Source organism: Acipenser ruthenus, chromosome 4 (assembly GCF_902713425.1).
Source record: "Acipenser ruthenus chromosome 4, fAciRut3.2 maternal haplotype, whole genome shotgun sequence".
Taxonomy (NCBI): Eukaryota; Metazoa; Chordata; class Actinopteri; order Acipenseriformes; family Acipenseridae; genus Acipenser; species Acipenser ruthenus.
In genome coordinates this window covers 6,766,400-6,910,578 of record NC_081192.1, presented here as the reverse complement: position 1 = coordinate 6,910,578, position 144,179 = coordinate 6,766,400, and the positions used below count along the sequence as shown (strand labels likewise).

Genomic DNA, 144,179 nt, shown 5'->3' with positions numbered 1-144,179 from the left:
AGCCGTTGATGAAGCATAGTTCACCCCTAGTCTCTCTGTAAGTCGCTTTGGATAAACGTGTCTGCCAAATGACAAATATAATAATAATAATAATAATAATAATAGTAATGATGATGATGTCTACAGTAATACATAAACAGTTTATTACACCATTTATGTTCCGGTTTCCATAGCGAAGCTGTTTGGATAAAGATATATTTATTGCTCCATTCGAAGCAAACTTTTTAAGATGTGTGAACAGAGTGAAAGAGAATATGATTAATGCAACGGTATATTTAAAGCAGAATCCGAGACTTTAGACCTTGTGATGGGAAAACCGCTCATGTGATGCTAAAAACTAATTCCCGGCATTTAAGCTCTCTCTCTCTCTCTCTCTCTCTCTCTCTCTCTCTCTCTCTCTCTCTCTCTCTCTCTCTCTCTCTCTCTCTCTCTCTCTCTCTCTCTCTCTCTCTCTCTCTCTCTCTCTCTCTCTCTCTCTCGATATATAGATATAGAGAGAGATAAATATCTATATCTATATATAATATATATATATATATATATATATATATATATATAATATATATATCGTTTTATTTATTGATTTGTTTATTTGCACGGTAATCTTTGCATGATAATAAACACTTTAGGGGAAATATGCTGGTGCCATCAACCAAATGGTTCTCATATTGGAATATTGTGCACTATGTAATACTATACTGTACTAGAAGATTCCTTTTCAAATGCTGTGCCACGGGATGACACATATCTAACGGTAAAAAACTAAGCAAATCTTCATTGAAAGCATTTTAATGATTTGAGTGATTCACCTCTATCGCCAAGTATCACTGTGCCTCAAGAAAAGACAAATACTTTGTGTTGAAGGATTAGAATGTTGGTGTGTCATGCATCACACCAATATTCCCCTGGCAATCTGTTAATGTACAAGGCACAAAACTAAGAAAAACATTGACGGATTATAAATGCATGAATTAACAAACATGAATTCAAAAACAAGATAGCAAAATCATACCAGTAGTTTCATACCAAACCAACCCATTTTTTAGCACTTTTTTATTTAGATTTTGTCTGCTAGAAATCTTTTCTTTTATGTCATCTGTCTCTGAGGATCTGATGAAGAATCATTATGTGAATATACAGTAATGCTTTGTTTGGATCTCAGTGTAACTTACAGTGTAGCTTTTATATGGCTTTTCATTTTCCTGGTTACGTATCCATCCAGAAAGGTTGGCCTGAGGCTATAAAAGGTCGTGCTAGTGATTAGGGATGGGAATTTTAAATGTTTAAATGTATGAGCTCTAAAGAAGTGGTTAATTTTAGTAATTTATCGACAAGAAAACCGTGGTATGCAAATAATTATGCCAAACAAAATTGCCGTACCACAAAAACAAGTTCAGTGCTTCACCATTTGAAATGAAAACATTCAGAATTATTATGGATGGAACTACTGATGGCAATAAAAAGCAAACATCCATAACAACGTTTGCTATAGATTTGGCCGAACAGGGCGTGATCACATTATCCCCTGTGAAGACTGCGTGTGAATCGTGAATGCTGCATTTTTTAAATCGATGTAAGATTATCCAATAGTGTGCCGACCCATAAAACAATAACAGCGAGGCTGGAAAAACTTAAAGAAAATTGTGCTGCAGCTGTTCATACAAAACTTTCAAAAGGAGAAAAAGTTGCAATTACCACAGACTCGTGGACCCCATTCCCCAATCTTCCCATAGGTGGAAGGCTTTTTTCATTTGAAATTGTTCTGTAAGCTTTTGGACCGAACACCGTTTTATGTTTAGTACAGTTTTTATTTGAATGTTGGAACTACTGCACTAAAGTAAAGGACCACTGAGACACACTTCAAAGAAACAGGTAGGCCAGGCATCTTTTAAAAAAAAAAAAAAAATTTATGTAAAGTTATATGGCTACGTGAATTTGAATACTTTGTTATATAGTAATACTTGACCATAGATACAATTAATTGCACAAGATGGCAAACATTATATTAGTTATTTAATATATTACTTGATTGTGTGTTAATTTGGCATTTAAATAGGACTTGTGGCAATGTTTGGGAGGTTTATGCACACTACTACAGTATGTAGAGGACAGTGGTGTTTGATTCGAGTACTTGGAAATTGTAATGCTCAAGTACTGGCCTTGAGCAACAGTAGACCTCAAATCCCACCCCTACTATTGAAGACAGCAAACTTTTAAATCTCTGAGGCAGACTTTTTAATATGTTACAGTGCTCTTTACAGTTTCAAAATATTGTGCTATTTTATCCCTGGTAGTTACCTTTTCCAGAAGTGCAAGTATTTCCAACTTTTTCCAATTGTAAGCACAGCTCGCTTTCGCTTTCCTGTAGCCATTTTGCATTAGCGTTGTACAGCGGGTGATCATCCCTTTTTAATTTTTTTTTTTTTTTTAAACTTTATAACTTTGGATAAAGTTACTTAATATTAAAAAAATAAATACAAAAACGGAATAGGTTTGTTTTTAAATGAACCTTTTAAGAAACACACTATTCTAAAAACATTATACTATCCGAAAATGTGTTCAATATGTATATAGGTATATCTCCACTAGCAACTTTAATTACAAACATAAATATAAACATTTCAATATATACTTTGTGTACTTGTTTATTTTTTATTTTTGTATTACTTTGTAGTCAAGTCTTTGCGATGTTAAAATGTTATTTGCTTATTTAGGGTTTATTTGCTTAGGAAATACTAACCAGTGCTGTCAGTATCAGAATGTAATATAAAGAGTGGGTGTATGTAGATATGGTTTAAACCTTCAAAAAATGTACTAAAAGCACATCCCTAGTGATTGGTGAGCAATTGATTTAAAAAAATTGGTTAGATCTGCTTTTGTTAAAATCAACCATATTATTACTCTACGTATTGTTCTGTTCAATATGGTGGTGTTTTGATATGTTTCCACTCCATCAAAAACATTATAAGGTTTATCAGTACAGTGTTTATTTCTTTCATCATGAGCATGTAGTGAAGTCTTGCAGAACTGCAGATTCTCACTACCTTTCACATGACTTTATTCCCATACTTGGTAAATTAAGTGGGCTACGTAATGTACAAATCTGCAATACGCGGAGTAATTTTACTATCAAGCAGCTTTCTGTGCTGTACCTAGGCAGGCATTGCTGCCATTAATTCAGTCTTGGAATTGCTTAACAATAGCATTACAAATAGCTGCTTCAAGTACCTCATCTACACTGAGCCTGCACTCTAAGTAAATAGTCCCGAGTAGAGATAAAACAATGCTATAGCTACAAGCTGAACTGGTTTTTGCATTTCTGAAGTGTTTACTAAATACAATGTTGTTTCCAAGGCAACCATTTCTGGGATGGAGATGCCTCCTCCACAACAAATGAAAGATCACAGGCTCTCCACAAGATACAGTACTGTTCAGAACAAGGTGCCACTGGATTCATGTTTAGAAACAGCAGTGTTATCATGACTGCAAATGAGAATAAAGGTTCAGACAAGATTATTCAAACCTTAGAAAAACTAAAAACATTTACAAGATATCTAACTTCTTCTGCAACATGCAGTAACATTTATAAAGTGAGTCCAGATGATCTCTTCCAGATATTTAAATATATTGCAATTTGATAAGTGTCTTGTGTGTGGATTAATAAGCGTTGTCACAGATGACTTTGTGGGGCGTGTGGGTGGTGACGTCAGGTTCAGGAAGCGATAGTCAAAACAAAGTACAGGTTGAAACTGAAGCGCTATGGCTGCCACTCAGTGTTTTATTAAATAAACAAAAGATTTAAACAAAACACATAACACTGCCCACCAAACAAACGGCGCGTTGGGCAAATTAAATACAGGCAAAACAGACAAAATGAAACGGACACTAACAAAAGGGACGGACGCTAAACAAACAAGTATCGTGCTGATCTAATTCAGCACGTCTAGCAATTGTAATTATTTTACTTTTTATTTTTCCTCACTCCCATTCTTTCACACTGAACACACAACCCCGAGTGAATGAAACACTGCATCTTTTATACAGGTGTACCGAGACTCGATTGCTAATCAATCATTCAATTTGGAATCTCGGTACATCTGCACGTGAACTAATTTGTGCACTTCCGTGCCTTCCATACAAATACCCCTTTTAATCTGAAGTGATTGTGCCATCCTCGTGTCTAAATACAAATATACATTTAACATCACCTGTGCTGTAACATATATCCCGTGCACCAATACCTATAACTGTTCTCCGCAGGAATTCTGTACAGCCGGGCGGCAGAACATTATTGCCGGGAGCACTTTTTTTTTTTTTTTTTAAATTTAGTAGTTGCCAATTATTTTTTATTATTTTCTCCCCAATTTTGAAATGCCCAATTATTATTTTTTAGGCTCAGCTCACCGCTACCACCCCTGAGCTGACTCGGGAGGGGCGAAGATGAACACACGCTGTCCTCCGAAGCGTGTGCCGTCAGCCGTCCGCTTCTTTACACACTGCGAACTCACCGTGCAGCCGCCTCAGAGCTACAGCGTCGGAGGACAACGCAGCTCTGGGCAGCTTACAGGCAAGCCCGCAGGCGACCGGCCAGACTACAGGGGTCGCTGGTGCGCGGTGAGCCGAGGACACCCTGGCCGACCTAACCCTCCCTCCCCCCGGCGACGCTCGGCCAATTGAGCGCCGCCCCCTGGAAGCTGCCGTCCACGGTCAGCTGTGGAATAGCCTGGACTCAAACTCACGACGTCCAGGCTATAGAACGCATCCTGCACTCTAGCGAATGCTTTTACTGGATGCACCACTCGGGAGCCCCCTGCCGGGAGCACTTTTAACGGAAAAATAAACTTGCCTTACCTTAAATATATAATACGACAAAGAATTTGAATAATGTGTTGTGTTTCATTGACTATATCTGGTTTCTCTTTTATGTTCTAAATTATTTTTCATTACTGTTTATATATATATATGTATATATATATGTATATATATATATATATATATATATATGTATATATGTATATATATATATATATATATATATATATGTATATATATGAAACCCTTCTTAGATGTTGCCACCACCGAATAGAAAAGACAGCAACTCCTGCTAAATAAGTCCAAATCCCAAAATATCTGAATTAAATACATATTAGTTATATTTGTTTTATGCTATTTTTGTAATTATTTGTTATATAATGTTATATGTGCATACAGCTTTTTACCCCTGTTTGCACAAAAGTTTATTGCATAAAGTTGATTTTATTAGTTTTTCATGTGTATGTATGTGCTCTTTTTGAAAAAAATAAGAAAAAAGTTTAATTTACACCGTATTTACATTTAGCATAAAACAAATATAACATAACTTTAATATGTATTTAATTCAGATATTTGGGGATTTTGACTTATTTAGCAGGAGTTGCAGTCTTTTCTCTTCGGTGGTGGCAACATCCAAGAAGGGTTTCATATATATCTATGTATCTATATATCTATATCTATATCTATCTATCTATCTATCTATCTATCTATCTATCTATCTATCTATCTATCTATCTCTCTCTCATATATATATATGCAAATTAGTTGTGTGCAGAAGTATGTATGTTCAATGAAAGTCATTCATATCAACTACATTTTACATTAAAAACGTTTTACACAAATAAAATACACTTAATTTTTTTTAGTTTGCAATATAAACCCTGTGTGGGAATTGATCCCAAGATATGCTTCCAATGCAGACACCCTAGGTTTCACACCACAAAGTTCATCCTTCCATTTCACAACATTTGCAAGTAGTATAGCAGTAAAGTTATTTTTTAACAAATAACAAGGCGAACAAGATTTTGTAAATAATGATTGTGTATTATCCTGATTGTATTGAAAGCTTTCATATGATTGATTGTGCAAACTATCATAATAAGCTTGATCCTTTCATTTAGTATATTTGTAACATTTTTATGTTTAGGAAGTAGTACTCAGGGAGACGGTATTGAATTCTCAAAATGCTCTGCAACCCCCGTAAACAACACACTTTCTCCCCAGTCATTCACTCACTCCCCCTTCCCATGCTAACGGTATGACCTGTTCCCCTTACAATACATGTAACATATAGGCTATAAAAGACGAGACAAACTGAACAGACAACAAGTCCTGCAACAAAGCAATTGTCCGGGTCATTACAATATTTCATTTGAAAGTAAAAATATATGAAAGCATGACTACCTTTATGTACATAAATCTTCACTAATATACAATTGAACAAGAACTGAGTATTTATTTTCATTTCATAGTGTTAAACAGCAGTGTTTATATCATAGTGAAAAAAAAAAAAATACCAAGATAAATAAATACATGTCTATGTATGTATTAATTTTTCAATATTTATATAACTATTTATTTGTTTTACTTTTACCAGATATATAGGCTATCCTTCAACATAGCTAATTCTCAGAAATTAACATTCCTTTCTGTCCAGTGGGGATCACAAATAGCGTTACTCTCATCAACCAGTAGTGAGAGAGGAAACCGTACTTTTTTGCGCCAATAGGGACCACAATGAGCGTTACACTGACAGGAAACCAAACATTTTTCAGAGCTCAAGATGAGAATCTCAGACTGAGGAGGATGATGATGAAGATGAATGATGGTGCAAAAATATCTAAAATATAACAAAGTCCAGAGAATTCTCAGCTGGCTGACTTCATCTTTCAAAATGCTGCTTGTCAACTAATCATGTAGCACTGACAGTATAACACAACACGCTTGCAAACTGAAGGTTATAGGTTCATCAAATCCCATGCATACCACACCCTTTTTCATTATTTAGGCCTATATAAAGATTTTTTTGCATGCAAAAAAATCTTTTAAAACAGAAATAAATCATTTAATGTGAATGATATAGATGTCACAATAAGTGAGTTCCCTAGTATATTTCCATGTTGACAAACAAGTTAATTGCCATTAAACTTGGATGTCCTGTAATATACATAGGCATGGATTAAAACTCCTTGGGGTCTTCAATTTATTTATTTTTTGTCTACGATGCATGCGACTAGTCCATTTTAAAATATCAATAAATCGTTTCATTTAAATGATAGACGTCAAAATAAATGCATTCCCTGGTATATTTCCATGTTGACAAAACAAGTTAATTGTCATTAAACTCAGATGTCCAGCAATATACATATGCATGGATAAATGTGCCTGGGGTCTGCAAAAAATATATATTGGGAGAAAAAGGAGAAGGACAATTTTACCTTACTTTGGCGACTTATTTCTCTTAATTGGACAGGTATTGACTTTTTTTTCTACATTTCACCTAAGTGTTGGGAACTACAAATTTAAAAGTGAAATGGTGCTTTTGGCTGATTTTACTTTTGCTGCACCAGTGTCCTGAAAACATGTAAACTATCCTTGCTGTACAGAGAGTCTGGCAGTTCTCACGCTTTGCTGATAACTTGGCGCGAGGAACTACCATTACTCTCAATACAGTAAACTGTCTGCCAGTCGGGCTACAAGCAGATGGTAGCATTGTACCTTATAAACCAAAAAAGAAAATACCAATCGAAACCGTGCCGTTGTCAAAGTTTCAGTCCTGGAGGTCGTGGCCATGAGAGGGCATGCTGGGGATTCAGTTCTTGGTGTGTTGTTACTGGTCTAGTAACTCTGCAGGCATGTCTTGGAGGTTTCAGATCTGTGACCACTGATGGATCCAGCATTGGACAATTTCCGTATTCAGGTACTGCAGATGCTATGATTTAGTGTACATTTGTGAAGTGCCAGCCTTCCTGCATATTCTTGTTGCCAGGTAATTCACTTACATTGGCTCTAGCGTATACCATACAACACAAGAGTTTAAGGTACTTTGACATGGACAACTACTGCACAGTAGAGCCTTCATCGAGAGGGCACTATCGCTTAGAAAACTGTTTTTATCATTAAAAAAAAAAAATAACACTTTAATACCTAGATTTGTCGGATACCCTTCCGATGAGAAACGTTTTTGGAAAATCGTCCCAAAAATGTTCATAAAGGATCACATACATAATTGGACAAAAAAACTAAACTTATTAAACTTTTTTTTTTTTGCTTGTCGGTGCTGCTTATAGTTTATATGGACAGAGCCAGATTGGAGCATTATTACTGAATCGTCTGTGTCTTGGTTTCTTGTTAAAATGTGCTGTCTGAGCTTCAGTCGAACTGACAAGCTGTGATTGGCTGACTCGGCAATTGCAGGTACAGGATTGGTTGCTTTCATCAGTGCAAAGTATTGATTGGCTGGTTTTGGTAGACAATACATTTGGATCAATTGTGTCTTTGTTTAGTATTTGCTGTCCAATAGATATGAACTGAGCTTTCAACACAGCAAGGCAAAATGAACAGCCTGAACTTTTTACTATTGTTTTGAGGTGCTCCAGTCAAGCTTTAGAAGAACTGTGGAATCCAAGACACTCGGTCATCCGTTCATTCAAAGTGATTGTCGGACATTAGTCAGCCAATACTGAAATCTGCATCAGACAATACATCTGCAGTGATTAACTCCATTTGTCAACCTGCAATGCTAGGTGATATCCACATACTGTACAGATCCCAGTCCCCTGCTCCAACTTAAGAGCTTGATTCAAAGCCAGAATGAGTCTAGTACTAGTAATTTCAATGTGCAAGGGACATTTCCAGCATGAGAAATGACGTGGTGTAAGTGTTCATGAAGTGTCATGTCCATATTATGGCCAGATGTAGTCTACAATAGATGCAAATGTATACACATTATAGCATTTCAAAAACATGTTCTTATCTGCTGTTCCAAATAAGGAAACTAATAAAAATGCTGAAAACATCATTATTGACGATACCAAAAAGACCACATGGACCCTTGTCCATGTCATCAGACAAGTGAGAGACTGATGTGTAACTAGAGGAGGGTGGGGGAATGTTAATTGTAAAATAACATACCACAGAAGTATACGGGTAGAAGGATGTATGGGAGGACTAAATCAGTTACAATGTAATCTTATTTGTTTTACAGAAGACGTGACAATTGAAAAAGAGAATGTCATTATTTGAAGACCTGTCGGCGTCTGGCAACACCACGGAGATGTCAAACTTTGCTCATGTGATTTTTCAAAATGTGGCAAAAAGCTACCTTCCACATGCTGCTCTGGAGTGTCATTACACTCTGACCCCACACATCAGGCCTCATCCGAAAGACTGGGTTGGCATTTTTAAGGTAAGTCTGTTTTTCACCTTTGTTGGACGGTAACTCAGGACTAAATGGAAGTTGTGCATGCTGTAAATACTTTACAGTGAGGTTAATAGTTTTACATATCACTGGTAAGAACATGCCAAAAGTGTAGAAACATTGATTTATGTTTTTTTATATGCAATGTTAATCAAGGTTATTGAGAATGGACTTACCAATGTGTTAGTTATCATGTTTTTGCTCAGTCAGCAAACTGTTGCCCATTCAAACAAAGTTGTCTCTTTCAGACTGGCTTCTACTACTTTAAAAGCTAACTGGAAAGTATCCGAGGCAATGCTGTTTTGACTATTTCCTTGTCTTGTGGTCTGATCTGAGCACATTGTATCCACCCTGAAAAGCAGTAGTTAAGTTATAACAGTACATTTCAAATGGATAGTGTTGAAAGATCTGTACTTTTTCTAGTGCTGTGTTGGTAGAATAACCCTAATAAAATGTCGCCTGCCTGAAGGAGCATTTCTGAGCAAGATGATGCCGAAGATCAGATAAATGAGGAGTATGGTTTATAAGTGTCTGTTGCCCCCTAGTGGCAAGTAGTTACAAACTTAGAACTACAAAAAAAAAAAAAACTGTTCCCTGGTATATTGTTAATTACAGTAGTACACACCACTTACAGCATTTTATGTTAAATAGGTTACAATGGTGAAGACGTTAACTGAAATGTCTGTAGACTTGACTTCGAATGTATAATGTTTGAAGTTAAATGCATTGCTCTGTACTTAGTATGGCAAGGTCTGCTCAAGCACTAGAGGTGAATACTCTGCACTACAATATTTTTGTGATTGGTCCCTCACATTTACTACAGTATCTAACTATTTTAGCATCCCCATGAGGGGAGCTTGTATGAATTTGCAGTCCACTGCTTTTATAGTTGCATATAACACATTAACCATTTCAGCTACTCTACAGTAGTGACTTCATCTGTGTTATGTAATCTCCTTGGGCGAAATCTAACCATAGATACAAATACCTTAAAATAAACCCAAGCCTCCTACAATCTATACCGGATTCTCAAACATTCCATCTTATTTTAGCTGTCAATCATTTGTCTCCATGTTAAACTTTAGCAGAGTATTTAGAATTGAACTTAACAAAATATGTAATGTTCGTCTTTCTTTGAACTAAAGATTATTTATAATGATAAGCTATCTTTTGGTACAGTTTGCCCTGTTGCTGTTCTCACTTCTGATCTGTAATGCTGTTTACGAGACAGACTGTTTTGTAAATAAGAATAGAGACTGATGATGAAAAAGAATAATAAAAAGTGACGCTTGATTAAAAGCTTAAGTTTTGCGGTTCAAAGAGGCATTAACTAATGAATGCTGACATGTCTTCTTGGAGGCCTTTTACTTTTAAGTTAATGTGTAACACACTGGAGTTTCCGCCTCTTGTGTATTACATGGCTGCACACTTTTCAATATTATTTAGAGTATGGCATGCTTATTCTTGTTTCAACCTGCTGAAGCTATATCAGGTCTTTCATGTAGCAGAAAATAAAAACTTAAAAGCAACATCAGTGTTCTGTGCGGTGAGGGAGCTGGGAGTGTTGCCTGGGAGGGTTAAGAGTAGGCAAACATCTGATTTATAATTAAACTGTCGCTGAGTTGCAGAACTGTGTACAGAATGATTCATGTTCAGTTGATTTTTTTTTTTCCTGAAATCAATCATGTAAATACATGCTACTCATGACTGCTGTCTGTGTTCCCTTTAAAACTTTCATTTAGTTAGCCACTGTGGCCAAAGTAACTTTATTTTTTTAGCCACACTGGAAAAACTTAAGCCACACCAAAGAATATTAAAGAAAAATTGGTTTATTGTACACAATACGATACACATATTGACTATAACTGTGTCCAACAACCCTCTCCCCTAAACACCACAGGTTTCCCTAAACACAAATAATATAGGTGAGCTTTTCAGCTTCCAATGCAAGCTTGAATGACAAACAAACAACACTGTCGCTGGTAGAATTCATAATATAGGTACCGTCCTGCTTTTTACAACTTCACCAGGCCAAAATAATACAATTTTACTACAGGTTGTTTGTGGACATTTGTTCATACAAAATGTTTACACTTAACAATAATGTAAACCAGTTATAAACATACTGTTTCAGCAAAACAAAGTGTATTTTATTTGAAAACACATAGATATTTAAATACCTACCCTTTTACTTGCACATAAACAGTATATTTAAAGTGAACTATAACTCTGATTACCATTTAATCAATGCCAGAACGTGATTTTAGATGCACCTTTACATTATTTTGACGGTGTCGCGGTTTTCTTTCCACTGCAGAACGGTAAAGCGATACTGCCAGTAGACAGTGCTATAAGTGTATGTTAATATAAAAGCCTCCCTGACCAACTGCAGCTCTAGTTACACAAGCTTGTGATATTAAGTAGTGTATATATATATATATATATATATATATATATATATATATATATATATATATATATATATATATATATATATATATATAATATTTGAAATATATATATATATATATATATAATATATATATATACATACATATTTCACACACATATATATATATATATATATATATATATATATATATATATATATATATATATATATATATATATATATATATATAATTATATGAAATATGTATATATACAGCTCTGGAAAAAATTAAGAGACCACTGCAAAATTATCAGTTTCTCTGGTTTTACTATTTACCGACAAAAGGTAAAACTGAACCGAGCCAGCATTTTCAGAAGCTCAAACTTTTACTGCATGTAGACAGTTCATATTAACATACCTTAAAAATGTTATATATGGTAACGTAACTCAAAGGTTATGAGAACGCTTACCTGATTGCCCTCAGTAGGTATAACTGTGGCTTCACACTTAGTCTGGGTGTTCAGATGTCTAGGGCTGTTATCTTTTTAGTTTTGCTGGTGAAAGACGCAGGTGATCATAATAGCAGGCATACGCAAACACTCGGCCTACGTAACCTGAACCTTTTGTTAAAAAAATAAATCCTAAGAAGTAAAAAGCTGATGATGGAAGTTTCAGTTTATACAGCTCTGGAAAAAATTAAGAGACCACTGCAAAATTATCAGTTTCTCTGGTTTTACTATTTATAGGAATGTGTTTGGGTAAAATGAACATTTTTGTTTTATTCTATAAACTACTGACAACATTTCTCCCAAATTCCAAATAAAAATATTGTCATTTAGAGCATTTATTTGCAGAAAATGACAACTGGTCAAAATAACAAAAAAGATGCAGTGTTGTCAGACCTCGAATAATGCAAAGAAAATAAATTCATATTCATTTTTAAACACAATACTAATGTTTTAACTTAGGAAGAGTTCAGAAATCAATATTTGGTAGAATAACCCTGATTTTCAAGCACAGCTTTCATGTGTCTTGGCATGCTCTCCACCAGTCTTTCACATTGATGTTGGGTGACCTTTATGCCACTCCTGGCGCAAAAATTCAAGCAGCTCGGCTTTGTTTGATGGCTTGTGACCATCCATCTTCCTCTTGATCACATTCCAGAGGTTTTCAATGGGGTTCGGGTCTGGAGATTGGGCTGGCCATGACAGGGTCTTGATCTGGTGGTCCTCCATCCACACCTTGATTGACCTGGCTGTGTGGCATGGAGCATTGTCCTGCTGGAAAAACCAATCCTCAGAGTTGGGGAACATTGTCAGAGCAGAAGGAAGCAAGTTTTCTTCCAGGACAACCTTGTACTTGGCTTGATTCATGCGTCCTTCACAAAGACAAATCTGCCCGATTCCAGCCTTGCTGAAGCACCCCCAGATGAGTCCAATTTTCAGCTTTGCCCAACACCTGGTTGTCTAATGGTTAGACGGAGACCTGGAGAGGCCTACAAGCCACAGTGTCTCGCACCCACTGTGAAATGTGGTGGAGGATCGGTGATGATCTGGGGGTGCTTCAGCAAGGCTGGAATCGGGCAGCTTAGGCATGAATCAAGCCAAGTACAAGGTTGTCCTGGAAGAAAACTTGCTTCCTTCTGCTCTGACAATGTTCCCCAACTCTGAGGATTGGTTTTCTTTAAAAAAAATAGAAATAGATCAACAGAATGCTGTGGAATGCAAAATCTGCACAGAACGACTCGGTTGTCATGGTGGTCTACCAATTTGTGGGAACATGTGAAACGGCAGCATGCTATACTTTACAAAGAAACCATCAACGACTTTTCAAAAAAACAAACCCCGCTAACAGTCATGCTAGGACGAAATAACAAGCAAGGTAATCAACTTCCTTGTACAGGGAATGCGTCCACTCAGTACTGTTGAAGACAAACCTTTCATTGAGTTGCTACGTCACCTTGAACCACAGTACAAGGTGCCGTGTCACAAAACAGTTACAGAAATTATTAAACGGCAGCACACTGATAGAAAAATAGCATCCCAACTGGAAAATGTGCCTTTTCTTGCCCTGGCAACAGATAACTGGAGAAGCGTAGCAAACGAGTCACACATGATTGTAACTTGCCACTACATAGATGGTGAGTGGTGCTTAAAAACGAAACTTCTAGCTACAAAATTGATTGCAAGAGAGCCACACTGTTGTGAATCTACAGCAACACCTAACTAGAGGATATACTGTCAGAGTTTGCGATCCATCTCTAAAATAGTTGCAGTTAACGCCACCAATATGTTGTTCATGACAGAAAAAAATGGGCTTAACTGCTGTAAGGTGTGGAGGGCACAGTTTCAAAAGGTATGGCAGTAAAGGAGATTGACTATTATTTGTGGGTCTAGAAAGTTGTTTGGCCACTTCAAATTAGTTCTACAGAACAGGCTGAACTACAGCAGCGGCAAGAGCAGTTTGGTCTCTGCAAAGTGCTTTTACAAGACGTACCAATGAGACAGAAAGCAACCTACTGAACGGCTTTCCAAACACCGAGGCCCATTATCTGCAGTATTGAGTGACCGAAGTGCCACAAAAGAAGCTCTTCGCTATCTTGATCTCAGACGAGAGCAATTGGATATTTTAAACAAGCTGCTTAAAGTATTTTCCCCAAAGATGCAGAGTGCAGAGGTTGTGGATGCAACTGTGTGTGTGTGTGTGTGTATATCTATATATATATATATATATATATATATATATATATATATATATATATATATATATATATATAATTAAAAAAAAAAACACAACTTAAGTAAATCACAGTTTTTGTTTCCGCTTTTGTTGTCAACCTGTTTTCTGTTTACTGTAATAAGTGAGCAACTAAATGTTGAGTTTTTTATTTTTATTCTTCAAAGGCACCTGTTCCACATTTACTTGTGAAACAAGTAAATGCTTATTAAACTTAAATTTGACTCTTGGTTGTTCAGTTAGCTTCAACAGCTACAAAAGGCCTAAAGTACTTCAGTAATGTTAATAATTAATCAAAATGTGCCTTTGACCACTTTGTTAGGCTGTTGAGAAGACGCAGCTGTGGCATATGTGTGTTCAAATGTAGGGTCTCCTTTATTTTTCAGGAATAAACAAAACAATGTTTACCAACTGCTCCCTTTTGCTCCATAATGCCATTACAGTAGCCCTTTTATACTCATAAGACAGAACACAAATAGCACGGTCTTGTAATTGTGGCTCCCCACTATAGTGTTATAAAGGGTGAGAACTGTATATATACGTGTGTGTGTGTGTATCTATATATCTAATATATAATACATAGTTATAGTTGTTCCGTGTTATACCGCCCCCATTTATAACGCCACCCTCGCATACCGCCAGCTATTCTCTCTGAACAAGTCACCAATATAAAAACAGTACCCGTTATATCGCCACCCCGCTGTCCGCCAGCTGCCAACTTCCCAAGCCAAGCAAACGTGAATATAATCATTGTAGTTTCCCTCATTGTAGCGCCAGCGAAATAATCATGGCCGATTAAAACAAGTGTTTGCCTGTACATATTCAGTTTTTTTTTTAACTGCTTAAAGAATGCTGTTGAGCTTAAATTGCTTTGTGAAATAAATAGATGCAGTAGCAAAGTGGTTGAATACTTATGCAACTGAGATTAATCTGTTTTCCCTGTAAATCTTACCTATTTATATTCTATGTTTTTTTTTTAAACTTTATCAATGTGGAGTAGTTTGTGTAGATTCTACATGTAAAGTCTAATTTGAAAGCATTGTGGAGTATGCTCAGGTGCCAACAAAATACAAAATGTGAAAACTTTGCAAGGGGGTGAATAGTTTTGCAAACCACTGTGTGTGTGTGTGTGTGTCATATATTATTATTTTTTTGCTCAAAGAGCCAGCTGCCCATATTACGTGTCAGTGTTGAAAAAAATGGGACAAAGAAAACAATGCCACTGTAATTCAGATCTGTTCATGGTTTTTTCTCTCTCTGTAGGTTGGCTGGAGCACAGCTCGGGATTACTATACTTTTTTGTGGTCACCTCTTTCAGAAAAGTATGTAGAAGGAACATCAGTTAACTGTGTGGTGGTATTTCAAGGTAATCTTGCTCAATTAATTAATTCATTTGTTTATTTATTTTAACTATTTAAGGCAAGACTATTTATAACTGCTATAAATTTGACACTGGTCAATGTTGTTGATGGGGTTACTGTCTTTGGTTTGTTTTCTAGGTTACTATGTTCCAAACGATGATGCAGAGTTCTATCAGTTCTGCTATGTCACGCATAAAGGTGAAATCCGAGGAGCCAGTACGCCATTCCAGTTCCGAGCTACCTCCCCTACAGATGACTTGCTGACCATGGAAGACGAAAGCAATTCTGATATACTGGTTGTGACCACCAAGGCTGGCATGCTTGAGGTGTGCTATTATGAATCTAACTGTTTCCATGTTTGCCTTTTTATCTATTTAAGAATTATTTGACTACATTGACAAGGCAAACTATTTCCATTACCTATAGTGTCGAATATTATAGTAGTAAATACAGTGCACACATGCAGCATGGTTCTGCTGAAAAGTCTTAACACTAGAACCGCCAGGTTTATGCTACTGCCTAGAACCGCCAGCAGTAGTCCTTTTGACGGGTACATTTTAAACAGCTTCGATGTGAAAATGAAACACAAACCATCAGATACAACTTAAGTTTTATTTATGAACATCATATCTAACATTTGCATAGCAGAAACACTGAATTTAACTGAAAAAATAAACTTAAGGCCTTTTGAAATTAGCCTATATAAAGCATGATTTGAAAAAATGAAAAACTATAATAAAATAAACATTTCAAAAGATTGTGTAAACTGCTATATGTACATACAAAATTGTAAAAACTAAGTAATTATTTACAAAAGTAACATTCAAGGCTTTTTTTTTTTTAAATTGGCGCATACAGTGCCTTGCGAAAGTATTCGGCCCCCTTGAACTTTGCAACCTTTTGCCACATTTCAGGCTTCAAACATAAAGATATGAAACTGTAATTTTTTGTGAAGAATCAACAACTAGTGGGACACAATCATGAAGTGGAACGAAATTTATTGGATATTTCAAACTTTTTTAACAAATAAAAAACTGAAAAATTGGGCGTGCAAAATTATTCAGCCCCTTTACTTTCAGTGCAGCAAACTCTCTCCAGAAGTTCAGTGAGGATCTCTGAATGATCCAATGTTGACCTAAATGACTAATGATGATAAATAGAATCCACCTGTGTGTAATCAAGTCTCCGTATAAATGCACCTGCACTGTGATAGTCTCAGAGGTCCGTTTAAAGCGCAGAGAGCATCATGAAGAACAAGGAACACACCAGGCAGGTCCGAGATACTGTTGTGGAGAAGTTTAAAGCCGGATTTGGATACAAAAAGATTTCCCAAGCTTTAAACATCCCAAGGAGCACTGTGCAAGCGATAATATTGAAATGGAAGGAGTATCAGACCACTGCAAATCTACCAAGACCTGGCCGTCCCTCTAAACTTTCAGCTCATACAAGGAGAAGACTGATCAGAGATGCAGCCAAGAGGCCCATGATCACTCTGGATGAACTGCAGAGATCTACAGCTGAGGTGGGAGACTCTGTCCATAGGACAACAATCAGTCGTATACTGCACAAATCTGGCCTTTATGGAAGAGTGGCAAGAAGAAAGCCATTTCTTAAAGATATCCATAAAAAGTGTCGTTTACAGTTTGCCACAAGCCACCTGGGAGACACACCAAACATGTGGAAGAAGGTGCTCTGGTCAGATGAAACCAAAATCAAACTTTTTGGCAACAATGCAAAACGTTATGTTTGGCGTAGAAGCAACACAGCTCATCACCCTGAACACACCATCCCTACTGTCAAACATGGTGGTGGCAGCATCATGGTTTGGGCCTGCTTTTCTTCAGCAGGGACAGGGAAGATGGTTAAAATTGATGGGAAGATGGATGGAGCCAAATACAGGACCATTCTGGAAGAAAACCTGATGGAGTCTGCAAAAGACCTGAGACTGGGACGGAGATTTGTCTTCCAACAAGACAATGATCCAAAACATAAAGCAAAATCTACAATGGAATGGTTCACAAATAAACATATCCAGGTGTTAGAATGGCCAAGTCAAAGTCCAGACCTGAATCCAATCGAGAATCTGTGGAAAGAACTGAAAACTGCTGTTCACAAATGCTCTCCATCCAACCTCACTGAGCTCGAGCTGTTTTGCAAGGAGGAATGGGCAAAAATTTTAGTCTCTCGATGTGCAAAACTGATAGAGACATACCCCAAGCGACTTACAGCTGTAATCGCAGCAAAAGGTGGCACTACAAAGTATTAACTTAAGGGGGCTGAATAATTTTGCACGCCCAATTTTTCCGTTTTTTATTTGTTAAAGTTTGAAATATCCAATAAATTTCGTTCCACTTCATGATTGTGTCCCACTTGTTGTTGATTCTTCACAAAAAATTACAGTTTCATATCTTTATGTTTGAAGCCTGAAATGTGGCAAAAGGTCGCAAAGTTCAAGGGGGCCGAATACTTTCGCAAGGCACTGTACAATGCATGACGAAAAAAATGATAAACTATAATAAAATAAACATTTCAAAAGATTGTGTAAACTGCTATATGTACATACAAAATTGTAAAACCGAAGTAATTATTTACAAAAGTAACAGACTTTTTTTTCCACATTAGCCTACTGCATAGTAAGACTTCAAAAAATGAAAAACTGTAATAAAATAAAGGTTTCAAAAGAAAATATTGTGTAACCAGCTGTAAACTGGTTATATGTAGGCCTACGTACACAATTGTAAAATCGAAATAATTATAAAAAATAACATCAAAAAGAAAATAACTCGGTTCCCATTGTGTAACGGGAATGCACATTCAAGGAAACCTACTTCAAAGTAGCCCCCATATTAGCACAGTCCACACAGATGTAACGCTTATCAACTTGTCGTGTGCATTTACCACATAATGCTCTTTCACACTGGGCACAGATGTCAGAAGTTTTATTTTTATTGCTTTTAGTTACCTGGCATTTGTTTTCTGTTGCGTGTGTCACATGATGCGCACTGTATCCAGGTTGAGCTGCGTTTCCCTGTCGCTTTGCAGTTTTCTGATCGAAATGTTTCTGCCAAAGCTCCGTGGCTAGCATCATAAGAGATCTCTCCTACTGATATTTTCCCCGGTGCATTCATTGTCCAAAACTAAGGAATTGATGGCTGTCATGTCCAGTACATTGTAAAATACAGCAATTGGAGACTGGTGATTGCTTTTACTGAGTACTAACTTTTGCACAGATGGTGGAAACTCTCCTCGTTTTGTTTACTGTTCCAACTAGGCTGTTTTTTTTTCTTATCTTTAACTGTTTTGCTTATTACAGTGAAAAAAAAAAAAAAAAAATTGTCATTGGTAACATTCATCCCTTTTCCTAAGCACGGTTACATCAGCCTAACGCATTGTCACCCAGTCTCTGACTAGCTGGGCGAGTTTTTGCACAGTTAGGGGTAGGGTCCACTGCCAGCCACAACATGATCCCTAATTTGACAGGTTTGTTTGACATGTATTGTGTCCAGCGACACCATGCTTTTGTCTGAAACAGCTGCTTGTCCATGTAATGTTTTATGTAGGGATGCACCGAATCCAAATTTTTGAGATTCGGCTGAAATGCCAAATCCATCTCAAAAGATTCGGCCTAATACCGAATCTACAAAAACTGTCAAGAAAACTGAAGGAAAAGACTGTTGAATGAAAAAGAGACTGGCAGCTACTTACAAGGGACGCACACAATCTATAGTTTTAATAAAACACAGCAGTTCCCAAATGGTTCAACTTATATTGGCACATTACAATAACACAATTTAATTTACTAAAGCATATTGTTCAACAATGTCTTGCATATCTGACAGTTGTAAAGTTACTAATATATATATAATATAAAAAAATTTCTCAGTAATATTCTTTAGAACACGTTTTGACAGACAGAGCAACAAAGCACAAAAGTCTACAACAGTTTGCCGTTACTATAATATTACAGGTTTACTGTCTAACTTTACTCCATGAAAAGTGTGATGTGAATGTTCTGTTGCATACGGGGGTATGTTTGCATTCAGCAGTTGCGTAACGTGTTTAGTGTGTGCACTACCAGTAATAACAGGAGGCTGTGTGGTCCAGTGGTTAAAGAAAAGGGCTTGTAACCAGGAGGTCCCCAGTTCAAATCCCACCTTAGCCACTGACTCATTGTGTGACCCTGAGCAAGTCACTTAACCTCCTTGTGCTCCGTCTTTCGGGTGAGACGTAATTGTGTAAGTGACTGTAGCTGATGCATAGTTCACACGCCCTAGTCTGTGTAAGTCGCCTTGGATAAAGGCGTCTGCTAAATAAACAAATAATAATAATAATAACTTAAGAGTTGAGAGCTGCGACAGAGTTCATCAAACGTGTTCTTGTTAAATACAACAGTTACGTTCAATACCGAATTTGTGTCTTTTATTTAAAGAACTGCACACATTGGAGGGATGTATTAAAATGGATGTGCGTCTGGGCGGATATAGGATTCGGATTCGGTTTACCGAATCCTAAGTATTCGGCCAAATCTGAAACCTGCTCAAAAAGTAGGTATTCCGGCCGAATCCGAAACCCAATCCTGGATTCGGTGCATCCCTAGTTTTATGTTTAGCTTGAAATAGGCAATGTGTGGTCCAGTGGTTAAAGAAAGGGGCTTGTAACCAGGAGGTTCCTGGTTCAAATCCCACCTCATCCACTGACTCATTGTGTGACCCTGAGCAAGTCATTTAACCTCCTTGTGCTCCGTCTTTCGGGTGAGATGCACTTGTAAGTGAATCTGCAGCTGATGCATAGTTCACACACCCTAGTCTCTGTAAGTCGCCTTGGATAAAGGCGTCTGCTAAATAAACATAATAATAATAATAATAATAATAATAATAATAATGCTGTTTTCAATGAAGTCATTTCAAATTTCTGATGCCAAGGCAAATATATGTGTAGTTGCTCTCAAATCAAAATGCAAACATCTCAAAATTTCTCGAAAAATTCTTGTAATAGTAATATTAAAAGACAGCAGACTATATATGCTCACTTAGACAGCCAGATGGCAGTTCTCCAAGGAATTGATAGGATTACAATAGTTATTTGGATAACACATATCTAGACTTCAAGAGTAATATTCTATTCAGATACATACAGCTGTAAACTCAGCAGAGGTAGAGATAACAAACTGGCTTGTATACATATAGAAAATAGCGTATGGTAGGGTATATTAACAATAAAACCAAGCCGTCAAAAATGACTACTTTTGGCGGTTCTAGGTAGAAATGCTTATAACTTTTTTTATTTTTGTGATTCTGACTTTCAAACGCCGTCAAGGTATTTAATACATGTATTTAGGAAAAGTCAGACAACAACAGACAACCTCTGATCTTTAACACACGCAGAGTAATTTAAATTTTAAAAGTGAAAACCGTCAAAATGACTACTGTGGCAGTTCTAGTGTTAATGCAGTAATACAAATAGTTGGCCCACAGCTTGGTCAGGGATGGTTGTCTTTCCTTGGCTTCCTGAGAGTATTGTCATAAAGCTTTTAGATTTGTGTCTGGGCTCGGTTTGCAGTTTGTGTTTGTCAGCCCACACAGAACCTGATCTTACTGCATTTACACTACCAGCTTACGTTCAAATGTGTGTGTGTTTTTTATATATAAATATATACTTTTTTAAAATAAATATACACCTTGCCCTTTCCTATTATGATGCTGGCTCCTTTTGTGTAGTTTCTGATATAAAAAAGAAAATAATAATAATAATCCTTGACCTTTCAACTCTGTCAGCCCCATAGTAATAGAATGAAAAAGGTGGTGCCTGCAAAGTTAAAAGGTCAGTGCATCATGTGGCATCTGGAGTTACTCAAAAGGAACTGGCAACTAGGATTATACAGGCACAGATCAAGTTAAGTGGATTCCAGAAAAATAATTGATTCAAAATTGGTACAACAAAACTCTGAATGACTTTGAACATAATACAACTTCTTGTCCCTTTTCCAGTTAGGTACAGTCTTATACTGCTCACTACTTTGTAAATTGTTGTGTAAAACTTTCTTGTGAACCAGTAACTTTGCTTAAATAATATTCTTGCTTATGACAAGTAATTGGCACACTATGTGCTGACTTATTCCTTATGGTGCATTTGAGTAAAAAAGCTATTTATTTGAATCAAAGGGCTTTTCATTTTGAATAATCACATCAACTAGTGTATTAGCTACCAGTATACCCAAGTATGTTATCCAGTTAATCCATTTCAATGACATTTTGAATGGAAATTGCAACATGCACTGATAATCGAGTCTCAGTACATAAACTTCCTGTTGCAGTAAAACATTTGGTACACTTGATTCTGAGATCATTGGAAAAAAGAGCAATGAAAAATTCCCATTGCTTTGTTATTCACTCAATACAAAACCTTGAATGAATTGGTTTAATGTGAACGAATGCAAATATGATTTGATCAGTGTCTTCCTACTTCAGATACTATAGCTGTTATTGATCCAATGTGGGATATTGATTCTCTTTATGCAGTATAAAATTGAAGAAGCGGTAAAGGAAAAAGAAGAGCTAATGAAGGTGATGTCTTTGCTGCAAAAAGAAAAAGATCAGCTTGAAGAACAAGCTGAGAAGCTGGGGAAGGTCGTAGATCAAGAAAAGGAGATGTGTGCACAGATCAAGAAGGACTACCAGGTAAGCCATTTCAATTGCTAATATCTTAGTAAGCATTTGGTGCCGACATATTTTCAGTGCTGTGGAAACTCTTCAGACAAAATATTATGGTACACTACACTATGGCTGCCTTAATGTGGTTATGTGACTTTTTTTGGTTTCTAGATGAATGCATTGAGATTCGTTCTTGGTACATGCTGTACTCTGTGCTCTCGGTCTAGTGGCAGTAATTTTAAAGAGCTGTTGATGCCAAAAGCTTCTTACCTTAGAGGCCATGTATGTAGTACAGTATAAACACTACGTAGTGAACGTGAACATTCTGTGATGATCTACCTAGGCAGTTTGGCTGTAAAGATGTTAAATACCTTTTTATATTCTTTGAAGCACTAAAGACTAAGGTGATTTATCTGTATTGCTCAGTTTATTCTGGAGAGTTGCTTCAGACCGTGAAGTGGGACTCTCTAGCCAAGCAGTGTGACCCCATTCTTTATAGTAGAAGATTATTGAGTAAGACCACATGACTTGCTCTATGTAGAAAGAAAATGGGCAATAGCCTCAAGTATCTGGCAACGTGACATGTTATTTAAAACCACAAAAAACAACTTTGATGCCAAGAACTTGCAAAGTAAATACAGATCAAGACTGATATATTCTCGTGTCAATTTTATAATATGTACGAAGTTTAAACTGTTGGAAACTTTTCTTCTTTCAGGAAATTACATAATTAAAGACTTGAGGCCAACATTCATCATCAGTAAAAAAGATTTTACTGTACAGTAATGAAATACACATTAAATAACATGACCTGTACAATTATTCTGTATACCGAGGAATATAACTTTACTTTTAAAGTAATATAACAGGAAGAGTTATTCTCCTGTGAAAAGAAGACTTTTCCTTCTCAATAAGCAGTTTCACATCAGTTTTTATTTTTATGCCACCAGTAGAAGTAATGTTATGGTTGATTGAAATTCTAGAGGCTGTTTCTGATGTTTCAAAGACTGGTTGCTGTTCTTGGTTAAAAGAACAACCTGGTAGAGAAAATGTGTTGCATTCAGCAATGATTTATTATTTTTATTTCCATGCCAACTGCCCAGTCAGTTGGTATGTCTGTTGGTTGAGTCTTTGTCTTTTGACTCCCCCTTGTGTGTGTTTTTTTAAATGGTGATGCATTCTAAAAATAATTGTTTGACCAATGTGTGTATTTAATGCCAGATAAGACAATGCCTAATTGATTTTAAACTACAATACTGGCTGCAGTATTGTAGTATATGCTTCAACAAATATGTTTTAAAAAATACATTATCAGAACTGTTAGTAATATGAATTATATAAATTAATTACGTATTTAGCTTTAATTATGTAATACATGCAGTGATTTGGCTCATTTTAGTATGAAGTGCTTGATACAAAGCAAGTAGAAAACTACTATATTTAATCAATTTGACCCTTATGCTATAAATCTAACCTAATTAACATGAAAACATAAATATTTATATTGTGGCTGTTCATTTTACGACTGCTAGTTTTTATAAGGTTTTTATATGCTGATAAAATTATTCTAACAATAAAATCATAATTCGGTGAAGTCCCTAAAGGGGAAAGTTTTTTTCTGCTGACTGTAAAGGATACATGGGAATGCTTTTATTTTAATTAGAAAGCACTACCTTCTAATTATTAGCTATACTGTACTTGGCCGTGGGCACAGAGCAATAACTCAGTGTTGATCCTACATCTGTACATGTTTCGTTGATAGGATAGATGAAAAACTTTGCTTATAGTGTAAATGATTTCCAGAAACTAGTTTTTAATGTGTTTCTGAGCTGTAAAAAAATATAACTTGGCTTAATCAATACTGACATGGATTCCATTTGATGAAACAATCCTGTACTTGCAATATGTACAGTACAGTCTAAGGATATTGCTCTGCTCTTTAGAGCCAAAGCAAAAATACTGTACCCACACTGAGAACTCACTGTGTAAGGTAAAGGTATTTAGATACTCTGACATTGACACTCATTTTGCACTGTAAGTATTGTAAACACTGGGTGCCGAATTAACTTCTTAATCACCACCGAGAAATTCATAGACGTTTTTGTTATGTTTGTTTTTTTCACGACTTTGTATATTACACTTATTTTATTTATTTATTTTTTTTACAGAAAAGGTGTACCTAAATAGGAATCGATATTTAGTTTGCAAGAGAAATGTACCTATGCTTGCATAAAAAAAATGCAACGCCACCTCTGCATTTTATTTGTAGGATTGTATAAGCAAAATGTTTTGGCCTCCTGACTTTATTTGGTTCCCAGTATATGAAATGTAAATTCTGTTTAGGCTGTCCTTTTGTGGATTCCTTAGTTCTGTAGTTGTCTCCACTTATTTATTTATTTATTTATTTTTTCCCCACAAAGCTTTTTCCCTATAAGCATTCTTCTAAATAGTTGAGATAGTAAAACCTTTAAGCTAAAGAGCAGCCAGTCTGTATACAATGAAGGTAGAACAGTGTCCCTTTTGTGAAGTGCTGCATTAACAGCACTGGCTCTCACAAGCTCAATTCTAATAACATTTGATTTTTCTCTTTAGGATATTCTCAATGAATCACAAACTCTTAAGGATGAGAACGAAGAAATTAAGAAAAAGTACGAGAATGCTACTTCTCGAATTCTCCAGTTGGAAGATGACCTAATTGGGGTGTCCCAGAAAGCCATTGAGAAGGAGACTGAATTAGACAGGTATTTCTTCTTTCGTTTGATTTATGTAAAGTCAATGGGTGAATAACCACAGTGGTTCCTTCAGTCAGCTTAAAAAAAGGTTGCCGCACCCACTGGCTCAATTTACAGTTAGTGTCTCAACATACTTATCTAGCCAGTTTGTATTAAGAGCTCTCCAATACATGCATAATGTATTCCTGCTCTTCATGTTGTTTGAGATATTAAAAACCTGAATTTAAAATGAAAACTATATAAACTGAATTAAAAGTAGAGCTATAATAACTATTCTGTCAACATATTGTCTTCTAAGTTAAACTGAGATAGAAGCACGCTCTGCAGGGTGTCTTAACTGCAGCTCTACAGCAGTAGTTTAGATTCTGCTCCAAGTTCTGCTCATGCTAGGTGTCTGAACTTGGAGGCTTGCACATAGTGACAGATCACCACAATGGGAGGCATCAGTAGTAATCGCTTTACAGAGAACATACCGAATCTGTATGACACACCATTATGTTCATATAGAATCAAACTTCTAGAATATCTTTTTTTTTTTAACCTGCATTGGGCATTGTACCTTTAATTGGTAAAGTTTTCATAAAAAGAGTACAATTTGAGAAAAGCTCTGACTTCTATGCCTTCAAAGTCATTTGTAATTTAAATTATTTTACCTTTTATTTGCTTTTTCTGTTGCATTTTAGCATTCGAGGCAGACTGAAGAAGCTAAGTCTGGAGAAAGAACATTTGGAATCTCAATTAAAAAATGAGAAAGATGAGAAAGAACTGTATAAGGTATAACATTTGTATTGCTAAATTGTTAGCATTTCCAGGATATGTTTGTGTTTCTTTAGCACATTGTTTAGTACATAATTTGTAGCTGAAACAAAAAATATCTGCACCATTTCTGTCCCCATTTGGATTACACATTAACCCCTCCCACAGTCATAAACATGAATGAAAGATTGAAATTGTAATTAATATGGTTTTGTAGTAACTTGAGGCCTGACTTTATTAATTGCACAGAGATATGCAGATTTCACCCACTGCTGTTTCAGCTTATTGAAATCTAAAATCCCTGCAATTTACTCCTTATCGGCGATTACCATGGGTCTAGTAATTCATTTTCAAGAGCAAATTGAAACATTCGGTTTTTCACATTAAGATGTTAATGTCATGAAGGGTTCAGCTCTGATTTAATAGTCATTTAATATAACTAATCAAGGATAGATAGCTAAATAATTGGAATTTTCATTCATTTAAATATTTTGGTAGCTTTATTAGGGTAAACCCACTCAGTCCAAGGTTCACAGTACCGACCTCACACAGATATTACAAGGAGGGTTAATTTAAAGTTAAAACGTTTGAGAAACTTGCGTTTGTACGAGACATGTATTTTTACAAGAGATATTAAATAAACAGGTGTGTTTTTTATTGGAATTAAGCACTTGAGATTTGTACATATTTTCACCAAACTGTATTTCTGGTTTATTATTAGATTCACCTGAAGAATACAGAACTAGAGAACACAAAGCTGACTGCAGAGGTACAAACATTAAAATCAGTTGAAATAAAGAAAGAAAACATGCTCACACAGTTGAGAGAAGAGCTGGGCATGCTGAAGATGTGCATAGCAGAAAAAGAGAAACTGCAAAAAGAAATGCTGACTGCGTCCTCCACCAAGGTACAATAACGTCGCCCTTGTTCTGCAAGTGACTTTATAACCACCATGTACAGTAAATGTAGAGCTCTCTTTTATTTAGAATTATTTAACTTTCTACATCAATTATTTCTTTCTAGTTTTCTTTACCATGGCAACTGCCTTATTCCTCTATGAAAATATGCCTTCCTGTGTCTGAACAAAAGTGTTGGACAAGATCACAAATATGCACAGTTTACTTTAAAAATCTTAAGTACGGTACATGATTATTGTGAAGTAGTACCTTATTTATAACATTGAAACCCTTGATAAAGATTGTGACTTCCTCACAGGCTGAGACTGGATTTTTGAGGGAACAGCTTCGAAAGAGTGAGGATCAGCTTCAGGCCACAAGGCAGGAAGTGTCCATGTTGGCAGCAGAGCTGAGAGATGTTTTCAGTGTTCGGGATAGAACCATGTCTGACCTGTACACTGCACGCCTGGAGATAGATTCTATGAAGAAGAGTCTTGTTGATGCTGAAGCACAGTGTAAGGCTACGGAAGGAATGTTGCAAAACATGAAAGCTGCAGCAGAAAAAAATGAAAAGGTAAATAATGTAATCCTTAAAGATTTTCAAATGGTTAATACAAACAATACTATTGGAAATGTAACTGGGGGTTTGCTACAATAGGCTTGCCTACAGCTATTACTCTGTTTGCTTATAGATATTGCCAATTTTAGCAATATGTGCAGAGAGGAATTAAATAAAAATGTGTGACTGCTGTTTATTTTACCGTAGGAGGGTCCAGTTAATAACAGCATGGTGGAACAAGAGCTGCGTAGAGAAGTTGAAGATTTAAAACTTCGACTTCAGATGGCAGCAGAACATTATAAAGAGAAGTACAAGGAATGTCAGAAACTTCAGAAGCAAGCAGTGAAGCTCACTGAACAAGCGGTGAGTGTCTGTACGAAAGTTCCATCTTCATGTTATGCTTGGCCTATAATGTTTACTTTGCATGTACAAGTGTCTATAGTCCAGTCAGTACTGTATTGATGTTTTAGACAATCCATGGTTATGTTGCTCCAACATTGAGTAATTTTCTTAATTTGCCCTACCTGACTTTGAACCTGTATGTAGTCAATGCTGGAACTTCCTCATTGCATTCAAATCATGTGACAATATTTTAGACCCAGTGAGTAAGCAAAGCTTGCAAGGTCACTGTCGTATTATTTGAATAGCATGAGAGTCTGTTCCCAGCACTCAATTGTGCTTTAAAACCTGAGATGATGACAATGTTATATAGATCAAAGAACACAGTCTAGCCAGAATGCCTTATGCATTGATATAGTGAGTATGTAACCTTAAATCATATATCCTTTTATAGGAGTCAAAGAAAACTACAGTTGCATTCAGCTGTCAACCAACAGAAACAGCAGCAAATCCTGATACTGCTGGAGCAGTGAGTACCCCTGCAGGTATAACCATTTTCATTTTCTATTTAGTTACCAATGGATGGATTTTATGTATTTGAGAAACTTTATTGAACAAACTCTATTGAAGCCATATGTATAAGTGTGTTATGTCAAGTTATCTTGTCTTTCAAGTAGGAGGCTTCAAATAGTGGTGTCAATCCCTTTGAAGCAGTGTTTATGGTTTTGTTTTTCAGTCAGCCCAGCTTCATCTAATACTGTGCTTGACCTGCTCACTCAAGAAAAAATACAAGTAATGAATAAAGAAATGTCTGAACGAAACGACAAGTACAAAAAATACAAACAGATGCTGACTGTAAGTTAACACGTTATTGTATTTGAATTCCTTTGCATTCATTATGTTAAAAGGCTAATTCATTGTGGAACATGGATTGAAGATCGAATTTGTATCAACATGTTCACAAATTGTAATTGACATTCTGTAATAATTAAGAGCTTACAATGCAAAAATGGAATGCATTGCAATAGGTGTTTTTAAAATTGCTGCCAAAAAATGCAGCATAATATATCTGTTGGTTCATTTTGAATTAAAACGTTTGCTGTGTTTGTTTAGGAGGAGAAACAAAAAAGCAGTAGGTATGCAGATGACTTGGCCAGGATGGAGATGAAGTGGAAGGAACAGTTCAAAATAAACGAAAGCTTAAAACTGCAGTTGGCTGCAGATGAAGATCGTTATCAGGTCAGTAAAATAGTTCATATGATTTTTAAAGGACTTCTGTCTTGTATTGACCAAATGTATAATATGGAGTAGGGACGCAACGGTTATGATTTTTCCAAACTGAAACCGAACTGAATCCCACATTTGCATAACATTCCAAACCAAACAATACCGACAAAAGGTAAAACTGAACCGAGCCAGCATTTTCAGAAGCTCAAACTTTACTGCATGTAGACAGTTCATATTAACATACCTTAAAAATGTTATATATGGTAACGTAACTCAAAGGTTATGAGAACGCTTACCTGATTGCCCTCAGTAGGTATAACTGTGGCTTCACACTTAGTCTGGGTGTTCAGATGTCTAGGGCTGTTATCTTTTTAGTTTTGCTGGTGAAAGACGCAGGTGATCATAATAGCAGGCATACGCAAACACTCGGCCTACGTAACCTGAACCTTTTGTTAAAAAAATAAATCCTAAGAAGTAAAAAGCTGATGATGGAAGTTTCAGTTTATACAGCTCTGGAAAAAATTAAGAGACCACTGCAAAATGATCAGTTTCTCTGGTTTTACTATTTATAGGTATGTGTTTGGGTAAAATGAAAATTTTTGTTTTATTCTATAAACTACTGACAACATTTCTCCCAAATTCCAAATAAAAATATTGTCATTTAGAGCATTTATTTGCAGAAAATGACAACTGGTCAAAATAACAAAAAAGATGCAGTGTTGTCAGACCTCGAATAATGCAAAGAAAATAAATTCATATTCATTTTTAAACAACACAATACTAATGTTTTAACTTAAGAAGAGTTCAGAAATCAATATTTGGTGGAATAACCCTGATTTTCAAGCACAGCTTTCATGCGTCTTGGCATGCTCTCCACCAGTCTTTCACATTGATGTTGGGTGACTTTATGCCACTCCTGGCGCAAAAATTCAAGCAGCTCGGCTTTGTTTGATGGCTTGTGACCATCCATCTTCCTCTTGATCACATTCCAGAGGTTTTCAATGGGGTTCAGGTCTGGAGATTGGGCTGGCCATGACAGGGTCTTGATCTGGTGGTCCTCCATCCACACCTTGATTGACCTGGCTGTGTGGCATGGAGCATTGTCCTGCTGGAAAAACCAATCCTCAGAGTTGGGGAACATTGTCAGAGCAGAAGGAAGCAAGTTTTCTTCCAGGACAACCTTGTACTTGGCTTGATTCATGGCAAAGCTGCCCGATTCCAGCCTTGCTGAAGCACCCCCAGATCATCACCGATCCTCCACCACATTTCACAGTGGGTGCGAGACACTGTGGCTTGTAGGCCTCTCCAGGTCTCCGTCTAACCATTAGACGACCAGGTGTTGGGCAAAGCTGAAAATTGGACTCATCTGGGGGTGCTTCAGCAAGGCTGGAATCAGGCAGATTTGTCTTTGTGAAGGACGCATGAATCAAGCCAAGTACAAGGTTGTCCTGGAAGAAAACTTGCTTCCTTCTACTCTGACAATGTTCCCCAACTCTGAGGATTGGTTTTTCCAGCAGGACAATGCTCCATGCCATATTGTGGGCAGCTGGCTCTTTGAGCTAATAAAAATGTAAATAATGATGTTAAACTGAAGTCCCTCACCAATATGAAACTGCAACACAGCTACAAAACAGGAGACAGGGATACTGAGGACACACATCTCGAAGCTGCTTTAGATGCTTCTGTGAGCAGTTCAGTTTATTTATTTATTTATTTTTTTTTTTTAATTTAGTCGTCGCCAATTATTTTTACCCCGGTTTTCACCCCAATTTAGCATGCCCAATTATTATCTGTATCCCCGGCTCACCGCTCGCAACCCCCCCGCCGACTCAGGAAACGGAGAATGAAACACGCGTCCTCCGAAACGTGCTCCTTCCAAGCCGTCATTTTTCGCACTGCAGATCCACAGCAATGCTACCAGACCTATAGTGCCGGAGGACAACACAGATCTGGCAGCTCCGCTGCAGAGCCACAGGCGCCCTATCGGCCACAGGGGTCGCTGATGCGCGGTGAGCCGTGGATTCCCCTGCCGACCTAAGCCCTCCCTACCCTGGCAGCGCTCAGCCAATTGTGCGCCGCCCCCTAGGAACTCTCGGTCACGGTCAGTTGTGGCCTGGATTCGAACCAGCGATCTCCAGGCTATAGGGCACATCCTGCGAGGAGCGCCTTTACTGGATGCGCCACTCGGGAGCCCCCAGTTCAGTTTATTTTTAATAAGGTAGCTTAATTTACTATGCATATATTTGAGGTGGGAATTTGAGTAATTTAGTGCTCGAGTCCTCGGGTGTTAAAAATTTCGAGTACTCGAACCTAATGCCAGACAATATTATTCTACATATGCGCAACAAAAATTACTACATTAACACTAGAACCGCCGCGGTTATACTCATACCTAAAACTGTCGCTGACATTCATTATGACGGTACATTTTAAACAACATCTATGAAAGACAACTATCCGGTACAACTCAAAAGTTTTATTCAAGCACATCATATCAAACATCTGGGTACACAGTTGTACGATATCACAACAAAAGGAATATGCTTTTTTTTTTTTTTTTTTGGTGCATAAGTATAGCTATTATGTACTATATATCACCTTACAGTACAATAATACAACAAAAAATGGACTGAATGATAATACCCGAAAATCTTTAATATTTTTAATAAAGTAGCGGCGCAAATATAGTATTGGGTGGTGGATTGCGTCGATCGTCGGCTTATTTTGACCTGCATTCATTGTCACTATTTTTGCCTTGAAAATAATTGGTTATTTTTTTAGCAGTCAGTTTTAACGTTTTAGCCACTCGAAGTGCTTAACACAGAAAACCCGCCCCTTCAACCCTCTGATTGGTTAAATGTTGTGTCAAGACATAACACATCTGTCATGTGGTTCCAAGATTTTTTTCCACCCAGCAAAGTGCAAATTATCTAGTCTGCTAGAAGCGCAATCAATCCTTGTTGTTAAAGGCACAGCAGCATCTGCAAGACGGGCGGATCAGGTTTTTTCAAAAGGCCTGGGGAGAACCCTGGTATTTATTTAGGAAAAGTCATAAACTGACAACCACATAACTTTCAGACATGCAGTGTAATTTAAATTTGAAAACCTCAATCCGTCAAAAGGCGCTAACAAAACTACTTTATTAATTAAACAGGGCCTGTGTTTGGGTCAGGACCACACCACAAACACAATAAATCCTTCCTCCTGTCTCTATCTAAAACCTCGCTCACTTTCTCGCTCGCTCTGTTCCACACACACACAGGCTCCTGCTCTATCAGTCCCCTCACACACAGAGAGCGGACCAATACTCTCATGGGGAGGGGGTGGGGGCATAGCAAGGGCATCTAGATGACATGGGCCGCACCCAACAACGGCTCACACACACCCACACCAACACTACCAAAACTGTGTTGCTGCATTCTATTGGCATGTTGATTGAATTAGTGTACGGGCCTTATCATAGTCATATGTATTATAGCAACGGGTTAAACCAGCACACTAAATGAGAACTCTATGCATGTTTTTGGGGGGCTGGCATCAGGCCCGAGTTAAAATGCTGCCACACATCTCCGTCACTTTGAAGCCAACATGTTGTTTAAATTATTTCAATTTTGAAAACCATGAGCTGCAGTTCTACTCAGATGTGACTTGCACAGGATTTGCCACTTGCTGTATCACTGACCTTGTTGAATATGGGGGTACCGGGAAAATAATTCATTGTCTTTTTAATGCCATATTTTATTCTTTCGACATTGTCTAATTATATAATACATTGGTGTGAGTGTTGCAATAACACTGTATTGAGCTTAAAATAAAATAAAAATGTACGTAATAATGGTATGTTCCATTCCATTTTTGTTTTTAAACTTTCATTTTGGTTTTGCTGAAAACAAATTGGGCAAAAATAGCTTAGAACCAACTTGCATCCCTAATATTGAGCCAGCTAATATTGTGTGCTGTGATTGAAACACTACAGAAGTGTCACCATTCTTGTTTTTGTTTTCTTTGACTAATTAAGTAATTGTAGGGACTAATCCATACTTGATATTTTTCCTAATGTACATTTTGTTCTCTCCCAAATTTTCAGAATTGAAGTTTATTGTATTGTATTTTTTCATTTTCACAAATATTACTGTTTGCAATTTTATGTTGACCAGCACAATCCTCTGTGTTCTGCTGTCAATATCCTGCATATACTAAAGCCTGAATTCTGACTTGAATAGGCCGAGACATAAATGCACACTATAGACAAAGACTGCTAAAACAAACAGGTAGAGAGAATTGTGTGTTTCCTGTAACTTTCCTCCGCTATAAAGCAACGATAAAAAGCTAATTTTATACTATAAATTGGTCATATGAAAATGGGATACCTAAAAAAAAAAACATGTGGGTAATACTTCTTATACTAACTTCTTCTGATGTACTTTTAATGTAACATTTTTCATTCTATAAAAATAACATTAAATTGAACTATTGCTTTTAGAGTCGAGTGGCTGAAAAGGGGAGGGAAGTGAATAAGCTAAAAGAAAATCTGGAATTGGTTTTTAAAGAGAACAGGAAACTAGAGGAGGTATGCACATATTGAAGAATTGAATTTGCTGAGATGCCTTACTAGTCCTTTATATGTCCATGGCCTTTGCATATGAGAATTTGAGGTTTAGATTGCTTTGCCACTTAATAGTATCGGCGACAGATAAAAGCAGTCATTAAAAGGGGTTGTGAAATTCTCTTTGAACAAAGAGAGGTTCTTAATTCCAAATCTAATAAAATGTAAACAGAGGAGACCAAATTAAATTAAAAGCTTTATGACTTTTTACAGACTGTAAAAAAAAAAAAAAAACTACATTTGACTTTTTATGGTAGAAAGATGAAATGGTCGATAAAGTAGGATTTGGGTTGTTCTGGGATAAAATACATTGCAAAGGTATTTTCTGAAGTAAATACATTTTAAATGAGTAACTTAAGTGTAGATTAATTCAGAATATTTTTGTATAGAAAAGTCTTCCTCGGCCCATCTTGAAAAGAAAGTCGCATTAGTACACATCGTAAAATAGTGAAAACTCACTTGCCTTTTTGTTGTGTTTCAAACAGGAGCTACAGAAAAAAATAGAAAGCCAACTGGAAAGAGTAAGTGAAGGGCAGAGTTCCCAGGGTGCAATGCAGGTTGGAGTGACTCAGCCAGTGGTCCTGCAGTACCCGATTCCATATTCACCAGAAATCCTGCCAGCCAATCTGGTAGCAGTGAGACCCCCTGAACTGCACTATGGAAATCCCTATTCCACTCAGCACAAGAGAGGTGTGTTCAGTAGAGATTCTTAATGTGTGGCCTCATTACGTGCCTATCTACAAGATTTGCATTCCAAATAGATTTTTGGCTGTTACTGGATAAATTTGCAACACATCAAATCTGCAACGGCTATTTCTCATTTGCTATGTTTCATGTTTCAAACGTGCAAATGAGAGTAATGGGAACCATGCTGTTATTGCCTGGCATATTTCAGCGCAATGATTTATACATTTAAAATACATTGAGCACTATACGTGTGTGTGTGTGAGATATTTGTATTTATTTATTTAAACCCGACACCTCCTAATGTCAGGCAAACATATCCGGTTTAGCGAGGGGCTACTCCTATATGATTATGAAAAGCTTTTTGATAGAAACACTTTTTTTATTTATTTATTTATCTGGGGGTGAAGGTGGGGGCCCCCACTATAGATTCAGATGGGATTAAACAGCCTTTCATTTATATAGATAGATAGATAGATGGATGTCAGCATTAAAATAGGTACAATGAACATGGAACAGAATGCATTGTACAGATGATGTTTACAATTAACAAAAGCAATGTTATTTTGATTCTTGCACCCTTGCATGTATACACGTTATCATTCGGGCACCCTCTGCTGCAGCAGATCACAACTCGACTCCCAGTAATTATTTGAACAGTGCTGCACGACTCTGACAATGTATGATGCTACAGATCTCACTAAGATCTAATGAGTTTCTGTCTGATGCAGAATTTAATGAAAGGTGTATCGGGTTTTACGTTATTTAAACGTTGATACTTGTATATTGTTTAAAACATGTGTGGTATAGATTTGATTAAACTGTAGGACACAATACAGTATTTATTGATAAGGCAGAACAATTAGACAAGCCCGGTACATTTTAATATTTTAAAGCATCTGGTACATTTTAAAGTGTATGCTAAGAAATAAATAAATAAATAATAATAATAATAATATTACATTTAATTTAAATACCAAAAATATTTAATATTTTTTTATTTATTTTGTTGCCGAGTGATAAATTCTGCTCAACTGGAATATAAATCTGCGTTTTGAAGCAAATCTAATAATCATTTTAACATTACAGATGATACTGCTATTAATCTTTAACTACAAATAACTAAAAAACATTATATATATATATATATATATATATATATATATATATATATATATATATATATATATATATATATATATATATATATACATCAGTTCTAAAATTGTATTACTATTAGAATTATTTATAGAGGTTTCATTTTTAACAGTTTCTCTTATCTAAATTTGATTACGTTACAAAAAACGGTATGTGATCATTGTGTTTCTGTATATTTCTTCCATAGATGGAGCAGATGGTACATTTTCTTCAGACCAGATCCACAGACCTCCCATAGGAGCCCCCTTTTTGGACAGCAACGTAGTTTGCATTCAGCCAGCACGCAACCTAAGCAGGCCTGATGGACTTGAAGACCCTGAAGAGCTTAGCAATGTAAATATATAATTCTCTTAATCCCTGAATGGAATACATTCTTCAAGTAGTAGCACCTATCTGCTTAATCTTAGGCAGAGAAGAGGTTTGGATGAAAATAAAAATGTGCTTGTTAAAATTTACAGCAAGGTTTCATTAAAACTGATTTTCCTGTGCTAATTAGTCAGCGAGAACAAAAAATAATTGAGGTGCTGTTACTATCTATTAGACAAGTAAAATTGGGGCTCATTGCTGAATAACAATTATAATATCAACTGTTAGAAAACGTCATTACAGTACTGTGCTCTTTGCTAGTACAGTAGTATCATGACCTGTTTCTCATTTAGTCTCATTTGCTGCAGTAAATTGCTATTAACCTTTGCTGAAGTCGATCATTGTTCAGACAGGCGTGGTTTGAGCCTTACAGCTTGAAATCTCTAACAATGTGAAATGTATTTTACCTTCCTGACTTATGACTTTATCTGTCAGCTACAGAGAACAATTAGGAGAACTGTCAGAAGCTGCAAAGCTTGTTTGAAAACCATGATGTGTGTTTAGCCATGTTTGCCACCTGGCTTTTTATTGTACATGTAGAGTTTGACCGTTCCTGGTGCACACATTACAAATGACAAGCTCTCATTTGAGTCATTTGCTGCAGTTTAATTAGCAGAGTATTTGTCCTGATCTATTGGTGATCCTCGCTGGCTTTTTTCTCAAGCAATAAAAGTGGACCTTTGTGCTGGTTAGGAGACAGCTAACATTGGGCTATGAAAGGACGTAGTATATTTAGCGACTTAAATTTCACACATTTCGCCTGATTTCAGCCAAATATTTACATAGCAAAAAAACGTAGTGCATTTGCAGCTGGGGTTGGAGATGTATTTTACTTTTTTTTTCTAAACAGATGTAAGTTTTAGTTTTTAATACTGACATTCATGTCGTGAATAATAAATGTGAATCGGTCTGTAATTCTGTTAATACGTTGTTGTGTAAAATGAAATGGCTATGTACAGTATGTTAATAGTATGCCTGGCAGGCACTGTGTAATTAAAGTGTCAGTTAGTTTGAAGATTTCTGCCTCTTGCATCTTGGAGAACAAGCACCACTAGCTGCTTAATGACAGTATTATGACAGCAGTGTGGTGTAGTGGTTAGGACTATGGACTCTTGACCGGAGGGTCGTGGGTTCAATCCCAGATGGGGGACACTGCTGCTGTACCCTTGAGCAAGGTACTTTACCTAAATTGCTCCAGTAAAAACCCAACTGTATAAATGGGTAATTGTATGTAAAAAATAACGTGATATCTTGTAAGTCGCCCTGGGTAAGGGCGTCTGCTAAGAAATAAATAATAATAATAATAATAATAATAATAATAATAATAATAATAATAACTGGTTGAAGTTGAAGCAGCTGCCATGTTACATGGGCAGCTGGTTTTCTTAAAAGCTTTTTTCTTGACCAGAGTTTGAAATGTAATAACATCAGTTCAGGACTCGACAATATTTATATGTAGATTCTAAAATACTTGCTAATGTTAACTACAGTAGCACTGGCAAACAAAATGTCTGCCCTACGTACTTTCAAAACACTCTATACATTACGTTCAAAGCATTTATTACTTTCAAAACACTCTTACGCACACAACACTTTATAGTACATTAAGTTCAAAGCATTTACGTACAAAATAGAGTTGAAATACAAAGCAAACAAAAAATAAAAATTTCCAAAATTAACTATATACACATTAAAGAAAAAACACTGTACTACACCCTGAAACACACACACACACATGAATACAGCAAATTGGAATCTATGGCTAACAGGTGACCTTATTTCAAGCATACTGGTTTAAGTTATTTTGCTTCAAAAACAGCGGTCATTCTCGAGGGATTACAACATTTTTCGCTACATAATGTTTTGAATAATTTTTTATATAATCTTTTTTAATGAAAAAATACAGAATGACATTCATATTTAGTCTCATTTAGACACATTTAATTAGCACTATTACACACACGTTTTTCCGCATGTTTAGGAAAATAAATATATATATAGGTTACTAACAACAAAACATTGACAAAATAAAACTAATAGGCTACATGTATTAAATGTAACTGGTTTTATTTATTTAAGCAGTGATTAGAAAATATGGTGTATGTATTAGTATTAAACTGTTTATTGATTTGTTTGTGTTACAGGGGCGTGTTTTGAACGTGAATTAGTGTTTTGAAAGTACGCTCATTTAATAGTGTTATCAACTTGCATTCCTAACACTCTACAGGAAAGGTAAAAAAATAATAATAATGTGATCAGAAATTCTAAAATAGTCAAATATAACTTGAGCTTTAACTGATAAAACACACCTAAAAAATAAACCTACAACAACAACAAAAAAAAACTCAGTTGGCAATGTCCCTCCTTGCTGACAGCTCCTCGGATTGATTTGTTCTGAATACTTTAAACCCACCCCAACTACTGAGTGACAGCACACATTCATACATTTCTATTGGAGGATTGTAACACACATGCAAGATTTAAAACAAGATTACAATTACAGTTCCATCACAGGGAGTATTAACATGCTCGTGGAAATTAAAACAGAATAACAAATTGTGTCAATGTAAAAAAAAATGCCTAAACACACAAGAACCCCAGAAGAATGTGACTGTGATCATAAGGATTTTGTTGTGGAAGACAGCAAAGGAAAGAAGGTACAGTTGAAGTGTGCAAGCACTGTCGAGTTCTGCATATTGTGACAGAAAAAAAGAAAATTTGGAAAGTAACCGAAAACAGTAATTTTTGTTGTTTTGTTAATAGATGAAATGGTAGTCCAGAGATGATAGACAAAGAGAAGATGAGGAGATACCTTTTTCTTGGATTAACCAAACAATAATTAATCACAAGCTTTCAAGACCTCAAAGGTCTCTCTCTTCAGGTGAAAGTAGGAAAGAGAGATTGATGTTTACTTTGTTGTTTTGCTATAAAGGTTATTCTGGCATGTAAAGTATTGCAGGTTATTTTGTAAAACAGTTTTGGTGTGGCAGGAAAAGTAACATAGCTAAATATAAACCATTTCTTCAAATATTTGCTTAAACGTATAAATGTACTGTATGGTAATTAATTGGTTGGAGTGTTTATTTCATAATTTATATAACAGTGCTGTATTATAAATCATGGAAATATTCTTACCTAATTGGATAAGAAGCCCAGCCCCCATATTAGCAGCATAATATTTATTCTTTTTTAATTTGTGTGGTTTCTGAGAGCCTTACTTCAGGGACCAAAACAGAATTTAAGAGGGGGGGGGGGTTGGATTTTGTTAGTTTTATTACAACACAATTTAAAACTACATTGGCATCTTGAGGGTTTTTTTTTTCTTTGGTTAAAATGTTAACCTTAAACTGTTTAGTGAGATCTATGATAAGTATTAGTTGAGCTCTATTTTTAAATTGCAAGGCAGCAGATTTATATGCTGTTTATTGTACCACGACTGTAATTCAAAGACAGCTAATAAAATAACTATAAACATTATATTGCAGCATTGTGGGTATGTTTTTTTTTATTTTTATTTTTTTTATGTAAACTATCCAAATGCACTTAATTGATATCCATTACCTAACAAATTGTGGCCTGGATTCAATTAAACTAGAGTTGCTAGCAACTATAAAGGCTTCCAAGCAGTTATCGTGAAATTTAAGCGCATTGGTTATTATACATGAAACGTTATCATCACATCTGTGCTAACTGTGTCCATTTTGGCACAAATATGAGAAGACTTTTGAAAATTGCCTGAAATTTTCATTAAATCTAAGATAGCTGCCACACCATGTGACCAAAGGCCGCCATATTGACCATGGCACAACATCCCATAGTCCTCTACATCCCTATCAAATTTCGTGCATTTTGGTGCAGCCTATAAGAAGTTATGGGCAGTTTTATAGCCAGTTGCGTATGTTGATGTCATGCATCACGTTTGACATTTAGGAGAGGTCAGAGGTCACGGGCGATGACATTTGACTCATATGACTTCCCATACGTGTTCCATTATAACTATGACCCTGTCGGCACGCCCTATGAGTAAAAATTTCAACATAAATTCCAATATGGCCGCCACGCCGTGTGAGCAATCTGTTTCAATCTTCAGCAGTTATTACTTTCCAATGGTCTGTACAATTGTGTTGACATTGAATAGCATAAGCGCAGTGATTTTCTTGTCATGGGTTGCAAAAGTTTTTTTTTCACAATTATCAATATGGCCGCCAAACCATGTGACCAAAATGTGTCATTTTCATATCACCAGTACTTCACGTGAGTCTCTCTGGTCATATAAAGTTTCATGACTGTAGTGTATTGCACCTCGGATTTCTGCACGAATGTATGAAAATAGAGCCGTCGTGAAACAATTATTTGCGTGGCGCGGTCATGTTTTCCAACGAAAAAGCATGGATTATACAAACGGTAGAAAGGACGTGGTCATGAACATTGTGATTTCTTTTTTTTTCCTTATCGGTGCCATGCCGATAGGCTACTGATTATCGGTGGACCCCTAATTTAAAATATAAAACGAAGGCTTTGGGCAAAGGGTTTTCTGTGGTAGGGTTTTTTTTTTTTTTTTTAAATAGCTATATATATTTTTAATAGATGTATACATTTCTTGGCTGCATGAATCAGTGATGGATATACAATTTAAAATGGAGATTATGAGTAAAATGGATTAGCAATAGGAAGTATGTTATGCACCCAGATATATTCAGTTACAAAATGAAAATGGTGGAAAGTTGTTTTTTTTATTTTTTTTGTTTGTTTTGGGAAGAATCTGTACCTAAATATTTTGGAATTTGATTGTGTGCCACTAAAAGTCTGGGACAATCCCATGTTCATTTCCTATCTATGTATTGGATGAGTATATAGTAGATTCAACTCCTGTTTGATGAAGGATATATTAGACCACCCCGTGTGAAGGCCATTCATGCACCTGTCCTCAGTCTGAGGTGTTTTATTTTTTTTATTTTTGCAGTCTCCTAGTCTCCTGTCCCAGAATTGTGCTTTTCATGTCTTGCAGTGAATTGCTGCAGCCCGTATATAGTGTATGTCATGGATAAGGTATGTTAATAGAGTGGTGCGCATTAGCATGTTTTCAGTGTTGTGGTGTAAAGGCTTTTCCCTGTTTCCACAGGGTGAGGATGATGCTGAGACTGTGCAGTCAGCAGCCAGCGACACAGGACATTCCCTGCTTCAGGATCGTAGGGCTCGCTTCTGCTTTGATTCAAGGTAACTGGCTCTTTCCCTCTTAATGCAGGTCTTTATCCGTTAGATTCCTCTTGACAATCACAGGCTGCAGTGCTGATTTAGGGTACCACTGTTTGTTCTTGTAGGTGTCAGTAGATTGAATGGTTAATGTTCGGGTGCATACTGACAGGGAATTGATTTTGTTGATTTCCTTTATAATATATTTGGTAAACAACAGATGAGGCTGGTTGGATCAGTTTACCTCATAGTCAGTGGAATTGCCTACTGCTTTATACCAGTAGTATTGGCAATATTTAGCCTTATAATTATTTAAATGTTTAAATGTACTGCTTGTATTTAGGTATTAACAATGCACTATTGGTTTCTGGTAAAACAAACCCTTATGTATTTATATTGTTCATTTTAACGGCTAGCTAAGTTATTGTGTATTAATTTTCTTTCTTTTCAGCATTGATGTTCATAAGAAGTGCCCACTCTGTGAGGTCATCTTTCCTCCTAATTATGACCAGAGCAAGTTTGAAGAGCATGTCGAAAGCCATTGGAAAGTGTGCCCCATATGCAATGAGCAGTTTCCACTAGACTATGACCAGCACGTTTTTGAGAAACATGTGCAAACCCACTTTGACGGAAATGTTTTGAACTTTGATTAAGTAGGAGAATTGTTTAGTGTTTTTGCTAAATTAGGTCGGAGGAATATAGGAATATGTTGCATATACTGTCAAGTACTTTTTTCCATCAAGCTTTGAACTTGAACTAACATCTTGCATGCGTTTATTATTTACCAGGCTGAATATTTAGGGCATAAAATAAGATGTTATAATGAGAGTAGTGTATCGGTATTTGGGATAAACTGCATAACTTGTGAAAAAGAGTAAGACTTAAAAGGTAATTTTTACAGTACACATAAACGCTGCTGTTAAATATACATGGCTATACTGAGTAAGATCAATTATATTCTTTTGGAGGAAAATAAGGAGGCATTCTTTAGGATTCTACTTCATGAAGAGGTCATAGGCTTCTCGATGTAATAATCAATATCGAAATGTTCCTGCTGAGTTGACTGATGCTGATTTTATTGGCACTGATAAATTATTATTTGCAGCACCTTGGGCATAATTTTACAGAGCTATGAAACATGCATTGCTTGTTTCTATTTTAAATGTATTCTATCCACTTATTGTTGCTTTGATCATTTTATGTTTAAACTGTTTGTAATAACTGAAATGTATAAAGCAGTATTTTTACATTTCATTATTTTCCTTATTAATGGTATAGGGTGTACTGCATTTGTTCCCCAAAATAAATACATTTAGCTTTGTCATGTTTTGGTTTTGTTTTTTATACAAAGTCCTTGTTTTCTTTATTAGCCCCCCCCCCCCAGAATGTAATAAGGTCTAACTGATACGTCTTCCTCAAACAAAGGTTTTCAAAGCCTTTTCACTTTCTACAAAAAAGTACCTCAAGGGTAGCTTATGTAAAAGTGGATGTGTTAGTCCCAGAGTAACGATGCTCCAGAAGTAGTCATTCCGAGAGTAAAACTGGGTTGCACAAGAGTGGATTTACAGATGAGTTACTATTGCCAGGGTAACATATGCAAATTAGGTAAAGTGTTCCATACTGGTAGATATTTTGTTTTTTAGTGCTGAGGTAAGTGTCAACTGTAAATAAACAGAGTTAATCAAAATATGTTTCTTAGAAAACGGTATGTTACGGTTCATGTGTAAAATCAGTAAATCTATAGATTAACCGGTAAATGTGTAGATTTACCAGCTCAGCGGTTAATGTATAAAATAACTAAGGAGGTGGTAGTATAAACAATGGCCGTATCCGTTGCTTTCCACACCGTCGATCGTTTACCACCTTCCACACGCTAGGCCCTTTATCAATCACCGATATTTTCCTTTGTAGCAGCCCAGTTTTGAACTTTGTTTCTCAGTATAGTCGCTTTGTCATTGCAGTATTTTTAATAAACTGTGGGGATTTGTACTGAGTAAATGTGAACTAAAAAAAATAAAAATAAATGTAAAATATGTTAATATATATTTAGTCTCTCAGACCCCTCCAGGACAGAGATGCACTATATTAACACATGCTGAAGTCTACTATACCGTACATGCAATTTGGAACATATATTTATTCTGGCACTTTGTAGAGTACCTAGTTATATTGTTTTGTTATTTTTTATAATCTAAAGTAGTGTTTATTGACTGTTGGCGATTGTGAGATTATACAGAGATAAAGAGAAAACAGATATTTTAAAATACAGCTTTCTTTGTAATGGACGCAAGATTAGCAAAAAATAAATCATCTTCTCTGTATATGTCAAGAGGAGTAGTCCAATCTTTAGATACTCTTCCAGGACTTGTTCAAATAATCCAATAAATACTCCTCTATATTCAAAATACTGAATGAAATAAACTAGCCCACTCCAATGCTAAACCAAACAACAGGTTTAACTTGCTCTTTATTCACTTCTTTAGTAAGCTTACTCAGCTGTGGGTAAAAGCAGACTAAAAGCCCCTTTCACACTGGCACGCCTACCCAGGTCACAATCCTGCGCAGTGTGAAACCACATACCCGGGTCGTACCCAGGTCCGCAGCGACCCACCTCAGGATGTGGGTCGACACGCTTCGACCCGGGTCGAGCAAGACAAAATGCATAATGGGCTTTCTTAAGCAGACAAAGTAACAAACAGCCATGCCTGCGTGAAGGTTTCACTTCCGCAAGGAACATTTCTTTTTATTCTGTTTAGCCATATTTTTGTAGAGACACCGTGAGCCATATTGCAGCAGGGATGAAGAAACATTTGTGGTGACAAATCAGTCCAGAGAAGCTTGGATGGAAGCGTCTGAAACAAGTTGCTCCCGACTGCTTACGCACTTTTACTTGCTTCTGTCACCCAGGTCAACCACCCTTCAAAAAGCAATGTGAAATTTGTAACCGACCCCCATGACGCCGGGTTGCGACCTGGGTAGAGTCTGACCCGGTTTGAGCATGCCAGTATAAAAAGGGCTTGAGCTTACTCTGCTGTTTACTCTAAGAGTACCTACTTCAGCTATTCCACTTTTACGTAAGCCACTCATGGTATTTTATTTGTCAGACTCTACACTATGTGCAGTTGAAGTGCACAGAGTGTACAAAAAAAGAAACAAATTTATTTTTTTTACAGAAAAAAAGCTATTTTCTCAGGAGGCAAATATTTTATTTAAATGTAACCAGATTTACATTTTATAAAGCAGCTTTTGACAGAAGTTTTGATTCAGTAATTGCCTTGGATTTTGAAACATAAACCTCTGTTGCCTTCATACACAAAGGAACATTGTTTTCCACAAAAACATATGAAAATATAATTTAAAGCACAGACACATTACAATACATTCACTATACACAGTATATCAACATAGTCCCCTCACCTGTTTTATAATACTGTCACAATGTTAAACTAAATATAGACTGGAATTCCATTACAATATTCATTTACATGCTGCGATGAAATTTGTATGACTGTGTTTAGCAAACCCATTCAGCACTCTTGTTTCATTATATAATCCAGAGACAGAAGTGTCTACATCACTTTCCTTTTTGAATCTCTACAAGTATTTCGATTAGGCTGGAAATCATCAAATAGGGCTGAAGTCAATGGAAACAAAATGTTTATTAACATCCTACCGAACTTAAAAACTGCCTGCCACGTAAAGATCTTGCCACTGATGATGGCTGCTAAAGACAATCAAATATCATTAGCTGAAGAAAAGTACAAAAAGACTAATAATAGATTCGAAATCAGTTCATAGTTGTACTTAAAAGACACGAGAACAGAATGTAACATGCTTAGCGTGGGATGTCTTTAAGCCACTGGCATTTGAAGGCGTGGTTCAGATGGGTACAGAGGCTGCCACAACTGAACTAAAATACTTGCTCTGCAAGTTACTGTATACAATACTAGCTGTAAGGCTCCAGCAACATGTTTCAGGACAGTGCCATTACAAAGCAACATAAACATATGACATTGGAATGCTGTGAACTACAATACAAGGCAATCAGAAGATCATAATATAAAAAAGAAAAAAAAATACAATAAACATGAATAGGAGGCTCAGTGACTTATAAAAATAAACAAACAAACAAACAAAAAGATTTCCCTTGACACAATGTACTTTGCCTCCTTAAAAACATGCTTGTTTTCGTTTTTTGCAACCACAGGCACATGCTAGTACAGCGGTTACAAGTATTGGCAACACAACACTTTAAAACTCTATTGGCAATAGTTTAACTACAAAGTGCTTAAACACTTCATCTGCTGTGATGAAGAAATAGTTCCATAGTTCCACGAGAGAGCGTTGTAAGTGGTAGCAGAAATAAAAAAGTTGGTACTAAAAGCATTTCAAGTCAAGTGAGTGGGAAAAAATTGAACAGTGGATTCTAAATACTGTATCTGGTGGTTTGGGCAAAGGATCGTGGTCCTCAGACTCTGACTGATACTGACCTGAGACCTGCTTGCAGCATAGATAGAAACAGAAATACCTCATAGTTTTTTTTTAGTAATATCATATAAATATCCATATTAATATTGAAGTGGCCTTATTTCAAAGTTTAAAACATACACAAGGAAATCTTAAAAGTATAATACAGCATAAAATAAAACTTGAAACATGAAAGATATATATATATATATATATATATATATATATATATATATATATATAAATATAAAATCAGGAAATTATCAATGTTTTATTACAAACATTGGGTTTTTGTATTTTATTCTTTATCTTATTTTTTTGTATTTATCTAACAAAGTGTTTACTTGTAACACTCTCGGATACTGTGTTGGAATGAAGATTGGGATCTGAATTTAAAGTGTGTTCACATTGTACATTAACCCTAAATGTAACTGTAAAGGCCTATTCACACCCGACCCATCCTGTGATAAAGTGATACTTCCGCTGCAACACAACCTTTGACACCAGTGGCAACAGGCGCGTGATGTGATAGACCTTTGATTGCTCATTGGTCAGTTCCCTCGCTGCCACGCGAGAATCGCTAAAAAAAGCCACAAAACGATTCTCAGAGTCGCATCTCAGGCAGTGTGAATGGTTCGGATTAAAACTACATGTTCTATTTTTTTTAACTTGGTACGTTGTGTCATATTACAGATCCACTTGTCGCATCTGTTCTGCTGTGAAAAGGCCTTTACTGCATCTTCTCCCAGCATTATTCAATTAATTAAACTTGACCAACCCTTATTCAAACCAACGTGACTTCTGCTCTGCAAAAATACTAGTCTGTCTGCAGAGCATGTGTTGGGCTACTGAGCTGCAGTTAAAACTGTCCCAGTTATTTTATATATATATAGATATATATATATATATATATATATATATATATATATATATATATATATATATATATATATATATATATAGATATATATATAATTAGCACCTTATGTCAAAAGTAATGAAAAATAGGTATGACAGCTGAATGTGCAAATGTACAAAAACACGAACTCTACAAAGATACATCATTCCAAAATACATGAAAACAATTAAAGCATGCATTCACTCTGTAGTGTGTGGGTTTTTTTTTTTTTTTTTAAAAAGGGCTGAAAAACACCCTCCAAAAAAAAAAAATAAAAAAAAAATGGTGGCTGCTCTGAAAAAAAATCAACTGCTGGTGAAGGTTGTTGGCACAGTTGGGACCAGCGTCATTATTGCTGCATCTTCCTGATAATCTCGGCAGACAGCGGAGGGTGGAAGTTGATGGTGTGGTGCCGGAGCCCCTGAGCAGTTTTGTAGCTCTTTCCACAGCGGCACTTAAACGGCTTGCGCACACGGATCTGTGTCCTGTGACCATTCTTAGCATGGTACTTGATACCATTCACATTCTGAGGAAAGAGTAACAATATGCTTGTTAATGATGAAAGCAAAAGAAACCTGCAAACAAAAATCATTTCACAATAAAAGTGATCAGATTATCGATTTTTAATGACTTCATATTAGGAAACTGTTTCAAGCACTGCTAAAAAAATAAAATAAAAAAGATACACAAATACAAACATTAATAAACACTACAAACTGTTATCCAAGCTTACTTATATTATTATCTTTCCATTTCTGTGGTATATTAGCCACATGTAGCCTTTTCTGTTTATTCTTCCCAATGGGATACTGTCAGAATTCAAACTATTATTTTCTTTCAAACACCAATGACACCACAGTTAAACCATCATAATGATTACATAGGTCTTGCACATAAGACAGCTGTCCCACAAGCCTCCTCCCTACTCACAGGCTGCAGGCCAATGAGAAAGGTTTGATGGCACAAGGAAAAGGAGGAACAGGACTATTCACATTTAACCGCAGACTACAACATAGTCTATTCATAATACCACCCAGCATGTTATCATCATTTCATTTCAATTCTCTTTCTTAAAATAAATCATCTTTATTGGCTGGTGTGTCTGGCCTCTAGCTGTTGGTAGGTGGCATCGTCAGTACCCTGTGCACGAGAGAGAGAGAGAGAGAGAGAGAGAGAGAGAGAGAGAGAGAGAGAGAGAGAGAGAGAGAGAGAGAGAGAGAGAGAGAGAGAGAGAGAGAGAGAGAGAGAGAGAGAGAGAGAGAGAGAGAGAGAGAGAGAGAGAGAGAGAGAGAGAGAGAGAGAGAGAGAGAGAGAGAGAGAGAGAGAGAGAGAGAGAATCCTGATCCTCGTCCCTTTATGACATTCCACATGTGGTACACATTACTGTTCTATCAGTAATGTACATTAACTTTTTTTATTCTATTACAAGACTGTTGATGGCTTTGACAGCGAGGGAAAGGATGTCCCAAGCATATGAGACATCTAAACTATCTAATCACGACACAGAAAATGTACCTATACTGGTGGTTTTCTATTAATTGGAGCAAAGGGAATACTGAACCACTAAAACTATCTGTAAAAAGATCTATGTATATATGTATGCATGCATGCATGTATGTATGTCTCTCCTGCTATGCAGTTTCGCAATGACTGTCTACCCCGACTGTCCTGTTGGGTGACTTCAACATCCACCTCTCCAACCCCAGCCACTCTGCTGGATTCCAACCTCTCCTTCACTCCTTTGACTTCTGTCTCTCTCCGTCCCCTCCTACCCACAAAGCTGGCCGTCAACTGGACCTCACCTTCTCCAGGGCCTGCTGCCCCTCCACCCTCTCTGTCACCCCCCTGGACCTCTCTGATCACTATTTCATCTCTTTTTCTCTGTCTCTCCCCCCTCTCCCTGCTCCTCCTACCCCCACTATCACCTCTCGCCCCCCTCCTCCTCCCTCCTCTATCTCCCCTGATGACTTTGCCTCCTTCTTCTCTTCTAAAATCTCAGATATCCGCAAACTCTTTAACACCTCTCCCTCCCCCGCACCCCCTCCTGCTCCAACCCCTACACCCACTACATCCCCTACTAACTCGCCCTCCTTCTCCACCTTCTTGCCCCTCTCAGACTGACCTCTCCTCCCTGCTCCAGGGTCACAAACCCACCACGTGTGCCTTGGACCCCCTCCCCACTCACCTCTTTCAAGCTGCTGCTCCTGCTCTACTCCCCTTCATCTCCTCCCTCCTCAACACCTCTCTACTTTCTGGTATCTTTCCCTCTGCCTTCAAAAAAGCCTCTATCACTCCCCTCCTCAAAAAACCTACCCTCGACCCCACCTCCCTCCAGAACTACCATCCTGTCTCCCTCCTACCCTTCCTCTCCAAAACCCTCGAGCGGACTGTACACCGCCAGCTCTCTGCTTGACCCTCTCCAATCTGGCTTCCGCTCTGCCCACTCCACTGAAACCGCCCTCCTGTCTGTCACCAACTCACTTAAGTGTGCCCGAGCTGCCTCTCTCTCCTCTGTCCTAATTCTCCTCGACCTCTCTGCTGCCTTTGACACTGTTGATCACTCTATTCTGGCACTGCTCTGGCCTGGTTCTCCTCCTACCTCTCCAACCGCACTTACCAGGTAACCTGGCGTGGAGCAACCTCCACACCTCACCCTCTCTTAACTGGAGTCCCCCAAGGGTCAGTCTTGGGTCCTCTCCTGTTCTCTCTCTACACCCGCTCCCTGGGCCCCCTCATCGCATCCTATGGTTTCTCATACCATTTCTATGCTGATGATGCTCAGATTTTCCTCTCCTTCCCCACCTCTGACTCCACCATCTCCTCCCGTATCTCTACCTGTCTGTCTGCTATTTCCTCCTGGATGCACTCGCATCACCTCAAACTCAACCTCTCTAAATCTGACCTCCTTTTCTTTCCCTCCTCCTCTGATCTCTCTATCTCTGTTCCTCTGGAATCTACCACACCCTCTCCCTCTTCCTCAGCTAAGAACCTTGGAGTCACCCTGGACCCCTGCCTCTCTTATTCACAGCACATCTCCACTCTGGCACGCACTTGCCGATTCTTCCTGAGCAACATCCGAAGAATCCGACCCTTCCTCACCAGTCCCTGACCACATTCCGGCACCTCCTTAAGACTCACCTCTTCAAAGAGCACCTGTAGAACTCCTCTGTTTGTATCCTGGGACACTATCACCCTTCATGTAAATGTGCTTTATTTTGCTCTTATCTGCCCCTATTTTACTGCATTTAATCCTGTACTTCAGAATACTGTAATCTGTCAAGTGTTTAACCTGTATTACTTTGTATTTAATCATATCCTGATGTAACTATCACTATTTAATCATATCCTAATGTAACTATCACTATTTAATCATACCCTGATGTAACTATCACTATTATCTGCTGTATTATTGAATTGTGGTTTGTCACACTTATACTTTGCTTGAACAAAAGTTATTGTATTTCTTGCTCTTATTGTATTACTTGTATTGTAACACTTAAAATGTATTTGCTTACGATTGTAAGTCACCCTGGATAAGGGTGTCTGCTAAGAAATAAATAATAATAATAATAATAATAATAATAATAATAATAATAATAATAATAATAATAATAATAATAATTTAATTAATTATAACAACAACAATATCTAGTTTCATAAAACTATAAAAATAAACATCTGTAGATGCATAAAGACTGACTACATATTCTAATCCCTGTAACATCGCCACACCCTTTTATCCAACTAGCCTGTGCCAATGCTATTCAGAAGGAAACAGTCGGGGCTCCTGAGTGATGCATCCGGTAAAGGCACTCTGCCGGGAGTGCAGGATGCACTCTGTAGCTTGGAGATCGACAGTTCAATCCTAGCTATGCTGCTGCCGACCGTGGACGGGAGTTCCCAGGGGGCATACAATTGGCCAAGCGCTGCCCGGGCGGGGTAGGGGTTAGGTCAGCTGGGGAGTCCTTGGCTCACCACACACCAGCGACACGTGTGGCTGGCCATGCACCTGCAGGCTGCCCTGTAGGCAATTCAGAACTGCGTGGCCCTCCAACACTGGCTGACAGCACTCGTTTCGGAGGACGCGAGTGCTCATCTTCGGTTGAATAATAACTGGACATTCCAAAAAATGGGAGAAATTTGGAAAATGAAAAAATAATTGTTCAAAAAAAAAAAAAAGGAAGGAAACAGTCAACACTATAAGTATAAAATAAAATAAAATAAAATAAACCATGACAATATATAGAAAAGCAGGAAACAATTGTGCATGAAATAAATAAGGGGGGCTTGGATGGATAAACCCTTTTAAAACTTCCTTTGTGTTCACTGTTATAAAGCCCATACGGCAGGCTTATTCAGGAGAGGGCTCTATACTCTCTCTCGTCCCTGACTCGTTACCCTTTATTTGCTGCTTCTCCATGTTTGTCGGGCCCAGCATGGATCATTAATTTTTCTCCTGTCCAGTTGCTCAAGCACTTGAGACATGCAAGACAGGCCTCATGCATTTGAGATGAAGGCAATGAGATAGCAGCAGCAGCAGCAGCAGGCAGGAACGCCTTAGTTATATGGGCAATAAAGAAGAAGCACTGGCAGTCAAACAGAGCACAGGCAGGATGTAGCAAATTACAGGGTGATTCTTCCATCTCTTCTCCCCTAAAGAGACCCTCTTTGCAATGCTTGGGTTCCCTCTGGGGAAATCAGTTCCTACTATTACCACGGTTTGTTTCCTTCCTGAGCCACACATTCAGTTTTATCATGTTCCCATCCTCCTTATAGTGTTCCAGCAATAAAAGCCTCCAGCACAGTTAATAAGCTTGTGAGAAAGAACCAAAGAACCAAACATTTGAAGTCTTGGATCCCGTCACTGTGTTAACCCCTGGGAAGCAGAATGCCTGCAGGGACAGAACATTGCAAAAACAATCTGCAATGTTATACAGTTTCCATCCCTCCCACGGGTTATGATACACACGCAGCTGTAGTCAAAATCTTACAAATTCCTTTCTCAAAATTTCTCAAACAAAGAATTTTAGGAAGAATCTTTTGCAGCAAAATATTTGCTTTTGTGGGTGAGGAAAAAAAGTTACAAGAAATAGATGTCTACAATTATTTATTTCAGCAATTAAAAAAAAGAAATGCTAATTCAAAAGTATTCATACTCTTTGATACTATGATAGTATTGTCTACAAGTTGCTAGAAATTTCAATACGATAATGCAGAACCTAATTCTAGAAAAGTCTAGAAAATGCTGGATTGTAGGTGAATATTCTTAGAGTATAAAAGGGTTAGGCATAGGATGATTGCTGTCATTACCAATAAGTCAATATGGGAAAAAGTAAAGAGTTATCTATTGTCATAAAGCTGGAGAAGGATACAAGAAGATTTCCAAGCATTTGAGTATCCCAATTTCAACTATTGTTTCTATTATCAAGAAGTACAAGACTCATGGTACTGCCACAACGCTCCCTCAGTCTGGAAGAAAAAAGGTTCTTTCACCAACAAGTAGAAGAATTATGAGGAAGGTTAATAACAATCTGAGATTGACTGCCAAAGATATTCAAATTGAATTGGCTGCAAGTGGGACTGGGGTTTCCATTTCAATCATAGGTCGAGTATTGCATGGTGAAGGTCTCAATGGTCACATGCCAAGGAAAAAGCCACTCTTAGGAACACATAACAAGGACAATTGCTTAAAGTTTGCACAACGGTATTTGAATGATGGAGATGAGTTCTGGTCAAAGGTTTTGTGGAGCGATGAAACAAAAATCAAGCTATTTGTTCACGCTGATCGTCGTTATAGAAAGGGACCGATAAGGAAAAAAAACACAAATCGTCAGTTTTTGTTATTTTAGCCGATAATGTACACCGATAATCATGCTTGAAATTGTTCCAGCACAGAATTTCGTGTTTGGTCAGGCACTCTTACTAATGACGTAAGAACAAGACAGTAATTTTCCTTGCAGTTCTGTGTAGCGTGCGATCAACCTGCAGTAAATATGTCTCAAAAGAGCGGTGTTTGGAATTTTGTTTTTTAATATCTAAAGACAATAATAGGATAGTGAGTTGTGTGCAGCAGAACAGACTTGATGCTACATTAAATCCAACGATGAACTGTGAGTAGAATATTATTCTGATGCTTTATTATTATTATTATTATTAGGTTGAATCCTAAATAACACTGATGGTAAGTTATTATTAATTATAATTATTATTATTATTATTATTATTATTACTACTACTACACAGTGTACTTCAAAATGACTTTTTGTAATTGTTATTTATCTTGCTTAATCTGCATTGGTTGTGGGTGTATTCTGCTGCATTTTGAGGCAGAAATTGATTACTGTGCTGTCTTTTGTTAAGTAACAAATTCAAGTTTGACTGAAATTTGTAACCAGATTTTTGTTTTGTTTTGATTGATTGAACAATTTAAGTTGTGCTGTATTTTTAAGCAGTGTATGCTTAAAATAAGAATTTAACAAAAGTTGTTTTAGTTCACATTGTGTAGGCTACATTTTTCTTTTCTACTGTACAGTATAGGTAGAAGTTTTAATACGCAATTTTTGACATCAAGTGGCTTTAAAAGTAAATGTCACATTATGTATTTTTTTTCTAGTAGTGTTTTACTATTACAAATGCAAAAATGTTATTTATGTGTGACTATGTTGTAAAACAAATGTATAAATTGCTGGTAAGCACACAATATCATACTAAGTTTTTTTTTTTTAATTTTAGTCGTTGCCAATGTTTTTTTTAACTCCTCAGTTAGGAATGCCCAATTGTTATTTGTATCCCGGTTCACCGCTTTAACCCCCTGGCGACTGGGGAAACGTGTTCCTGCCAATCCGTCATTTTTCACACTGTGGATCCACCAGACCTACAGTGCCGGAGGACAACACAGATCTGATGGCTCCACTGCAGAACCGCGGGCGTCTTATCAGCCACAGGGGTCGCTGGTGCGCGGTGAACCATGGATTCCGCTGCCGACCTAAGCCCTCCCTACCTGGGCGGTGCTTGGCCAACTGTGCGCCGCCCCCTAGGAACCCATGGTCACGGTCAGCAGTGACATAGTCTGGATTCGAACCTGCGATCTCCAGGCTATAGGGCGCATCCTGCACTCCACGCGGAGCGCCTTTGCTGGATGCGCCACTCTTTTTTAACATTTGTAATTATAAAACAGTTTTAATATAGGCCCTGTGCCTTGTTCTAGAAGTTTACAATAGCTTACCTGCACTATCTATTATTATTAGTATCGGCCGATATGGGTAGATAACCATCGGCTATCCGTATCGGTTAAGAAAATCTTTATCGATGCTCCCCATTTTCACTGTAGAACTACTTACACCGATACCCACATACTATTGTGTCTAATTTATAACAAATTAATACAATTGCCATTTAGGCTGAATTGTTATTTACTGGACTATAACTTTAAATAAAAAAAATATATAAATATAAATACATAATTAAAATTAAAACATAAATAAAATGTGGGGCTTTAGAAGCAAAACAGTACTCTTCCAAGCAAGCAGAAAGAAACTGCTAGTTGTTTACAGGTAAATTCACATTCTCTTCATTTAATTTACTTTAGTAAAATACAGTACAAAAAACACAAAAACAAACAACAATACAGATCCACGTCATAAAGCAAAGTAGTAACACCTGGATGTGCTAGATTTATTATTTTCTTTTTATTGAGATATTTTTTGCACAACTTCAAGAGTTTATGAAATATGGAGGACACTACTGTGTGTATATTGCACTTTCATACTTGTTCGTTCGGACATTCGTCCCAGCACTATTAAAATGGCAACCTGGGAAATATTCACCCAATGACCTTGTATATGATGCAAAGCAGTTTTCTTTTCAGTAGGGATAACAAAGTAGGGGTGAACACATGAAGACTGACTGAGCTCACCTTGTATCTCTTCTTACATCCAGGGACAGGGCAGGCAAAAGGCTTTTCATCTCCTCCATTCATACACATGGAGCTCAGGATAGACTCCGAGCTAATGGCACTTTCTGTGGTCCAGGACTCATCGCTATCCGATTCTTCATAGTCCACTTCTTCCTCATCATACTCGCTACCTAGGAAACCAGAACACCCACATTACAACAGAAGCAATGGGAGCTGCCATGATGCATTCAACAACCCCCATGACCAACAAACCACTAAGGGTGAATTTAAATTGCTGAAGAAAAACAAGTTTAAATCACACAAAAGAACAAAAAAGGAAAAAAGTGCCCGGCAGAGTCATGCGTAATTGTGGTAAGTACTGCTGTATCACACCTCTTCCAACCCCAATGACCATGTTCAATTTGTGAGAGCGTCAACCACAGTGCTATTGGTAATTACAGCTGCTGGTGTTACAAGCCCTTTCCCACCACACAGCTCATAAATTCTGCTACAAACAGTCATTTTCACAGAGGGGCTTTTTTACCCAGGAAGACCAAACAACCTAATATTTAGCCTGAAAAAAAAAAATTAAAAAAAAAAAAGGCTGAGAAATGTTAATTAAGGCATTCTTGGCCTGTAGAAGTACTGAAGCTAGAAAGGATATCATTTGGCAGCTTGTATTAATAATACTGTAAAGTGCTTTACAATGAAATGTTACAAACCCGGGACACTGTAGATCTCCAAGCCGGAGGCCATAACAGTAAAGTATCACCAAATATACAGTTGTAGTCAGAAGTTTACATAATCCAATGGAAATTTATAATTTCTAGAAATTTCTTGAAAACAAATAATTTTAGGAAAAATCTTTTGTAGCAAAAGTTTTGCTTTTGTGGATGAGGAATACAAAAATGCAAATTCAATAGTATTCATATCCTTTGATGCTATGATAGTATTGTCATTTCAATATGATAATACAGAACCTAACTAAAAAAAGTCTAGAAAATTCTAGACTGTACATTCTTAGAGAGTATAAAAGGGTTAGGCATAGGATAATTGCTGTCATTACCAGTAAGTCAATATGGGAAACAGTAAAGAGCTATCTGAAGACCTTAGGCAGAAAATTATTTATTGTCATAAAGCTGGAGAAGGATACAAGAAGATTTGCAAGGATTTGAGTATCCCAATTTCAACTATTGTTTCTATTATCAAGTACAAGACTCATGGTACTGTCACAACGCTCCCTCGTTCTAGAAGAAAGAAGATTCTTTCACCAAGAACAAGTAGAAGAATTGTGAGGAAGGTTAATAACAATCCAAGATTGACTGCCAAAGATAATCAAAGTGAATTGGCTGCAAGTGGCACTGGGGTTTCCATTTCAACCATTGAGTATTACATGGTGAAGGTCTCAATGGTCGCAGGCCAAGGAAAAAACCACTCTTAGGAAAACGTCACAAGGACAATCACTTAGAGTTTGCTAAATGGCATTTGAATGATGGATATGAGTTCTGGTCAAAGGTTTTGTGGAGTGATGAAACAAAAATCAAGCTACTTGGTCATGCTGATGGTCATTTCGTTTGGAGAAAGTCTGGTGAGGTATACAAAGAAGAGAACACCATGCCTACTGTCAAGCATGGAGGTGGTAATATCCTTTATGGGGCTGTTTTTCCTCTAGTGGCACAGGAAATGTAGGTTTCAATACATGGTAAAAGGGATTTCATAGCATACCAAAAGATGTTGGCCAATCATCTGAAACCCTCTGCTACAAAACTTGGTTTAAAAGCGCAGCTGGATGTTCCAACACAACAACGATATAAAGCACACATCAAAATCTACAGAATTGTGAGAGAAGAATACAATCAAGGTTCTGAAATGGCCTAGTCAATGTCCCGATCTAAATCTGATTGAGAATCTTTGGCATGAGTTGAAGAAGACTGTGCACAAGAGAAGTCCTCAGAATTTGAATGAACTGGAACAATTCTGGAGTTGAAGAATGGTCAAAAATCACTAAAGAATCATGCCAGAAGCTCATTGACAAATATCCTAATCGTTTTAAAGAAGTTATTCGGGCTCCCGAGTAGTGCATCCGGTAAAGGCGTGGAGTGCAGGATGCGCCCTACAGCCTGGACGTTGCCGGTTCGAGTCTAGGCTATTCCACTGCCAGGGGGTGGCACACAATTGGCTGAGCGCCACCTGGGAGGGGAGGGGGGGAGGGGAGAACTTAGGTCGGCCAGGGTGTCCTCGGCTCACTGTGCACCAGCGAACCGTGGTATGGCCGGGCGCCTGCGGGCTTGCCTGTAAGCTGTATTGTCCTCCGACGCTGTAGCTCTGAGGTGGCTGCATTGTGGGCCTGCAGTGTGTAAAAAAAGCGGTCAGCTGACGGGACACGCTTCGGAGGACAGCGTGTGTTCGTCTTCGCCGCTCAGTCAGCGCGGGGGTGGTAGCGGTGAGCTGAGCCTAAAAAAAACTGGCTATTTCAAATTTGGGAGAAAATTATAAAAACAATATCCTATATGGAAAGAAAATCCAATTGATTTCTGTTAAAGTTTTTCATTTCTTTATGCCTCTTCTTTCAAATGTACTGTACATGACTCTAAAATGGTGCATATGCATAGAAGATATCCTATTACTACAGACAGTTTATTTTGTTAAGAGGACTGGCTCTATTGTATGACCTCCAACAGATGTGTTAAACAGAAATACATAGATAAATAATCAAATGTTTTTTGGGAGTCCCTGCCTATGTACTGGACATTAAAAATGCTGTCTTGAAGAAATATAAAATCCTTATACCCACACATGTATAATATGTACTTCCAAATGGACAAATGATTTTGGTTAACATAGGGCTTTAAAAAAACAAAACAACAACAAACAGTTTTAAATATATATTTTTAAAAAATGTTTTTGGTTTCTACATACTGTATCTGGAACTGTTGTTCAATTGATGGGTGAGACAGTTAGATAGCATTGTTTTGAATGAAGCGTTTTGTCTATTTAAATTACAGATCACATCTTGAATCTCAACCAGTACTAATTTAGTATAACCATAATTGGTGTGCTGTGCTGACATGGAACACACTACAGTAAAGCCCATGTATGTTAAATAATGTCTTTCAAGTCTCCAGTAGCTATGATGTTCTTCTGTCATGTTCACTGGCTGGATAATCTATATCTGAACAAAAAGGACCACCAAGTAGGAAGATTGGATTTAGCAGTCCCTATTAACATTACACAGGTATGCAACCTGCTGTGGTATTGGGGCTCATCTGATGTGCACTGCATGTGTCTCCTATGGTCATAGCCCTGTTATAATAGGTTTAAGCCATCATGATTTACTCAAACTTGTGTTGTTTATATTTTTAGTGTACTAGGAGCTGAAGCAGCCAGACTGGCAATGTATCCTGGTTTCGTGGTGCAATAGGAGTAGGATATAAAATAAACAAACCAAAAAAAAAACAACAGTATTCAATAACCCCTTAAAGAACAAACAAACAAACTTGATTTGTTTTTTCCTGTACTGGATAAAAAGGTAAGAGTATGCATTTTGCACTCCCCTGCAAAGCAGGAAATGTTCCACCTTTAGTCACAGGATGCTTTTTGAACTCTGGCACATGTTTAAAGGCTATTTTAACAAAGTTCACCTATGAATTAAAAACATTTGTGCAGCAAAAATGAACATCTGCTATGTTCTTAAAACTCCTGACTACATAACCAAGTAGCATAATTAGCATTACATACTGTAGCTAGCAGCTCCTAGTACACAGCACTCTTTTTGAAGGCATATGTTGAAAGTGTTGTACCACAAACCCTATATTATATAACACAGATAGGATCACCCAAGGCACATGTTTCTCAAAAAAAAAAAAAAAATGTAACTTGATGATGTGCCCATCTTATATACCAGTTATACAGCAAATGCATTTACAAAAAAGATTCAAATTCCAAGAGTTTATGTTCTAAACTGAACTTCCAGTAGAAGCTTTATGATCCAAAGATTAAGGAATCAATCTGTGGGAAAGAATTTGTTTCACAATAAGGCCTTTAGACTAATAAGTGTCTCATACCAGCGATGCGATGCTAAAAAAGAAAAAAAAATATATATATCCTCGGCATACAACCAAGAATACTTTCATTCTAAGAAAATACAATCTTTAGAAAACAGGTACAGCATGGGAATAAAAAAACAAAATAGTCACATGTATTAACAACATTTAATACAGACTTACAAGTTACAATGTCTGCAGGTAATTATTTTTAAGCACCAAGAAGCAAGCTAAATACTGTACATAAAAGATTTGGATTATATACCGTTAAACATGGGGTTCAATGGCAGCCAGCTATATATTACTTTTTTTTTTTTAATAACTTGAAAATAGGAAGGTTTCTTCATGTGGGATACTTACACAGTGTTCTTTGGTGAAATATTTATGGCTCACACAATTACAAACTCCCTTAAATAGGATTAGGCAGCATGAATGAAGGCTGATTAAATCCCATTTATGTCTTTATTTAAAGCATTTGACGTACAATTGGCAGCTTTTTTAATGCTAATTGGACCCCACCTCCCACTGACTGATCCCTTAAAGACATCAAGGGGGGGGGGGGACTACGAGACATGTTACTTATGAACCCTACCTAACCACCACCACCATCACCAATGTGCAGCTTGTTTAGTTAAAGTGAACAGAAAGTTTGAAAATGAATTACACATTAGACTGCGTTAGCGTGAACAGTATGCTCTGTAATAACAAAAGTGCGGAACAAACAACGTGCTAAAAGTGTCAAAATACCGTATTAAAAGGTTATTGCGTGTACTGTGGGTATGATTTTAATTACCTCTCAAAGGCTTTAATTAAAAACAGCTTTTGAGACAGCTTCTAAGCAATCTTTTATTTTGTTTTAAAATCTACATGCTGTGTTTGATTCTGAACAATAAACTGTGACTGTTTGATTAAAAAAAAGTGTACCGTGTTTACTGAAGCATTTGTAACTAAAAAGGACATAAAATGATCAAACACAATAGTTAATAAATGGGAATTAAAAAATGCATTGTACTACTGTATTCCTTCCCAGCGGAAAATTAATTATTACGTTGTATGATTACTTAACTGTAAAACCATTTTGATGAGTAAAGCAAATTGGAGAGAACTACTTGAATTGTATATATACTTTTTTTTTTTTTTACACTTTATAGCCATTAAACTCCCTTTTATTTCTAATTAAAAAAATCACTTTCAAGTGCATTGTTAAATTAAAAAAAAAAAAAAAAAAGTGAACCATGCTCTTTTTACAGTGTTCTTGCAGTAATTAGAATTATTTGATATGCAAGAGACTTTTAATTAACATAGAAAACCAGTCCCTTCAAGTTTAACGTGCAGTATATCTTACTACACATGGAGACAGCAGCACAGAACATGTTATCCTATTAACTTCACAGGTCTGTCTCGTACAGAGACAGAGAAATAACCTTGAAGAGTCAGGACTGCAGAGGCCATCCTGGAAGAATCACTTGAGGCTCCAGGATTCTCCAACAGATCCAGACTGCAGAGAAGCCCTGCCCAGCACTATCCTGCGTAACATACTGCTTCGAGTCTCACACATAATGCGAGTGTCACCTCAGAAAAGAATGCCCTATTCAAAACATGCCTAATTAGAATATTTACAGCTGTGGTTTAGCCATATTTCCACAGGTATTAAGCTATTCTCCTCAGTTACAGAACTACAGTGTGTATTGTAATCTGTACAAGTACCCATTTGGCTATTTATCTTTCATGACAAGCCAAGTGGGAATCTGAAAGTATGACTATGATGATTGAAAAAAAGTACTAAATGATGCGAGTGATTAAGTGCGTACAGACATCAATATTTGTATCTGTGTGAATTCACTTTCACAGCTAGAGTGCGTATCTGGGAATGATATCTGTTCCAGAACTAGAGGGGCATGCTCTAGTTCCACCAGAGAAATATCTTAAGAACAGTAGACCGGTTTCAAACATATGACATGCTAACAGTTCATCCCATAAAAATGTAGCCCTCCTTTGTTTAGGAGTAGCTTTAAAAAGTACATGTGAGCGGTTTGTAGAACACTAATTAAATTAGACAAGGTGTGTCAGTTACCCAGCCAAAATACATACAGACCGGTATCTCCATTCTGTTCTATAGGCCAGAACTGCTTATATAAATGAGACAATCTGTTTTGTGTGTGTGTGTCATATATATATATATAGAGTGATGGATTGCCTTCCAGTCACAGATCTTTTCTTCTTTAAACACAGACTTCACAGCCAGAATGCGGTGAAACGCCGTAGCCTGTGTTTATTATTTACAATACACAAAATAAATAGAAACAAAACAAAAGCCTAACCCGTTCTCGGGCCCTATCTAAACAGGTGTTGATACTATCTCTATACGAGGCAGGCTAAGCCTGTTCCCTCGTCATCAAAACCAATTCACAATCCAAAGTCGAAATCCAAATACCTGTTTCAGTATTCGTTTACCAGTAAACCAAATAACAAATAATTTCTTCCGTTCACTCTCCAGTCACCAACCAAACTCATCACGTTCTTCCTCGTCCAACACTCACAAACACTGAGTTTTTAAATGCTGATCAATTACATCATTACAAAACAACTGGCTAGACATTAAATTGAATAATTAAACTGGAACCATCCCTGACTCTTTGTAAATCTTCCATATTTTGTTAAACGATAGCTACCTTGCTCATTCTTTCTTTCATTTGACAAACATACTCAATTGAATTATCGCCTGAACTACGTTTCTCCTTCCATGTTTCTTTTATGACATCCAAAATTCCCTGGAGTTGTCTCCCATATAACAATTCAAAGGGGGAAAACCCAGTGGAACTTTGAGGTACTTCTCTAAAAGCAAACAGTACATAGGGTAGCAACCTGTCCAAATCCTTACCATCGGCCTGCATCCATTTTTTTAACATTTGTTTCAACGTTTTATTAAATCGTTCCACAAGTCCGTCTTTCTGTGGATGGTAAACTGAGGTCACTATTTTCTTAATTTGGCACAACCTGCACAGCTCTTTCAATATAGAGGCTACGAAAGGAGTTCCCTGATCCGTGATCACCTCATTTCGGAAAACCCACCCTGCTAAAAACCTGTAGGAGAGCTTGCGCTATATTCTTGGAGCTGGGGACTCAACGGAATTGCTTCTGGGTACCTGGCTGCATAGTCTACAATAACTAGAATGAATCGATGACCCGAGTTTGTTTTTTCCAGGGGTCCAATCAAATCCATCCCAATACGAGTAAACGGGATGTCAGTAATGGGTAATGGTATTAAAGGAGCTGGTGCCGTTTTTCTCTCCTAAACCAGCTGACAGTCTCTACATTGCTTTCAGCGATTAAGAATATCCTGATAAGCCTCTGGCCAAAATAATCTATTCAAAATTCTCTCTTGTCTTATGTGTGCCCAGATGACCACCCAACACATGACTAAGATAAATAAAAAATAAATTCTCTAAACTTATAGGGAACCAGTAACTGTTCCAACCAATCCCCTTGCTCAGTTTTTGTCACGCGGTATAGTAATAATAAAATGTGGAACGGGTAAGCTGTCTCTAGTGTTTTCATAATTGTCATCAATTTCATAGACTTGTTCAAAAGCAGCACGTAAATATGGGTCTGTGAGTTGCTCTTTCCTGAAATCCATTTTTACTGACACTTCTTTTTCTCCTATCACAGCTTATGCTTTTCTAAATCTTTCCTTCCTCGTTATTTCACTTTTCCTAGAGTACTTTCCGGATGGTAACCTTTGTGGTCTAGGCAGTTCACTCCTTTTCGGTACACTTTCCATATACTCTCAGATTCTGTCCCTGAATTAACCAACACATCACATTTTCCTGGTATTCTATCGCTTTTTCCTGTAACCCCATCTTGTTTTTTCTGTCTCCTCCTTTTTCTACTTTTACCAGGTTCAGCAAACAGTTCCTTGGAAACGCAAACAACTGGTCTACCTCACGAACCTCCCCTCTGGGTTTCTCATCCTCTGCCTGTAACGAGGATAAACCTTTTTTTCCCTTAAATATTTCTCAAAATTGGGGCAGTCCCTACCTACCACCACTGGGTAAAGTAAGCGAGAAACCACCCCAATCTTGTATCGTACTGAGTCCCCTCCAATCTATATCTCCACTAATTTAGCTGGGTAAGTTTTAATATTGCCATGAATACAATTAATCCGCACTTTGTTACAACTAGGCAATTTTAAATTTTCAATTAACGAGGCGGTGATCAAACTTTGACCACAGCCTGAATCCAAAAGAGCTAAAGTCTCTTGACCTGCTACACGCACATTACACAAATAGTCATCCGCTACCATTCGTGAGGTAAACAAGTTGTTACTAGTGGTAACATAATTCCACTCCTTGTCATCCATATCTCTATAGGCACCAGCACAGCTACAATCCATTTTTTCTACCTGTTTTACAGTGTCTGGCAATGTGTCCTCGTTGATGACAATTAAAACAGAAAACAGTCAGGATTAATTCCCTCCCTATAGGTTTCACCCCAAGGTCCCTTCACAGCTCTTGGCTGCTCTTCGTCACCCCGTTTCCCAAACACAGTCTTACCCTGTTCCGTGGGTTCTCGGTTCTTTGGGAATGGGGTGCGCAGTTTAACGTGCCGTTGTTCCTCAGCGGAAAGAGAAGCCAGCCTGTCTGCAGCTGTGTGTCTCCACATCATCCCGTTCAGTCATTTTTGGCAAGACCGGGGTCACTGGTACAACTCATTCTTTCATGACTTTATTTAGTTGCTCTTGGATTAGAGTCAGCTGTTGTTGTACAAGACGATTGGCTTCTTGTTGGGCTGCACTCATCTGCAACAGTGCCTGTACTGCTGTCTCCATTTTGGTGCTTTATTCCCAAGTTTTCATGGGGTAAGAGTCTGAATTGGTGGTCAGACAGATAGCCCCACTTCTGGTACCACAAAGTGATGGATTCCAGTCACAGATCTTTTCTCCTTTAAACAAAGACTTGACAGCCAGAATGTGGTGAAACGCCATAGCATGTGTTCAATATTTACAATACAAAAATAAACGAAAACAAAACCCTAACCCATTCTCGGGCCCTACCTAAACAGGTGTTGATACTATCTGAATATGAGGCAGGATAAGCCTGTTCCCTCGTCATCAAAACCAAATCACAATCCAAAGTCGAAATCCAAATACCTGTTTCAGTGTTCGTTTACCAGTAAACCAAATAACAAATAATTTCTTCCGCTCACTCTCCAGTCACCAACCAAACTCCTCATGTTCTCCCTCGTCCAACACTCACAAATAACCCTTTGCAGTCCGGAGTTAAAGGACCTTGTCAGACATTGCAATTTTCCCTTTCCGGTCCAATGTCGGACCCTGTCCGACATCATCAAAAAGACGTAAAAAACAGGTCTCTAGTCGTTTTTTCTCCGGAAAAAGCCGAGAAAACCATTCAATGGCCGAGTGAGACCGATAGGAGCCAAGAGAAGCCAAAAAAAAAGGGGCGTATCTCAAGAATAGAGATAGCCCCGGCACCACATAGATAACACGGACATAAACAAACAAGATAGCTGCTTCTGCATCCAGCGCTCAAAGAATATCACAGACATTTGCAAAGCTTTTTTTTTAGGTGTTATAGTAATTAAATAAATACTTGGATTGCATTATTGAGGAGTTTGGTGATAAAACGAGTGATCAGGAGATGATTTATCCGTATGCACTACTATGAAGAGGTATGTGAAAAATACAGCGAACAAGGGGTGGGGCGTTTTTAGACCAATCCCTTACAATATACAGTACTGTGCAAAAGTTTTAGGCAGGTGTGAAAAAATGCTGTAAAGTAAGAATGCTTTCAAAAATAATGTTAATAGTTTATATTTATCAATTAACAAAATGCAAAGTGAGTGAACAGAAGAAAAATCTACATCAAATCAATATTTGGTGTGACCACCCTTTGCCTTCAAAACATATATATATATATATATATATATATATATATATATATATATATATATATATGCACTTTACTAGCTCTTATCTGCCCCCTATTTTACTGCATTTAATCCTGTACTTCAGAGTACTGTAATCTGCCAAGTGTTTAATCTGTAGTATTTTGTATTTAATCATATCCTGATGCAACTATCACTGACACTTATCTGCTGTATTACTGAATTGTATTTTGTCACACTTGTACTTGCTTGAACCAAAAGTCATTGTATTTATCTAGCTCTTAAATTGTATTATTACTTGTACTGTGATACTTGAAATGTATTTGCTTACGATTGTAAGTCGCCCTGGATAAGGGTGTAAGCTAAGAAATAAATAAATAATAATAATAATAATAATAATAATAATAATAATAATAATAATAATAATAATAATAATAATATATATTTTTTTAGAACACTATTATAGTGTAGTTTAATAAAATATAATGAGATTGTAATGTGAAATAGGTAACATATGGACCGATATTCCAGATCAAGATGACATTACATTTATCACACAGTTTTATCAATATGTTAGGTGTGATTCTCTGCATACTAAGCCAGTAAGGTTATTAAACTGTGCCCATGTAAATGAGTCATTCGTGCCATTGAGGTTACCAGCTCAGGTTACCACTTCTAGAGAAACCCATTTTAAATCAGTGTCTTAACTGTTTTCAAAAATCTACAAGCTAAAGACCAAAAGCAAAACATCTTGTGGTCTAATGATTGCAATTACTCCTCAATCTGTACAAAATGTAAGAAAACACTTAAGCATCATTTTGGCTCTGATTTACTATCACACATCTTCTGCTGGTTGTTATTCTGATCCCAAAATGAGACGTCATGTATTGGAAACTAATTCAAAGTATTTACTACTGAAAAATGCAACGATTAAATGAATTACAACCTATTATGTTTGTGCAATATGAATCTCTGTTTCAGCTTTGTTACTCACAACGATTATAACTATCTCCAAAAGGTGCCTTTGAAAAGACTGACTGTGAGGAAGGGAGATTCACTCTAACCCAGAGAAGCCATGTGCACGGACGTTTGTGCAACATTAATATGCTTCCCCACCTCACTTCTTCACAAATCACCACCCTTAAGGAATCTTCTCGAAAGCATTTTTTTTTTTAACAGACAGAAAGCACAGTGAAGAATTATCTAAGCAGATACCACATTAGACACTAATATGGAACACACGTAATTGTATATTAAAACAAGAAATACATTAGCAAAATCCACATCAAACTACATACCTGAAATATTACTATTGTGAGATACTTGCGTGTGTCCTTATTTAATAGTTCTAAAAATACACCATGAAAGGCATTGCTGCCAGCACACACTATGTGAATATATTGTTTTTTCACTTCATAGGTTGCCATCTTTCTGTACCAATTCCAAAATAATTTGTTATTCATTGCAATGAGATTAAATTAATGGGTGTGGCAGTGATAAACCACATTAAAACAGAATAACTTATTTTTTAACCATACCGTTTTTCCATCCATGTTCAGTTATGTTCCAAATATCTTTAAGCTACATGGGATCCAGCTTTGTTTAATAATTATATAATTAAACAACACCAAACCCACAACAATGAAAACCTATTACATGTTAGCCTGCTAGCTACCTAGCAGCTGCACTTGACAGCAAAATAGAGGTTTCCTTTCATGAAATCCTTAAAGGCAGGTTTTATCATAGGCTGCACCATTGCCAAGGTATCTCAAGTGTATGGTTTATGAATTACTTCATTCTACTGTACCTCAAGGGGACAACTGAACCATCTGTATAAACCACAAGCAGACCCAAACCTGCATCAAGGAGGAAAGTGCTTCTCATACTAAGGTGCCCCACCTCATTTACAGCAAGGTCCTGCTGGAATGCAACAGCACCGATGAGTGAAGATGAGGTCAAAGGAGGCAAGCAGCTTGCCTCTGGGGCACGCAGATAACTCAGTGTCAATCTCTTTAGGAAAATGTAACCTCTTAACTCCATTTTCTTCCATCAATTATTTCACTATATAGTATAGAATATTTGGGGTCAAAATAAATAATAAAAAAAGACATATAGATGTGATGGTTTTTTTGTGTTTTGCTTTGTTTTATCTCTGATCTTTTGTTGCTTTTGTGCATTTTCATTTGTGAACTGTGACATTAAAGCCTTATCGAGCACTATATTCTGCAATTTTGAATACTGACTTTGGATACTGTTTCAATTTTGGGAACCGTGTTTCTTTTTTTTTTTTAATCTTTTGATTTTGCTAAATTGCATTGCCTTTTACATTTTACGCAGTTATGTGCATGGATAACACTTCGATTTTATTTTGCTGTTAGGTCGTTAAATGGGAAATTGTACATACCGATACAAAACACACCGGATTTAAATGTACGTATGTATGTATGTATGTATGTATGTATGTATGTATGTATGTATGTATGTATGTATGTATGTATGTATGTATGTATAATATATATTACATATACAGTGCCTTGCAAAAGTATTCAGACCCCTGACCAATTCTCTCATATTACTGAATTACAAATGGTACATTGAAATTTCGTTCTGTTTGATATTTTATTTTAAAACACTGAAACTCAAAATCAATTATTGTAAGGTGTCATTGGTTTTATGTTGGGAAATATTAGAAAAATAAAAAACTGAAATATCTTAAATATCTGTCGCTTCGAACTGAACTCCCAACCGCTGTTTAGCCAGGCTAACTTTATAGTTTAAAAACTGTAATTAAAATGATCCACGAGTGGGAATGTTACCTTTATTTTTTTTTTTGTAAAAAATTGATTACATGGTGCTTTATGGATGGTTAATTCACAGAAAATTAAATTTTTGCTTCACTATATGTGCATTATAGAGTGGGAGTTATTTTATTTTTCTATTTTAGTCAGATGTGTTGTTCTGTGTCCCGCGGCGCCCCCCACCCCCTCCCCCATTTATAACGCTCTTTGGTTACAACGCTCATATTGTGTGTCCCCCGAGACCCACGTTATAGCGAGGGATATATTATATATATATATATATATACACACACATACATACAGTGCCGTGAAAAAGTATTTTCCCCGTCTGATTTTCTGCATTTTTGCATAATCAGGCCTGGTTGTTAACCAAAGTACTCAAACAGCTCACCCTAATTATCCCTTTAATTGGGTTAAGTTAACTAGGGGGAAATAACTTTTGCACACCTGAAGATTGCATGTTTGATTACCTTGCACACCAAACAAATGAAAGAAGCACCAAACGTGTCATTTTTTTCTCTCAGACTCTCTCTATATACTACTACAACCCACAAAGAAATCTGACCAAATACAATGTGAAAATGTGCAAAAATGCAGAAAATCAGACAGGGGGCAAATTTTCACGGCACTGTATATATATATATACACACACACACAATGGAAATTATATATATATATATATAAATAGAGTCACAAGTGGAATAATTTACAAATATGATTTTACAAATGTTGTCAATGCAGTTTTTTGTTTACTATAAATAGGACTTTTGAACAGAACATAGTGTTATGTAGTGGCTAAATGTTGTAATTGCAGCAAGGGCCTTAAAGGGAAACACCAAGGCACATTTTTTTTGCATACCCTACAATAGGTTGATAATAGTTGAAATGTAACGAGCTGTGCGCTTGCTTACCTGTAGGAGTACTGCTTCGGAAGGACGAGGACGGGGTGATGGGGGGTGTGACAGGTGGAGTAAGGCTGCCGCTGCTATGGCGAGGAGGTGCAGAGACACTTCCACGCGATACGCTGCTCGACAGCGTTAGGGAGAGCTTTGGCTGCATCTTCTTCTTCAGGGATTCTTGTTCCCGACGCGCAGCATCAGTCATAAATCTGTTAGGAAAAAAATTAACACAAACAATAAAGAGCCATCGGAAATGAATGTTCATGATGATTAGACATTAGTTCTACTGATATAAACCAACGCTGTACATGACAGGTACGAGGCAGGTGACCATAAGCAAGCTTTAACTAGACCAGAGCAGACCTCAGTTGTTTTGCCAAGTACTAGAAGCTGTATATTTTAATAAAGGCAACCTTTTCTTTGTTACAGTATTTCCAGTGTTTCTGTTTACTGCTTTCATAAGCATCTGAATAATAAAATTTGCACATCCAGCGTTAACACACATACAGTAATACCTTCTTTGTACTGCTCCCACACTGGCTACTTACAAGCTCCGTAGAAGAAAATTGAATCTCTATAGTATTACTAAATAAAAAATACAAATACAAACAGCATTCAGTATATGGTACTGTATGTCAATTCCAAACTAGGTTTTATTTTTAGACATCAAACCCTTCAAATGTACTGAACAGTTATGTCAATTCAATTCGTTGTATACTACGTTATAAATCTGAGATTAATCTTATTTTTAAGTTTTCTAATAAAGAGGAAGCAGGTCCCAGTCTGTTATTATTAATAAAGATACAGTTTTTATATTCCTGAAACTGCTGTTGGCTTCTCAGGAAAGTTTGATGAGCTTTTGAGATGTTGCTCTATGGCATCATGTATAAAGTAGTTAACACTGAAAGACGCATTTATAAACTCTTTCCCCTTTTACTAAACACTCCAGAGTTACCAACCCAGGCAGATTATTAATTATTAATCCCGACACAAGTAGATCACACGATATGCGAAACCAGCTGTATGCTGCAATACTAAGGTTGGCTCTGTCAAGAATGTGGAAATATTTAGGAATGATAATGGAAAGCACTGCGTTGTCATATGGGGTGTTCGGCTAACCACACAGAAATGGAGAGACAGATGTTTGAATAATCCATTAGACAAAACAAGACATAATAGCTTTCTTTGGAAAACACAATCCAATAAGAGTGCAGAGCTGTAGTTTTCTTTTGGTGGTAACAGTGGTGAGCTGTGGATCTTGTTTAAATGTTTTTGGGGCTAAAATAAAGAAACTGTCTACTTCATCCTCTGGCATTTTAATACATGTTTAACTATGAAACCATGAAATAGCCTCTACTGCAATTCCGTTTTGTTTCTCTAAATAGGAAACCCAGTTATAAACCCTAGATTTACCCAAAGAAGCAACGAAGATAAATGTGTCCTTGCCTACGTGGTATCCAGTGAATCCAATGCATTTGCCTTTTGATATTAAAAACGAGACGTACATTGAGTGTGCATATTCTTCTAAATTTTTTTGTTTTATGCACCATACTACATCAATTCATGAAACCATCTTCCTCGATGACATATCCCAAAATGCAGCTTTCTTAAAAAACATTGTTTTAGTGTAATTCTGAAGCTCTTAGAAAAGTTTGCCAAGATGGTGTGTTTTTGCCAGGCTTCTGCCACATTTGATTATGCTGTACCATGTTTCACAACACTTGCCATTAGTGTGGTGTATCCCAATAAACTTTTATAAGGGACACTATGTGACTATTTTGCCAGCTATTTAAACAAAACCTTAAGGGAGGGGCCCCCTCCAATGAAACTGTGTACAGTAACAGAACCGTACAGTTGAACATAAAGTGAAACCTTGCTATGAAGAAAACAGACTGGCTTCCGCATGAAGCACAACATGTTGCCTGGAAGGCAGAATACAGCAGGAAGCGCCTTCCTTCGTGTTTGATCCGTTTTAGTGCCGTAACAGCACCCAAGAACGCTTTTCATTAAGCAGCAGAAACATACAACACGTGTGCTGCTAAGTGGGAGCATAAGTGGGGGAGGGAAAAAAAACTAAAAAAAACTGAATGCAGTAAAACAAAGTTACAACCCAATTAAAAGAAATGATCATTGAATGGATAGTATGTATTTAGTTCTTACCATTTTAATGGGGGCTAAATGCCTGTAGGACCCATTTGGAAAGTCCTGTACTGAAAGCACTAAATGCTGATTTTTTGTCCAGAAAAACTACTTGGGCTCTCTATTTGAAATATTTAAAAAAGGGAAAATGCAGCCTTTATTTTACTTTGTGCTTTTCCTTTTCTCTTTATTAACAAATATCGGGTCTTCTGCCTGTTAAATGTACATTAAGGGGTAGATGTACTAAAGTGTTGCATCTGTCTCAATTGTTGCAAACCAGTCAGAAGTGTATCATGAAATGTACTAAACAAACGCAACGCCGTTGGCATCATTTTAACGAATGCTTTGCAGCCGCAGTTCTTATTTGCGCTTCAGTCTTAAATGAATATGTAATTCTGGGCGTTCCTGCAGAAATTCACAAAAACAGGGTGGCGATAGTGCAAATGAGGGATCAAAAATATTCTAATGAGATGTACTAAAGCTGCAGGCAATTGCGACACTTACAATTGCATCAATTTGTTAAGAACCTTTGAAAGCATGTTTTAAACATTCGCAATTGTTGCTGGCATTTCCCAGTCCGCTTTTTCTTGTGTGTTGCCAGTTGTGCTCAATGTATTTTTGAGACAAACACCCAAGTACCTAATTTTCACTAAAGTCAGGGTGTACTAACAAGCCTTGAAAACAAATTCCTATGATATTTCTAGTTTTCCCAGAGTGTTGGGAGCAACAGACTGCACACATGTGCCACTAACCCTTCCAGCTCATTCTGAGCATCTGTATAGGACCATGATCTATAATTAAAAAAAACTAAAACCACTAAAAATAATCTTTTATTCGTATTGTACACCAATGCGTACAATGCAGCGGCATGATTTATTTTGTGTTGCCAGTAGGCTAAAGTAAAATGAAAGTGCGCTAGGTGTTCATTTGATTTTACTACTGTACTGTATACTGTATGGGCCTACTGTACAGATTTCTATTTTTACATAATGTAATGTGTAGCCTACCCAAAACACATTAGTGTTTTTTCAGCACAATGATTTATATTTAAAATACATCAAGAACTGTAAATGTATGTGTGTGCGATTTTATTGTATTGTTTTTAAACCCGACACCTCCTTATGTCAGACAAACATGTCCGGTTTAGCGAGGGGCTACTGTATGATTATGAAAAGCTTTTTTGGGGTGAAGGTTGGGGCCCCACTATAGAATCTGATGGGATTAAAATGCCTTTCATTTTATATATATATATATATATATATATATATATATATATATATATATATATATATATATATATATATATATATATATATCAAAGTATTAAAATAGGTAAAATGAAGACGGATCAGAATGCATTGTACAGGTGACGTTTACATTTAACAAAAACAATGTTATTTTGATTCTTACACCCTTGCATGTATAGACATTCTCCTTCGGGACCCTCTGCTGCAGCAAACCACAAATCAACTGCCACTACTTTGTTTGAAAAAGTGTCGCACAACTCTCGCTAGAGATCTCGCTAAGATGATGCAAATAATATTTAAATTTAGTATATTGTGGCTCTCTTCATTAACATATTTTTTCTTAGTATATACAACAAAATGTGCACTTTGTGAATTGTTGTAACGAAAATGCAAGCTGCGGGATGTTTGCACTGCGACTGGCCAATCTTAGTACATCTACTCCTAAGTCTTATAGCCTTGTGTATGGTGCAATGCCATGAAAAACTGCAGCAGCTTACAGTTATAGGTCTATGCAAGACTGCATTAATGGAAACACTAACACACTTACTTCCCTTCCCCCACTCATGGACACCCACCAGAGCTCTTAAAAACATGGTATTACAGCACCCTCTTCAGGCCAATACTGAATATTGCATGTTACCTTTACAAAACCAAAAGGAAACATTATTTTGCCTTGGTTGATATAACTGTTATAGTATTGTTAATTTCTATCTCATATCTAAGTTTTCTTTTTGATCATATGAAAAATCAAGTTATGATCAGAGAGACAAACATCTGCCGCATTTCTTTCCTGGCACATGAAAAAAATTACCACAACCAATGCTCTCTAATAAGCCTTTATTATATGTTGTAGCATTCACAGGGGAAGGCAGCAGCAGGGCTGGTAGGTGACGTAATCACACACAGAGACATAAGCCCAATATCCGCTCCTTGCAAAAGGAGCCGGCTCTTTTGTACAGTGGTATAGGCGCTATGCTTTAGTGCAAGAGGTCCCGGGTTCACGCCTGCCCTCTGCCTGTGTGTGGATTGCCTCGCCCTGTGCGATGCACCTGTTTACGTTAACTGAGATCGCCACAATATTTTCATATACTTTAAAATAATGGCTACAGAAGTCATAGGAATTTCAATAGTGTTTCAAAGGAATGTGTAGTAACATCTGAATAACACATTTTCTGTTGATATTTTGGAATGACCTTTGTAGTCCTAAAGATAATTTAAAAAAATGGCCACAAATTCAGAATGAATTCAAGTGGACCACCACATGAATAGCAGCTAATGCATAGGAATTTGTTGCCATTATAATGTAGCGTGCACAGGGGTAGGCAGCAGCAGGGCTGGTAGGTGACGGGGTCCGCTTACCTGCTCTTAAGCGGACCCCTTGGATGGCACTGTGCTCGACAATGACCGGGCTGTCCACATCCCCAACACCGGAGAGTTTGCCGCCGGCTGGCCTCCAGGTCATGGGCCGTGACCGCCCTGATAACAGCGACGACCTTTGGAAGCCATGCCATTTGCGCTGCACTGGGGCCGGACTCACCCGGGTAGATCTGCGCCTCCCGGACCAGGGGATGGCTGCTCCTCGCGGGTCCCTGACGGTCAGACACCTCTCTTGTGGGCCATCTCTAGCACCTCCTGGAGGCTCTGGGGGTGGAGCAGGCGCACTTGACTCCACTCGGTACTTTGTAGTAAAGCCTGGCTACCCGACCCGAACTCTACGGGACCCGACTATATGTGTTGGGTTCGGGTCGGGTGTATATTCTGTGTCAATCACTCGGGCTCGGGTCGGGCCGGCTCAGTGTTTTATAAATAAATGCATTGTTACATTTTAGCAAGTGTTTTTTTCCTCTTGCAAATGCAAAAATACTTCCGACTTATCATGGATCCCAAGTGAGCAAAGCGCGAAGCGTGCAGTGAGAGGCGTCTCTGCATTCTCGTGTTTATGCTGTAAAAAATAAAGCCAAAAAGTGATTCTACATTATTAAGTATGTTGATATAAAAAGAAAGCTGTCTACTGGAGAATGTTTAGCAGTGGAAAGTTCTGTCGCTGGAAAGGGTAAATATTCTGTTTGGAAACATTTTGACGTTGTTGTTTTCCGTGACAGTAAAAGTTCACGTGGATTTGTACAGTGCAAATCGTGCAAACTTTTACTTAAATATGACAGCCAAAAGACAGGAAATTCATCTTTGTAACGGCACACTGAAAAAGGATGTACTCGCCCTGCAGCAGGGCCAAGTCAGTCGTAAACGGTAATTCCGTGGTTTGAGAAACTTAAATGACATTGTTTTCACCAGTTTTGGCGTCCTCCAGTGGAAACATTTTTGCTGTTAGCAGCAGTGTGGAGTAGTGGTTAGGGCTCTGGACTCCTGACCGGAGGGTTGTGGGTTCAATCCCAAGTGGGGGACACTGCTGTTGTACCCTTGAGCAAGGTACTTTACCTAGATTGCTCCAGTAAAAACCCAGCTGTATAAATGGGTAATTGTATGTAAAATAATGTGATATCTGTATAATGTATGTAAAATAATGTGAATCTGTATAATGTGAAATAATGTAAAATGTGATATCTTGTAACAATTGTAAGTCGCCCTGGATAAGGGCGTCTGCTAAGTAATAAATAATAATAATAATAAAACTCTGTCATTGAGTTTAAAGTCTGATTTGATATAATGACAAGTCATCGACATATAATTTGATGTTCAACGTTAACTTCGCTCTTTTTTAGCTAGGTTTATCCAAACATGATGCTATATGTGTGTATCTGAGAGTATTTGTTTTCTTTTTAATTTGCGTTTTGACTCGAAATATGCTTTCTGTATTTCAATAGCATGTTTGATATTATCTATGGCGATATTCGGGTCAGGTCGGGTATGAGAAAAATGAAAAGGTTTCTGGGTCGGGTTCGGATTGACCGTGGTAAGGTTTTTATTTATTTATTTTTAATACCATTCTGGCTACTTACTTGTGAATTTCCCCATTTGCATAATGCCCATGTTCCTGTCTCTAAGCACAGTATGTTGTTTGTAGTGTCTGCACAGACAGGCAAACATCAGGGAACCCTTCATGCAATGTTACACGTTTAGACTTTTTCTATCTCCTTACAACATATTTCTTCCATGAGAGGCATGGGGCAGCAAAATGTGCACTAACACCTGGAAAATAACAGCACAACATTGACATAACAGTAAACAACCCCTAATTTATGATCGCATGTCAAAGTTTAGAGCTGTAGTCAGTGCCTGTCAAACTTGCATCTATACATGAGCACTGTTTACACAGGCTTCTCGTTCTACATATTTTATAATGTCATTGTTGAACTTACAGAATAAACTGTTTTAATAATTTGAATGAAATTAGTCTCATTTCCTTTTATAAACATTTTCCTGAAAAGGACCTACCGTTCCTTATTTTGCAACCTCTCGATTTCTCTGGGGACATTTCTGGCTTAGTTGTCATCTGAAGCAGAGCCCATACTTTCCTTACCAGATGTTTGGTAAGGCTTGAATCTATAGTGCTGCAAAACACCTGTCTCGGATTCCTGGTTGTCAGATGCCGGTATCTAATCAAATTCGGTGCTAGATTCTGAGCACGATTGTTAAAAAAAACAAAACAAAAAAAACAACTAAAAAAATACGCATAATACACATGGGAGGGGTCAAACACAAAAACACTCTATCATATAATAGACAGAAAGTATCCCCCCCAACTCCACACCACCTGACCATCATGGCAGTAAAAATCGGGACAGGGGACATTCGCTAGGAAATCGGGACTGCCCCGACCATATAAGGACTGTTGGCATGTATGTGTTAGTGCATTCCCATTCTTACTTTCCTTCTAGCTCATTAATTGTGCTCCTAGCTGGAGTTCATTATGGCCCCCTCTAGTGACCCCTGCTGGGAGTGACTGGCTGTGGGGTACTGTATCTGTCAGCAGGCTCACAGTCAGTGCCTGACTGCACAGTTCTGTGTCAGCAGGAAACGCTCACCACACTGATGCAAGCTCAGCCATCTGCAGTGTTTCCCTCTGTCTGCTGGAACAACTGTTCACCTCGTAGCAGGACACAGACATTCCCTAGGCTGAGAAACTACCTCTTTGGGTGACATTTTGTTTCAGGCACTGAAGCATTAGAAATTGATTATTAATGAATGTTGAACCATAACCATAATGAAAGCTGTGAACCTGAATCATTGGAGAGAAACATGCAGCACTTAACTTGCAACCCTAGCAGTCTGACCGCCTTGGGTTATTTGTAGCCCTGCAATAACTTGATGTGGGTACCTAATGCATGTACACATCTTTCCCAAAATCGTGCAGTGGCTTGCCAAATGAAAAATTTTAATTCAGAAGCAGCTTCGGTTTTCAAAGTCAGCTAAAAAAACCTACCTGCCTACTTATTTCAACATGTTGTTTTTTTTTTTGTTGGTTTGTTTTTAAATGTTCACAGAGCCATTTCAGTTTATTGTCTCTGGAAACAGGGGTATACTGGAAGTATCACACTGTACATTCTTACATACCGTGCATCGACAGAATTCTTTGTCCAGAAGTTATTGAGTGCGTCAGAATCTGAAAGCACATGGGGGCTGTGGCTGGGCATGTATGTTACCAGCACACTTTGTACGGTATACTTTTTTTTTTTTGCTAAATGCAAATTGCCATATACAGTGTACAGTGTCTTTGCAGAAATACTGAATACTGCATAAGGGGAGCAGCAGCTTGTTAGTCACTCGTAACCAACTACCAGAGAGCTGATCTTTTCTTGCCCACTTATTTGATGTAACATGGTGTTTTTTATGCTAGTAGCAACAAGAATTTATTTTTAATTGCTCCCTTCTTTACAGTTTTTTTCCCCACTGCTGCTAGCTATAAAGATGCATGTGCCAATAGCTGACTTTCAGTGCACAATAAAATTCTCCAGCATCAGTCGTTTAACTGAATGTTTACAGCAACTTTTTATGAAGCTAAGAATTTGCTCCAGTGGAAAGGCTGTGAGAAACTGCACCTATGAGCATCAACAGGTTTTTTGTTTTTTTTGTTATACATCTCAGGTGCAAGACTAAATAAGCATATTAGACATGTAATCCTTTCCATGAGAAAATATTTACATCACTTTACTTTAACACACTGAGTGCCTCCATTCTAATTCACTTATAACTCAATGTATATAAAAAAATGATAAATAAATAAACAAACATCAATCTCTGTATTTAATTTTTTCTGTGTATGTGTTTATTATTATTTGTAGGTGCTTTAAGGTATTATATAAATTGTATGTGTCCCATTAAATGGTAAACTCTGTCTCTGTCCTTGCAGCACTCAGCCCTATGTAAGAATCAGGATAACAAACTAGTTCTTTTACGGTTCAAAGAGCCCTTGTGATCTTGGGCAGACGACCCTTTTTATGGGTCTTTGTTTCTACTTAAAAAGCAGGTTTTGCGCATAGGTGCTAACCACAATCCTCAACCCAACTGAAACTGGTTCTAACCCGTTGTCACGGGGTACCGGCTAGCACACCTCCAAGAAAGGGGAGCCAACTCCAAGATAGGAGGTCGCTACCTACCTGTGGGATGTAACCTGGCTTGTATATTAATGTCTGTAACTTGTATTTCATTGCTCAATATTTCCATCTATAGAGACCTGTAGGTTTTGACATGCAGTATTTGTTGTACAAGATTGTGCCTGCAGCTTCTGTATGTGATTGTGTTCTGTACTGTCTCTCTCCTTTGACTAAAGATTACCTGAAGAAGTCGGACTTATTATTTTTATTAAGTGTAAACAAACCTTACAGTGCAGTTGCGTTACAGTGCTTTTCACAAAAAAGCAGCAGGAACACCAACACCACCACCACATGCATTTATAAACACAGGTGAATCTTGCCTTTATATCCAGCTTTGATAAACATGACTTTCTTGTGTTTCTCATTAGCAGCAAGCTGACCCCTTTTTAACACAGGTGGTCTCTACCTACCCTAAACAGTCTGACAATGTGCTACTCTGACCAGGTACTGGATTCGAACAACTGCCTCCACTGTGGACTCCAGACACATACTTTTACAGTAGATCAGTTTACAGCTGACATCGTCCACATCAGGGGAGCTTTTTTTAGAGAGATCTATGCAACATTTCAGGCTACCTGCTGTGTTTTGGCAAGGATGTCAGACTGTAGTGCATAATGGGTATGGTCTGTACTGGGAAAAAATAAATCTCCCCCCCACCCCTCCCAGACAGAATGAAAATGCAAACCATTCCTAAATCCCCCATACTATGAGCTGGCACTTGGAAGATAAGGCCAGGAAATTGGATGCAAGAGCTGTGGGTCCTATAACTGGGGAGGCAATTCTCCAAGCTGCCAATATGACATATGTATTTTCTCCATTTTAACCACTTTAAAAGTTTAATCCTATTTAATTAGCCATATGGTAGGTTTAAAGCATGGTGTGCTAACATTGTCATTCATTCCACATGTAGAGCCTAATTTGGCTTTTCTCCTCGGTCTCTCTCTCCATTTTTTCCTTTGTGCGGAAGCAGGATACTGTATTTAAGAACAGCCCATTAAAATATGTGATTCTCACAAGGAGTACTGTGGATCATTCTCTTTCACTTATTAGAAACATCCAGCACTGAATTTAGATATTCTCTATTTTCACTGTTACAGTTGTCCCGCGTTATACCGCCCCCCTTTATAACGCCACCCTCGCATACCGCCAGCTATTCTCTCTGAACAAATGTCACCAATATAAAAACAGTACCCGTTATATCGCCACCCCGCTGTCCGCCAGCCACCAACTTCCCAAGCCAAGCAAACGTAAATATAAGCATTGTAGTTTCCCTCATTGTAGCGCCAGCGAAATAATCCTGGCAAATTAAAACAGCAAAGTTATGCAGTCAACCTTTGACTCGCTTTCCCAATTCGTTGTTAACTGAACGTTCATACCAATGTCATCAACACTTCTGCTCCCAAAGCAAAACAGAAAGTACAAAATGGCGAGTCGACTGTACATTTAACACCAGAGCAAAAGAAAAAAAATCTGCATGTATGCATCTGAAAATAAGAAAGCAAGACATCATTTTTTCGCCTAACTGCTTAAAAAAGAATGCTGTTGAGCTTAAATTGCTTTGTGAAATAAATAGATGGCATTGTTCAATGGGGGATAGTATTCAGCAGGCTTACAGTCGTACCACAAACACTGAAGTTCAAATGACCAGTACAGAAAAAAAAAAAAAAATAATACACGCTTTGTTTTTATAGAATTGTTTGGGTGATTTTACACTAAATGAGCTAATACTGATCCCTGTGGTACACCACTGGTTACCTCGCTACATTTTTTAGGTTTCTCCTCTAATCAGTACTTTCTGTTTTCTACATGTTAACCACTCCCTTTCAAACCTGGCGAGACGGTATAACCAGACACACTCTGTCAATGACAAGCCACGAACTGGGAGACCAAGAGTCACAACACCTGCACAAGATCGACAGATCATTTTGTAGCATCTTCGTGATGTTAGTTGTTAATCAGCACAATAAAAAGTCACTGCACCTACTCTAAAGCAGAGTTTGTCATTTTTCAATCACATCTAGTGAATTTTATCCAAATATGTGATAAGTTTCTTTTGATGCTCAAATATAAGTGATACGTTTCTTTTGATGCTCAGTATATATTACAATCTAGCATCTGAGTTCTACATTTGTACCATGGATTTTACTTAACGTTTAAAGAACCATTGCATGTATACATTAGTATTTAACTATTTAAGAAAAACTAAGTACAATAGCTGTAGATTTAACAGGCATACAAAACCTGTCCAGGAAATGAGGCTGAGAACTGGTAAAGACAATGAAAGACTGCTTGCCGGTTTTAACAGGCACTTTAAACCTTTTAAATAAGGAAAGACAATGTGTGCTATTCATTTGGTAACTGGTCTCATAATGTACTTTATCTATAAATCCAAGTTGTATCATTTGCTTTTACTTATGCAGCGTTAGAAGACTGCAAGTTCTGAATACAAATGCTTCCAATAAAACGGCGACTCCCTACTGGAAAAGGCATGGTTGAACAGTCTCCTACTCTTTTTATTAATAATGTTCCATGACTGTTATTAAGAGGTGGTTTTAATTAATATATGGTTCCATTAAAAATAAAAAGGGTTAACTACATGAAAGACAAATGAGTCAGGATGCAATTAAAAAAAGCTTCTGAACAAGCTACAGTAAACTGGCTTAAATTAAAAACACATAATATGACTGTTTTCTGATTTAGTCTGCAGCACTCAATTCCATCAGAATGCAAATTCAGATTCTCAAAAGAACAACCCCCCCCCCCCCCCCCAAATAAAACAATGGCTAATTATTCCAGGAGGTAATAAAAACTCTGAATTCAGCTATCAAACCAAAAATCAGTATCACTTGGCCTGATTGTCGATTTAGACCCTGTGCTTACTCTCTAGTCATCATTAATGAGCATCTATTCCATGGCCCTGACAGGCTGCTACTGCTGTGATAAATGATCTGGCTCCAGTCCGATTAAAAACTGCAACCTTGACTGCTAATTATCTCAACAGACCAACTTAGTAAAGGGATTTCGTGTCAATTATGGCATCACAGCATGGGTGTCATTTGTATGGAATACACCAACTTACCTTTGAGGCTGGCTCCCATAATGCTCTCTTACCCACCATATGTAAACCCAGGAATCTCAGCACCTGCAGCGACCTGCAGCTGACAACATGATAAAGCTAGCTGCAGCACAACCTACACCACCAGACAATTACTTAATGCAGCTTAGGCCAGTAGGGGATCAACAAGAACTGGCTATTACTCGTGCATTTCTAATGGACAAGCCACGCTAATAACCCCCTGTAATGTTATCTTGGCAGCAAGGGTTACTGATTATTATTTGTCTTCATGTTTTGTAAGAGACTGAACATGAACTGGAAGAGTGTGTGTACTGTTTGTGTGTGTGTGTGTGTGTTTTTTTTTTTTTGCTGTATAAGGATATGACTTTACAGTAACTGTTTCATTCTTTCTTTTGGCATTTAAATGATTAACCATTCAAAGGAAATGTAGACAACATAGCAATTCACCAAAAAGCTGGTTAGTGGTTCATTTCTCATTGACTTTATGGTATTGTGTATATATCAGTTTTTCAAGAATACAAGTTATGAAACCTTGATGTAAATACAAAATTCAAGCCATCACCATCAACTACAATCACTTTAAATGCAAGTGTGAAATATCTTTCCAAACAACCCTAGATTTTGATAATCTCATCAATTTGAGCAAATTAATGTCCACATTTTGAGAAGCAAAACTAGATACTGTAGATGTAAAACTCTAAATTGTGACATACAGTCATACATAAAAATGTTACCACATCAGCAACTAAAAACAACTGCTGCGTTTACACTTGCGTTCCGGAATCGTTTAGAAAGGATTCTGAAACATTGTGTTCCAGAAGGGTGCGTTTACACTTGTATGACACAGCAGGGGGTACTTCTCTCAGGAGAAGAGAATGAGCATGCACACTTTGTAAGGGGAAGACATTATGGTGCAATGATGACATCATTGAGCATCATCGTTTGAAAATACTACCTTCTTCAGTGCTTGCGGTGGACGTTGATGAACAGGAATATTTAATCTCAGTATTTGATGCTACCGCCCAGTTAATCACGGGAAGGCAGCAAGGTGATGACGTAGCTGGCTTGCTAAAATGTGAAAAGAATTTGGCTACACACAAAGCTAAAATATGGACCCGTTTTCTATTTTTCCATTTGAACAGCATTTCCAGTACTTGCTAGGCTCTGAAAATGATTATTTAACTCTTGAATCCCTTGAAAACAAACATAAAATCTTAATAAGAAACAAACACAGCTTTATATTTGCCAATAACTAGGCTATTCGTGTTTACAACGCAATTTCAAACTATATATTGCTCATATTATGTGCACCACCAATCATGATACATATATATATATATATATATATATTTCTTTTTTTAAATCAAGGACAATACTTTATAAAACAAATATTCACACACATTTGAGCTTTTGAAATCTTTTTATACAAAATGTACTGAATATACAAAATAAATGATTTTATTTGGTTCAACAAAACTGCAATATTTTGAAAATGTAAATCCATTTAAAATATAATTGTAGTGTGTGTGTGTGTTTTTTTCTATGTATATTATCTTCATTCATCACAAGTGTTCGTGTGATCACAAGATTAAAAAGAGAAGTTTTAGTGGGCCACATCACCCCACCTACATACAAGTGTGCTTCCACCGAAACAGTCGTCATGTGCCCAAGCTACATGTTGTGTTGAATTTTCTGTGCTTATGATTAAAACAGTCCCAGCAGAACCAATGACAAGCCAGTTCTTCCTGCCACTACACTATAAATTCACTTCATGTGTAACAGGTAATAGAGCCCAGTTTAGCTTCACACTCATAGTATCTATGTGGCACCAACCCATTCTGCATAGGAAGTCAAAATAAAGTCCTGAAAATTACAACGATCTACAAAATGGTAAGGGACTTAATAGACTAGAATATTCATTCACTATTCAGCTACCTAGTTTGAAATACAAACTTCCATTGCTTTGTTTAATACTGTTTAAGTAAAGGAAAAGTGTGTCGTAGTAAAACTTGTCTGGTTTTCATGAGTTACAAAATGTGAGGGGTGCTCCCATGCCACATGCAAGATATGAGGGGTGCTCCCATGCCAGATGCAAAATGCCACTGCCAGCTGGTGTGCAAGGCCACTGCTCTGTCTGGGTGTGCGTGCCACATGAAAGAGGGAAGCCATGACATGGAAAGCTGTCCAGCTGTGACAGCACTTAGAAAGGGAACCAGAAGTAAAAAACAAAAGCTTTGTTGAGCAGGCCATGTTGCCAGTAATAGAATGCGGCAGGACTTGATGTTACCAAAGCGGTCCACAGGGAGTGTATCTGTTGACTCCTTTATTCCTACTGGAGGCCCCCCAGTCAGTCACATCATAGGACTGCCCGCAAACAAAATACCTGCAGATTTATGCCATGCTAAGAGTTGCCATTAACCCCTTTACAGCCAAGCGTTTTTGTCATAGATGTCACCCACAGCCAAGCATTTTATAACTGTTTTTACCATACTATTTAAAAGTGCTATAAAAAAAAACGTATTTTTTTATTTTTATTTCCAGACCGTTGCCAGAACACACTACAGATTCACCCTAACATAAAACTTACACATAGATAAAATAAAATAAAAACACACAAAAAAGAAAACATTTAATACTTCCCCTTTTATTTATTTATTTATTTATTTTAAATTAGTGTCATGAAAAGCACTTTTTTTTAAATAAACCATGTTACCTCAGGTACCCTGGGGTAAACTAAAGGGATTTCTTTCACTATTTAACATCAAATGTTGAACCTATAGTTAATATACTCTAACCAAACACGGTAAAATATTAAACTGCAATGAAAATGTCAACAGGCTGTATAACAATACAAACATGCAGCAATTCATTATAAATATTATATATATATATATATATATATATATATATATATATATATATATATATATATATATATATATATATATATATATAAATACACACACACACACACACACACACACAGTGCTCTCGATTATGACGCGCCTCGGATATAACGCTCCTACAGCATGTGCCCCAATTCCCCATACTAGTGACGGTGCTTTATGCATGGTTAATTCACAGAAAGTTAAATTTTTGCTTCTCTATATGTGCATTATAGAGAGGGAGTTATTTTATTTTATATTTGAATCAGATGTGTGTTATTATGTGTCCCGCGGTGCCCCCCCACCCCCTCCTCAGTTTATAACTCCAAGACTTGCGTTACAGCGAGGGAGCACTGTGTATTATATTATATATATATATATATATATATATATATATATATATATATATATATATATATATATATATATATATATATATTAGTGCTGGGACAAATATCCGAATATTCAAACAAATATGTTTTGACATGTATTCGGATACAAAAATCAGATGTTCGTATTCGCTACAAATGACAAAAGTACCTTGCACTTATTTACCGTCTCACCAGAATTTGTGCGACAGTTTCAAACATGGCAAATGAAAGAGAGCTCTGTGTGACATGCGAGATTAATATATATTTAAAAAAAAAAAGACAGGATCAACCCAGCAGCTCTTGAGCCTCTATTTAAGTTTTAGACAGCAAAAAGTAAACAAACCAGATTACGCAAGTGGACGCATAGTGATCTCTATGGAAAGCTGAAAATAATATTCAAAACAGAAGGCGAAAGGAAAAAGGAAAATAAAACACAATAAAACTATTACAAAAGCTAACAATTAAAAAAAGTTAACCAAAGACACCAGTAGTTAACAAGATATACAGTACGAGTAGGTAAACCTGTGTGACACAGACACATGGACGTGCCTCCACTATATCCCAGTGCGCATTCTACAGCTCTCACCAGGCTAGTGTTTTGTACTGTGTAATGTAATTTTTTATTTTATTTAAGCGTTTTGAAGTTAAGGATGAAGACAATAACAAAATGAAGGATTATAATTTGAGATAACTCCACTCAAAAACATACATAGATGTCCATGTTTATTTCTAAAGACTGGAAATATTGTATTAGGTGCCCTGTGGTAATCTTTCAGTAAAGTTACTGTAGTGTTAAGGGGCGTTCGCACCTGACACGGCGTGGCATTGCCGCGCGGCAAAAGCAATGGTTTTCAACGCGCAGCTGCAGAGGGACGCGGCACCGCAGAGCGGCGCACAAGAGATAAAATATTTTCAACTTTTGCCGAGAGCCAATTGGATAAGTAGGAGGTTCCTTTGCGAGGAAGAGATAAAAAATAAACGAAGGAAAAGCTGCGTGCTTTAATTTCAAATTTCCCAGCCTTGTATATACAACAATTAATAGTTACCGAGATATTAATAAAAAAAAAGATGTAGAATGGTGGTCTGTGGGTGTACAAATGGGATTACCGAGTGAATATTAAATATACATAATTGCGCCGTGTCTGGTGTGAACGCCCCTTTAGTCTACTGGTAGTAATAAGGCTGTATTTCAGGCGTTTTTACACAAAATAATATACATCAGGTCATAAATAGTAACTGTTAAAAACGCATAATGTATTTTTATAAGAAGTCAACAATGTTTTGCCTTTACTACAAGCTGGTATAGCAGTTTCTTAATTTACAGCCAACGCAGAACCCCAAATCATACTGAAAAAAGGACATGGTGAAAGAAAACAAAAACAGGGCGCCTCCCTGCTGAGAAGCTGAGAAGCTTGTGGAAGTCGTGCAGTTCCAAGTTCTGTAGCTACTTCTGGTTTCGAACAGCTACACAGGACAGGCGGCTGTGTAATTTAATGTTGCTTTTTTAGTGCAATGAGTCAACATGTTTAACTTTTTGAATGGGCAGAATTGAGGTGTATTTAATGAAATAGTAGCTGAAGTTTTGTTTAACCTAGGAAAAAAACACATTAAACGTTTGACTTAAATGGCAGTTGAAACTGCTAACAAGAATGCTGCATAAGTAAAAATGAGTAAAAATGATCCGGGTTTCAGAAACAGCACTGTCAAATACCGATTCCTGATGGCTTACAAATACATATTAAAAAAAATATATATTTCAAGAATGCTGATTTCTAAAATGATGTCCATACATGTATAAAGGCCACACAGGACTTGGTTGTAGAAATGGGTCCTTTTTTGCATCTGTAATTTAAAACCTGCCTCCATGTAACTAGCCTTGTTGTGACATGTCATGGGATTATAACATTTTTTACAGCCTACTTTTTAACCCCTTTTTATTTTTAAGCACATTTATTACAAGGTTACCAGAGGTTAACCCCACACCTTTTCATATGCAAATTGCTTGATTTCTTAACATATGAATGAATACCAGTAGCAATATGGAGATGAGTTACTCAGTTACTTCACTTACACACAATGTGATGACAATGGATCCCTTCTCCTCACACTTCTGAAGAGCATTGCCAAATCAATCAAATTAAACTATCCTGATTATGACCATTGCCAATGCTTGTAATGCTGCTGTTTTCATTGTTAAAATAATTCTTAAACCTGTAAATGAAAACACTGAATGATTTTCTGACAAAGGGCTCAAGTCTTAAATTATTTCTAATGAACTAACACTAGTAAAACAGTAAGTTTTCACACAATTCAAACATAATTTATTAATTGTCAAAACGTGTATTTTATAATTGGTAAAACAGAAAAGAATTGTGTAGGTTTGTATTGCTTTCCAATGTGTTAATAACTTAAGTATACATTCTGAAGCCAATTTTAGTCCTAACTGGTAGACTGTATTTTTGTACACTAACATGTTCAATACTATGGATATATAAGAAGCCTGTAAAATATATTAATCATATTTAAAAAAAAAATAAAAATAGTCTGATAGAATAATGGAACTTTTGTGTTTAAGCCCTTTACATGTGAAATTCCCTCTGTGCAGTCAAATGATACTTTCTACCCTGTTAGAAGGCTTGCAGAACACAAAGTATTGAATAATAATAAAAGATTATATGTTTTTAAAATTACAGTAAAAAAAAAAAAAGAAAAAAAAAGAAAAAAAAAAAACCCAGATGGGTCAATGTTTTCAGCTGCCTCTTCAAAACATCCGTATACTTGGTATGTGCACAAGCAAACAACTTGAAAACTAAAAATCAGCCTGGAGGTACTGTACACCACCCTGGATGAATTATTATAGGAGCAGATTCACATTTATACATTACAAAACATGAACTTTGTCTACTAAGCATAAATAGCACAAGACTATACAAAACTGAAAACCCAGTTTACACACTGCCACAACCTACATGAAACAAGCAATTTCCACGTAAATGTGTCCTTGTTTATGTATCGGAATGAAGATTTCATGTTTCATCAACACAAAACCAAAAAGAAAAAATTGGACTTTGAAACATGTCATAACACACTTTAATATCAGTAGTTTGGGCTCAGTTCACATCATTTTTGTGAAGCAGTAAACAGGGTTTGAGAATCTTGATGCGCGTCATCTTTTTTTTTTGTATTTTAGGGTTAAAAGGAAAAGTCTAAGCTATATCCAACAATAAAACAAATCAAATGAATGTAAATGTTCTTTAATCTCTTAATGAGTTTTTCAGTGTTAGAAACTGTTTTTTCTAACATGTAAAATCAGTCTTCTTTTTCAAATGTTAGACATACATAAAAAGGACCATGAAAAAAGGGTAGAGAACTGTAAAACGTTTGCATGTGAATAAAATCTTTTTAATGACCATCCACTGCAGAGTACAATACCGCAATGTCATGTGTTTGTTAAGGAAAGACGAAGGGCCCACCCAGTGCAGGATGTTTTAATGCCAGAGTCATGTTCTCATATTTTTATGGCACAGAAGATATTTCCAAAACAGAAAAGCTTTACTTAACTTGAATGTTTTAAGGCAGAAAATGATAGTGGGCAAAACTGAATATACTGTAGAATAGGGTTGGAACAATATTGAAAATCTCTGAAATGATAATTGCGGGATAAAAAAAAAAAAATCACAGGAACTTACTACTTACTAGTACACAAAAGAACAAAATAGTTCATGTTGCCACATTAACAAGCTATGATACCACATAGTACACCTTACATATACTGCACACAATAAATAAATACATCAATTTTAAATTTACTTAGAATTATTATTATTATTATTTGTTTATTTAGCAAACACCTTTATCCAAGGCGACTTACAGAGACTAGGGTGTGTGAACTATGCATCAGCTGCAGAGTCACTTACAACTACGTCTCACTCGAAAGACGGAGCACAAGGAGGTTAAGTGACTTGCTCAGGGTCACACAATGAGTGAGTGGCTGAGGTGGGATTTGAACCAGGGACCTCCTGGTTACAAGCCCTTTTCTTTAACCACTGGACCACACAGCCACACAGATTAGTTTGAGGTGTACACGTGGCTGCAAGAAAAACACATAGCCTACCTGCTATTCTAAAATAGTCCACAATAATTTTCCATTGGTGTGATAACCTTAGTGTAGCATTTTGTAACAAGCACGGGTGGTGGTGCTCTCTGCTGCCGCCTGTTGGCACAAACAGGCACTGCGGCTGGTTGAGCAGCCAGTAGCTAATTTGTATATAGAGATGCAAAGGACGCTGGGACTGCAGGGCTTTAGGGAAAATGTCTATAGTCTGTGGAATTACTGTTAATTATTGTGTTATTGTTGTTATATCGAGTGTTCTTGCAAAGTGTTGTGTGCTATTGAGTGTTGTTCCTGTATTTATGTTATGTCACAGTCAGCAGTGGTAGGGGCTTCATGTTTTGTATCATTTACAGCACAACTGACAGCGCGGGAAGAAGATGTCATCACCCAGAGTGAAAGAAAAGTTTGCTCCCACATGTTTTTTAAAGCTCATTCCGTTTAGAAAAAAACTTCCTCAATCACGCACATACCAACAGTGGAAGTTGAAGTGATCACAACATCATATCCCGTATATGCAAAAAAAAAAACACCACTCTACCTACAGCAGGCAGGTCTCGACCTTTGACATTTGACCTTTTTTTGGTTCCAGAATGCATGTAAAATGACCCAATCTTAATGAATTGTTAGTAATTTACTTTACACACTAAATAATGCTTGGTGAGAAAATTGAAAAAAGCTAGATGTTAATTCTTTTTAAAGCCTTTCCTTAGCCCTACCTTAAATCCAGTGTGTCCGTCTTTTTCCTGGGTATAACCCAACAATGGTGCTTTTAAGCGACCCACTTTGCTACACAAGCGGGACAAGCAATGGCACACTTGCTCTCCCTGCAAAGCTCATATGAAAAGGACGCAGCAGGACAGTGGCTTGACCTCGACCCGGTGGGCCTTTATGACTAAAGAGCTTACCACTGCTCTCAGCTGCCGGTTCGGAAAGGTCGAGCCAGAGATCGGCCTGCACCACCACCAACTGGCTACCCGAAGCCGCGCTAGTGGGGAGAAGCTGGGGGTTCTTGCCGCGGATGTCTTCTACCTAGCTCGGCGGGGTATCCAGCAGGAGGACTTGGTGGCGGAGACATTTATCAGCAGGCCTGGCCCCCACCATACTCCGACAGCAGGTCTCCTTTGGAGAGTTGCGGAAGGTCCTCACAGATGCCTCAGTCTTGGCATTCCCTGATCCCCAGAAGACTTTAATTCTGGATACAGACACAAGCAGTGTGGAGAACGGTGCTGGCCCAGGAGGGCCCGGACGGAGAGCGAGTTTTGGTAAACTACGGTTGGGCATGAGCAAGCCTGACCAGAAATACTGTGTGACCCGCCGTGAGCTCCTGGCTGTAGTACAGGCCATCACCATTTCCGACCGTATCTGTACGGCCGGAGATTCCATCTGTGCACGGACCATGCCTCCCTACAGTGGCTACTCAATTTCCACAAGCCTGAAGGGCAAGTGGCCCGCTGGATTGAGGCCCTGCAAGGGTAAGACTACTTCATCCAGCACCGAGTCGGCCGCTTGCAATGCAATGCAGATGCCGTCTCGGCGCCCCTGTTCAGACAAGCAGTGAGGGGATTGTACATGGCTGGAGGCGCAGCGGGCCCCTGACGAGTGGGTAGTTCCACCACTGCAGCTGTGGAACCCCCGTTGGAGTTGCCAGAGGAGCTTCAGTGGCAGCGGGGTCTGGATGCCGAGCTGGCTCCGCTGGTTAACAGCGAGGGAAAAATGGAGGAAGAGACAAACAGCATCATGTACCACAAGGTATATGGCAGGCAAAAGGGTGAAAGACCCCCACTTTACAATCCTAATGCGCAACAGAGCGGACCATAAGTATGTTTTAATTGTGATAAAAAAAACAGTTTCCATCACTGTCCCGAACCAAAAGTGTCACATCAGGACCTGAAAGAGGAACTGAAGCGTTTGAAGAAAGACTCTGCAAGTTCACAATGCCGGTGTTAGGCCTCTACAGAGGTGGCAGATATACACAGAGATTGTTATGGTAGGCCTGTAGTCAAGGCTAGTCTAAGAGGTCAGTCTAGCATGTGGTTAGTCGATACAGGTGTGTCCTTAATTATTATTCTGATCCACCTCCTACCGCTTCCTCTTCTAAAACCATTACGCTTGAGGACTTTAATGGTAATATTTCTTTGTCCCCTTCCCTTCCCTGTACAATTGGCAGAGACAGTTTTTCAGCTCACTTGTGGTTTAGTCCTACAAGTGATACACGTAACAGTCTAGGCTCAGATGTTATGAGAAAAAGGGGCTATATAATTGATTATGCTAATCACTGTATGATTACGGATAGCACTGTGTGTTTATCTGATGCTCATGCAGTATATGCCATCTAGAAAGCTGAGGGATATGATTTACAGGCTTTGTTTTTTGCTTCCCCACAACCCTATACCAGTCTACTCCAGCAAACTGTAATACCTGTAATACCCTACACTTCCCCGGTCCCCATTACACAATACAACAATGTATTGCAGCCCTTCCCAGAAGAGCACTCCGTTCCCCTTATTCTAACGACTCCACTTCCCTACACATACAGGACGAACGCTGCGAATTAAGGGTGTGTTTATTTGGTGTGACTTTGATGTTTTTAAGACACGGGTGGGTTTAAGAGTTACCCATGAATCACCAAAACACATTTGATTTGCAGATTACATGTAAAATGGAGGGTATACGATTAATTTGGACAATAGGACACTGGAAAGCAGCTACAAGGGATGCTGCCTGTATTTTGGTCTGCCACATTGTTTTCGCTATTGATTTTTTCCCTTCTCACTGCACACAAGTAATACGTCTTTCCCTCAGAGAAAGAAAGGACACATTACACTATCTAACTTTAGAGTATAATTCTACATAAATGTTATGCTGTTAAAAATAAAATAAAAATTTGGATAAAAAAAAAAGTTAACTGGTAATTCTGTAATGATTATGACTGAAGCCAGACGTGGTTTTATTTAATTTTTTGTTGCATGAATTGGATAGTAAGCATTAAATTCTTCTTTGTTAAACTGGAAGACCAGCAATGATTCATGCCTCTGTTTTTCTAAGGCTGATGCAGCTGTTTATTTCTGAATCTTTCTCTCACTATTGACACACACACATTTTCTTATACAGTGCTTTTTATACAAAAGTATCGCAAAGCACTGTACAGTACATAGCAGAAATTGTCAAATGGTTTTAAAGTTTAAAGTTTTAAAGTTTAATTCGAGGGTGATGTGCTCAGAGATAGCTGTTTGTGATAATAAAAAAAAGGAGAAATCACACTTTTATGCCTCAATTGAGATCTTGAGAATGGATAGCCTTTATGGTGAATCTGATCATTGGGTTAAAGCAGCAAACATTTTCTCTCTTACAAACTGCATCACAGGTGCAATAAGGAAAGTCAAGGAGAAGGACCCCGTTGTGGTCCGAGTGAAATCAGACGTTATCTAAAGAAAGATAAAAAAAAAAAAAAAAACAACGATGTTCTGCTGAACAACCAATGCCTGACAATGGGATAACATTGTCACCTACTGTGGACATTTTTTGTAAACAATGTGAAATTTGAAGGATTTACTGTAGCACTGAATATGTCTAAAATGAATGTAGGGAAATTAATGGTAATGCTATTTGTAACAATGGGTTACCAATAAAAGTGTGTTATACAAAATAAATACATCTGTGTGTATTGTGCAAGGGAAAATCACAATATATAAAATGGAAGTTTGTGTAACTGTATAAGGAGAAAAGGAACTGCTTCCTCCCAGTGTGTTACAGATAGATGATTAAGCATGCATGTACTATTTTAGTACCTGTTCAACGTATGGTGATCATTTCTATAGTTATAGTTCCAGTTTTTAAAAGATTCTGATCTGCATAATACAACTGGTAATGTAATTATCACGGGATATAAAATGTTTTGTATTAACAGAGTTACATAAATCAGTTACTAATCATAAGATTAAATATAAGATAAGGTTTAATAATTTTTGAAGCGAACACCCAAATATCTATTTTTCCCTAAAAGCAGGGTGTACTTTTAAGCCTTGAGCAACAATAGACTGCACACATGTACCGCTAACCCCTCCAGCTCATTCTGAACATCTGTATAGGAATAGGAAACACACGTATTCTATTAATGTGCAGGTGGTTTATAATTGTGCACAATTTAGCACTGCACCAAGGACTAACTTAAACAGAAACAGACGGTATACATTTGGCTTACAGGCTACTCATGATAATATGAATTAGTGGTATAATGAAAAATGTGTTGCTGGTCCCTTGAAATTCATATTAATGAGCATTAATATGATGCGGCAGCATGATCTATTTTGTGTTAACTGTCTAGGCTACTAAGAAGGTCAAGTGCAGCAGCATGATTTATTTTGTGTTACTGGTACCCTACAGGCTAAAGTAAAAAAAGTGCACTACATATTCATTTGATTTTACTACTGTACTGTACAAGTCTACTGTACAGAGTTATATTTTTACATAACGTAATGTGTAGCTTACCCAAAACACATCAGTGTTCATCATTTAAAATACATTACGCACTATAAATCTACGTGTCTTCAATTTTAACGTACTGTTTTAAACCTAACACCTCCTTATGTCAGACAAACACGTCCGGTTTAGCAAGGGGCAACTGTATGATCATGAAAAGCTTTTTGATAGAAACACTTTTTTTATTTGGGGGTGAAGGTGGGGGGGCCCACCATAGAATCTGATGGGATTTAACTGCCTTTCATTATTTATTCAAAAAAATGTTGCACGACTCTCACAATGCTAATAATCTCGCCAAGATGATGCAACAAATAAAAGTATATTGATTCATTCATTAACAAATTTTCTCTTGGTACATATGACAAAAGTGAATATTTTGCGAATTGTCGCAACAAAAATGTAAATTGTGGTATGTTTGCATTGCGACTTGCCCATCTTAGTACATCTACACCAAAATGTTTCTGAATGATCAGGAAATAATTTGGATCCCACTTAAAATAGAAACTGTTAAATCATTATTCATGAAGTAGAAAACTACCTGGATGGATCTGATACGATGCTAGGTAATGTCAACACCTATCGGAATGAGGTATTCAGGGTAGGAGTAGTTCTCACACTGATGGTCACCCTCTTTATGGTCTGTTATCGGAAGTGTCAGATTAAACAGACAGGTAAGGATATCAGCTATCTAAGATGAAGATTCATTTTGTAAAACTGAGCAGAATGTAGGTGACAGACAATCCCACAACGGGTACAAATGGATATTTAAAGATCTGACAACCCGACAGGTCCGTCATACTGCTAATTGTGTGAACCTCTGTTTCTTTGTTAAAGGTTCAAAGTGGGATTGTAAGGTTTTATATAAATTGTAGTAATTGAATGTGCCGCTTGAATGGTAAAGAACTGAACTGCTCTCTGAACATTGTATGATTTTTCCTGTGTTTAATGTAAGTTTTTTTTTTTTTTAATCTGCTGCTTAGTGCTGCCCTGTCCTTGTAGCTGTGTAAATTTGCACCCAGCCCGAGGTGGCTCCATGTCTGAAGAATCAGGATAAGAAACGGTTTTTTCGTGATTCTCAGAAAGCAGTTGTGATCTCGGGCGGATGACTCATTGTTTATGCAGGAGTTGTCTCTAAAAAAGATGATTTTGATCAATAGGTGTGGCTCACAATCAACCCAGCTAAAGTCGGTTCTAATACACAAACTTCTGTTAGGAGTGGTGCACTGTGCCTTTGGTGCCGTGTCTCAGAGAGCCTGCTGGCACGCCTCCAGTGAAGGGGGGTGACTCTTTTCATTGGTTAATTGAGAATTCCACTCCCTCCAGGTGTAGTTCCACACCCAGTAGGCAGTAATCTGCAGAGTATATTAATGCTTGTAAAAGGTATTTTCGTTGCTCAAGGTTCAATCTATCGAGACCTGTAGGTTTTTACCTTCAGCTTTGTTTGCACAATATTTCATCTGCTGAGACCTGTAACTACGGTTACAGTAGTGCTGTAATTGCGTCCTGTACTGTCTTTGGATTTGCTTTGTTCCTGAATAAAACTAATTTTGATTGAAGATTACCTGAAGACGACAACTGTCATATTATTGTAAAGAAAAAAACAAACCTTACACAGCACATATGCTAATCTTAGGCAAACCTGACAAACCATGGCATTATTTAAAAGGATAGGCCCATGAGTCAGAATGACATTAGCCATAAATAATTCATGCACAGTTCTCATCTGATGTGGTGATAGCTGATTTCTTCATCTCCATCAGATTTAATTATTCAAATGATTCAATAAATACACTACATATTTTATGTCTTTTGAGATTACTACATAAGAAAAATAATAATAATCTAGACGCCACTCATCGTACAGTTAATCTTACAAATTCAACAGATTGTAGTAATGTTGCCCCCTTCAGCATTCTCATGTTGTAAATGTTACATATTTTCCTCCCCCAGTTTCAGTTACCCTAAGATTGAACTGGAAAGTATTGCATAGCCTGTGGGTCTTTTAAAAGTATAGGTACTGTCTTGGGTTCTGGCTTTCATTTGCACAAATAGGTAATGGTATAATTTACTATAAGCTCGCTCACTATCGAAAGTCCTCCATATTTTTCCATTTGTCCTTGTTTCAAAGTCTGTAAAGCATTCCCATTAATTGCAACTGGCAATATTTCAGGAACACCCAGCAGGAAGCAAAGGCCATACAACTCAGGATTCTAACTTAGATTGCATATTTGTTTAATAAACTGCCAACACCTAAACATTATTTGCATGTTGAAAACTTTGTAAACATGCACTTAAAAAAAACTGCCAAGAATCCTTTATGATCACATGTTTTCCTTTCCACTCAATTCAATAACGGGTCACATCCTGTATGCATCAGACAAGCTCAGATGGCAGGGTGCAAAAGACATGAATAATAAACACATGATTTGCTTCGTGGCCACAAACATAAAAAAAAAAGAAAACAAGATGAGACAGAAAAAACAAACATTCTCTCAAGGGATAGGTTCCATTTTGCTTTTTGTTCAACTAATTCAGCATGGCTACTGCATGCTGCACTGTCCTGCCATATTGAGAGTGTACTCCATAACCCTCTGACAAAATAAGGCAAGCAGATCTTCACTACTGTGTCTGAGGATATGAAAAACCAGTGACTTCAAAAAGGCAGAGACGATGCCCACCCAAACCACTCTGCATTGGGCATCAATTACAATTCTCTGTGCGCTGCCATTCAACGCAGTAACTGTGCTACTTAAAATTACAAAGTAGCATGTGCATCAGTGCCTAGTTTTACAATTCACTCTGTGCTACTGTTAAACAGCTGTGTTTTTATTTAAATATTATAACTGATGGCCTCATTTAAAAGCGCTAACAAGAACACTATAGCCCCTTTATCCAGAGTGGTCAGTCTGGTTCCAGGTGTTAAAACACCCTAGATGAAGGATTATAACTGCAGGTATTTCTGTCTTTAATAACTTCAAAAAAGTCCCCAATTGTGTGAATGATTAAGGAAATAAAAAAAAGCTTTTGTTAAGAGGTATCCAGTCTGCTCACCTGTTGATGTAACTAAGGGCAACATATGTGGGCTGCTGCAGTTCTTGTTTCTCTAAAACTCTGGGATCTGTATCTAAAAGAGAGAAGAAAAACAGAATTAAAGCAGCGGATACGATGCAAGCTGATGCTCACTCCGGAAGATAAGCATGTTAATAACATTGTACAACCCCTAATGCACAATTAGAGCTATTAGTATGAGGGGAAAATAAAGAGATCTGTACACAAAAATAAAAAGCGATTAGGTTCCTCCTTATAACCGCCGTCACCTGTGGACAAACATTGTAGGAATATATGTTTGAGGGACATCTGGAAGATGCATGTACAGGGGGGATAACAGGGTATAGTGTTTATTGTGGCAAGAATCAACACACACTTTAAATAGGTAAGATCTGTATTAATTTATTATTTATCTAACATTTAAATAATGTCTGTTCTTCAGTAAAATAATAAAAATAATAATAATAATAATAATAATAATAATAATAATAATAATAATAATAATAATGCCTTTATCAAATTAACACACAAGAAAAAAAAAAAAAAAGGTTTCATAAATACAAGCCAAACTCATAAAATGTACAGCACTGCTAAAGGTTAGACAGTCTCAAACTGAAAGTGTGTGTACTGCAGAGAAAGTGGAGGAGAAAGAAATGGAGGGGTTCACACCAGTATAAGGAATTTCATAATGAACAGTATTGCATATCTTGTAATGCCATGAATTAACTCAAATTAGTTCAGTTTCACTGGATTGTAATATGGCATCAAACATACAGTACATTCACAAATTAGTACATTTTTTCCTACATCCTTATAATATAGTATTCATTATTATTGAATACAGTTAATTCACTAACACATTTCATAAAAGAGCACATTTAAAAAGGGGGGTTTGGTTAGTCGACTCATAAATAAGTATTGTACTGTACTATCCCAATGTTTGTGCTCTACCTCACCTGGTAGACTTTTCCACTACATCCTTATAAATCATAAACCCTGCAATCTCGCAGTGCTGTCACCAAGTCCCGTCTTGTTAAGCAAACACTCCAAAAAAAAAATAAAAAGTTTCTCCATGAGAGGTCTACCTGCTTTGAAGCATATGTTTTTGGGGGAGAAATTTGTATTTGGTGGTAAGAGATATAGTTCACAATCCATGAGCACAAGGAACACTATATTAACCATTCTCAACAACTATGCTGACATAATGGCATGCTGGGCAGTCGAAGCTTATCCGCTTTTATTAAAACATGAAATAAAAGCGTTGCTTGAAATCCACAGCAGTTGCTGTACTTGCAAGTCGTTTGCAGATTATAGCTGTGATACAAAAATGAAGGTTACATAGTAATTAGCATCTTTTTATTTTGACTTCAATCACATTCAAATCCATTTTTGTTTCCAATTTTACACATACGGATTACACCACATAATACGTGTGGTCCGTTTCGATTCCCATACTTCTCCAGACTGTTACTGCTTTGCAATGCTACAATAGGCAATTTCCACACCCTGAGGTGAACCAGGCTCTACTTTAGATTTAAAAAAAAAAAAAAAAAACTGCCCACTGAAGTTTGTCTGAACAAAACAAAGCTAACCATAAAAGATTGGGCTTTGTGGATGACAGGCAATGCATCTGCTATTTCTGACTGACGTTGCAACATTGCCACCTTGTGGATGAAAATAAGAACTACATGAAAACAAAGAAATAGGGCACGTTGGTCGAAGCATAGTCCTAGGGTTGCAGGGTTTGTTTGGTTACAATTAACCTGAAAAATGGCCCAGGTTTGTCAAACTGAAAATCTGACAGCTATTCAAAGATATATTAAAACGGTTTAATATTTAGCACTGCAGAATATATAGTGACTTGGCAGGAATATTACATGCTGCTGAAGCTGTAACTCAGCTTTGTACTATACATGTGAAAGCACTTGCTATTTATAATGATCAAGGTACACTTCTAGTTAAAAACAGATCCTTTGAAAGAAAATATTCTAAAGCATTATTTTAGTTGAACAGTGGGGGACCGATATGGTGTCATTAAGAACAGTCCTTCGCGTCATCAGTGGTTTGTTATGTGCACATAATTAAAGTCTGCCTGTGTAATGGCTTACAGATGCAGTATTCTTAGGGTATTATTTAAATCATTAAAACTAGCACAAACAAGCAGTTTGCGCTGCCATCTTACATTTAATGAGGCTTCGCTGTATCAAAGTTAAGATGCTTAACTTTATGTGTACTCTATAAGTAACTACATTGTTTTTGCACAATTTAACCCGGACGATATTATAATATATTAAAACCACACAATACATTTCTGAATTTTCACTTTTTGACCTATTTTAGGTTGTAAATGAAAGCTTAAACACCTTATAAAATTACTAAAAGAATTCAGGATTGCTTCTGGCACAAATTTACAACCAAAAAAAAAAAGACCTGTGTTAAAGAAATTAATTAAAAAATGTCGTAACAATTTTTGTATTTTTTATTTCATACCGCAGATAATTTTATTCCCTGAGGTAATACTACATTTTCACTAAAACCAACTTAATTTACTTTCCCAAGCAGAAAACAAATGACATAATACAGCATGCAATTAACTTTTACTCTTACATCGTTAAACTGACCGGCTCAACTGCAGTGTACCAGTGGTTTAGTCCACTTCAAGCGGATCCCCAGGAATTAACCAAATTAGTCCCAATTCCAGCATACTAATGAGAAGATCTAGTTAATTAGTTTAGCTGATCTGATCATGGGACCCAACCCATTGACCAGTATATAGAACAAATGTATTTTATTGATATCACAGTTTTGATTTTTTTCTTCTCTGTATTGACTTTTAACATATTAAAATCGGTCATATTGAAGGTAAGTGGAATTCGCTGTTTTACATACTGTAAACTGTAAAACGGTCTGCATAATTTACATGGGGAATATCCAGTATACTATACAAAAAAATCAAAGATAAATTGTAGCGAAAATTCACCATTGGTTCTGTTCTTTATCCAGTTTATTGCTATAGGTTAACTGTTATAGAACAATCAGGCTGGCCTGTCTCTTACGTCATAGGACTAACTTAATCCACTTAAAGGGGATCTTTTTTCTGACCACGAGGGTCTGGTTCAGTACGTGGTAATCAGTACTAAACTTGAGCTTGTTTAACTGGTGAACCCAATGATCTAATTAACTTTTGGTATGCTGCAATTGGGATTAGCAATCATGGTACTAACAATAGTCCAAGCAAGTGGATCTAACTCACTTAATCCCTCTTTTGTGATAATGTGATACACTGCAATCGATCCATCATGTTTAAAGTTAATAATAAAACACAGCCTGTCAAGCACAGAGTATTGCATGTACTAGCTGCCCATGTAATTATTTATTGATCAATATATTTTGGCACCCTGTAAAGGCAGCGTGTGTTAAGATTACACAGTTAAACCTGTATTTATAAAGGCCACCCTAGAGACATGGATAAAGCGGCCCATGCAGACACGTGGCCTTTGTATTTGGGCTGTTTTATATTAAGGCTTAAATGTCTGGCACTGGTAAAAGTCAGTCACATTGCAGACAGGTGGTCCTTAACAGAATTAGTTCTTAATCTTGAACTGTATAACATGATTTATAGAAAAAAATATGTCATAAATGTTTAGGATATCTCATATTTATAAATCCATGGAGATACATATCAGTGATGTAAATGATTCATTGCCACCTCCTTCAAACACAAACTGCTCCCTCCCCTGTTTGTTATCTACAGTAGAACCTCTTTTATCCGCACGCCGTTCACCCGCGACTTCAATTATCAGCGGCTTCGACGAGTTTTATCTCAGAAATATTACTGCCAATGTAGACTTAATGCCCCACGGTGCACACACACACAAAGACGCATGCGTCAGTCTAACCTGTGGAGTCAACGCCAAGACAGCTGCACTGCAGGTGCAAGAATTCATGTCTTGGTATGAACAGCAGGATTCTGTAAAAACTAGTGAAGCCCAGCAAACTTATTTTGCCCGACTGAAACAAAAGACTATGATGAACTTTGTCAAGGTTCAAAATAATGACTTGCAGCAGTGGACTGTTCAAAAAACCTGGTACAAAAATAAAAAAAAACACTTCTGTTGGTACATATTTTGTTAAAATGGAAGACAAGTTTAAAATTACACAGCAGGCTTGTTATTCAGGTATTTATTTTTTTTTTTTTTAATTTAGTAGTCATCATTTTTTCTCCTAATCTGGAAAAGCCAATTATTTTTATGATCAGGTTACCACTACCACTCCTGCGCTGACTCAGGAGTGGCGAAGTTGAACACACGCTGTTCTCCGAAGCGTCTGCCATCAGCTGACCGCTTCTTTTCACACTGCAGACCCACCATGCAGCCACCTCAGAGCTACAGCCCTTTTTTCAGGGAACACAAAAAAGACACAAATGTCAAAAATACATAGCTGAAAGGACTGTGTTTTAAAATAAGCAGGCTTCCATTTAGATGTACTGTAGTTGGTTTTGTTGGTACAGTACTACATTTTCAACAGAAAAAGCATTTTAATTCAGAACTATATCATTCTAAATATATCAGTTCCCAAAAGAAAAGACTGGACACATGGACTGTAATAGAGAACATACTTTTAAATCCGGTACGTATTGTAGCAGTATGTAAAATTCCCCATTAAGGACTCAACAGCAAAATTAAATCAAAATGTTACCAGTGCACAGAACTGTGTACAATGTAAAAGGCAATGCAATTTAGCAATTCCAAAATTAAAACAGTATCCAAAGTCAGTATTCAAAATTGCAGAATATAGTGCTAGATAAAGCCCTGATATCACAGTTAATTTGCAAATGAAAATGCGCAAAAGCACCTAAAGATCATATATTAAAAAATATATATATACACACACATCACAATATCTAAAACTGTTTAAGTGAACCTGCAGGAAGCGCTTTGTATCTGCACAATGCACATGCGAGAATAAAACCCAAAAACGCATGCTGTTATGGATAATCAAATAAATTCTAACATTGAAGAGATGGACTTATACACTATATGTGTATGTATATATATATATATATATATATATATATATATATATATATATATATGTGTGTGTGTATATATATATATATATATATATATATATATATATATATATATATATATACACACAGTGCCTTGCAAAAGTATTCAGACCCCTGACCGATTCTCTCATATTACTGAATTACAAATGGTACATTGAAATTTTGTTCTGTTTGATATTTTATTTTAAAACACTGAAACTCAAAATCAATTATTGTAAGGTGACATTGGTTTTATGTTGGGAAATATATATATATATATATATATATATATATATATATTTATAATTAAGTTTTTATTGAAAATTTATATACAAAGTGAACAGAAAGACATTGGAAAAATTTCCCCCACCCCACCCTGCCCCCTCCCACCCCCTCGTTACATGGGTTGACGACAAATAAATGAGCAGTGCATACTGATTACAACAATAGTAACTTCTTAATTGCAGTTGCCGAGTCTCTCCACATCAGCAGAGTGGAAGCTTTAGCTCCGTTGACTCTGGACATCTCCAAAAAAATAATGTCTAAAAACACCCTTAGCTAGTGCCGCAAGGAGAGTTGATGAGGAGGGAGCCAGCGCTGCACAATCATTTTTTTTGCAGCAGTCATACTTGCCAGCCACAGTCTATGTTCATTCTCAGAGAGAAGAAATTTAGAAACATCACCCAGGAGAAGAAAGGCAGGGTCCAGTGGGAAGCACCTCCCCATAATGGCAGAAATGGAATCGACTAAAAGCTGAACATCTGGGTAATCCCATAGTATATGCAGAGTGCCTGGTACTCCTAGGTTGCACAAAGTACAACAAGGATGAGGGGCTAGCCCCATAAAATGCCTTTTACGAGGGGTCAAATAAGTTCTGTGGCATATTTTAAAGTGAATAAATTGGTGATTTGGATTCTTAGACGCTCCAAAGACACTACCCCACACCGCATCCCAGTCTATAGTCCCTCCCCCTTGCGCTATATCCTTCTCCCATAGTTTTAAACAAGAGAGGGGGGCAGGGGAGTGTGCGGTGAGATGCTTATATATATGGGAGACTAAGCCCTTAGGTGCTGCCCCCAGGACCCAATCCACTACTGGGTGACGGATTAAGTTGGAGCCCCAGGGAACCCCATATGTTTTTAAAGCAGATCTCAGTCTAAAATAAAAAAACAAAGAGGTGCTAGGGATACTAGATCGAGAAACTAGGTCCTGGAACTCTAGGATAGACTCCTGTCCGGCTACATCGTTCAACACGTTTATACCCCTCCGGGCCCAGGAGTCCAAGGAAAGGGATTTACCACCAGATAAAATATTAACATTGTTCCAAATGGGCGAGTGTCTGTGCCACTTAATATTAAGACCCAAAGTTCTTTCCACTGCCCTGAAAGTTTGCACAGTGTAAGCGATTATGGGGCCATAGTGCAGGGAACACCTTTTGTAAGTAAGGCCAGAGAACAGTATATCTTGTATTCTAATTGGGGATAATATTTCCTGTTCTATTTCCTTCCAAGATGCCTGCATGGTTGGGTTCATCCAGTGGTTTGGTGTACGTAGTAAGAAAGACCAGTGATAAAATTTAAAATTTGGACAGGCCCAACCGCCTTTACAGCGTTGTAATAAAGGCCATTTAATCCGAGAGTGTTTACCATTCCAGATGAATTTTCTCAACAAGGAATTGAGTTTTGACCAGTAGCCCACTGGTGGAGGCAATGGGAGCATTGAACTAATAAAATTAATACGGGGGAGAATATTCATTTTAATCGAGGCAATATGGGCAGGAACTGAAGCTGGTAGAAGCATCCATCTGTTCAAATCCCCCTCAATTTTTTTTAGCACTTTTGTGTAATTATTTTTAGCAATTGTTGATATGGAGGGATGTATCTCAATGCCCAAATAAGTTACTTGATGTGAGACTGGAGTGATGGGGGGGGATATTAACTCTGCCTGCCTCCACGTTGAGTAGCATTATCAATGATTTTGACCAGTTAATTTTGTAACCAGATATTGAGCCGAAATCTTCAAAAATCTGAAGTATATTTGGAAGAGAGCGCTCTAAATCAGACACATATAAAAGTGTGTCATCGGCGTATAGTGAAATTGAGTGGCAGGACGATCCAATTTTCACCGGTGAAACTAAGGAGCTTTGGTGGATAAATTGGGCTAAGGGCTCTAGTGACAAGTCAAAAAGCAGAGGGGAGAGAGGGCACCCTTGTCTGGATCCACGAAAGATACTAAATAAGTCTGAAAGGCTTCCACCCCTGGAAACTCTTGCGGAAGGGTTAGAGTACAGAACTTGTATCATTCTAATAAGATTTGGACCGAAAGCAAATTTCTTTAAAACGCACCATAAATACTGCCATTCCAAACGGTCAAAAGCTTTTTCAGCATCGAGAAATAAAAGCCCACTCGGTGAATTCAGTTTTTCAGCTTCAGCAATAACATGTAATAAGCGACGGATATTGTCAAAGGTTTTGTATGCCTTTTCCAGTTTACTAAAAATTAGCTCTAATTGGGAAATTAACTGTAATTTAGATTTTTTAAGATGAGAGGAAAACCAAATTGCATTGTTGCGTACAAAACCTTTGATAGCTGCCCAGACCAGTGCTGGGTCAAAAACCGAATCTTTGTTAAAGTTAATAAATTCAGTCAGTTTGGGTTTAAGTTGTGAGAGAAATTCGTCATTTTGGAGAAGTGTAATATTAAATCTCCACCTGGCCAGTTTACTTTGGATCGATGCTAAATTGAAAGTGGTTAAAATTGCATTATGATCTGAAAGACTACGGGGGAGAAACTCTACGTTTCCAGTTTGGGAAATATTTTTAAGAAAAATAAAAAACTGAAATATCTTGCTTGCATAAGTATTCAACCCCTGTGCTGTGGAAGCTCCCAGTTTACACGATGAAAGAAATTGCCCTAACGAGGACACAATTACCATACCATTGGCCTCCACCTGTGAACCAATAAAGTTGCTGTCACATTTTCTGGATAAAAACCCCACTGTTGAAAGATCATTGGTCAGGCTGTGAATCTGAAGGAAAATGAAGACCAAAGAGCATTCTACAGAAGTTAGAGATAAAGTAATACAAATGCATAGATCAGGGAAAGGGTACAAAATAATATCCAAGTGTTTGGATATCCCAGTGAGCACAGTTGGATCAATAATCAGGAAGTGGAAGCTGCATCACACCACCCAGGAAAGACCGTCCCTCAAAACTCAGCGCTCAAACAAGAATGAGACTTGTGAGAGAAGCCACAGAGAGGCCAACAATCTCTTTGAAGGAGCTAGAGTTCAGTGGCTGTGAGTGGAGTAATGGTGCACCAGTCAACCATATCAAGAGCTCTGGAGTTTGCCAGAAAGCATGAGTGACCCAGCTGCGATGTGGGAAAAGGTTTTGTGGTCAGATGAGACCAAGATAGAGCTTTTTGGCCAAAACTCAAAGCACTATGTGTGGCGCAAACCTAACACTGCCCATGCCTCAAGACACACCATCCCTACAGTGAAGTATGGTGGTGGCAGCATCATGCTGTGGGGATGCTTCTCATCAGCAGGGACTGGGCATCTTGTTAAAATTGAAGGAAGAATGGATGGATGGAGCAAAATACAGGGAAATACTGCAAGAGAACCTGCTTCAGTCTGCTAAAAAACTGAAGCTTGGGAGGAAATTCACCTTTCAGCAGGACAATGATCCCAAGCACAAGGCCAAAGCAACATTGGAGTGACTCAAGAACAAAAAGGTGAATGTCCTACAGTGGCCCAGTCAAAGTCCTGATCTCAATCCCATTGAGAATCTGTGGCACTATTTGAAAATTGCGGTCCACAAGCGTCGTCCAACCAACCTGAACAACCTGGAGCAAATCTGATAAGAAGAATGGGCCAAAATAACTCCGACACTATGTGCAAAGCTGGTACATACTTACCCCAAAAGACTTAAAGCTGTTATTGCAGCGAAAGGTGGCTCTACCAAATATTAATGTGTGGGGGCTGAATACATATGCAAGCAAGATATTTCAGTTTTTAATTTTTCTTAAAAATATTTCCCAACATAAAACCAATGTCACCTTACAATAATTGATTTTGAGTTTCAGTGTTTTAAAATAAAATATCAAACAGAACGAAATTTCAATGTACCATTTGTAATTCAGTAATATGAGAGAATTGGTCAGGGGTCTGAATACTTTTGCAAGGCACTGTATATATATATATAACACACACACACACACACACACACACACACAGAGTGTACAAAACATTAGGAACATCTTCCTAATATTGAGTTGCACCCCCTTTTGCCCTCAGAACAGCCTCAATTGGTCGGGGCATGGACTCTACAAGGTGTAGAAAGTGTTCCACAGGGTTGCTGGCCCATGTTGACTGCGTCCCACAGTTGTGTCAAGTTGGCTGGTAGTGTATCTCTACTCCGAATAGCTCATTCCATCTCATCCCACAGATGCTCAATTGGATTGAGATCTAGTGACTGGGAAGGCAACTGCAGTAAGCTGAATTCACGGTCATGTTCGTGGAACCACTCCTAGACAATTCTAGGCTTGTAGCATTGAGCATTATCCTGCTGAAAAAATCCATTAGCAGATGGATACACTGCTGCCATGAAGGGATGCACCTGATCAGCAATGATGTTCAGATATCCTGTGGCATTCAAACGTTGCTCCACTTTTATCAAGGGGCCCAATGTGTGCCATGAAAACACACCCCACACCATCACACCACCACCACCACCACCAGCCTGCAATGTTGACACGCGGCATGATGGATGCATGTACTCATGTGGTTTTCTCTATACCCTAGTCCTCCCATCAGCATGAAACAGCAGGAACCGGGATTCATCAGACCAGGCAATGTTTTTCCAATCCTCCAGTGTCCAATGTTTTTGTTCGTTAGCCCACTGCAACCGCAGTTTCCTGTGTTTTGCTGAAAGAAGTGGAACTCTGTTAGGTCGTCAGCTGCCATACCCAATTCGTGTCAAGGTACGACAAGTTGTGCATTCTGTAGTCCGTCTGTTGCTCTGCACAATTCGTGTCAGCCTCCTTTGGCCTCTTTCATCAATGAGCCGTTTTCGACCACTGGCCTGCTGTTGGCTGGATGTCCTTTGGGTGGTGGACCATCCTTGATACACACGGGAAACTGTTGAGCGTGAAAAACCCAGCAGCATTGCAGTTCTTGACACACTCAAACCGGCGCGCCTGGCACCTACTACCATACCCCGTTCAAAGGCACTTACTGTCGGACAGCAGTGTGGAGTAGTGGTTAGGGCTCTGGACTCTTGACCGGAGGGTCGTGGGTTCAATCCCAGCTGGGGACACTGCTGCTGTACCCTTGAGCAAGGTACTTTACCTAGATTGCTCCAGTAAAAACCCAACTGTATAAATGGGTAATTGTATGTAAAAATAATGTGATATCTCTTAACAATTGTAAGTCGCCCTGGATAAGGGCGTCGGCTACGAAATAAATAAATAATAATACTGTAAATCTTTTGTCTTGCCCTGTTGGAAAACATGGATCGAGAATTGATTAGCAGTTTGCTAAGCATGTGGACTGGCAGAGCTATACTGGTGTTCTTTTCTGAAAAGAGACTAATATTGCAGATAGCAGACTGTTTGGTTCAAATTGCATGTACTGCTAACAATTGATAAGAGACCTTGCGTCTACAAGCTTCTTGTCCAACATTGACTGCAAGCTAACAAGATAACAATGCTGTGGACCAGAAGGGGCCAGGCTCTAAGACTTTTGGAATACAAAGCATAAAGGAGCTAAAAGGCTCCCAGGGACTGCTGTTGGACCCAAAGGTTCTCAGGGAGAATAAGAGATAATGCCACTGGACTCAAAGGATCTCAGGCAAAACGGAGAGATATGAACAAGGAAGATGACAAAAACTAGATGGATGGACCTTTTGGGGCACCACCAGGGGTCTGAAGAATGCACTGAGTTCAGAGGTCATCACACTAGATTACACACACAGACACACACACACACACACACACAAAATTAAATATATGGTAACAGAATAATGTGTTGTACCTTTTCTATTGGTTAAGTGTCAGAGACGGAGGAGGTGGACCATCTATACAGAAAGTTATTTAATGTCATACAAAAGATTGTAAGAACGGGTATTCTGTTTGTCCTGTACCTGGGACCAGACTCCCTGCATATTTCAATAAACCTAACAACTGATTGAAGAAAAGGACTCTCTGCATTTTCTTGAATCTACATACTCACCATCCTTGTTTTTAAGTTACATCATGCCCATTTACCCTCTGAACGGCACACATACACAATCCATGTCTCAATTGTGTCAAGGCTTAAAAATCCTTCTTTAACCTGTCTCCCCTTCATCTACACTGATTGAAGTGGATTTAACAGGTTACATCAATAAGGGATCATAGCTTTCACCTGGATTCACCTCGTCAGTCTATTTCATGGAAAGAGCAGGTGTTCCTAATGTTTTGTACACTCAGTGTGTGTGTGTGTATATTATATATATATATATATATATATATATATATATATATATATATACACACAGACGTGCTCAAATTTGTTGGTACCCTTACAGCTCATTGAAATAATGCTTCATTCCTCCTGAAAAGTGATAAAATTAAAAGCTATTTTATCATGTATACTTGCATGCCTTTGGTACGTCATAGAATAAAGCAAAGAAGCTGTGAAAAGAGATGAATTATTGCTTATTCTACAAAGATATTCTAAAATGGCCTGGACACATTTGTTGGTACCCCTTAGAAAAGATAATACATAATTGGATTATAGTAATATTTCAAACTAATTAGTTTCTTTAATTAGTATCACACATGTCTCCAATCTTGTAATCAGTCATTCAGCCTATTTAAATGGAGAAAAGTAGTCACTGTGCTGTTTGGTATCATTGTGTGCACCACACTGAACATGGACCAGAGAAAGCAAAGGAGAGAGTTATCTGAGGAGATCAGAAAGAAAATAATAGACAAGCATGGTAAAGGTAAAGGCTACAAGACCATCTCCAAGCAGCTTGATGTTCCTGTGACAACAGTTGCAAATATTATTAAGAAGTTTAAGGTCCATGGAACTGTAGCCAACCTCCCCGGGCGCGGCCGCAAGAGGAAAATCGACCCCAGAGTGAACAGGATAGTGCGAATGGTAGAAAAAGAACCAAGGATAACTGCCAAAGAGATACAAGCTGAACTCCAAGGTGAAGGTACGCCAGTTTCTGATCGCACCATCCGTCACTTTTTGAGCGAAAGTGGGCTCCATGGAAGAAGACCCAGGAGGACTCCACTTTTGACAGAAAAACATAAAAAAGACTGGAATTTGCTAAAATGCATATTGACAAGCCACAATACTTCTGGGAGAATGTCCTTTGAACAGATGAGTCAAAACTGGAGCTTTTTGGCAAGTTACATCAGCTCTATGTTCACAGACGAAAAAATGAAGCTTTCAAAGAAAACAACACCATACCTACAGTGAAACATGGAGGAGGCTCGGTTATGTTTTGGGGCTGCTTTGCTGCGCCTGGCACAGGGTGCCTTGAATCTGTGCAGGGCACAATGAAATCTCAAGACTATCAAGGCATTCTGGAGCAAAACGTACTGCCCAGTGTCAGAAAGCTCTGTCTCAGTCGCAGGTTATGGGTCCTCCAACAGGATAATGATCCAAAACACAGCTAAAAGCACCCAAGAATGGATAAGAACAAAACATTGGACTATTCTGAAGTGGCCTTCTATGAGTCCTGATCTGAATCCTATCGAACATCTATGGAAAGAGCTGAAACTTGCAGTCTGGAGAAGGCACCCATCAAACCTGAGACAGCTGGAGCAGTTTGCTCAGGAAGAGTGGGCCAAACTACCTGTTAACAGGTGCAGAAGTCTCATTGAGAGCTACAGAAAACATTTGATTACAGTGATTGCCTCTAAAGGTTGTGCAACAAAATATTAGGTTAGCGGTCCCATCATTTTTGTCCATGCCATTTTCATTTGTTTTCTTATTTACAATATTATGTTGAATAAAAAATCAAAAGCAACGTCTGATTTCTATTAAATATGGAATAAACAATGGTGGTTGCCAATTACTTTTGTCAGTTTCAAGTCATTTCAGAGAAAATTGTGCATTCTTCGTTTTTTGTGGAGGGGTACCAACAAATTTGAGCACGTCTGTATATATATACATATATATATATATAAAGATAGCAGGGAGAGGGTCTGATTCCTCCCTGCATAAAACATGTGCGTATGCACATTTTGTTTAATTGTTTAATTATTTTGTTAATTGTTTTATTACTGATTATCCCCTGCACCTTGTAAATTAGAGCCAGGTACAGGGTATTTAAAGGAAGCAGCCAGTCTGTTTGGGGCTGCTGTGTGGAGAGCCCGCTTGTTAGTGTGCACAAGTGTATGAAAAAGGTAGTGTAAACCTTTTGTGGATCAGTGTTAAACCTGTGTGGTTTGTTTTGTTTAAGTGTTTGTTTAATTGGCAGGTAATCGGCTTAGCTGTCCTGCAAGACAGTTTAGGTTCCTGTTCTGTGTTTTAGTTAATGCTCAAGAAAGAGCTAGGTGTTTGTTTATGTTTATTTTGTTTTGTGTTTATTAAAAATAACGCGTAGCGCTTTAAAAACCTCCAGTCTGTGTGTCTTGGGTCCATTTTTAAAGGGGCAAAGAACCCGAGTGGTGCAAGCTTTGTTACTATATATATATATATATATATATATATATATATATATATATATATATATATATATAATGTGTGTATAAAATGGGAATTGATTTTTTCTTAATACAAGGACAGTAAATTGCGACTGACCTGTATCTGAGTGTCGTACATCAGAGTGCTTGTGTATGTGTGTGTGTGTGTGTGTGTATATTATATATATATATATATATATATATATATATATATATATAAATAATTAGGGCTGTCCAGCAATTTTAAAAAATGAATTGTGATTAAAATCTGTAATCTTAGTTAATCTTGGTTTTAACCGCATATTTGAATCGATACAATTACTGCATCCATCTCATTCAAGTGTTTTTTTTTAATTTTTATTACTGATGCTATTATTTATTTTAAAGTTATTCTTATTCTCTATAAGGCCTTACGCTTGGACTTTCTTATCTCCAAGATCTGCTGACCCCAAATGTCCCTGGTCGTTCCCTGAGATCGGAAAATGCTAAATCTTCTGACAGTCCCTAAAATTTGTTTGAACTCTGTCGGAGCCGGGGTATTTAGTTATAATGCCCCTCGTCTTTGGAACTTGCTCCCGATTCATATCAGGAATGCTAGCGCAACTGAATCTCTTAAATCCTGTTTGAAAATGTATTTGTTTGGGTATGTTTATTTGTAGCTGGATTATAGATTAGACACAGGCTTTTTTTATATTTATTTTGTAAAGTGCCCTGAAATTTTGCATGTAGAGTGCTATGTAAGTGACACTTGACAATACAGTTGTAAGCGTGGGTCTCTGGCCGGTGTAAAAGACAACGTTAAAGCAAGTGTTGCATTATGCCTTTTCTTAACGGACAGAATATCAATGTTTTACAGAAAACAATAACACAGCGAGCGCCAAGTACATCTCAATAATAAGAACTGCGGTGACTATTCTCAACTAAATCGGAAACAAAACATCATAAGAGGGCTGGAACTAATTTGGTTGCATATGCGACAAATTTGCTTGTGGGAACGTAAATTTTAAATTTAGGCGCACATGTGCCACTAAAAATTCCTAAAGGTTTACTATAAAAAAAACACATGAATTTTTTGACAGTATAAAACATAAAAAAAAAATAAAAAAACACAGATCTAAACTCTCATAGCTCAATCATAATGTACTCTGGGAATGTAGTTTATTGGTGTCCACTGCCCACTGTTAATCACACATTAAAAACTACAAATCCCATACCCGGGCAATTTCACTGATTTATCAGGGCAATGGCTACTTGTTTCCACAGTTTGAAAACTTGTCAAACCAAGATGAGGAAAATAACTAATTATTCTTATGGAATTGGAGAAATTTCAAAGAAAACTGCAATGAACAAATTTCAGATATGTCGGCGTCTTTACAAGAAATGAGCAATGAAGGTATTTTATTATTATTATTATTATTTCAATGTTTCCAGTACTGAATAAGGTTACACAAGTCTACTGATCTGAAGGGACTAAATTAATATTATTATTATTATTATTTATTTCTTAGCAGACGCTCTTATCCAGGGCGACTTACAGTCGTAAACAAAATACATTTCAAGAATCACAGTACAAGTATTAATACAATTAAGAGCAAGATAAAATACAATGACTTCAGTTCTAGCAAGTACAAGTATATGACAAAATACAATTCAATAACGGAGCAGATAACATCTGAACAGATAGTTACATCAGGATATAATTAAATATACTACAGATTAAATAACACTTGTGACAGATTACAGTACTCTAAAGTACAGGTATAAATGTATGTGTATTATGTAGTATTTAAATATGTATCATGAACTTAAAACATTAATATAGGTGATTTTTTTTTTTTTTTTTTTAAATCATTACCTGAAAAATATCCGGGTACCCGGTTCCAGATTTTCTACTCGTGTCGACCTCTAATATGTGTATGTATGTGTGTGTGTGTGTATATATATATATATATATATATATATACACACACACATATATATATATATATATATATATATATATATATATATATATATATATATATATATATATATATATATATATATATATATACACACACACACACACACACACACAGGTGTCGTTGTCCATCAAATCAACAGTACGAAGGTCACTCTTGAAATCAGGAATTAAAGGATGTGTTGCAGTAAGAATACCTCTGTTAAGAAAGGGGAACTAGACTAAAAGGCTAAAATATGCATAAGAACACAGAAAATGGACTATGAAACAATGGTCAAAGGTGCTTTGGACTATTGATGGATGGACAATGACACTTGTGCCTTCTGCCAGTTCTGTTGTCAACTCAACACTTGTCCTTCTATTCCTTAAGGATATTATGTTCAAGTATTGCTCATCCTTGTTAGACAGCTTTTTGGGTCTTCCAGTCCTGGGTTTGTCAATTACAGATGATGTTCTTGATTCTTGAAATGTATTTTTTGTTTACGACTGTAAGTTGCCCTGGGTAAGGACGTCTGCTAAGAAATAAATAATAATAATAATAATAATAATAATAATAATAATAATAATAATAATAATGTTCTCTGTACTTGTTGATTATGCTTCGGATACCACACCTTGAAAATCGAGTGGTGCTGATCGTTTGTAACCTGATGAAGACGCTTTTTAAAACAAATGGATATTAATAAAGATTGGTTTTAATGAGATGCCGAGTATTTCACCTTATTGAACTGTTCAAAATGTAAAAGATCTACAGGAGTGTGCTGCCATACCAGTTTCTGTTACTGGGGTCAAGTGGATACTACAATCAGCTGTATCAGAGACAATTATATATATATATATATATGCAGTGCCATGAAAAAGTATTTGCCCCCTGTCTGATTTTCTGCATTTTTGCACATTTTTCACATTGTATTTGGTCAGATTTTTTTGTGGGTTGTAGTAGTATATTGAGTCTGAGAGAAAAAATGACAAAAGTTTGGTGCTTCTTTCATTTGTTTGGTGTGCAAGGTAATCAAACATGCAATCTTCAGGTGTGACAAAGTTATGCCCCCCCCTCCCCAGTTAACTCAACTCAATTAAAGGGATAATTAGGGTGAGCTGTTTGAGTACTTTGGTTAACAACCAGGCCTGATTTGGGCAAGCCCTACCCAATATAAACCTGACTAACTTTGGCCCTTACCATCAGAGTGAAGTTGTCAGCACACAGGTTCTAGAGGCACATCATGCCACGAACAAAAGAAATTCCAGAAGACCTCCGGAAAAAAGTTGTTGATGCCTATCAGTCTGGGAAGGGTTACAAAGCCATTTCTAAGGCTCTGGGGCTCCACCGAACCACAGTCAGAGCCTTATTGTCCAAATGGATAAAGTTTGGGACAGTAGTGAATCTTCCCAGGAGTGGCCGTCCTGCCAAAATCTCTGCAAGAGCAAAGCGTAAAATCGTCCAGGAAGTCACAAAGAACCCTAGAACAACATCCAGGGATCCGCAGGCCTCTCGCCTCGGCTAAGGTCAGTGTTCATGACTCCACCATCAGAAAGACATGGGCAAAAATGGGATTCATGGCAGAGTAGCAAGGCGGAAACCATTGCTCACTAAGAAGAACATGAATGCTCGTCTCAAGTTTGCCAAAAAGCACCTGGGTGATACTCAAGAGTTCTGTTACAATGTTCTATGGACAGATGACTCAAAAGTGGAACTTTTTGGCCGACAGGCCGACATGGGCCCCATTATGTCTGGCGAAAACCAAACACTGCATTCCACAGTAAGAACCTCATACCAACGGTCAAGCATGGTGGTGGTAGTGTCATGGTTTGGGGACGCCTTGCCATCATTGAAGGAACCACGAATTCTGCTCTGTATCAGAGAATTCTACAGGAGAATGTCAGGTCATCCCTCCGTGAGCTGAAGCTGAAGCGCAGCTGGGTCATGCAGCAAGACAATGATCCGAAACACACAAGCAAGTCTACATCAGAATGGTTGAAGAACAAGAATTTTAACGTTTTGGAATGGCCTAGTCAAAGTCCAGACCTAATCCCCACTGAGATGTTGTGGCAGGACCTGAAACGAGCAGTTCATGCTCAACACCCACAAATATCACTGAGTTGAAGCAGTTCTGCATGGAGGAGTGGGCCAAAATTCCTCCACGGCGCTGTGAGAGACTAATCAATAACTACAGGAAACGTTTGGTTGCAGTTATTGCTGCTAAAGGTGGCGTAACCAGTTATTGAGTCTAAGGGGGCGATTACTTTTTCACACGGGGGTATTGGGTGTTGCATGATTTTCTTTAATAAATAAATTAAATATGTATCACATTTTTGTGATTTGTTCACTCAGGGTCCCTTTTATCTAATATTAGGTTTTGGTTGAAGATCTGTTAACTTTCCGTATCAAAAATATGCAAAAATGCAGAAAATCAGACAGGGGGCAAATACTTTTTCACGGCACTATATATATATATATATATATATATATATATATATATATATATATATATATATATATATATATATATATATATATATATATCCCATTTGCCTGATTCAAAAGGTCCACTACAACCACTATTTGAAGACTGCGCTCATTAAAATATGCTGTGACTCTTCTGTAACTGGTACAAACCTCCTTCCTTATTTTATTGTTTGACGAGGAGTTTGCACTGACCACCCTGAGTCGTACTGATCCCCAACAAATAATCATTTCCTGCTCCATGTTTTTTACATTGTAAAGTAATTAAATCTGCCCCATTAAATGTTGAACAGGAAAAGGCACTCCAGAACAAGGTGGTTTCTTTACCGATCTAGAAATCTAGTACATCAAAACGTTTGGTAATTTAACAACAGAGCGTGTAGCCTGCTGTAGGTTACCAATCTGCTAAGAACAATAATGCAGACTTTTATTTTTTAAAATCCAATACCCTGGCTCCAAGACAAATGGGTTCAAAAGAAGGACACAATGTCTTTGAAGTTGTAAAGGATGCTTTTAGCTTTCTATATAGATTTAGAAAACTTTAAAATTAGTGCACCCATTTTTGTTTGCTGCTCTACATCTGACTAAGTCTAATTGGAACTATCATTAAAATTGCTACACAAAGGAAGTATCTGTTCTTCACTTCATTGTGGTTTATAATCTACCTTAAGATAACTGACAGAGGCAATAGCCAAACACCAGTGAAGTAGAAGTCCAGACCCTCCCATAGTTTCGCATTTCACAACAGCACCTAAGTTATATGTGGAAGCACGGTAGATTTTTGGTCCCTGGTGTTACAATCCTAATGAAAACCTTTTTACTTTATCTGCCCTTAATTTCCAACGCTGCTTTGTTTGAGCAGAGTGCATGTTGTCTTTATGTTAGCAACCATTCGGCCTGTGTCAGCCTGCAAGAGCTTTCCTTTGTTTTCCTCCACAATTGGCTTTCCACCAAGAAGATTCACGTCTGAGCAAATAAAATACACATTTAACCTGTAAGTTATACTGTTCTGCATGGCAAAATAACTTTTAAAACACATCATGCAGTAGTATAAAATGAACAGACCTAAATAACAAAAGAAATAGCTTTCCCAAGCACTTAATGAATACAGTTCGACATCAATGCCATTTGTTAATTAGCAAAAATGCGTGAACAATGGTTGTGATATCATTCAGCAGTTATTTATCTACCATTTAGTGTTCTGTATTTAAAACAGAAAACACATTAGAAATGTGAAAAAATGGCAAGTTATCAAAAGTGCCCAGCCAAAGTGGAGATACCAAAAACACAAGCCAAGTTTCAAGAAACCATTGGGGCAACCTTGCCCAGCACAAAGCAAATAGGCACAACTGTAAAACCAATGGGGGCTAACTTGGCTTGTGTTTTCTATGCAAATTTGATACGCTTTTATTGTGCCTGAAAAACAAAAGTCAAGTTAGTAGAAACAATTGGGGCAACCTTGGCCCCCAACGGTTTTACAGTTGTGCCTATTTGCTTTGTGCTGGGCAAGGTTTCTTGAAACTTGGCTTGGGTCAAATCCTGCCATTATATATATTAATAAATATTTTTAAGAAAAATAAAAAACTGAAATATCTTGCTTGCATATGTATTCAACCCCCACACATTAATATTTGTTAGAGCCACCTTTCGCTGCAATAACAGCTTTAAGTCTTTTGGGGTAAGTATGTACCAGCTTTGCACACAGTGTCGGAGTGATTTTGGCCCATTCTTCTTGGCAGATATCCCAACATAAAACCAATGTCACCTTACAATAATTGATTTTGAGTTTCAGTGTTTTAAAATAAAATATCATACAGAATGAAATTTCAATGTACCATTTGTAATTCAGTAATATGAGAGAATTGGTCAGGGGTTTGAATACTTTTGCAAGGCACTGTGTATATATATATATATACAGACGTGCTCAAATTTGTTGGTACCCCTCCACAAAAAACGAAGAATGCACAATTTTCTCTGAAATAACTTGAAACTGACAAAAGTAATTGGCATCCACCATTGTTTATTCCATATTTAATAGAAATCAGACGTTGCTTTTGATTTTTTATTCAACATAATATTGTAAATAATAAAACAAATGAAAATGGCATGGACAAAAATGATGGGACCGCTAACCTAATATTTTGTTGCACAACCTTTAGAGGCAATCACTGCAATCAAACGTTTTCTGTAGCTCTCAATGAGACTTCTGCACCTGTTAACAGGTAGTTTGGCCCACTCTTCCTGAGCAAACTGCTCCAGCTGTCTCAGGTTTGATGGGTGCCTTCTCCAGACTGCAAGTTTCAGCTCTTTCCATAGATGTTCGATAGGATTCAGATCAGGACTCATAGAAGGCCACTTCAGAATAGTCCAATGTTTTGTTCTTATCCATTCTTGGGTGCTTTTAGCTGTGTGTTTTGGATCATTATCCTGTTGGAGGACCCATGACCTGCGACTGAGACAGAGCTTTCTGACACTAGGCAGTACGTTTCGCTCCAGAATGCCTTGATAGTCTTGAGATTTCATTGTGCCCTGCACAGATTCAAGGCACCCTGTGCCAGGCGCAGCAAAGCAGCCCCAAAACATAACTGAGCCTCCTCCATGTTTCACTGTAGGTATGGTGTTCTTTTCTTTGAAAGCTTCATTTTTTCGTCTGTAAACAGAGGTGATGTGACTTGCCAAAAAGCTCCAGTTTTGACTCATATGTCCAAAGGACATTCTCCCAGAAGGATTGTGGCTTGTCAATATGCAAATTCCAGTCTGGCTTTATGTTTTTCTTTCAAAAGTGGAGTCCTCCTGGGTCTTCTTCCATGTAGCCCACTTTCGCTCAAAAAGCGACGGATGGTGCGATCAGAAACGGACGTACCTTCACCTTGGAGTTCAGCTTGTATCTCTTTGGCAGTTATCCTTGGTTCTTTTTCTACCATTCGCACTATCCTTCTGTTCACTCTGGGGTCGATTTTCCTCTTGCGGCCACGCCCATGGAGGTTGGCTACAGTTCCATGGACCTTAAACTTCTTAATAATATTTGCAACTGTTGTCACAGGAACATCAAGCTGCTTGGAGATGGTCTTGTAGCCTTTACCTTTACCATGCTTGTCTATTATTTTCTTTCTGATCTCCTCAGACAACTCTCTCCTTTGCTTTCTCTGGTCCATGTTCAGTGTGGTGCACACAATGATACCAAACAGCACAGTGACTACTTTTCTCCATTTAAATAGGCTGAATGACTGATTACAAGATTGAGACATGTGTGATACTAATTAAAGAAACTAATTGGTTTGAAATATCACTATAATCCAATTATTTATTATCTTTTCTAAGGGGTACCAACAAATGTGTCCAGGCCATTTTAGATTATCTTTGTAGAATAAGCAATAATTCACCTCTTTTCACAGCTTCTTTGCTTTATTCTATGACATACCAAAGGCATGCAAGTATACATGATAAAATAGCTTTCAATTTCATCACTTTTCAGGAGGAATGAAGCATTACATCAATGACATGTAAGGGTACCAACAAATTTGAGCACGTCTGTACATATCCACGTTAAAGTTAAGTGTGCAAAAGTACGTATGTTCAATGAAAGTGATTCATATCAACTACATTTTTTTCACATAAAAAATGTGTGTTTGTTACACATAAATAAAATACATTTATTTTTAAGTTTGCAATATAAACGCTGTGTGGGAATCAAACCCAAGACATGCTTCCAATGCAGCTTGCAATGCAGGCGCCCTAGCTTTCACACCACAGTTTGTACTTCCATTTCACAATATTTGCAAGAAGTACAGCAGTAAAGTTACAGCTTTTAACAAGTAACAAGACAAACAAGATTTTGTAAATAATGTATTATCCCGATTGTATTGAAAGCTTTCATCTGATTTTGCAAACTATCATAATAAGGTTGATCCATTCATACTATATTGTAATGTTTTCATGTTTAGGAAGTAGTACTCTGGGAGACAGTGTTGAATTCTCAAAATGTTTGTTTTCTTTAAAACTACAGAGAATTCCTATCAGGGGCCGGAATTCACGTCTTGACACTTTCACTGCATATTCTCTCCGGTCACAGCTCACACGCTCGCTCAGTCACACCCACAGTTTCTCATTCAAGTTCAGCGCTGGACTGTCTCCAGTCCCCAGGCCCATGCTCCCGTCGTTTCCAGCCGCTGTCCGGCACATCAACCAGTCACATCCACGCTCTGCAACCCCTGAAAACAGCAACACACATTCTCCCCACTCATTCACTCACTCCCCCTTCCCATGCTAAGTAACAGCATGACCCATTTTCCTTACAATACATGTAACAGAAAAGACAGACAAGACAAACTGAACAGACAACAAGTCCTGCAACAAAGCAATTGTGCGGGTTGTTACAATATGTTTTTTAATTTGAAAGTAAAAATATATGAAAGCATGACGACCTTTATGTTAAAAAATATGCGGGGCTCCCGAGTGACGCATACAGTAAAGGTGCTCCACGTGGAGTGCAGGATGCGCTCTATAGTCTGGATTAAGCAAGTTTGAGTCTAGGGTAGGTTAAGTACTTAAGCTAAAACGTGTTTTACAACATTATAAACCAAAACTGAAAAAAATATGGTGCTTAATTACAATACAACAGATATTTACAAAACACTAAGGCACAGATTACTAAAAGGACTGCGCATGTTTTACGACCGTAAAACGGACGCTGAGGGTTCTGAATTCTTGGATGGGATTTATAAAACACACGCAATGGCATAAACACGCAATTAATATGTGATTTGCGGGGGCAATGTCTCTGTGCGCTTTAGCCCTTGATGCATATGTAATTCTATATATGCATATGTAATTCTGGGGCGTTTCTGAATGGAACCGATAAAATTGGGAGGGGATTTGAAAAATGAGGTCTATTAAATATTCCGTCTAATTTATTAAAGCTGCTGGTAATTGCGGGCCTCGTATTTGCTTGATTATTTTAAAAACTCTGAAAAGCAGGCGTTAATTGGCTGCAGTCAGACAGTAGGCTATATAAAAGGCAAGGTGATGTGGGAGACTTGTCTGCAGCAAAAAGGAGACATCGTTTTCAAGGACAAAGAAACATTTAATAACATTTTGCAAAGAGCTAATTTTTTAACCCTTCTGATCAAATCAATCTGTAAATTGCGATTTATAATACTGTATTGTTTTGCAAACTCCAATTTTCAATACATGTTTCACAGCTTACATGACAAAAAAGAAAGTCTGTAAATAGAGAATATAGAATCCATGTAAAAAAAGGTTCTTAGAAGCACCTAAAAAGATCCCCTACAGTGGCAAAGCAAGGTTCTGACGACAGCCTTTACTTCTAGAGTGTAGGCATTATCACAAAAGAACGGTGGAGGAGATTCCAAGGCGCACTAAAGAAAAAGTCTCATATACATGTAATACAATGAGGGCTCATCCTCCACCGTTATTTTAGTAATGCCTAGAGAATTTTTGTTTTGTAATATGGCATTCTGGTATTTAACAATACTGGTTCAGGCAGTGGTGAGGCAGACTAGCTGTGGTGAGCCTCTCCTTACAGCTTATTAAAATGTTTCTCGTTCAGAACTTTCTATATAAAAATAAAAAATAAAAATAGGCGATACAACTGCGTGAAGACAACAGATTATAGGACCACAATAACAACGACACTAGGATTCAGAACCCAGGGGATTTTAAAATGCAAACTGTTTGACTTTACCGCTGACCTGTACATGAACAAAATGTTAAACGTTAATTAAATTAATGTTTAGTTGAAAATAAATCATTAGAAAACAGCCGCAAGGATATAGTGTGCGCTGAGTGTTTAGGGAGTGGCCAAATACATTGACGTTCCTGTTCGAGTACACACCACACTCGCTATATCCTTGTGTCTGTTTTAAATAGTGTTAAATGTCTGTCCTCCTTAAGCTATGTAGCTAAAAATATATCATTTTGGTTTTTAATCATAAAACGAGAATACTTAAAATGCATTAGGATTATTATTACAGTATACACGCAATTGGTTTTAATAAACACTGTTTTAATAAGCACTGCGTTCCTTACCGATGTTGCGTCTTTATAAAGTGCTTGGCGGTGATCTAAATGCGTGAACATATTCGTCGTGTTGCTGCTCTTTGAAAGAACAGCTCGACATCATTTACAAATTGGCCCTCCATCTTCAATAACCTGACCATCATCATTTTTTAATAATATATAAAATGTTAGGTTATTATCATCCCTGAAATAGGAATATTAACCATTACAAAATGGGTGTTTCCCTTTAAGACACCCAAACTGAAAACTCTATACCAAAGATTCTCGCCCAGAGTAGGGAGGAGCTGCTGAGGTTAATACTCCTATTTCAGGGAACCAGGGTTATGATAATAACCTAACGTTCCTTTTCAAGTAGGAAATATCAATCATTACAAAAGGGGTGAGTATACCCAAGCTGTCGCAAGGACAAGGCATACAACCCAAATTTGCAAGCTAGTAACCGCTTGTGTGACAGTAATGTTCCAACATAACATTAAGATGGACTCACCTGTAATGTTGTGACGTGAGGGTGGACTGGGAAGCCGCCCTCAGTACTCCTGTGCCAGAACCAGGATTCTGCTGGTCTACGACATTGAGCCAACAGAACCTGGCAAACGTATGGGAGGAAGCCCACATCACTGCACTGCATAGATGCACCGTGGAGCAACACCCATGAAGTCACCTGACCTCTGGTGGAATGGCCGGTGAGCTTCTCAGGCGGGGACAGATTGGCCAGTTCATACGCAGTCTCTACTGGCCTGTTGACCATTTGGACAGACGCTGCTTGGACAGAGCCTGTCCCTGGGACTTAACCCCATAGCAAACAGCTGCTCCGACTGCCTCCAGCTTTTAGTCCTGTCCACATAGTATGCTAACGCCCGCACTGGGCAAAGCATATGGAGCTGGCGCTCCTTGTCAGATTGGAAAGGAGGAAGATGAAAAGCCTCCAATTCCACCGACTGATTAATGTGGAAAGCCGAGATGGTCTTCGGCAGGAAAGCTGGGTTAGTATGAAGGGTGACCTTCGTTCTGGCCTCTGAAAAAATTAGCCAAGCTTTCGAGGTTGAAAATGCTTGCATTTCACTCACCCGCTTAGCAGAAGTGATGGCAAGCAAGAAAGCTGTCTTGAAAGACAGGAATTTGAGCTCAGCTGAATGCATGGGCTCAAATGGAGATTTTGTTACTGCATTAACACTGGAAGCCCCACGGCAGTCATTTTGGCGGTTTTTGGTTTTAAAATTTAATTTTCTCCAGTCGTGTAACACATATGGGGTTGTGCGTTCATGTGCCTTTCTGTCCGTATGTATTAAATATTCCCACAAAGCATGAAACGTGGGAGTGCAGAAATAAAGGAGATATATTACATTATATCCAAAAGCCCCGGGAGCAGTCACATTGACGGCCACACAGAAAACAACTGTATTTTGATTACACAGAATGGTATTCTACTTTATTATTTTTATTAACCAGTCCACAATGTGTTTAGCTGTAATCAGATTAGTCTCTACTCTCTGCCTGAGTGAATGACTGACAGTCTATTGTTGTCAATCAGCCTACTGAAGGCTGGCGTCTGCTTGCCAGCTGTGCTGCTTTGGTCAGTCAATTAGCATCGGGACTAGTGAAAATAAATAAAGGCCATGGAGTTTTACAACGCAAGAAAATATGGAGTTGAAGTTTTGGATCAGATGGCACGGAAGTATTCCGTGAAAGCTGGCTCCCGACGGTGGCCTTTTCAGGTGTTTTACAATGTATTGGACCTAGCAGCCTCTGTCAACTCCTGGTTACTTTACAAAGAATGTACGGAGAAGAATTTACCAAGGAGAGAATATATTTTACAGTTAGCACAGCAACTTCACAAGAAGCATTTGGAACAGAGGAAGACTGCCAAGCGTGTACCCACAGCTGAAGCTGGCAACCCCGTTGAGAGCCGCAAGAGACGCCAATGTCACGTTGGCAAGTGCAATAAAAATAAAACTTCGGACAGCTGTGCCCTGTGCAGAAAGGTGGCGTGGAGAAGCGCATTATCTGTGTTGATTGTGAACAGCCTTAGACTCAAGGTAAAAGAATACCCTTTTTTCGAAAAAAAGAAATAAAAATTAGACCTTTTTTTATAACTTCTTGTGCTGTGCGCTTCTGTAAAATGTTTTTTTCTAAGTTTATTTATCTACGTTGTTCAGTTGCTTTTACTCATCTGATAAACCGATTGCTGTTGAAAAGTTAAAAATGTATTGCTATCGTTTCAGTTTTATAAATATGTATGTTGTAAACCAATGTCTGTTCAGATGTTTATTTACATTTTCTTGTTTTGATTTGTATATATATGCTTCGGTTATTCAGATGTTTATGTGATGTACTAAATAAAAAAAAATAATTACATCCAACTGTTTCTCCTTTCGTTATACCAATTACAGTGTTTCGAATACAGCCGTCAGAAAGACTGCTGCGGGGCGTCTAGGTATGAGTATAGCTCCGGTCCTTCTAGTGTTAAGCACTACATTTAACCTCCAGCGAGGAACTAAATCCTTCACCGGTAGCCTAAGCCACCGAGTGCCTTTCAAAAATTGCCCCACCAGGAAATGAGCTCCTGGGGAGACTGAATCGATTTTTACATGGCATACCGAAAAGGCTGCCAAATAGACCTTTAGAGTACAAGGAGATTTCCCTTCATCAAAAAGGGAATTGCAGTATAACTGCCTGTCACAAAGACGGCCGGAGTGGGTGGCGTCAGACCAGAAACAGGAACACAAACGACAGAGACTTGGAGTTTGGTGGAGCTGAGCGAATGGTTTCGCTCAGCATTTAATAAAACAGCACAGAAAATAAAAGGTTTGAAACAACAAAAACACAGGACACGGCACTACACGCCAAAATAAAGAGACAAACAAAACGACTAAACACTAAACAGACGGTGCAGGACAGACGAACAAACACGGTGAGTGAAAACACTTAACTATTATTCTTCTTCTTATTATTATCTTTGCCTCCGTCTCCAATCCCGTTCTCCACTCACCGAACACCTAACCCCGACCGAGTGCTACGTGTCTCTATATATACTGTTGTGCTGGGATTCAATTACTAATTAATTATTCACTTGAATCCCAGCACGTGAATTAATTCTGTGCAACCCCGTGCTCACATATTACATTTAACCAGCACGTGAAGTGATTTGTGCTCTCCTCGTGCCTAAATACAAATCTACACTTTTTAAATATACGTGAAACACAGACCCGTTTATATCCCGTGTACCAATCTATACACCAACATTAACACACGCACGCAACATACAACATAGAACACACAAATGCACACAGGGGCGGGGCACTTTGCCACATATACCCCCCCTTGTGCGCAGCACACATGGCCTCAACGGCCACCTCCCCCCTTAAAAATCCAGCAGTCCAGGACAAAGTCTCGGGCTGGGAAGGGAGGCTTCAGTAGGCCCATGGCTGGCAATGCTGTCAGCTCCCCTGCCGGTAGTGGCACGGCTGACAACATGCTGGTCCCGTCCTGCAGCGAAAAAGCTGCGGGGGCAGGTGGTCCCCCGACCTCCCCCTTCTTCGTAGCCGGCAGCTCCCTCCTGTGGGGCTCCGGCCTCAAGAACTCCTGCAGCGAAACTGCTGCTGGGGAAAGTGGTCTCCAGACCTCGTCCCCCTTCTTTGTAGCCGGTAGCTCCCTTTGGTGGGGCTCCGACCACAGTACTGCCGGCAGCGAAGAAGCTGCAGTGGGAGCAGGTCTCCGGACCTCCTCCACGATCTCCGGCAGCGAAACTGCTGCAGTGGGAGCAGGTCTCCTGACCTCCCCCACGATCTCCGGCAGCAAAACTGCTGCTGGGGTTGGTGGTCTCCAGACCTCCTCCCCCTTCTTCGTGGCCGGCAGCTCCCCTTTCTGGGGCTCCGGCCACCGTACTCCCTGCAGAGGTACGGGCAGCAGAGGCAGCTCCTGCTCCTCTGCTCCGGGCGGTGGCGGAGGCAGAGGCAGCTCCAGCTCCTCTGCTCCTGGCGGTGGTGGAACCAGCAGGTATTCACCCTCTGTTGGTGGAGGTGGGAGGGGCCAGCAGTCCTCCCACTGCGGTGGAGGTGGAACCAGCAGGTATTCACCCTCTGCTGGTGGAGGTGGGAGGGGCAAGCAGTCCTCCCACTGCGGTGGAGGTGGAACCAGCAGGCATTCACCCTCTGCTGGTGGCGGTGGGACCAGCAGGTATTCACCCTCTGCTGGCAGCTTGGGTCCTAGGGCTGTGGAAGCCCCGACTTCCCTCTCTTCGGGCTGTGGATGCACCGACTCCTCCCCTTTGGGCTGTGGACGCCCCGACTCCTCCCTGTTGGGCTGTGGACGCACCGACTCCTCCCTGTTGGGCTGTGGACGCACCGACTCCTCCCTGTTGGGCTGTGGACGCACCGACTCCTCCCTTTTGGGCTGTGGACGTTCGGGCTCCCCCCACTCAGGCGTAGGACGTTCGGGCTCCTCCCACTCAGGCGTAGGACGTTCGGGCTCCTCCCACTCAGGCGTAGGACGTTCGGGCTCCTCCCACTCAGGCGTAGGACGTTCGGGCTCCTCCCACTCAGGCGTAGGACGTTCGGGCTCCTCCCGCTTGGGCTGTGGACGCTCAGGCTCCTCCCGCTTGGGCTGTGGAGGCAAAACCAGCAGGCATTCTTCCTCTGCTGGTGGAGACGGGGACAGCAGGCATTCTTCCTCTGCTGGTGGGACTGCTACCTGGGCTGCTGTTCCACTTATAATTGCCTCCAGGTAGCTGAGGACCAAACCCACACCTTCCTCCCAGGTGCTTACGGTCTGTTCCCTCGCATAAGCCTCCCATCGTTCCCTATCCATAAACTCCAGGAACTGGACGACTACTGGGATAGACTGGGCCTCCAGCCCAGCATTTTCCAGCATCCAGTCCCGCACTTTGATCGCGTCTTCTGCCATTTTTCCTTTTTTTTTTTTTTCTTTTTTTTTAATCCAAACTGCGGTTCCTGCTCTGGCCTGAGTCCTGGAGGCGCTGTCGATCCCACGCAGGACACCACGTGTCACAAAGACGGCCGGAGTGGGTGGCGTCAGACCAGAAACAGGAACACAAACGACAGAGACTTGGAGTTTGGTGGAGCTGAGCGAATGGTTTCGCTCAGCATTTAATAAAACAGCACAGAAAATAAAAGGTTTGAAACAACAAAAACACAGGACACGGCACTACACGCCAAAATAAAGAGACAAACAAAACGACTAAACACTAAACAGACGGTGCAGGACAGACGAACAAACACGGTGAGTGAAAACACTTAACTATTATTCTTCTTCTTATTATTATTATTATCTTTGCCTCCGTCTCCAATCCCGTTCTCCACTCACCGAACACCTAACCCCGACCGAGTGCTACGTGTCTCTATATATACTGTTGTGCTGGGATTCAATTACTAATTAATTATTCACTTGAATCCCAGCACGTGAATTAATTCTGTGCAACCCCGTGCTCACATATTACATTTAACCAGCACGTGAAGTGATTTGTGCTCTCCTCGTGCCTAAATACAAATCTACACTTTTTAAATATACGTGAAACACAGACCCGTTTATATCCCGTGTACCAATCTATACACCAACATTAACACACGCACGCAACATACAACATAGAACACACAAATGCACACAGGGGCGGGGCACTTTGCCACACTGCCATAGGGCATGTCATGGGTTCAAACCCACGAGACAAGCACCACGTCTGGAACATGCCCCACTTGTACCCATATTGGGAATGGGTGGAGGCTGCCCTGGCGTTTTGCAGGGTGTTAAAATATCCTATTTGATAACCCCAGACGGCTCAAATGTAGCCGTCCATGGGCCAAACCCAGAGCTTCAGGCTCGATGGGTTGGAGTGCCTTGCGCCTGACTGAGCAGGTCGCGACGCATTGGCAGTTCCCACGGTTGGCCGTTCAGCAGCTGCATCAGGGAGGAGAACCAGACTCTCCTGGGCCAGTAAGGGGCTATTAGGAGCACAATGGCCCGGTCTTGTCTGATCTTCTCCAGACACAACGGGAGCAGTGAATGCGGTGGAAACGCTTATAGCAGATGTGCAGGCCACAGGTGTGCAAGTGCGTCTATCCCCAGAAGTCCCCCTTCTCCCTTTATGGAGAACCACAAGGGGCAGTGTTTTGACTCTTGAGAGGCAAATAGGTCTACTTCTGCCCTCCCGAATCTCTCCCAAATGAGGCTCACAACCTCAGGATGGAGTCTCCACTCTGCGCCGCAAAACTGATCATAATTATTATTATTATTATTATTATTTATTTCTTAGCAGACGCCCTTATCCAGGGCGACTTACAATTGTTACAAGATATCACATTATACATTATTTCACATTATACAGATATCACATTATTTTTACATACAATTACCCATTTATACAGTTGGGTTTTTACTGGAGCAATCTAGGTAAAGTACCTTGCTCAAGGGTACAACAGCAGTGTCCCCCACTGGGGATTGAACCCACAACCCTCCGGTCAAGAGTCCAGAGCCCTAACCACTACTCCACACTGCTGCACCTAGAGCCTTTATATGGCCACCACTGTTAAGGAAAACTGGAGAGGCAACTTACACAAGATAAATACTTTTTGGTGGAATATCAAATCACTGGTATTTTTAAAACGAGTCAAGAAAAATGAATGTTAACAAAGGTCTGTTCTGAAATGGCTGACTACTATTATTTCAAATGAAGTGCTGTAATAAGTTTATTTTGTACTGTAAGCATTCTACAGGCATAAACCAGGGATAGGGATCAGTTGTTGTTTACTGACTTGTCCTGAAATCACTGCAACAACCTGAATCCATTTGTCATTTACTATATGGCTTTAACCTCACTGACTGACTACTTTGTTAAGAAAATCTGTATCCAAAACCATAAAAGTCTACAGGCAGTTAAATTAGTTTATTAGAACATTCTTATTTTTACCCAAATATAGTTCCATTCTTTTAACCATTAAAATCAAAATCGGCCTGTGTCTTAGTCACCAATATGGATCAATAATGTACGTGTTTGCTACTCCTTAAATATAATATTGCCTTGCGTCATTAATTATTATTTCAACATCATTGAAACTAAATATATTTTAAAGAAATCAGGCTGCAGTGTGCCATGTATGTGTCTGTTACTTGATCACAACCACACTGACTTTTTCATAACAGGCCTTGTTGACATGGCTTACACAACATTTCCAGTTTAAATATGTTAAGCAAATGGAAATTTAAAATTAAAAAAGGAAAAAACAAGCCGTGCATTCCTGCTTCATTTTTTCACATCAACACAGACGCTTACTGTGTACTTTTGAATTTTTCGTTTTTAATACCCCACGCCCCCTATAGTTTGTTCATAATTTGAGTCCTGGTATCCTAACTCTGGTTTTATTCCTGAGGGTCTCTTGGTGGTTTTAAAACGACTCTAATTGCATTCTTCATGCCAGCTGAAAGCGGACAGCTTCCGCTTTCTAACTCATTATCAGAACACATCAAGGGGTTCTGCAAGGGAAGGAGCACCTGGTCCAAATTTATCTCAACAGCCCACAGCAAAATGGGTAGGTGCTTAATGTTTCAGCTAAATGGTGACATTTTTATGAAGTATCCAAATAGTCAGACACATATATAAAGCTTTTTGAAAGGAGTATGAATGCATTAAAAAGGTGATACGTGTATCAAACCTTTTACTGTGCCACCCAAAAGCCTTTCCAAGGAAAGAAAGAGCTGTGATCCTCACACAATGTCCTGTGTACATCTGAAAGCCAAACAGCGAATCTTACAACACTTCATTATCATTCCTTCTCTGTGTAATGCCAATGCAATGCCACCTGTTTTTTTTTTTTTTTTTTTTGTTTTTTAGGGATAGGCACAATTAGAAAAACAGTACCTGGCTAATTCCATGCTTACATTAGGTAGCCCAATGTCGAATTAATAACAAAAAACATATACTGTACAGATCAACCACTCTCACCTTCGCAGAAGCAAAAACTCCAGCACAACTGACAGCTATATAAAATCAGTGGTTATTTTTTATTTAATTCAACCTTTCAAAATCATGCACAGTACACCCTATTGACAACTGATACTGCATATCATTCATACAATCCATGTGGAAGTGCACAAGATCTGGTGGTTGTGTCTACAATCTAATCTGTTTTAAGATTTGATTTTAGTTTTCATTTACACTGTACACATGTATACAGTACTACAACAATAAAACAAGCTCCACTAACTATAACAACGAATTTAAACAATCTAGTCTATTTTAGAACGTTGTTAATATAGCGTTTTTCATACACTATAGAGTACATAATGGAAGTGTCATAAGACTGTTCCCAAGAACACCGTTTCTGGAAAGGCAGGCCACAGGAAAGGGGGAAACGCACAGAGCAGCAGCATAAATTTACTGTGCTGTAGTGGAGCCATTTTATGGCCTGTTACTGCTGCCTGCAGGTTGTGCACACAAAATGAAAGTTCTTCATCCTAAAATCCTGCCTGGAACAGATGTCTTCCTTTGCTTGGTTAATTGCACTCTTAAGCGCAAAACAAAGACTGCTTATCAGATGACAGCTCAAATAGTTTTCTGGCACCATTTGGAAAGGAAAATGAGAACTTTTTGTATCTTCCTGTACAAAAAGAATTACATGCAGTACATTACATTTAGATTCATTTGGCATGTAATTTAGATTCCACAGAACCTCCCTTGGTTTTATTTTCTACTTTTAATCCCCAAAAGAGACGACGGTTATTTTCACTACCTTGAGAAAAGTTTTTTTATTTATTTTTTTGTAAATCACCGAGCACTTCGAAAGTGAAGCTACCCCCCCCCCCCCCAAATCATCTGTAACAGAAACCTGTCCATAAACAAACTATGATCTTCTTGTGTCTGAAACTGTTTATTTTATAAACATAACTCTGTAATTCGCTGAACAATCTTTGCAGCAATCACAATATAGCAACATGTAGTCAAGACGTTCCACAGTCCAAGGTGTGTACAGATAATTATATCTGTATTTCTGGTCAAACAGTTTTTTCTTCAATTTGATAAAGAAGCTTGATGACATACTTGACCAAGAGTTAAAGTCATCACAAACACAGTTAATCATTTTGCTTTCAAATGATTAACTGCCCAAAGAATACACCGCTCCTAAATCAATGAAACGCCCCAATTCTAAACAATTCAAAACATCAACACCTAAGATTTTATGATATGGCACCGTCTATATAGTTCTGTTTTACGAGTAAAACCTTATTATACATTAATAAGTGTTGGTGGTGGTGGCTGGGGCTTTGTGCATTTTAGTGAAAGCTTGGGTGCATGCAATTAGGCCAGCCAGGTGCAGCTGGATTTGGGTACTAATAAATGTTATTATTTCTGTTCCGATTCAGGGGCACATACAAATCGGCCTAAATTAGTAAGGAAATTATTTCCATGTTTGCAGCTGCCATGTAGAAACAATTGTGCTGTCATTAGTACCAATACATTTCTGAAATTCCTTTTTCTTAACCTGTCAGACCGACGTTTAATGAGGTCAGGAAAAAAAAAAAACTGACATTGCAAATTAACTGCATCTGATTCATAACACTTTAAATGTATGTTGTAGTCAATGCTTTACTGAGTGACTAAGTGAAGAAATAGTTTTAGATACTGTACATAAAACCTTAAGTATAAGTGGAAATGCATTTTTAAAGGAGTAGATAGATGCTGTTGGGGGGGGGGGGGGAGTAACAGATAAAAAAAAACACTACAATACATCTTACCATAACTTCAGAGTATGCCTCCTTTGGGTAGCAAGGTTAATACAGCAATATCACACATCCATCTTACTACACATTACCATGCAATGGGAACTACTGGTATTCAAGTGGCAAATGCATAATATTAAAATCACATAAACAGACATATAACATGAAAAAGCGTTTTTTTTATTAGCGATTTCTAATTTTATATAATGAAGGTGTTCTACAATAAAATGTAACTTCTCTGGAACCAAAACCCTCATAGTTTTATTCCTCCTACACCCCCCCCCCCCCCCCCCGGTGTCTTTTTATTATATTGTTTTTGCCATGTGCTGACAGCATATTTTAGTCTTCTACTTCTACTTTTTTTTTTTTTTTTTTTTTTATGTTCAAGGCGTCTTAAATCAATGACTGCATCATGGGGAGACAAGGGGTCATTAAATAAATCAAAGGCCTGTGAGCCCTGTGCTGCAAAGCCACCTCATCGCACACATTTTGGTAAAGAGCAGCAGCATCACCGTATGGAGAGAAACACTTACTACAAGCAATAGCCATACAGGAGCTGAATTATAATTAAAAAAGCACGAGTCGTGTTTTTTTGTTTGTTTGTTTTTTTTTTAAAACAGCTGCCCTCCAGATGGGGGAGGGGGGGGGAGAAAAAGAATTATTCTAAAGCCCACTCATAATGACTTAAAGTTTTCCTCTATAATGAAAAAAAACTCATTTCCAGGAAACTAGCTTCAATTTCAAATCCAGGTAATTTTATATTTTACTGTGATTGTTGATATTGTACCAACTGCATAGTAATAACATCTGAATACTGTTTATTCGTACAGATATACAGAGCATGTACCGATAGCTTGAACTGCAATTTTAAGAACAAAACAACAGAGGTGGGGTTAACGCTTACAAAAAAGTACTATAGTATATTGTAGTAGTACTATAGTATACTATAGAATGTTATAGTAATACTATAGGACATCATAGGAGGACATTACAGTAATACTATAGTAATGTACAGTATTTTACAGTAATACTATAGGACACCATAGTACTATATAAATGCTAGTAATAGTAATGTATGCCATAGTATTTTGTAACAGTACTTTAAGACAGCATATATCACTAAAAGCTAATGTGATACACCAAAATGAAACTTTACCAAGGGAGCATGTTTTTATATATATATATATATATATATATATATATATATATATATATATATATATATATATATATATATATTTTCATCGGTAGACTACACCAATAAATGCTTATGCTGCCATGCATGGTAACACTTGTTTTATGTGTTAACTTGGACATTTAACGCTGTAAATGTGCTTCACCAGTCATCATGGCGTCACATTCAAATCTTCATCTTCATGTTTATATACCTACACGTTTTAATACCACTGTAGTAATATTTTTTTATTATTATTTCAATTTGATTAGGCCTACTAGTACAATTTCTGAATGCACAACGATAGTAATACTCGAGGCTCGAGACTTCTTTGATTCTAAGGCACGCAGAGTTCATTTCAAAATGAAAGCGTTCTATTTCTAGTAAGTAACTGTAAAACGTCAAGGCATCGAAATTGAAGAATACTGTAATTAATAGTAATTATAAATATAACTAAAAACACTGTAAAACGATTACTAAATAATAATGAAAGAATATTCTCCATTTGTAGAGACATGACGGAGGAAAACGTAACAGAACCATGGAGAGTAAAGTTTTCCTAAAAAATAATTAAAGGTTCATCTTTCAAAGCCAGTGCTCTGTTACAAACCATTTTTTTTTTGTTTGTTTAAGCAGCCTATATTTAACCATGTCTGCAAGCACGTTTTTTAGTTCTTATTTAAGCACCATTGTATTTGTTAACTGTAACTATAATAAAAACGTTTTAATTGAGCTAATAACACCAGTGTTAAAACACTTCTTCATTTATGTTATATTAAATTGATTTTAGTTACACGATTACAATGTGAATCCTGTTGACAAAGATACAGAAACTGGATTAGAAAAAAATGCATTACCAAGAAAATGTTTTGTTTAACAGACAGCTGAGCTGCACACAGTAATAATTGTTGTAAAGTTGCACTTTTATGCAACACTACTTCTTGTTGTGTTTTTCCCCACATACACGTGCAAACGTTTTGGATGTAAAGAAAAATAAGTTAATGCAGCTATCAGAACTAAACTGAATAACGAAGAAAAACTGCTAGTCACATTACTGACAAACTTAACTGCTAAGTAATATACAGAATCAACAACATTCTATACACAAATAAAAATGCTTCATTAAAAATCTCAGATTGTTTTTGTTTTATTTGTAATAAACCATTTGAAGAATGTTGTATTGTGTTTAAATATGCTTACTACTAATATTACCATTGTACTAATAGTGTATGTTTGACTATTGTAGTATTAAATTGTAGCTGTACTACTGTATAGAGGACAGTACTGTAACACATTAATATAGTACTACTACAGTACTATTGTAGAGTACAGAACCATAGTACAGTACTATAGTACTACTGTAGAGTACAGAACCACTGTACTACTATAGCACTGTATAGTACAGTACAATACAATAGTACTACTATATTACAGTACTCTAGTAGTACTATGGTACAGTACCATAATACTGTAGTACAGTTCTATAGTGTTTTTATAGTAATACTATAGTACTTTTTGTAAGGGAAGGTTAGGGTTAGGGTTAAACTACAGTATTATAATGGGAAAAAATATATATATTATATTTACTTCTGGATAAAAAGAGTCCCTCAAACAGTTTTCTAGTTGTTCAACATCAACATCATTTTATTGTAATTACTAATTAATTAAAATCAACAAAGCCTCCGTGCTAAACTCAGTCACTCAGAAAAGACTATTCCATGATAGCAAATGTCAATCATGTATTTTTATTTATAATAAAATTACAGAAAAGGCGGCAAAGAAAAGTTCAGTGACAAATATTTCAACTGGAAGTCTTTTTCAACGTCTTTCAATGTTGTAATTGCTGGAGATTCCCTACATATTATTCTGGACCCCAACATCGATTGGTAGAAGTGTAAATGGTCTCTTAATGGTCATATAAAGAAAGGTGGACATGCGAGTGGTCTCTTAATGGTCACGTGAAGATAGGTGGACATGCGAGTGGTCTCTTAACGGTCACGTGAAGATAGGTGGACATGCGAGTGGTCTCTTAACGGTCACGTGAAGATAGGTGGACATGCGAGTGGTCTCTTAACGATCACATAAAGAAAGGTGGACATGCGAGTGGTCTCTTAATGGTCACATGAAGATAGGTGGATGTGTGCTCTTGATTGTGTAATGAACTGCTATACCTTGCACTGAAATGTATTTATATTATGCTTAGCCAGTCCTCTAGGGAGTTCCACCTCTTGTAGCTAGTCTCAGTAGTCAGACCATCGCACAAGGAGAAGGGAGTATGATGGATAACTAGTCATAACGGAGTATGTGCGCACTTGTTATTTTACTTTACTACTGCCTACGGAGTCTGTTTGAAACCTTCAACTATGTTGCTCGTTATACTTTACTAATGCATGTATGTATACTGGCTATGATAAGTACTCAGAAGACAGCAACTACAAAAGTGCCATGCATACCCTTCATTCCAGTGAATAAACTGAGCTTGACTGCCGAAACTGTGCCTCGTAATTTCACTGCATCCTGAAGGTGCAGCATGACTTACTATGGGGAAAACTCTCCTGAAGTGGAGTCCATAACTCTACAATTGGTAGAAGTGTGAGTGGTCTCTTAATGGCCACATTGAGATAGGTGGGCATGTGCTCTTATACTTGAACGGGACATTAAGCTTGCAGAGGTGCGAGTGGCTAGTTATTATGATAATAACTCAACAGATGAAGCGAGTACTGATCTCTGAGGTATGAGGCTTGGAGGCATATTTTTGAAACTACTGCGACAAAAAGGTTCATTTTTCTTTTTTACAATACCCACGATCTCACTTGATCAAGAGAATCATAGAATGCAGTTGTGTACCAAGTATAAAACCAATATCTCAAACTTTAGAGGTAGATCTTTACCTTCCAGAAACCAAAATGTCACTTGACCACCTCACTGAAATGTATTTTACTGCACAGTTAACTGTGTTGTATATGACACCAAGACTGAGGAAATTCACTATAAATGTGTTGGGTATCTCAGGAAAAAAAAAGACATTTAATAGTAGTTTGGCCATCAAACAGATGTAATAATAATAATAATAATAATAATAATAATAATAATAATAATAATAAATAATCTACAGGTCTCAAATATTATTAGCAATCCAGGTAAATCTTGGATTCATAAACATTGAATCCAATCTGTTAAATCACAACAGGTTAATCCAGCCAAAAGTAACAGATCAACTACTGGTATCATGAAGAGTAAAATAAGATTTTAAACGAAGCAGACAATCCATTCAAAATACCAAAGTGTATGATCATTTTCACTTGTAAAGTAATGTACTTCAGAACCATTAATAAAATGTTTACAATGTTTCAAATAAAACTCACTACACTGGCACAGAATCAGAATTTACCAACTACCACACTACAATAACCAGGTATGAAACTTGACATGATTGCTGACCTGCAGTAAAATTTCATGATGTAGTAAACTAGTTGGCATGTTAGAATGTAAACATTAGCAAGACAGCAACCCCAAACAAAAACAAGTCAATCCAATACTATATCTGATTTAGGAGCCTGTATACTGGGCTTCTCTGCCATTTTCATACTCTACAGTGTAGGTTCCAGTACCTTAGCGAGAGCATCCTTGGGCTACTATTGTGCTCCTTCACATTACAAGACAACTGAGGAGAGAGTTCACCTCACTTCCGAATGAACAAATCCTTTATTTTCATTATTATGCCTAATAAAGATAAAATGCACACTACTATGTGAACACAGTGTTTGGTTCTTTATTATTCTTTTTCAAAATCATAGGCTAATTATGATTATAACTATCTGGAGTAAGCATGTTTTTAAAAATCTGGTCAGTGATCTATCTCATCGGTTCTCAAACTGGGGGTGTCCTGGGGGGGCGTTAGAAGGTTCAGGGGACTTTTATTTATTTATTTAATTACAGCACACATCTTAACCTAGGCTATACCGTATAACAGGTGGATACCTTATTTGTGCTTTATTGGCTATTTTGATTGGCTTGCCAATAATACTTCCACCAATCAGAGGGTTGCATACAGTACTCGTAGCGATCCCGCCCTCTGTCAGACTGGTATACAGAACAGGTTAAAGAAGCGCTGGACAAGAGAAATAATGTGTCCGATATCAAAGTGGATATGAGATTGGCAGCGACGAAGCCAATTTGCTTGAAAACATTAAAAGTAGACCGGACATTTTCATCAATGGATCAGAAACCCAGAGGCAGTGTAAACTGCCTGCTACTGTAGTAGGACTGTTCTTTTTTATACTGTTACTGTTTTAGCAGACATTTGAGTAACATTTATTAAAATGTTTTCGGAATAAATGTATAAATGTAAAACTGTGACTTTTTATGTGAATGTGCTGTGAAAGAAATCCACCAACCTGTCAATCCGCCGAATTTAATACCAGCCAAAATTTCCCTTTATGCGGAATATATTAACTTAAAACAAATCTTTATGCTGTCACCTCCAGGCATGTCAAAGTGTGTAGATGGCGCTGTGCATCTGACTGGTGCCTTTTAAGCTTGCATATTTTTGGACAAAGTCCGCTGCCATCTGGTAATGTATGTTGTTTATCAGCTTACTCTGTAGTAAGCGTTGGTCACAATCAGTAAACTTTAACTTGCAGTGTTAAGTTTGCTCTTATTACGATGGATCAGTGGCTCCTTGTTGAAAAACAACAAAACATCAGTGACATACAGAGAAGCCGCAGGCATGTTGGATTTATTTTACCAGTATATGTACATATGTATGTGTGTATGTGCAGTGTTTGCTCCAGGACTTACAGGCTGAGGGTCAATGTGGCCCTCACTCTAAATTTTACGGGAACATTTTCTTCAGTGAGGGGGTCAATATGTTTGATAATTCAGAACCAACCACCATTTCTTTTCTTTGTTTTTAAATATGCCAGCAGAGTTTACTGACCTTTTGCTTCTGAAGAACAAAAAATAAAACTGTAAAGCTGTAGATACAACCAAGGTGTCTCTACAATACTCACTGTCACTGTTGGGGAAAATATTGGTAAATGTGTCACAGTGACGCTGGTGTGTCACCGAGTAGAGTAGATTAATTGTACCAGATCACACTAGAACAGGGGTTTACAATCTTTTTAAGCTGCATACCCCTTTCCAAAAAAAATAGTCCACCGCGTACCCCCATCTGAGATAGTTATAATAAAATCAAAACAGAAAAAAAAGGTCTGTACAATAACATGATACAACAAAACGCACAAGCCTTGGAGTGTGTGATGGATACAATTATTACAGTATTATAATGGGAAAAAAATATATATTATTTACTTCTGGATAAAAAGAGTCCCTCAAACAGTTTTCTAGTTGTTCAACATCAACATCATTTTATTGTAATTACTAATTAATTAAAATCAACAAAGCCTCCGTGCTAAACTCAGTCACTCAGAAAAGACTATTCCATGATACTAGCAAATGTCAATCATGTATTTTTATTTATAATAAAATTACAGAAAAGGCGGCAAAGAAAAGTTCACTATCCACGCATCTCTACAGCTGACCTCATTACGAAAACATATTATTGGCATTTTTTAATTCTTGTTGACTAAAACGTACAGTACTGATGCTAATTAAAAAACAATAATAAAACGCTTACCTAACATAACAGTGTGATGGATGTCCCTGCTTGTTAACACACAAATCACCGATGCTGGCAGGGAAATTGGACAGAGCTTCAGTCGCAAGACATTTTTGGCGTTTTTAATCTCTGATGGTATTTCGTCTTGATCGCTCCCTTTGCTAGTAATGTACTAGTATTGAGCCAACAATCCATATTTGTTCACTGGATTGAAAGCTAAAAACTCTCACACCAGACGTAACGGCTTGTCAAATTAGACCGCATGGCAATACTTCGGTTTCTCATTGGCCATACATTATGTATTTTGAAAAGAACCAATAGTACTTAAGTTACAATAAACTTTAAATCAGGTCATTGAAAAAAATAAATATCGATTTGCAGGCATGAATGCACACAGGAAATAAAATGAGTTAAAGACTAGGCTTTTAGTTTTTTTTAAATATATATTTTTTTATCCCAAAGAAAGACTGCAGTAACCGCCCAACTGTTTATATGACATTTAAACAACAGGGTTTATTTATAACGTACATATTTAATATGTAAATTAGCCATGTGTGCACTGAACGCACTGTCACAGCACATCAGTCTGGTGTTAGCGATTAAACGTTGATTACAAGACAAAAGTTTGCAATAGATTGGCAAGTGGTACTAAATAAAATGCGTTGTCATTTCAGAATTTTTCTCACGTACCCCAGTTTGAAAACCACTGCATTAGAAGAAACCACATTACCAACAGATAGTTTAATAGTCGTATTTAAATGCCATTGTCCTGACTGGTAAATTCTTACCTTCCAGCTGTCCCTTTACTTTGACAATTTCCATATCAAAAATGGCATTTTTTTGACATTTTTTCATTCTTAGCCCCCCAAGTAAATATTTTGGACAGTTTTCAAAACAATGTTTGCTTTATTTTTACAACACGGGTACTGTATTTATTTTTTGCAAGGTTAAACGATGGCTGTTATAGGCCTACTGGCGAAATGGTCAAGACAGTTAGTGCTTAACACATACTGCATTATTTTGGCCCTGAATTTTAGAATTTTTTGTCATAGAAGAGACACATTTCACATAGTTTATAACGTTACTGTAGGCTACTTTTTTTTTTTTTTTTTAATCGATGCGGTTTTCGTTTCACAAATCAACTGCACTTCGTCTATAAACTGTGCATTCTACTGGACTGGAGAATAAAAGCACGAGAGTTTAATTATGAAAACGCAAGTGTAAACAAACAAGTACAAAAGATTAGCCTGTTGTCATACATGTCATGTTAATACAGAATGCATTAATTTACTGTGAATTGGTATTGCGTCTGGTCTGGGAAGGGGGACACACGGGCGCGTTAAGAGAAATTCAGCGGGACATTTTTTATTTCAGGGGGGCACTGGCGCAATGGCGCGGCCTAGCGCGAACACATAATGTGTGTGTGTGTGTGTTGGGACGGGTTTAGGGTTAGGGTTGGGGGGCGTTAACTACCACAGACAAGAGGAAGGGGGGCCCAAAAAGTTTGTGAACCTCTGATCTATCTGATACTGTTAGGCTCAGTGTGACATATTAATGCTTGATCATATACCAGCAAAAAACTGGAATTAAAATAAATAATCAAACAAAAATAAATTAGCATGCCACATAAATTGATCTTTAGAGCATTTATCATTCTTAACAGTTACTGTTTTTTTTCTGTTGATGGGACCCAGACTTACAGACTTCCTCAAGTGCAAAAATGAGTCACTGGTCATTTCAACAGTTCCCTCATTACTCATAAAGAATCAGCAGCAGCTCTCCACTAGAGTCTGGGGGCATGGGGGTGGAGAGATAATCTCTGTATTCCTGGCCTGCACATCCTACAGTTGACTGGTGGGTGCTGTATCCATCATATTTATGGATTGGAAAATTAACTAAGGATGAGGAACTGGGTTTTGTATATGGAGACATGTTTGTGGTAGTACTGTTGGATAACACACAAACACACATGCTTTTGTATAAGAATGCTGTTCAAGGGCTTTGTTTTGCATCATTTTATTTGACCACTAGAGGACTCCATTACTCCAGTACATTAGTAGCAACAATATTTTAAGCATAACATGCTAAACCAAGGCTCAAAGTTTATTCGCATTTTACTAACCCTAACTCTTAATTTGCTGCTAGTTTTTTAATGCAGTAGCATTTTTCTGATGCCTTATGCTGCAGTTTATATGACTGACCCCTTAGTGAAAACTTAAATAATTACCGGTAATAGTTTTTTGTTTGTTTTTTTTCTTTTAGTTGTCGCCAATAGTTTTAACCCTGGTTTTCTCCCTAATTTGGAATGCCCAATTATTATTTTTATTCCGGTTCACCGCTGCAACCCCCCGGCAACTCGGGAAACGGAGGCTGAAACACGCGTCCTCTGAAACGTGTTCTTGCCAACCCGTCATTTTTCGCACTGCGGATCCACAGCGAAGCCACCAGTGCCGGAGGACAACACAGATCTGAATGGCTCCACTGCAGACCTGCAGACGCCCTATCAGCCACAGGGGTCGCTGGTGCGCGGTGAACCGTGGATTGCCCTGACGACTGACACAGCCTGGATTCGAACCTGCGATCTCCAGGCTATAGGGCACATCCTGCACTCCACGCGGAGCGCCTTTACTGGATGCGCCACTCGGGAGCCCACGGTATTAGTTTTTTAAACACTTACATTATCTTTCATAAAGCGGGAAACCATTGCTAATAGAGCTTCACGATTTGTAGATGACTCATGGTGTGTCTCAAGCAACAAAATTATGGCTAAACAGAATAAACAGAAATGTTCCTTGCAGATGTGAAACCTTCACGCAGGTGTGGCTGTTTGTTATTGCGTCAGCTCACGAATGGCCGTCATGCATTTTGTCTCGCTCAACCTGGGTCAAAGCGTGTCAACCCACATCCTGAGGTGGGTCGCTGCGGACCTGGGTAGGAGTACCCAAAATCAGACAGTCTCAATAACTTATGCTAAATAATGTTAACACCTAGTTTCATGACAATTGGATGAGAGGTTCTCTAGATATATGGAAAAATAGGAAGTGTGCCATACTGTACAGATCGACATACCTACAACCGACTCCACCTTTAATAGGGGATAAAAACTAGTCTGAAAAACAGTTAAAACAGGGCTTCAGAAGTGGGGATCCACAAACTGTTAACTAGCCTGCCAAAAGAACGTATATCTGTGTGCAGCAAGCCAGCAAATAGGCAGGCAGAAATTAGTGCCACTGAAAACAAGATACATGGAAAAAGTAAAAAAATATTTTGCTATTCCTGCTGGTTTGTGGTGCTTGGTGAAAAAATATTCTCTACTCTTGCAATGTAATCGGACATCTAGATAATTGCTCCCTCTTCAAAACTAGTCAACAGATTTAACAGGCAAGACTTCCAACTAGTGCAGTTGCACAAATATTGGGGTATTCTTTTTATTTTTTTTTACCTGGTTCCAGAAGCTATGCGTAACATACTGTACATGGAACTTTATGGTATTATGGCAATGTTAGTGTGTTCTTGGTGTTAATACCCACATTTTTAAAATGATAAATGGTTCACTTTCCTCCGGTATAGTTCCCTCAGCACTTAAGGTAGCTGTGTTAAAGCCTATGCTTAAGAAACACAATTTCTCAATAACTCAATAACTATAGGCCAATCTCCAACCTACCATTCTTAGATAAGATTCTAGAGAGTTGTTCCACCTCAATTACAAACATTTCTGAATCAATGGTACATTCAAGAAGTTTCAGTCTGGTTTTCATGCTGCACATAGCACCGAGACGGCCCTTGTCAGATTTGTGAATGATCTGCTGATAAGCTCTGACTCGGGCTTTCCATCAGTATTGATATTTTCTAACATAGCACAAAACAGTTCTGCAAAGTTTGGAAAATAGCAGTTTTTTACTCAATTCGCAAACATGTTCGTTCCTCGCAAAACCACCTGTGCATTCATTACCAATACAGCAGAAATGCACAAGAGCTATGCGTGAATGCACAGAATTGGAATACTACACGACAATGGACTGTTAACAATACCCTGCCAAGCAGCTATCATAGGTGTACAGTACATACCATGCCTACCCCCACAAATACATAAATAAGCTACTAAAATGGACAAATGAAACAATGGACAACATGATAGTGTAGGCTATTCAACATATAACTTAAATAAAAATGTATTGTAGCGACTTGCTAACTGGATAAGTGTCAATATGAAGGAGACGGACAAGATATCTCTGTAGCATCAAACTCCACTCTATTTTATAGAAACGCGCCTGTCAGCCGGTGTTCTGAGTAGCTGACTTGTGCTCCTTACACATAAACATATTTACAGAAGCGTGGACTGTAAAACAAACCCACAATGCTGAAAACACTACTCTATTCAGAAGCCCCGAAGACGGGAATCTCAGCATGGAGCTGGCCAAGAATGCTGCCTATGGATACAGTCAGCACATGTGTATCCCTTACTCATGCTCCTGCTGAAAGTCCCTTCCAGCTCCCTCCCCCCGCCCCCCCTCCGCCTCCGCTCCTACCACACCTGTATGGCACAGTCAAAGTATGCTTCTGATATCAATGAGAAATAAATAACAATACTTTTAAAAAAAAAGTCAGCTGTGTCCTTATACCTGACTGTGGAATTACCAGGTGAGGGGCATGAGAAGGAAAGGGAGCCTTTGGAGAATGCAACTACACAGGTATTTTACGGACTGAGCCCTTGGGCACTGCAGCCCTTTTCCAGAGTTGCTGGGGATAGGGCACTTAGCAAAACGCATGTAATGGAAACATTCTGTGCATTGTAAGCCTGTAACACTTATCGCAAAATTTAGCCATTTTCATTCAAATTTGGCCTTTGGAGCAATTCAAATAATTTTGTGCTTAAGCATATGAAATGTGCAAACATGCATACATTTCTTGATCAATCTAGGGTTGATATGCTGCTGTGTGTGTCTATTAAAGTAAAGCTTTCCTGTATTATACAGGTAGTTGTTTAGAATCTGCCGTCTCGGTCTATGTTACACACCGACGGTATGTACTGTGATACCGTGCTGTACTCGTGATTCTGTTTTGGGAGTTATTCTTTCAGCACCAAGAAAGCGTGCTTGGGAGAGTGATTAGTTTTCTTTCAGTCTGAAAGAACGATCATGATTGCAGCTTCCCTGTTTATTTTTTAAACATGTATTAACACTAGTGATGCTGATTTCACAATCGTTCTTTTGAATATAATCATTATATAGATGTGGACGGAACCTTGTATGATCGCTGGGTGTTTTCCATTGTTGTAGTACCTTGGAAAGCGCCTGCATTTCACTTCAGTGACTGGGTGAGTGAGTGCTGGAGTGATGTGTGCGGAGTTAAAGCTTGCTTTTTAAAAGCGTTATTTTGTGCCTCACAAAACTGGTTTTGTGCTTGTTCGCATACTTTCGAACATGGCAGGATCTTGCAAATTGTCAGCCACTTCCGCCAAATTGCGATATGCATACATTATATTTGTGCACAGTGCAAAACAGATTGTGGCACGCAAAAAGAAGTTTCGAATATGCACATTTCGCACATAACGGTCATTTGCAACGCACATAAACCTCTGCGCGGTGTGCAAACCTTTCGAATATCTGGACCATAATCCGCAGACACGGAGTGAACTTCCACTGCTATGCTGATGATACCCAGCTATATTTGTCCCTAAAGCCAGCATGCAGTATAGAATTGATTTTAAGATTTTGCTGTTAACTTACAAGGCCCTAAATGGTTTAGCACCTAGTTATTTGCAGGAGTTACTGACCCTGTATCTTCCAAACCGTACTGAGATCACAGGATGCAGGGCAGCTAGTTATTCCTAGGGTCAACAAAAGCAACACGGGAGGTAGGGCTTTTTCTTGTAGAGCTCCTAAATTATAGAATGCTCTGCCTTTGTTTGTCAGGGAAGCTGGGACAGTTACAATTTTCAAGTCAAGACTAAAAATGCACTTTTATAAAATGGCTTTCTTATCTTAGTGGGTTTTAATGTAACTTTAAAATTGCTGCTTTTGTATTATGTGTATACTGTTATTTAAATGGTCCGACTGTGGTAGTTGTATATGTGACATGCTATACAAATTTATTGCGGTTTGTTCTTTTTTCTGCTATGTACTGTGCAGTGCTTTGCAATACTTTTGTATAAAAAGCGCTATATAAATGCAATAAATAAATAAATAAGGATGCACTGCACAATGAATTGACCAGCATGAACTGTGCTTAACCCTCGATGAATGGCAAGGAATGATATTTTTGAACAAGGTCCATAAATATTCAATCATTACTACATTACGTTATTTGTTTATTTAGCAGACGCCTTTATCCAAGGCGACTTACAGAGACTAGGGTGTGTGAACTATGCATCAGCTGCAGAGTCACTTACAACTAGGTCTCACCCGAAAAACGGAGCACAAGGAGGTTAAGTGACTTGCTCAGGGTCACACAGTGAGTCACTGGCTGACGTGGGACTTGAACCTGGGACCTCCTAGTTACAAGCCCTTTTCTTTAACCACTGGACCAGACAGCCTCCTCCAATCACCAGTATTAAAGCATTAAATATTCAATCACCAGTATTAAACAGTTTCCTTGACTATTTTGCCTGTCCCTCCTGCCTGAAACAATGTACAAACATGTAAAACATAATTAATGTTGCAAATAACTGTGCAAAATTTACCATGCATCATCATCTGGTGACAGAATACAAATTAAGAGAATCAGTGCTGTAATTTCGCTGTAATAAAACTGACATATTTAGAAACAGCTTTAAACCCATCCCCCCAATACAAAATTGATACAGCAACACTACATGCTAAGAGATTTTATCAACCAGGCCACACTGCATTATAATAAAAATAAAAGGAAGCCAGTTTCTTATATGAATAAGGAACATCTAAGGCATTTGACAGTAAGCACGGTGTTTGCTACCAGACTCGTATTTACTAGCAATATCACCCGGTGATAACTAGCATAACTAAGGGGCTTTACTGTGTGTGATCAGATGTCAAAGCACTAGGAATAACCAAAATACCGCTAACTAGTTAATAAATCGCAGTCATTCAAAAGCCAGTTATTATTCTATAAACTAGTGTATATGTTAGCTTCCTGTCATCACGCGTTTCCCGAGGGGACTAAAGTGTATTCTGTATTGGTATCACCATCCTCGGTGACTGTGTTGTATATAACACTGCATTGCATTACATTTAAACTACAAAAATAGGCATACTTCTGACACTCGAATCAGTCACAACTACGTCGTTACTCTATACAACAAACCACAAAATGAACTGTACCCAGCTGCTTTGCACAAAGCGTAGAGGTATTCTCGTAGGCTATGCACGTAACGTTGCAATGTAAACAGACAGTGTTTAGAATCATTGCGTTGCATTCCAAATGCATCTGTCGCTTCCCTCAATGCGGTTAAAACAAATTGAGAGGCATTGCAGGTTTTTAGTTACGCATTGCATTGTTCACTCACTAATCGCTGCTTGTTACTGTAGCTGCAGCAGGCAAAGCTTGCATTACAAGAGTAGGGCCTAGCTGTAAATACTGCAAATGTCAACCGCTCTGGTTAGCAAGCTACTAAGACGGGTTTCTTGTTAAGAACAGCGCAATGCAAATCATTGGCAACAACTAGGTCCCGATTCCCATGATTTTTTAAAAACATTTCTAAGTGTGAAAATGTCACAAATGTAAGCTAACGTCTTAAAAACACAGCACGGCTTAGTCGAATGCACACATCATTACCACACCTAGCAACAGCGCTGACAGGACGCAGGAAGAGAATGGCTGCCACAGCTTTCTCGCTCCCTCAGCCTCTAACGCCGCCTGCCATTGCAATGGGAAGCGCTGCAGTGACTGCAGTTTTTAATGCATTTTAAAGGCGATTTACCGATATGGTTGTCCTCGATGTGCTCGATGAGCTCGGCCAAAGTGGGGAAATGAAGTCCGCAGCCCCCGAACCTGCAGGTGTTGGAGAAGAAGGAGGCAGCGGCAATGCCTGTCATGGTGTTACATTGAATATTATACTGTACGGAAAAGCAAACAGAGGCACCGGCAGCCAGGCAGCGGCGGCAGCAGCTGGAGCGGAGCAGCCAGGGGAGATGAGGCTACAGCAGCAGCGGGGGGAGGGACACAGCAGTAGCATGAATACATGACGTCATGTTTACCTGTTGGACAGCCCCCTGTCCAAACAACCGCCTGAACATTGATAGCGTAAAGAATATTGAACGTGTTCTGCATACGAACAGAAGTGGTATTTAAAGGTGAGATAGGATTTTTTTTTTAAATCTATTAATTAATTGCATTTCTTTTTATTTGGCCCTCAGAGATGCCAAATGAAATCTTTCTTTGTTTCTTTTTTTTTTTGCAAACAGTGTGAAATAAGATGTAGAATTGTGTTTCATTGTACATTTAACAGGATTAAAAGGACCTCATGGTGGTATTGGAATGTGTTTTTGGTTAGTTATATTTTAAACATGGCTATATATTATGAAAGCTGGGGAGGGGGGGGGGGGGCTTGTGAGTCAGCATGAGCAGCTCAGGGCTGGTATTGTGGTATTAAACACAATCTGCTAATAAATAAATAATAATAATAAAACACAGAGGCCACTAGATATCATTTGTGGGGATTCTTGTATATGGCATCTGTGAATTCATTTTGCAACCAAGTTGTGACTTTATTCTATAAAATAATGTCTATTTTAGAAAGCTATATTGAAGTAGGATACCGCATGTATTTTCATTGTAAAACAT

General features: G+C 38.0%; 2 protein-coding genes across 4 annotated transcripts in view; one reads left to right on the top strand and one right to left on the bottom strand.

The window, feature by feature from the left end:
• The window catches only part of LOC117399635 (tax1-binding protein 1 homolog B-like), a 43,751-nt gene extending 1,540 nt beyond the window's left edge, over positions 1–42,211 (top strand). Inside the window, exons 2-18 of one of the 3 annotated variants that reach the window (XM_033998933.3) lie at positions 9,023–9,220; positions 15,624–15,726; positions 15,860–16,047; positions 22,240–22,398; positions 24,964–25,112; positions 25,787–25,877; positions 26,581–26,766; positions 27,075–27,329; positions 27,522–27,677; positions 28,108–28,198; positions 28,390–28,508; positions 28,767–28,892; positions 33,364–33,450; positions 33,972–34,176; positions 35,516–35,661; positions 40,817–40,911; positions 41,339–42,211. In XM_033998933.3, the coding sequence (XP_033854824.3) occupies positions 9,044–9,220; positions 15,624–15,726; positions 15,860–16,047; positions 22,240–22,398; positions 24,964–25,112; positions 25,787–25,877; positions 26,581–26,766; positions 27,075–27,329; positions 27,522–27,677; positions 28,108–28,198; positions 28,390–28,508; positions 28,767–28,892; positions 33,364–33,450; positions 33,972–34,176; positions 35,516–35,661; positions 40,817–40,911; positions 41,339–41,540 (2,535 nt within the window). In that variant the 5' untranslated portion in view covers positions 9,023–9,043 and the 3' untranslated portion in view covers positions 41,541–42,211. Of the gene's footprint in view, positions 1–9,019; positions 9,221–15,623; positions 15,727–15,859; positions 16,048–22,239; positions 22,399–24,963; positions 25,113–25,786; positions 25,878–26,580; positions 26,767–27,074; positions 27,330–27,521; positions 27,678–28,107; positions 28,199–28,389; positions 28,509–28,766; positions 28,893–33,363; positions 33,451–33,971; positions 34,177–35,515; positions 35,662–40,816; positions 40,912–41,338 lie in introns of all 3 variants that reach the window. The other 2 variants (XM_033998932.3, XM_033998934.3) reach the window with 2 other exon arrangements.
• Positions 42,212–44,071: 1,860 nt separating this feature from the next.
• On the bottom strand, positions 44,072–143,549 carry LOC117399762 (juxtaposed with another zinc finger protein 1). The gene is made up of 5 exons (XM_033999130.3): positions 143,317–143,549; positions 94,705–94,777; positions 67,803–67,999; positions 54,168–54,337; positions 44,072–46,778 (listed from the first exon to the last, which is right to left on the bottom strand). Exons 1-5 carry the CDS (start codon positions 143,429–143,431, stop codon positions 46,602–46,604), a joined length of 732 nt encoding a protein of 243 aa, XP_033855021.1. The 5' UTR covers positions 143,432–143,549; the 3' UTR covers positions 44,072–46,601.
• Between the last annotated feature and the right edge of the window lie 630 nt (positions 143,550–144,179).

Bases quoted from the DNA above. Each gene is read 5' to 3' on its own strand.
- LOC117399762 (XM_033999130.3), bottom strand. From the start codon at position 143,431: ATGACAGGCATTGCCGCTGCCTCCTTCTTCTCCAACACCTGCAGGTTC. The intron at 54,338-67,802 runs GTAAGCAAGCGC...CTGGTTTCCTAG, and splicing joins CCGAAGCAGTACTCCTACAG to GTAGCGAGTATGATGAGGAA. The intron at 46,779-54,167 runs GTGAGCTCAGTC...CTCTTTCCTCAG, and splicing joins GATGTAAGAAGAGATACAAG to AATGTGAATGGTATCAAGTA.